The sequence below is a fragment of the Heloderma suspectum genome, chromosome 2 (assembly GCF_057233095.1).
Source record: "Heloderma suspectum isolate Gila_16-S chromosome 2, 16-S_ref, whole genome shotgun sequence".
Classification (NCBI taxonomy): Eukaryota; Metazoa; Chordata; class Lepidosauria; order Squamata; family Helodermatidae; genus Heloderma; species Heloderma suspectum.
In genome coordinates this window covers 93,137,228-93,258,497 of record NC_139459.1, presented here as the reverse complement: position 1 = coordinate 93,258,497, position 121,270 = coordinate 93,137,228, and the positions used below count along the sequence as shown (strand labels likewise).

At 42.7% G+C, this 121,270-nt stretch overlaps 3 protein-coding genes across 22 annotated transcripts; 1 reads left to right on the top strand and 2 right to left on the bottom strand.

Moving 5' to 3' along the window:
• Positions 1-8,557: 8,557 nt before the first annotated feature.
• On the top strand, positions 8,558-39,390 carry NAA35 (N-alpha-acetyltransferase 35, NatC auxiliary subunit). 2 transcript variants are annotated; one of them, XM_084834164.1, is made up of 23 exons: positions 8,558-8,618; positions 9,128-9,261; positions 11,963-11,996; positions 15,109-15,223; positions 16,570-16,644; positions 18,470-18,637; positions 19,628-19,694; positions 20,615-20,658; positions 22,261-22,311; positions 22,804-22,887; positions 23,678-23,792; positions 26,034-26,212; positions 27,723-27,782; positions 27,868-27,974; positions 29,933-29,999; positions 30,666-30,764; positions 31,512-31,690; positions 34,347-34,483; positions 35,234-35,301; positions 36,203-36,343; positions 36,892-37,014; positions 38,197-38,277; positions 39,045-39,390. In XM_084834164.1, exons 2-23 carry the CDS (start codon positions 9,138-9,140, stop codon positions 39,102-39,104), a joined length of 2,178 nt encoding a protein of 725 aa, XP_084690290.1. In that variant the 5' UTR covers positions 8,558-8,618; positions 9,128-9,137; the 3' UTR covers positions 39,105-39,390. The 2 variants fall into 2 exon arrangements, with proteins under 2 accessions (XP_084690290.1, XP_084690289.1); XM_084834163.1 differs by having other exon boundaries at positions 8,564-8,740.
• Positions 39,391-39,758: 368 nt separating this feature from the next.
• GOLM1 (golgi membrane protein 1) lies at positions 39,759-96,706 on the bottom strand. 17 transcript variants are annotated; one of them, XM_084834166.1, is made up of 11 exons: positions 85,180-85,765; positions 84,724-85,136; positions 69,166-69,305; positions 68,216-68,395; positions 58,510-58,564; positions 56,185-56,287; positions 53,246-53,384; positions 46,237-46,414; positions 44,416-44,733; positions 41,930-42,055; positions 39,759-41,543 (listed from the first exon to the last, which is right to left on the bottom strand). In XM_084834166.1, the coding sequence occupies exons 2-11, from the start codon at positions 84,737-84,739 to the stop codon at positions 41,470-41,472; spliced, it is 1,329 nt and encodes a 442-aa protein (XP_084690292.1). In that variant the 5' UTR covers positions 84,740-85,136; positions 85,180-85,765; the 3' UTR covers positions 39,759-41,469. The 17 variants fall into 17 exon arrangements, with proteins under 17 accessions (XP_084690292.1, XP_084690298.1, XP_084690303.1 ...); XM_084834172.1 differs by lacking the exon at positions 84,724-85,136 and adding an exon at positions 82,489-82,599 and having other exon boundaries at positions 85,678-85,765; XM_084834177.1 differs by lacking the exon at positions 84,724-85,136 and adding an exon at positions 82,489-82,599 and having other exon boundaries at positions 44,425-44,733; positions 85,678-85,765.
• Positions 96,707-98,096: 1,390 nt separating this feature from the next.
• Positions 98,097-117,339, bottom strand: LOC146352495 (uncharacterized). Of its 3 annotated transcripts, none has more exons than XM_084834184.1 (5): positions 117,065-117,329; positions 109,539-109,648; positions 106,348-106,434; positions 104,530-105,112; positions 98,097-100,912 (listed from the first exon to the last, which is right to left on the bottom strand). In XM_084834184.1, exons 1-5 carry the CDS (start codon positions 117,303-117,305, stop codon positions 100,644-100,646), a joined length of 1,290 nt encoding a protein of 429 aa, XP_084690310.1. In that variant the 5' UTR covers positions 117,306-117,329; the 3' UTR covers positions 98,097-100,643. The 3 variants fall into 3 exon arrangements, with proteins under 3 accessions (XP_084690310.1, XP_084690311.1, XP_084690312.1); XM_084834186.1 differs by having other exon boundaries at positions 100,813-100,912; positions 104,810-105,112; positions 117,065-117,333; XM_084834185.1 differs by lacking the exon at positions 106,348-106,434 and having other exon boundaries at positions 99,496-100,912; positions 117,065-117,339.
• Positions 117,340-121,270: the final 3,931 nt, after the last annotated feature.

Sequence of the window (121,270 nt, the reverse complement as noted above, 5' to 3'; positions counted from 1 at the left end):
GCTAACTGATTGCCTTTTCTTGAAACAGTAAGCCTAAATAATACATGATGAGGTCTCAACAGTGGTGACAATCTTTCTTTGATGTGGGAATAACCTCAAGTAGGGAAATTCCCAGGTTCTCTGAAAGCCAAAGCAGACATCATGGGCATTGCTACATTTGTTGTTCGCTTGTCTGCCCCATTCATGTATTAAACATGGGGTGGGATTAGGATTGGGGACTAATTTTAACAACAAAAGGGGTGTGTGGGTAAGGGGAGCTGAACCCTCTCCTCTCTTACCTCCCCATGTTCTCTTGTTCCAGGCACAGTTTCCCAGCCAAGTTTGGATATCAGAATGGGCCACTCTGGGAAAGAAGTGCCTGAAGCAATGGCATGCAAGAAGGCAAGGTGGAAAAGTAAGGCAGCATTCAGCTTCCCTCAGCTGTGCACCCCTTTTGATTAAAAATTAAGCCCTTACCTGCTGACTTATATGTGGACTGGACATATATGTGAATTTAAAAATGGTGGCTGCCCTTTCTACCCCGATATCTAGTTTAGCCTTCAGATAAGAGACAGTAGAGCTAATGTGAAAATATCCAAGATATATACTAATAATTGGGGAAAGGGGATGGTTGACAATCTTATCAAACAAAAACATGTTCTTTGTGTACATAGTGTGGCTTTGAAATTTTTACTGCAAAAACAGTAACAACCTTTAAGAAAAAGGATAATTAGAAGAACAACCTCTGATGTATTGTCACTTGCCCCAATCCTCTGAGCAGTGAGAATGTCTAGGAATGCAGCACTTAACCTGAGTTTGGTTTCCTTTGGAATAAGGTCACAGGAGGCTTAGAAGCATTTTGTAATATTTAATGTACAAATATATACATTGAGCATAGGTGGAGGTACAGCATTAAACACACCACGGATGTCCCAAAGTTCATTCCAAAGGCTGTTTCTTCACACAAGACCCCTAGTTTACACAGTCCCCAGCTGGGAGGGGGAAAGAGGCATACCATTTAGATCTTTGGTGGCTATTGGTAAAGACAGCCATTAGGGGCCATCAGCTAATTTCCATAAGACAAGGGAAGCTGCCATGCTAAACTTGTCCAACCAATTTCACCATTTTAGAAGTCTCTTCTGACAGTCTTATTTCAAGTTGGAACAGATCCTGGGAGATCATTCAGCTCAACTCCAATTTCATAACAGTATGCTATTTCATTATAAACTGTTGCAGGGCAATAGTAAAATGAAGTTGATACTTTTCCTATTGGCTTGCAGTGGTTTATACGGACAGTATGTAAACATAGTTAATAACTAAATAATAAATTCATAATTCAATAGATCATCTGTTTTGTTTGTTTCACCAGAAATTAATAAAAATGAATCACTACTCTCAGATGTCAAACTGAATTGGTGCTTTTATGCACATACATATACAGACTGAATGTGCATATATAAACAGAATGAACAAAAGGCCAGCCATCATCCAAGAGAGTGTTAAAGGGACTTAATCCTATAGAAATTAATGGTTTTAAGTACTCAATTCTCCGTTTGATCACGGCCTTTATTTTGGTGTTGACAACTAGAAAGTGTAAAACTGCTATATTGTAATGGTACTTGTAGTACATCTTCCAAAATCAGTATTCCAATAATTAGAAGAAAGGAGAGCACATAGAACAGCATATAACAAAACAAACATTTTGAACCACAATCCTACAAAAATATTATAAAATTGTATGAAGGGACAACGGGTGCACATCATTGCACAAAGTACCTTTCAACCTTTTCCATTATTGCAGGAGCTGCACCTTGTTCTAGAAAGTGATTGCCTTGCCACAATTATGCATGTTTTAGTAAATCCTATAATTAATTATATGTGGGGCTGCCTTTGAAAAATGTTTGGAAACTTCAGCTGGTCCAGGATACACCAGACAAGTTGTTAACAGAGACATGACATGAGAAATACATTTTCCTTGTTCATAACATTTTTATGACTTCTGGTTTGATTTGGGGAACAATTCAAAGTGCTGGCTTTAATTTATAAAGGTCTAAACCCAGGGTGTACAACCTTTTCAGCCATGCAAAAGGCTGTATGTGATGCTGGGTCAGGGGCTGCACGCATACACACATACAGATATATATGCACATGTATATACATACACACGCACACACATAGACATGTATGTTCCAGTAACCTTGAGTATCCCAGCCCTCATTGTCCTCAGACCAATCCCTCAGACTAGCACTCCTCCTGCAGCAAAGAAGATGTGTCTGTGGGGATGCCATGCTGAAATCTCCAGAAAACAACAATGCTGCTTGTACAGCCAGTCCTCTTGCACGTCTTACTTCGGCCAGCACAATAATCACAACCACTTCATAACATGTTCTGAGCGAAATGAACCCTCACGGGCACCATCCAATACCATGGCAACCTGCTATAGTCCATAGAGACGGCAATGGCAGAAGTGACTGTATGGTACATTTGATGACATATTGGGGGCATCCATGGAGGGCCACACTTAAAGCCTTTAGAGGCTGCATGTGGGGCCATGAGTTGTGTACCCTGGCTCTAAACTGTTCGGAGCCAGAGTGTCTGAAGGACTGCCTTCGCCTGTATGAATTTGCCCAGCAGTTCTGAATCCTTTCTCTGGGAATCCCAACACTCAGATGTTAAGCTGATGGCTACCAGGAAGAGGGCCTTTTCAGTAGTGGTGCCCCAATCAGGTGCCCCAAGATATTTTGTCCAAAGTGAACCCCAAATTTATTTATTTATTTATTAAAAACATTTATATACTGCCATTAATCCATAAATTGCCCGGTTATATACTGCCCTTAAACAGAGTTGTGTACAATCAAGATTTATATGATAATAATTAAAGCACATATATTTAAAAGCAGAGTTAAAAATGACAGTTTAAAATGCCTGGGTAAATAAAAATGTTTTTGTCTGGCACCAAAAAGATTGCAATGTAGGCACCAGGTGAGCCTCTTCCTGAAGGGCATTCCATAGTTAGGGTGCCACTGCTAAAAAAAAGCTCTCTGCCTTGTGGTTGAATAACATACCTCTGATAAAGGGGACATTTGGAAAAGGACCTCAGCAGAAAATCTTCATGCCCTGGCAATGTGGCTCCTTCCAGTATGTAGGATCTAAGCCATTTAGAGCTTTAAAGTACCAGAACCCTGAATTGGGCCTGGGAGTGAGCAGACAACCAATTCAGTTCTTTTGGAAGAGATGTGATGTACATCAACCTTGCCATACCAGTCAAAAGGCTGGTTGCCATATGCTGCACCAACTGACACTTCTAAGTCATCTTCAAGGGCAGCCCCATGTATAACACACTGCAGTAATCTGACTAGGAGGTTACCAGAGCATGGATCACCATGGCCAGACCAGCCACATGGAGGAATGGCTGCAGCTGGCGAACCGGCCAAAGTGAATCACCTGTGCTTGTAGTGACAAAGAAGGATCTAAGAGTAACCACAAACTTCATAACTGCTCTTTCAGGGGGAGTGCAACCCTTTCCAAAACAGACCGAACACCAATCCCCAGCCCCCCAAACCATCTACCCACTGTGCCTCCATCTTGTCAGGATTCTATTTCAGCTTATTGGCCTTCATTCAACCCATTACCATATCAAGGCACCGATTCAGCACTTTCACAGCCTCCGCTGACTCATATGACAAGGAGAAAGAGAGCTGAGTGTCACCAGCATACTGATGACACCTCACTGCAAACACCCAGATGACTTGTCCCAGTGGCGTCATGTAAATGTGAAAAAGTATGGGGTGATAAGAGTTGAGCAGAACCCCACCCCCAACCACCACCACCATAATGCTACCTTCTGGAGTTGACCCTGCAGATAGGAGCATAATCACTATATTACCATGCCTTGCATCCCCAAGCCCACAGGGTTCGTTCAGGATACCATGGTTGATGGTATCAAAAGCTGGTAAGAGATCTAGAAGAATTAACAAATGGCACCCCTTCTGTTAGGTGAACATTTTAACAAGTCTTGGTGAAACAGTCAGACACCAATTACGGCCAATCTCCCTGTGCCCCTGCCCCGGCCTAGTGCTGCCTGAAGCAGGACACTTCACTCTGCTTGCATGACCTGCCTGGGCTTGATAGCAATTGTGGAACTTTTCTCCCAGCCGTAATCATGGGGCATCTTCATTACATTTAGAGGTCAGGTTTAAGTCTTTTCTTTGCCTGACGTTTTAACAGTTATTCGATTTTACTGCTTTTAACTGTTGTTATTGTCATCTTTACTGTAGTTTTACGTATACTTTGATTATTTTATTTTTAAACTGTTAATTTTTGTTATAGGTTTCTGATAATGTTTTCTGTTGTATTTGTAAGCCAACTTGAATGCTTCTGTAGTAGAAAAACAGGATACACATTTCTGAAATTTCAAAAGAATTGCCTAAGAATATCTCAAGCATCATTAAGTTTTGTTTCTGAATGCTTCCTGAATAGGAAAAGTGGCAATCTTTAAATAACAAACAGAAATAACCCAGCCTTTGGGAATAAAAGGAACATACTAATAATAGGCTGCAGCAGGTTACCTTCTTTCCCACGATAGTACATTTTTCTTGGATCGTTTACACATTCCTCATCATTTTCTAAGCAATGGAATATGTTGTTTATCTTAATTTTGCTACAGTTTTACATTAATTAATTGTATTGTTATCTATTTTCAATTGTTGGAAATGTATTTCTTGTTTTCAGGAATAATATTCCCTGTTACAATCAATTTGTGTTGATTGCAATCAGAATGTCTTTTGAAACAAGCAAACATTTTTCAGGATATAAAAGGCTCAGGTTGTAATCCTATACAAACTTACTAGGGAGTAAGCCCCATTAAAAACTGTGGAACTTATGTCTGAGTAAACATGCATTGGATTGCATTGTAAATCGCACCAATAAGTTTTATTGGAATTAGCCAAAATATTTGGAACTTGAGCTCTGAAAAATTGTATGTGTCTGCATTTCTGCAGCTCAAAGTCATATTTATATTTTAGGAGTTCTTGGAAACTGCACACTGGAGGGATTGCATAATGAAGTCTATTTATAGATCACTGAAAAATTAATACCAGTACTGTGTATGTTTCTGAAATGTGAAAGTAAAATTATGATATACTTATATAAAATGCAGTTAGTATTAATTTAGGGACAGGGCCCTGACCATTCTGTGGCTTATTGTGGCACATTTGCCATTTAACCACACTCTCCACCCCATCCACTATAAAGTGAGTTTTCTGGCAAAGGAGATGAAAGCCCATTCTTTGGGAGAGCAACAACAGAAAGAAGGGAGGGAATCCACCATATCCTCTTGAGAAGATGTCCACTATCTCAAGCACCGCAGCACCAGGATCTGAGTCCTGCAGCACCTCCCTGGGATAAGAGGTAAGAGGAGAAGCTCTAGAACAGGGGTGGGCAGAAGGTAGATCTCCAGTAGTTTGGGACTTCAACTCCCAGAAGTCCCTGCCAGCATGGCCAATGGTCAGGAACGCTGGGATATGAAGTCTAAAACATCTGGAGATCTACTTTCTGCTCTAGAAGACCACACAAGTAACACCACTACCACTTTGAGTCTGCATTTCTGATTCCATGAACTGTTTCCATCAGCAGCAGCCTAGGCTGGACCTCAGAGCATACAGACGTGTGTTGCCAGAGTATAAAGCAATTTTGTGAATCCTTGGACTATAAATGTTTACTTTTCTATTTTATTTTGTGTATTCTAAATGTGGTACTGGTCTTTGTTGCCGCTTTTAGCTTGTTGTAAATGTGTTTCGGTTATTGTTTTTATGCTTTTAATATTTTAGAAGCCACTTCAAGTGACTCCTTTTTTAGAGGGGAAAAGCGGGGAATAAATTCCTTAAATAAGAAATAAGGTTATATATTTGCAGTTTTCTATTGAATATAGGCTTGCTTTTTCTAAATAGGCATGTGGAACCTGCAACAAACAACTGCAGTATCAAGTGCTCTTGTTCACTGACAAGTCAGACAGCCATGCCCTCTTCCAGGATACTACATCCCACTCCCCCATCCCACCTGGTCACGTCTAATTTGAATGACTGAAGACCACTACTCTTCCACTTCATTTTGGGGCTCTGAACATGCAGACACTGACTTGGTTCACACGATCACTTATTTAAGCCACAGTGGGCTGTGTGGTGTGTGCATGCAGCCATTTTTAACATTAATTCCCCAGCGGTGGGTTGCTATGGTTTGTTGTGTTGCCCAAACCCGTGTGGCAGGGGTTGTTTGAGGGTTAAACAACTGTCAGACCAAGGGTTATTTGAGGTTTGCTTAAGCCGCACACAACCCCTGCCACCTGAGTTTGGACAACATGACAAACCATGGTCACATGCATGCACTGCAACCCACCATTACTTGGATAAGCCACTGTGGCCTACAGTGATCATGGGAACCGGCTGACTTCACCATCAAATCAGGGTTTTTTTCTCCCCTCTACTGCTCTCCCCCCTCCTGCTTTTAGTAACATCTTGCCTGATAAAGAGATCTCAAAAGCTTATAAATCTTTGGTGATCTTTTGGTTGGCCTAATAAAGATATTAGACTAATAAGGACTTTGGAATTTTTCTTATTGTCAACACAGATTCCTTTGTTTTTCTGGTTCCTGGAAAATAGGTGGGAATTTTCCCTCTTGAATAAAAGGAAACATTTTCTTGAATTAAATGTTATTAAGCAGATGTTATCTCTTAAATGTTAATTCCAAATTGTAAGTTATCTACCTGACACATGGATTCTAAGAGTTAATGAGAAATATGCTGATGAACAAAAGCAACCTGAGGAAGATTTAAATACTGATTAGCCATCACCAAACCATCCAAGGACTAGCAGAGAGATATGCTACCTTTAATTTGTGCTTAAGGAAGACACATTAATACAGGAGGAAGCCAGACATGAGTAAAAACCAGGCTAACCCATGAATGAGGGACAAGGCTTTTTCAGTAGTAGCACCAACACTGTGGCATGTTCTTGGGGAAACTGGGCTGGCTTCCTTTCTTTCAGCCTGTGCCCTAGGTGGACATCTTGTGGTTCTCCAGATACTGTTAGACTTACAACTGCCATCAACCCTAGCCAGCATAGCCAGTGGTGAGGGATGATGGGAGCTGCAGTCCCACAACATCTAGAGTGCCATAAGTTTCCCACCTCTGCAGATGAATGCCAATACAATCTTATTTTGCCAGGCTTTTGGATTGTTTTAACTTTACACCTTGTTGCTACACATGCTTTTAAATGTTGCTGTTTTTAAACTCCCAGTTCTTTGTATTTTATTGCATATATTTGTATTTATGTTGTAAGCCACCTTGGGTGCTCTTGCTGCCAAGTGGCAGGATATAAAACATCTAAATAACCCAGAAACAAGATAAATATTTCGAAATGTAGTGGGAGATTTAACTAAGGAGACCAAAGGTTCTGAAACAATCTCAAAACCAACAGAGCTGGAACCTGAATGTAAGTTTAGAAGCAGAGAAATATCAGGGTTATCACATTTGTACCAGAAACTAACTTCTCTGTTTCATCCATCCTGAAATATGAGGATAACAATGGATTACGTTATAGGTTATATTGGTGTAAACTACTCTCTCAGCATCGTCTCGCCATCTGAAAATGGAGGAAACAACTACATTGCAGGGTTGTCATAAGCCACTCCCTCAGCTTTGCATCCACCCACCACACATACATACACCTGCAACGTGGACATTACAGGGTGACTGTAACCCATTCTCTTTCAGCACCAGTTTTCCCCAACAATATAGGGATAACACTGGCCAACGCTGCAGAGTTGTCAGCTGCACTTCCTATCCCCACCCCTGCAAAGTGGGGATAACATAGACTACATTATAAGGTTGCTGTAAGCCACACACCCTCTTCCCCCTTCCTGCAACATATAATACGGGAATTACTACACTGGACTTCCTTACAGGGTTGCTGTAAGCAACCTTCCCCAACGCGTTGCCGTCAGATGTGTTGGGACTACTACTCCCACAAACCTCAGCCAGAGGATTGTGGGAGTAGTAGTCCCAACACATCCGCAGGGCTACAGGTTGGGGAAGGCTGTCATAAGCAATTCTCTTTCAGCCTCACACCAGCAATTGCAGGGCATTTTTTTTAAAGTTTAAAAACGATAGCAACCTATATTTCCCACACACACGACCTGAGTTTTGAAAGAGCAAGAATGCCTGTCTTTGCTCCCGGGTTTTGTTTTCGGAGCGGGGTGGTGAGGGTGGGACACCAATGCTGCGCAGTCACCGCAAGGATAAAATAGGGATTTTCCCTGTTCCCTCCTATTAGCAGCTGCCATTGTTGCTACTCTAATGAGAGATAGCCGAGGTAACAACAACGCGAGAAACTGCAAACAAAGCAGCAAACCCGGCCTGCGGATGACAATTTTCAGTTCTTCGCTTTCGTATCTCTAGGGGGGAAAGGAAGTCCGGTGCTCCTCACGCCGCTGCTTCCGAAGTCCGCTCGTCGGCAAGGGGCTCCCGCGCACGCGCAGCAGCAAGCGGCGTCGCGCCTGCCCTTTCGCTCTATGGTCGGTGCCTGAGAGTGGAAGGGGAAGTGGAAGTCCTCGGCCGGCTGCGTGAGGCGGAGGCAGCGGGCTCGGTGAGCGCCGCGGCCAGCTGGGCGCTCCGCCCCCGCGCCCTCGGGTAGGGAAGGAGCAGTTACGGGGCCGAGAAGCCGCATTCCGTCACTCGGGGCAGCAGCAGCGGCGGCAGCAGCAGCAGGTGGGAGGCCCGGAGCAATCCCCGTAGCGTCCTGGTTACACTGGCGGGCGGCTGCAGCCGAGGCATCCTTCTCAACTCTGCCCGGGGGCTGAGCAAGATCCCCGCCCCATCTGGCTGGCTGGAGGTCCACAGCTGACGCGAAGAGGCTTGTGCTAACCAGCCCCGGCCACTAGCCCAGGCTTCTCATCCGCTCCCGCACCATGACGGGACTCTTTCAGTCTCGGCTGTTTTAAACATCGGGGGAGCGGAAGATCGGCACAACTGAGGTCCTCGTCAGATACGGCCGTGTCCCCTGTTCCCCCTGCCCACCCACGCACCCCACTCTCAGTTTCTGAAGAACCACGTTTGAATGTTTTTTGTTTTTTATTGTCCAACGTTTTATTGCAGGTGTAAGAACATGGTTATGAAGGCTTCCGTAGAAGATGATGATTCAGGATGGGAGCTCAATATACCTGAGAAGATGGAAAAGAGTAACACAAGCTGGATAGATATTACCCAGGACTTTGAAGATTGCTGTAGAGGTAAATCATGCTGGCTGGCTGGGAAATGGCAGGAATGAGATTTCCGGAGGTAGATAGGTAGCATCAGGAAGCTTATTGTAATGCTGGAGGTTATGAAACCAACAGACGTTTCTGGAGAGGAACATAGGACTACAGGAAACGGCCGTATACTGAATCAGACCACTGGTCCATCTAGCCCGGTCAACACTGACTGGCAGCAGCTCTAGGGTTTCAGGCAGGAGATCTTCCAGCCCTAGCTGGAGATGCTTGGGATTGAACCTAGGACCTTCTCATGCAAAGCATTCGCTGTACCTTTGAGCTATGGTCCCATCTCTGTTGCCAACTGTTACTTCAGGCAAAGCCCAACAGTTTCTGACTGCTCTTGGGGGTGGAGTCTGTTGCCAAAGTTCTCAGACCTAAGGTCTACACCTTTTGTACGTTCTTAGAACATACGCCTGCTCTCCGTGCATGGTAGGAAAGCCAAGTGGACAGTTTGTTACAGATAATTCCAAGAATAATTAATAAACAAAGTTACATACCCAGAGGAGCACCAGAGACAGATTCACTAGCTCCATTCAGGTGTTCCTAGTCTATGGATAGTAAACATGCTAGGAGGGGGGGCGTACTAGGCCTGTCCCTCCATCATCACTTTGTTCACCCTCTACATGTGGAGGGGACTTGGTGAAGAGAAGAACCTCCTCTATCCATGGGGGCTTTCCATGTTATCCAGAGCACTGATTTTCCAACATGCAAGCCCTATGCAGGTGTTCTGAACCTGAATAGAGCAAATATATGAGAAGAGGGAGTGCTCCAGCCCTGCCCCCCTCCTCGTGGGGTTCCATCATCTTCTCGTGGAGAGTGACTGTCTGAAGAGGAGAGCCTCCTATATCTGTGGAGGCTCTCCACATGAGCCAGAATGCTTAGTGGATGGCAACAAATGCAATGACAGAGGAGGTGGGGCTGGAGCGCTCCCTCTCCTCATCTCTTATCTCTATTCAGTTCCAAATGCCTGAATAGGGCTACAGATAGACCCTCATTATCATATGCAGACATAATAGCAGGCCTTCTATTATTCTTTCTGTCACGCTTACACCATTAATCTGTACCACTGCTGCTGCAGTTGGAGCAAGGTGAGGCTGATGCTTGGCAAGTATGCTGAGCCCCCATGCAAAGGCTGTTTATCTTTGCAACAGCAGCTAACCCCAAAGGGCGAAGCTCACATGAGGGGGTGGGCTGCTGGACATTGGGACTGGGAAAACCACCCACCCCCAGTCCCACTGGGCTGGAAACCGGGAGGGGACAGTCTGCTGGTGGCTGGCTAACGGGGAAGTGAGGCTCCCCAGTGCTTCTGCTCCTATGCCCATTTGATTAATAAAGCCAGATGGGAACTTAACAGAGAGTTTGGGGCCAAACTGAAGCTAAGACCAAACATCCTTTCAGGTTCCAGTCCTCAGTCTCCAGCAGCCCCTACTCACCAACCACTTTTCCCACTTTGCTGGGAGCCTGAAAGAAATGGAGGGTTGGCTGCTTAAGATTGGGAATTGGGAAAGCCAGGCTTTCTGCCACTGCCACCTGTGTTTGGCTAGGAAGGCAAGCCAGGTAGAAACGTGGAAGAGAGTTATGGGCCCGACTGAGACCAGGCACAAGACTCTCTTCTGCTTTCCTCCGCCACGATTGCCAGCATTCCAACCTATGTTCCAGCCATTTAGCTCAGTGGCAACTCCTCCTGGCCACGTTCCGAGATGTGAGGGAGACAGCCACTGGGAGGCTGTGTGTGGTGTCAATTTTGAATTTGTGTGATTGCACCAGCCTATAGGCCTCAGCTTGAGCAGTATGTGTGCATGAGCAATGTGCAAGTGCTCAAAATAAATGCTTTTTTAAAAAGAAAAAGCAATTGAGTGGGAAACTGGCCTTTCTTCCTTTCTTGTCTTGTCTGGCAAGTAGCCACGAGGTCAAAAAATCAGAGCCAGGCCAGACCTTTTTTCTAGTTGGCTGGCAACACTCTCAGAAGATTAGATGTCCTCCCCTGTTGTTCCCCTTGGTTATTCTTACCTTGTAGGCATGCGTGACTGCTCTCCTCCCTCTTTTTCTGGGAAGGGCTGTGATGACACCAGACCTCTTTGGCATGCTGGACCTTGATCCCTTGCTTTCTGTGAATTGATGAGGGAGTAATCCTATTGGGTTAGGTGGCTGCCTCCGAACTCGGAGGTGACTACCTATCCAGTTCAGGTCGGGCGGAGTGTAGAGGGGATCTTCTCAGAAGGAGAGTTCCACTGGATCAAAAGCTTTCCCATGATGGAACGAGCCCTTCTGTCTGTGGGATGCTTTTGCTGGATCCAGCCCATTGTTTTGGGGGGATGGGGTTGTGTGTTGTTTTATATGTCTAGTGTAATTGAATTCAGTTTTTGTTACAGATCCTAAGGACTTACAGGTAGGGTAATTATGAATAGATTTTCATAGTGTCTTGAATTAGTATAAATCTCAAGTGCTCTCCTATGTCCACTTGAACTCCTTAGTTAGCACAAAAGTGGACTTGATTGAAAAACATGTGCTACCTAAAGAAAATGGTGCTAAAGACATGGTTTTATCTTTATCCTTCCAGTTATATGCCAACATAGTCTGTTTTTCCTTTACCTTTGATTCTAGAATGGGCTTGTTGAATATTTATTTAAAGTATTTGAACACCTGTCTAATGAGCTGTTCGTTTTTAATTTCCTTCTAGAACTGAAGCTGGGAGAGTTACTTCATGACAAACTGTGAGTGTACCATAAGAATGCAACTTTCCAAAATGTATTTCTTGCAACTTAATCTGAAACAAATTCTTAGAAGTAAACTCTATTGATCTCAGTGATGCTTATTTCTAAGTGCAATTATTTATACAGTTACAGCCTTCCATATCTGTTAGCCATTTGAAGAACATTAATTAATGCTGATTAAAGATTTATGTTACTAACTTGAAAACTCTGTTGCACACAACCTAGGGCTGCAGCACTATGCACACTTACTAGGAGTAAGTTCTGTTGAGCTCAGTGGGACTGAATCCTATATAAGCGTCCTTTGAATAATGCAGTAAAGCTGTACTCTAGTCATACTTGTTTGTAATAACTTGTTCAGGGCAAAACATCTGTTAAAGATTGGGTTATATAGTTCATAGAAAAATGCAGATTCTTATGTTTCAGTCATGAACGTGCCTAATTGGAATCAAGTCCATTTGATTTGGGTAGAATATACTTCCACGTAAGTGTACTTAGGATCACTCACAATGCTTTCTTCACATAAATACAGCAGTATTATATTCTCTGTATTTTTATTTTAGTGTTTTAAATATCTTTGGAATGAAATTTGGTGGATTAATCAGCACTTGGCTTGTACACGTTGTCCGCGTACAGTTCAAACGAAATAGAATGGATTTCAGCTGTAAACCCTTATTGAGGCAACCTTGACATACCCTGTTGGTGCTAGTGGCTTTGTCTTCTGTCAGACTGAAAAATATGTTTCTTTGTTTTAGGGTGTTTGCGCTATAGACGGAAAGAGTGGGTTACAGATAGGTCTTTGGAACTACAGAGAGGTTAACTATGTATAGCATAGCTGGCTGGGAAATGCTGGGAGTTGTAGGACTTTCTTCTTCTCTCCAAACATGCATAGGATTGCACCCTAAATATAGTGGGTTGGATCCAGATTTAGACATGACTAACAGACACTTTAGGATGCCTTTAACTCCCAATAAATTCAATGGGTTTGCTCTATGTATAACAAAATCTGAATCCAACCCAATGTCAGTAAGGTGAAAGAACTGTTGGGAATGTATTTGAAGGAGCTGTGTGGAATTAACAGTACTGTTCTTGTTGTTGGCTTGGGAGAGTTTACACCTCCTAAACAGAGAGAACATGATGCATTATCAGTCAGCTACCACATGTGTGTTTGCGTACTCCAAAACCTATCAAGAATAATTACACCCTTTAGAGAAAGGCACATTTCCGAATGCTAGTAGAACTGTGTTTAAACTGGTAAAGCGGGTAATGTATATGTGTGATGTTAACCATTCATGTTAGCAATAATATAGATTTATTATTTTTGTCCTCTAACTTTATTGACTGATTCCCCAATTACTCAGTTGTTCACTGTGAAAACGAACAGTAATTTTGATCTGTCTTGTATGTATCCCAGGCATACATGGGATGCATAGTCCACTGGCAGAGAACAATGTGATCCTGTGTAGACTCTGAAATCTATGGGCTTAAGTTTACCTTCTCCTCTAAAAGAATGTTAATTCCTTTAGTCCTTGTTAACTTTAATAAAACAAAACTGGGCTACATCTTAGACAATATGGACATCCTGCATTCCCCAAATACAGGCACACTGATGGATATCACTGCTTTCACAATTTGTATTTTAAGATTAGTGTTGAAACAATAGATACAAATGTATAATGCTACAAACACGTCTTGTGGAAATAGTGCATGAAGCTATTTGATGGCAAATAGTGTTCTGTGGTCCTTGACGGTGGCAGCATTCACAAATAATGCAAAACCATAATTTATTGCAGCATTTCCCAACATGGTGCCCTCCAGATGTTTTGGGCAACAACTCATATCAGTCCTGACCAGTATGGACAATGGTCAGGGGTGGTGGGAATTGTCGTCCAAAACGTCTGGAGAACATCAGATTGGGGAAGGCTGATTTAGTGCTGTGTGCACAAGTGGAAAGGAACCCGTGCAAAGTGCTAGGCTTAAGCACACTTCCACTCCCCTCTCCTCCTCCCCGCACCCAGCAAGAGGAATAAACCAGAATTCGATTTAACTTCAACAGATTCTTGGGTTGTCATTACATACAAATCAGGAATTGTGGTTTAAAATAAACTCTTAGTTCGTTAAATAAGCCTGTAAGATAATCCAGGGTCTTTGTTTGCTTGTTTTAGCAATTGGCTAAAGTTTATTTAAATCAGGCTTCCTGGTTTGCATGTAATGAGAACCCAGGAATTGGCTAGTGAAATTTAAATTGACTAGGAGAAGGATTTAGTACTCCTAGTTGTTTGGAGGAGGTGGGGAACACACTTGGGAACCTTTCTGCTTATGCACCTAGTTTAGCACAGGGATGGGGAAACTCTGGCTGCAGACTCCGCCCACACCACTCCTCAAGCCCCCCCTCCTGGCTTGGGGAGGGGCAGGGAGAAGAATCCCCTTATCTCCTGTTGCAGATCAAAGATAAGAAGATTCCCCTTACTTAGGGGTTAGTAAGCTCCTTTTCCCAATTAGGAGGCTAAGTGCTACGCACTCACCAGCGCTTGCAGAAGCTCCTGCAAATGCCAGCCAAGTGTGCTTTGCTATTGCTTCTCATTCCCTCGCTATTCCATATATACTATCATTTTATTAAAATTGTGGTGCAAAAAATACCTTGCTAGAATTTCATAGCTCTATTAAATTAAATCCTCATTACTTCAACAGTTGATTTTTAAGCTGCAGTCCTAACAACACTTACTAGGGAGTAAACCCAATTGAACATAGTGAGATTTACTTCCTGGTAAACATGTATAGGATTGCACTGCTAAGGTATTTCCATAGTGAAGAATTATGTTACTGCTTTCATAACTCTGCATTTTTTAAAAATTATCTGATTAGTTGTATCAGCTTATCTCAAATTACATCAGTTCCTTCTTTTAAAAAATTATGAAAACTGTAGATGAGTTCTGTATCTGTTTTTGCATGATTTTTAGGGTTTCATGAGATGCATACATTGAATAAAAAAATTCTTTAACTGTTTCTGTTTTGTAGTTGAACATTTTAAGATGATGCTTTGAAACGTTCTTGCTGTTTATATATTCATTAGTGCCAACATGGGTTTTCTTGTGGGTTGTGTTGCTCTCTTTAGTTTTGGTCTTTTTGAAGCCATGTCTGCTATTGAAATGATGGATCCCAAGATGGATGCTGGTATGATTGGAAACCAAGTCAATCGAAAAGTTCTTAACTTTGAACAAGCTATCAAGGTTGGTGTTCTTTCTGCTTTGTTCAGCTGCTTAGTGATTCGTAAAAATAAAGGTCATAGTGAAATGAACACAGATGTTCAGAGTTTCACATATTAATTTAAGGCACAGGTGTTGAACTTCCTTCAGCTTGAGGGCCAAATTCCATTTTGAAGAAGCTTTTGGGAGCCACATTCCAGTGGTGGGCAGGGCTGAAAGCAGTGGGGCGGGGCCACTCATACCAGAAATACTAACATATTTTAGCTTAAAGCTCTTACTGTCAGTAACTAAGCCTTAGGAGAGACACTTCAACCTTTTAGAATGGGAAAAACGATTGATAGTTGGGGGAAAGGGGAAAAGTGGGTAGCCCAAGAGGAACCCCAGAGGGCCAGATTGGGATCCCAGGAGGGCTGGATTGGGATCCCAGGAGGGCTGGATTTGGCTCCTCGGTCTTGAGGTTCTGCACCCCTAATTTAAGGGAATATGGAATTTGTATTGGTGGCTTTAAAGAATTTGTCCCCCATGTCACGAGAACAGAAGATGGCTTTCCGCCCACTACATAAGGAAAACACTGAGGGGAGGTTGGGTGGGAGAGGAGGATGAGCAATCCCTTAAGGTTAGTTCCATAAGAACATAAGAGCCATGCTGGATCAGACCAAGGGTCCATCTAGTCCAGCATTCTGTTCACACAATGGCCAACCAGCTGTCAACCAGGAGCCCACAAGCAGGACATGAATGCAAGAGCACCCTCCCGCCCATGTTCCCCAGCAACTGGTATAAATAGGTTCACTGCCTCTTGTCCTGGAGGTAGCACATAGTCATCAAGACTAGTAGCCATTGATAGCCTTTTCCTCCATGAATTTGTCCAACCACTTTTAAAGCCATCCAAATTGGTGTCTGTCACTACATCCTGTGCTAGCAAATTCCATAGTTTAACTATGCGCTGTGTGAAGCAGTACTTCCTTTTATCTGTCCTGAATCTCCCACTAATCAGCTTCATGGGATGACCCCGGGTTCCAGTATTTCAAGAGAGGGAGAAAAATGTCTCCCTCTCCACATTCTCCACACAACGCATAATTCTGTAGACCTCTACCATGTCTCCCCTTACCCTCCTTTTTTCCAGGCTAAACAGTCCCAGCTGTTGTAACCTCCTCTCATAGGGGAGAGGTCGCACACATGGTTCTTGTTCTAGTTCTCAGGACTAACAAGCTCAGCAGAAGGTGGCATACTGCTACTAGAGTCTCCTTTCCATTCAGTCACATCACTGTTACCTCCCCACTGCCCAAACAGGCGATTTCTTTGTAAGCTGATCAAATGTCATTTGCTGTTGATGGACACTCATGCACGTTCTCGCTCTTATTCTTTTAAAGGACGGTACCATTAAAATTAAAGACTTATCCTTGCCTGAGCTAATAGGGATAATGGACACTTGTTTTTGCTGCTTGGTAAGAGTATTATATTTTTAATGCTGAATTAATAGAATTAACAGTTTTCTACAAGCCTTTCAAAGAGTGTATTTAGATAACATCAGTGATTTTTATTTGTTAGTTAGAATAGCTGATCTTAACTTTTCAGAAGTTTCTAAGGCTACAATCCTAAACACACCTCTTAGGGAGCAATCCTCATTAAAGACTGCGGGATGACTTCTAAATAAAGATGGGTTTTAAAATAAGGCCCAGTTTAAAATGGCAATAGATTTTTCTGAAACTAGTCATGCTAAGACCTTGTTCTGTTTGGATAATCAAATTTTGGATAAAATGGAGTTACCTAATGCACAGTATAAAATTACATTCCTTCACCCCACCCCACCCCACCCCACCCCACGGTCAAATGGCGAAATATTGGTTTGTATCCAGTTGTGTCATTCCCTTAACAGAAGCAGTTCCATGAACAGAACAGGAGGGGGCTATTCCCCTCCCCCCACAGCCTCCTCCTCCCCACTCAAAATCTGCTCCAGAAGGCTGGGAAACCCTTCAGAACAGATCTTCGGGTGGCGCAGATGACTGAAAGGGAGAGGGGAGCGGGAGAACCTCCAGTTGCTCTAGTGGACTTCCATTAATGCAACATTGAATTTAACCCATTGTTTTGTTTCCTGAGCAGAAATAAAGGTATAAATATAAATAACATGGGGCAAACTCCATCCCTTACTCCAGGGGTAGGCAATATTTTTGGGCTGTGGAATACATTTGGCAATTTGATAAACTGTCCTGGGTGCCACCACAAAATGGCTATGATGGGAGGCATGGCAAAGGGCAAGTAAGCTGCCCCAAAGACTGAGTACAAGGCAGAGATGGGGTCTGAGCCTCAACACACTAAACAAATCCCTTGAACTCACAGTTTTCAACACCAACAGAAACCTGTTTCACAGCCAGCCAAGCTGCTGGTAAGAAAATATGTTAATTAAAAAAGTGGGGGGAATAAGGCATTGTCCGGGGCTGCATTTGTGCCCCCGGGCACCATGTTCCCTACTCCTGCCATACACTCGGGGGCCAGAAAGCATAACAATGCTTCAACCACCATGCCAGTGAAGCCCATGAAGGGAAGGTGGATTGCAGCCCTTTCTGGTGATCTTGTAGTAAATAAGGCTGAATTTTGAGGGCTGGGAGGAAGCAGGAAGGGGCCGTTGTACAGGCTACTGATCTGTCTGGTCCTTTTCTATTCCTAGGTCATAGCCCCCTAAAGACAAGTGCCTTAGTAAGAGCAGTAGTGTTCTCATGGCTGCACCACAGCATTGTTCCAGCAAGACCCACCACTTGATCCTAACAAGAACAACCCGTGTGTGGGGCATGGCTGTGGCTGAAGGAACTATATACTCTGCTGGGGGTCTTGGTGGGGCGTCTGTTGTCAGGTCTAGTTTATCATGCAGTTCTATGCCTGGTGTAAATGTGGCAGAGCAAAGGGAGGTTCAGCGAACTTGAAGCCCTTAGGATTCAGTGAACTTGCTGGAGGCACCTCTTAGGAAGCCACTCCAAATCCATATGTACATGGAGGTTCTGTTCCGTACCTGTGCCCAGGATCCTGCGTTATGGCCATGATCCTTACTACTTTATATAATGTTGTGCCCTACATTTGTTCATTGAAATATAATGGATGTAAGAAATATTCATGTTGGAAATCAGAACTTATTTTTTTATGTAGTCTGTTTTCAATAATGGAATTGAAAAGAAATTAAATACTGAAATCCTGTTTTGTGAAATATTTATGAGTCCAGTTACAAAACTGGCCTGCCATTTTGTCAATCATTTCATATTATCTACTTCATCTCTGCAGATAACATGGTTAGAAGGCCATTCTTTGGCTCAGACGGTATTCACTTGCCTTTACATTCATAATCCAGACTTTATAGAGGATCCTGCCATGAAGGCATTTGCTTTGGGGATCCTAAAAATTTGTGATATTGCCAGAGAAAAAGTAAACAAAGCTGCAGTGTTTGAAGAGGTAAGGGTCTTGTTCAGTTGATGATTCTCCCTGCCCCTCTTTATTAATACATATAGTTTGCATTGTACATTTTAGTCGGCTGGTGGCTTTTAACATGTCATCTGGTTTTTATCTATCCTTTTTTACATATGCTTTTACTTTTGTATGATTTCTATTTTTTGATATGTGGATTTTATTTTGAAATTGTATTTGCTTGTTGATAATCGTCTTTGGTGCTTAATTGCAGAAATGGTGGGGCATAAATTCTGCAGGCTCCCAGGTGCCTTGCATAGCAAAAATAAAGCACCAGTAAAACAACAGTAATTTAAAAATGCAAGCTAATCAATAAAATACATAAAGCAGCAGTAAAAACTTGTGGCCTGGCTCAGATGTAATAGGAAACCACACTTTCCCACTGTGTGAATAAACCACAGTGATCTCTCTCCTTCAGGCCAGAGAAAGGGCTCCAGATGGGGAGACCAGAAGCATCTGCTACCATTTTTAAATACTAAACAAAGTTCCCTGTGACAGCTGGACTTGGGGAAGCGCAATTTGTTTAAACTATGATTTGAGAACAAGCCAGTATCAGAAATCACCAGTACAGCTTCCAGTCTTATCAGTGCCGAGTCGTGGTATTCCGTTACTCCAGGAAATGATATACACATTAGAATAGATATTTTAGTTTCCTAAAATACCTTGTATTTTACACATCTTGCAAATTTCTTAGTGATATTCTGAAAACATCTAGAGCAGCTTTCCCCAAGCTAGTGCCCTCCAGATGTTTTAGACTTCAGCTCCCATCAACCCCAACCAGCATGGCCAATGATCAGGAATGCTTGGCGTTGAAGTCCCAAACATCTGGAGGGCACCAGCTTAGGGAAGGCTGATCTAGAGGCATAGCTCCAACCTAAAGCCAGAGACTAATACCTTGTATACGGTGCAGAAGCATTGAGACAAGCTGTTGCTTTTGGCAAACAAGTCATGGTTATTTTTTTCCCTTTTCATGTTTAGGAAGATTTTCAATCCATGACATATGGATTTAAAATGGCCAACAGTGTGACAGATCTTCGAGTTACAGGTAGATCTCAAACAACTCATGGTCTTTCTTCTTGGAGAATGTAGTGCTTTGTTGGTGTCAGAGAATAAGTCCCAGTGAACTCAGTGGGACTTGAGAGTAAGTAAGAATGCATAGGATTGCATTGTAAGACATCAGCTATATTCAGATGATCCTCCATTGTCTGTATTCAGATAATAAAAATTATCCTTACTTCCTGGTTTTATCAAAGCACAGTTTGCTGTTGCATTCAGACTGGCAAACTATGCTTTGAGCAAGCTTTCCAAACCAGGATTTCAAACCACCGTTTGAGATCCTGGTTTTGAGGGCTTACCCAAACCATAGTTTGCAGATTCAATTGTAAAATGAAACTTTGGTTTGATTAGACCAGTATTCTATTAAAAGTATTATGCTAAAGTAGTAGCTGTACTAGTACTAATAGTAGTACTAGAATTATTCTACAAAACCAGATGAGCAAGGGAAGGAGGGAGTGCTTCAGCCTGTGGATCACTGTCATGTTCTAAACCAGCCTTCCACAACCCATGGTTTAGAGCAGCCTTCCCAAACTTGGGCACACCCCCAAATTTGGACTAGTTTTGGACTACAGACTACAGTGCTAGCCTGCATGACTATTGGTCAGGGAGGACGGGTTCTGCAGTTCAAAACATCTGGAGGGACCCAGGTTTGGGCAGGGTGGACTATGGCTTGGAGAATGATCTGAATGCAACTATTCTCTTTAAAATATAATGCCTTCAAAATAAGAAGAATTCTGTCATAAAGTTAGCATTTGTAAATCAAAGTAATGGGTGCAGGGTTGAGGTTGTTGATATATTGCTTTAGTTAGAATGTTTATCGCATATAGGATGGAAATGTCCACCTAGATATACAAATGACTCTCTTCCAAGTGGTGTTCATGCGTATGAACTGAATAACATTTTTTCCAGGTATGCTGAAGGATGTTGAAGATGACATGCAACGACGAGTTAAGGTATATATCTTTGGCAGACTACTTTTTTAAATTATACTTTCATTTTTATAGAGAAATTTTGAGAACAGTGATATATAGCCATTTTTTAAAGAAAACCATCAACACAACCAATTTAGTTAGGATGAATAAGAGTACAGAATCACAAATCCTTCAAACTGTAATTGTGTTATCCTAGTAAGTCAGCAAAATCTTATAACTATCTGGTGTGGCCTTAGTCTGAGATGTATACATACCACAAAAAATGGGTACCCTATTGCATAAAATGTTTTAGGTCCTTTATGACCTCTAGCAACCATCACTCATCATTGAGCTTGTCCATTAATATATGGTCCCAGAGCCTCCAAAATGAAGCCTTGACAGAGAAGTCTGCTGAACATTTCCAGTGGGTTGTACTTACCGCACTTACTGCTGCTAAAACATGCCAACTAAAGTCTTTATCCAATGTAGACCATAGGTCCTTTGGAAAATAAGCAGAATTGCAAGTTTTGGCATCTTGGTGATGTTTTGTTTTGTTTATATTGGGTTTTATCCAGTGGTGGTGTTCTGCCGAGGGAAGCAGTTCCGTCAATGGAACTGGGAGGGGGTGATTCCTCCAATCCCCCCGCACCCTGAAAATTGTTCTGGAGGGCTGAGAAATGTTCCGGAGCAGATTTTCAGGCAGCAAGGGGGGCTGTGGCATGGTGGTGGGAGGAAAGAGAAAGTCCTGTCATTCTAGCAGGCTTCCAGTAGCACAACGTTAGATTTAACCCATTGTTAATTTCTGTGACAATTGTGTCCCAAAATCTAAAACTGATTATTTTTAAATAATTTTTAGAATGGTCTTATCAGTTAGGCATAAATGGAAGAGAATTCTAACAAAATAATAAGCTATTTGCATTAATAAACATAATCAAGACCTTTTAATTCTTCTCAGTCTGCTATTTATTGCTTTTTTTATCCCACCCTTCATGTGTCCCTTCATTTTATCCTCAGAGCAAGCCTGTGAGGTAGGTTAGGCTGAGACAGTGGGCTGGCTCGCATGACATGAGGGTAGTTAATAAGCCACAGCAGCTTATTAACCACGTCTGTGCATGTCAGCTCATTTCCCTACTTGCCATTGCCAAGCGCAGGCTGTTGTGACATCTGAACCCGGCAAGGGTGGGTGGCTGGAGTGGTATTGAGGGAAATGAGCCAGCATGCGTGGGGTGCGTATGTCAAGCTCTCATCATCTGCACATCTCTTTTGATGGAAGCATTGCACACACACATACACACAAACACCACTTTCCACGTGAATGGGAAAGACATGTAAGTAAACAAATGCGCCTCCTGCCATCTCATCTAGTTTGACTCTGGGTTTCATTGGGGGAATTTGAACCCAGATCTTCCCAGTCTAAGCCTGCATTCAATCTGCTACTCTTCACTGGCTCTCTCCATAGGTTCTGTCAAAAGAAAACACATCTCACATTCTGTCTATGGTGTTATTTATAAATATGGCATACTCTCATCTAATCAGATTATTAGAAAGGGATAAGAAACAAAAGTTATGTGACACTGGGCTGTGAGGAAGATGAGGTATTTAATTTAGTGTAATATTAAATATTTCTAATGTCTTTAATTTCAGAGTACTCGAAGCCGACAAGGAGAAGAAAGAGATCCAGAAGTGGAACTTGAGGTAAGGATCCTTGTATTCTATGCAAGATCATATAAAAAGTGTTTCTTGATCATCTTCCTTGAATATGTTCTATAATAAAATGTACCTATTGATTGAGAAGTCAAAGAAGATCAATCTATACTTAAAATCACAAGATTTGCTGGGGGCAGGGTGGGGGGCAGTTCTTGATTTTGGCTGGAAGTTCTTGATTTTGGCTGGACTTGAATTATGCACCAGATTAAGTAGCAATAGCACACGTTGCATCTTTTAAGTGATCAATCATTTAATTTTATCATTTGTAAAATCTTGGTACAACAAAGGTTATTGGTATTCGCACCTTAATTGTTTTGAGTTACTCAGAAAGAGAATTTATTTTTAAATTTTGTTTCATTGTTCAGCATTGCAAATTAACTTTTGTATACATGAACAGCAAACATGCTTATAGTATTTTGTCTAAACCTTAGTTTTTGAGAAGTTTGAAAAGTATTAATTTTGGGATTGGTTTTTCTATAGCATCAGCAGTGCTTTGCAGTATTCAGCAGAGTGAAGTTTACCCGGGTATTACTGACTGTATTAATAGCCTTTACCAAAAAAGAGGTATGGTTCCTGGGTAATTTCTTGCCCACCTTTAACACTTCCAAATATTGCAGCTTCAGGTGTATGGAGCCTCTGAGTTCAGATGCTGGGGGCAAACAACGGAGATGGAAGGCAGGAAGACTGTTGCTTTCATGTCCTTCTTGTGGGCTTCCCAGGGACATCTGTGGTGCCAGTGTGGTGTAGCGGTTGGAGTGTTGGACTGGGATCCGGGAGATCCGGGTTCTAGTCCCCCCTACTCAGCCATGAAGCTCCCTGGGTGACTTTGGGCCAGTTACTGACACTCAACCTAACCTACTTCACAGGGTTGTTGTCAGGATAAAACTGAGGAAGAGGGCCATGTAAGCTGCTCTAGGTTCCTTGCAAGGAGAAAAAGTCAGGGTATAAATGTAATAATAAATCAATTTGCTGGCCACTGCTGGGAAATAGGATGCTGAACTAGATGGACTCTTGGTCTGATCCAGCATGGCTGCTTTTATGTTCTCACTCTCAGTACTGGCTACAGAAAGCAGAACGACTTATTCTGGGAGGAAAAGTGGGCAGGGATATTTCCAGAAGTATTCTTTTATGCCACACAAATGAAGCCCATAAAATTACCTTTTGAATGTTGAGATGGCAGATCCATGGCAGATGCAACATGCATAGAACATTAGCACAGATGCAGATATATACTTTAAAATGTTGTAGTGTAAACGCCACTGGGTGTTTTTTTTTTCTTGTACTAATTCTTAAAACAATAGCCATTACTTTAATTGTCTGGTGACATACAGATTTTTTTGTTGCTTTTTAACAGACCAGTGCTGTTGCAGAAGCTCAGAAACTGATGACTCAGGCAGCTGACTTGCTTTCTGCTATCCACAACTCTTTACACCATGGCATTCAGGCTCAGAATGACACAACAAAAGGAGGTAAGTAATTATCTTCAGAAGTGTGTTCTCTTCTTGTGCTCTGTTAACATTCAAAACACCTAGTGGTCTGTAGTTAACGTTCATCTGTTTTGATCTATTGTCTTGGTCTGTTCTTTTAGCCTCATCAGTTATTCTAAACATGAATGTTTTTGTTGAACTTTCTGTATAAAACGTAGTAGTTCAGTTAAGGCAGTCTTCCGCAGTCTTCCTCAGTCTGTTGACAGTGAAACGATCTTCCTTGGGAGCGGATAGGCTCTCCTTCACTGGAAGTATTTAAGGAGTGGCTGGATGGCCATCTCTGAGATGCTGTAGTTGCATCCTGCATTGCAGATCCTGCATTGAGCTGGCAATTGGACTAGATGACCTTTTGGTAATACCCTCCAACTCCATGATTCTGTAATATAATAAAAGGTAAATAGGACCCTGTAAACACCCTATTGATGATTTCATTACCTTCACATTTCATTACCATACTCAGGAGGTTTTGAATGTCATGGAGAGGCAATGTCAAAGTTATGTTTGTCCCATGCCTTTAAAGGTTTTAAAAGGTAAGCTCAGTAGAAAGGCTGTTTCTGTGGTTGGCATCTTAACCATTAGTCCCCCCAAGAGCCCTTCTCAGCTCATTTTGCCCCCTCCCACTGAAGGGAAGACCCTGAAATCTGGACTGTGACATGAACTGCCTGCAACCAGAAGTGACTGCCACAAACACCTCCATGTATCCCTATGACATTGTCCCATTTTGTGCATTTTCATTGTAAGCTGGTTTGGGAGGTAATCCCTTTTTATAAATTCATTGATAAATGTATGAGTCTCTTTTTGGCCTACATATGGTCCCCATGATGATTTGCAATTATCTTGGCTGAACAGTGGAGTATAAATAACAAAAATGAGCCCCAGCACCTTGAATTGGGCCCAGAAAGTTCTGGGGGAGCCAGGATGCTGGCTGTGGAATGGGTTGAAGGTGTTCTTCCTCGCATTCTCACTGAGGCAAGCTGTAGCTGCACAGCCGGTGGTCAGCTGTCAGCCTTCCATTTTCAAGCTTTAGAAATGATTGTTTATGACAAACGTATGTTTCTGTCATATTGAAAGTGGACGCTTATTCTTGTGATTCAGCAAGACTAAGCATAGGAAGTCTTAAACATCTTTGCAAAATGTCAGGTAGTCCTTTTTCTTCCTCACTGACAAAATGATGGAGAGAGACTCCATTATTGTTAACACGCTCTGAGCTTTGCTTCTTCCCTGGTTCAGTTCAGGTTTCCTGCTTTCCAACCTTGGATGATCCTTGCTTTTTCCATTCATATTATTTTACCTAGACTTGAGGACTGGGCAACTCTAATTTCCACTAGTTTGTCCCCTGCACACTCACACTCGCCTCCTCCCCAGCCCCCCGGTTCCCCCACCCCTTGCACACATCCTTGTCCTCTTGCTCTGTGGTATGGCAAAAAGATTAGGGAGGCTGAAGGCTAATCAAAACCCAGGTATAAGAACCCCTGCCTTAGTACATTACAATGTGGAATAGTGTATTTGGCTTGTATACGAGTATTTTTTCCTGCTTGTTTCTCCACTGCACACAAGGGGAGCATGGCAGAGCTTTGCGGGATGAAGGCCATTTTGCCACAGCTATTTACCTCATTTGCGCTGTGGCTAGGATGCTGCTGGAAAGCTACCATGCTTGATGGCTGACTTCCCATGGTGCCTTCATGAGCTGGTGTAGATGCTATGGAGAATCAATCTTCCAGAGCTTATTAGACAATTTGCTGGATGGGATTTGGCAAATATTTTTTTACTAGAGCACTGTATGTTTGGCTTTTTAGGCAGAGGAGCTTAATGATTTGACATAGTTGCTTTGCGTGGTGCCTTAAGACCTGCTCCTTGTGTGCAACACGTTATTTATAGGTTAGTGTGCATAAAATGGTTTCCCTTCTGAGAAAGCATTGCAAAGACCCTGCAAATATTTGGCTTTGAATCGTTACCACAGTTCTAATTCCTTATTGTCTCTCTCTTTCGCAGTTCATACAAGTGTGTTGTGCTTGACTTCTGGTAACTTTAACTTAATAAAATTCCTATTCTAATAATAATTTTAAATTGCTTACTTGACAATAAATTGCTTAATATTTTGAAAGCCTTGCTTTTTAAGTCAATAAATTGAAATCCTTTATTTTGTTTTGATGAAATAACTAGTGTATGATATAGCACAAGTGAGGGTTAAGAACAGTAATTGAATTCTTAACTTTCTTTTAGATCACCCTATTATGATGGGGTTTGAGCCTCTTGTTAATCAGAGATTGCTTCCTCCAACTTTTCCTCGATATGCAAAAATTATTAAAAGGGAAGAAATGGTCAACTATTTTTCAAAGCTTATAGACCGAATAAAAACTGTGTGTGAAGTTGTCAATTTAACTAACCTGCACTGCATACTGGTAAGTATCAAGACTGTTAAGTTGTTTTATTCTTAAGGATATAAAGACATCTTTCCTGAAGAACTCCTAAGACTTGTGCACAAATGTTTACAGACTTAATTTTTTTGTTAAAAAATCCATTCCATGTTGTTTTCACAAACAAATAGCAAACCATATAGAAACTTAAAGAATAAAACTTAGATGAAAGCCAGTGATGGAATTTGGAGATGAAAGCTAAGTTGTACCATTGAGGCAGAAGCCAGGGATGTTTGTATTTCCTTGCCAAGAATATCTCCATGCCAAATGTTTTTTTGGTGGGGAATGAGGATAGTTATACTCAGCAAACTGTCTCAAATTCATCTCAGTCCCAATTTTGCAAATTTCAGCAACATCTGGTCCCACACTAACATCTAAATAGGCACTATGTGAGAAAGTAAGATAATGTGGCCAATTTCTGTGTCAGCGATGCTGTGCTGGTGTTGTTGGCAGTAACTACTTCATACAGCCAACCAACATGGTTTCCATTTGCTCTCACAACAAAGTAGTAATATATAAATTAGGCTTTAGTGTCCTAGGAAAGTTGTGTTGGTTTCCACAGCTAGAGGAACATGTTTTTCCAAACTGTGAAAATGCAATATTGATCAGCAGTTGCAAGTTACTGTACAGTATGTATAGTGCAAGAATCTGCTGGATAGAAATTTTGCATGTGAACAATCCCTGTTTGTAAACATGAACACACCAACCATAGTAAGTTACTATGTGTTCTACTTTCTTTTGCTTAATTCAGAGAAATTTGATATCAAAAATATCATAACCTTAGTTGTTGAAACTGAAGTAAAGCATTATCTTTTGCTAAATTGAACCCTCTAGAATTCTATAGTCAGTTTTTAATTTTAGAAGAATGCTCTGTGCAAAGTTAAAGTTGGCAGGCTTTCTCAAGCAGTGTGAAAAAGAACCCCTTCAATATCTGTTGAACAATCTTTTTTGCAATGGTTACCCTTGGGGTTAAATTTTAATTAAGACAATTGTGTAAGGATTACAATTTTAGTAGCAAAATGTTCCCCAAGTGGTGGAAATGTGTCCATTAAGACGGGCTGTAGTTGAGTGGCTGAATGGCAGCTCTAGCTGGCTTCGCCCCCTCCTTTCTTTCCATTGGCCCTTGGTCCTTGTTTCCTCCTTCCGTGTCCCTTGGTACCCTCAACATATGCAACTGCCTCAACATATACAACTACCACATTCCTCTCACCCTTTCAGTCCTCTTGGTCAGCTGTAGCCCATTTCTCTGGCAGCATTAGCGAGACATAACTAATAGTACAATTCACCTAGAAATGGTGAAATAGCTGCTGATGTCACACAGGCATTGATGGCTCCCTAAATCAGGAGGAAGCTGTAACATTGGTTTATGCATTTCAAAAAGGAAGTGAAAGATTGCAGATTTCGCAGATTACCTTCACCTTCCCTTCCTGTATATCTAATTGCATACCTTGTGTTAACGATCTCTTTCCCCCCTCTCTTTCTGTTTATAAATTAGGACTTTTTCTGTGAATTTAGTGAACAATCACCTTGTGTGCTTTCAAGATCACTGTTACAGGCAAGTAGGAAATGTCATTTACAGTAAAATGTTTTAAGTGTATGTTCATAACTGGATGAAATAACAAAGGTACTATTTGTTGCAGACTACTTTTCTTGTGGATAACAAAAAAGTATTTGGTACTCATCTCATGCAAGATATGGTGAAAGATGCCCTGAGATCTTTTGTTAGTCCTCCAGTACTTTCACCTAAGTGAGTAGCAGATTCTAGTTTTGATAATACTTTGCATATGTCTTGCATGTCTCAATGTTCAACAAAACAAAAATGCTGATAAAAACCCACTTTTGATTGAAAATCGCACAGCACCTCATGTGATTCAGACAGCCAAAAATATATATTAATACAGAGCACAAATTTCTGTTCACTTCATTTTGACTCCTGAATATTATCTGATCAAGTTTGGAATGGTTTCCAATTAAAGCTGCCAATGCCTAGATTTGCAGGAAAATAATCGCTCCCCGAAAATACATTGACAGCTTTGCAATTAATTGTTAACATTTATAATAATTTGGGAGACCCTTTTCCTGTTGAGGTCCTTGTTACCACAGTCAAAACCTGTCCAGGGTTTTCCCCCCACTACATTCCAGCAATGGGTGGGGCCAGAGCCAAAGTGGGCAGGATCAGTGCAAAAATGGGTGTGGCTACAGAAGTGACTCTTAATTTTGTCCAGCACGCAACAGGGGGGAAAAGACATTTGCTTCCAGGCATTCTCCTTCCCCAACATGCATGAGCCCCCCTTTGTAGTTGGAAGGAGTCAATCATTGTAGTTGGAGTAAATAATGGGAACCTGGAGTGGGGCCAGTGAAGGGGCGTGGCTTCGGACGAGCCTGGAGGTCTGGATTGGGAGGCCTGGAGGGCCGTATTTGGCCCACAGAACAGAGGTTCTGCATCCCTAAGTCTACTGCATGCCGTAGGATGTACGCCGGGGTGTTGAACCTCTTTCTGTCCAATGGCTGAATTCCATTTCAGAGAAGCTCTTGGGGCCTGCATTCCAGCGGTAGGCGGAGACAAAGGCAAAGGGGAAGGCCCCAGATACCAAAATACCAGCCTATTGTAGCTTAAAGCTCTGAACTGCCAGTCACTAAGCCTTAGGAGAAGCATTTCAACCTTTTAGACTGGGGAGAAAACTGCACAAAAGCTGGGAAACCACCAAATGGTCAGTGGTCAGGGGAAAGGGTATGTGGCCATCTGTGGATTTGATCTCTGGGTCTGAGATTCTGCCTCCCTGCAGTATGCAGTCCCCAGTGCCTTGGGCTGTCCCTGTCTAGGGGGGATGTATGGTGTATCTCCTTCAGATACAGAAAGACATTTTCTTAGATTACTATTGCTACATGTTGTTGGTGCCACCAGTTATGAAGATATCAGAACATATAATGGCGTAGTATATGGTACTTTTAAAGAAGCAGCTCAAGCACGTAATTTACTAACTGAAGATGCAGAATGGCGAAGAAGTTTAGAGATAAATAAATAATGGTAAAATCGGCATTTAGTACTTGAATTACCACTTTGAATTCTTTGCATGCACTTCTGTTATGAAAAGTTTCACTGCGTGATAAATATCAAAATGGGGAAAACAGCTGATTAATGAAGTTATGATTACGTTATTAATCCAATTAATAACGTAATCATACGTTACACACACATGGTTGCAATTTTTTTTTTTTTGCAACGGGTTCAGCTAGTTGTTAATTATTTTGTAACCCTAAAAGAAGATCCTTGACTGGCATAAGATACTAAGCTGGGACATAGAGTCATTTGTACGTGACCATGTGCCAGTCACTTGCCTCTTTCTCCTTACATACACTTATGTTAAAAGGTTAATATGCTACCCTTGGCCTGATTTCAAAAGCCTTCTGCAAAAAATCAGTTCAGATTCCTGGCAAGAGTCTCTGTCCCTCCTCCGGCAGCCTGCTGGGCATGGAGGAATAGGGAAGCGTGGGGGAGAGAGAAGAGGGTGGGCCTCCCCATGATTGGCATGCAGCCCTCAGTAGGGAAAAGGTTCTCTGCCCATGCCCTTGGAACAGCTCTACATGCCTCTGGGGTGCAACATGGCATAGCTACAGTCCGAAGTCCAAACCAGCCCCTTTTCTTTACGACAGTGCAGGTCTGTCTGATTTTTCACTTAACATAATTTCTTCATTCTCTCTTAGGTGTTGTCTTTATAACAACCACCAGGCTAAGGACTACATTGACTCCTTTGTCACTCATTGTGTTCGAGTGAGTATTGATGGCATTAGGAAAGATGTTTTAGAAAAATACCTAGACATTTGCATTGCGCTAGTGTAAACTACTCTAGCGCAACGGCAATAGCATTAACTGGTGCACTGATTTTCCTGGAAAATGGGCGTGCCAGCTACGCTATTGGTGTGGCGCTAGAGTAGATTACACTAGCGTAACTTATTTTAAATTCGGGTTGCGCCCTGTTGGATACAGCCCAAAGACTTCTTACCTGGGAATGCTGTGACACCTGCAGACGTTGTGCTGCATATGCCCAATTGCATCTAAGGTATTCACACTCAAAACACCATCTTTGAAATGAGTGGCATCCTGTTGAACAGGCTCCTAGATGTGCTTGTTTCAGTGCCATTCGGAAGGTGTTTGCTTCTGTGACTTACAACCAGTGCGTAAGATCAGGTAAACAGCATCCTATCTGTCTTGTCAAAAGTCAGTGCTGGAGGTGAGCCAAGTGCTCAGCCAGATTTCCTTGGGCAGTACTTTAAAAAGCCAAGAATAGCGTTGATGACCACAGTGCAGGATCAGCCTGCCTCTAGTTACCTACAATATTGGTCTTAAGATCTATAATACAAATAAAATCTGGACTATGGAAATGAAGTAAAAATCTAAACTAATCTGTGTGTTTTTTTTCTCCCCCCCCCCCCCCAGCCATTCTGTAGTTTGATTCAGATTCATGGGCACAATAGGGCTCGTCAAAGAGATAAACTTGGTCACATTCTTGAAGAATTTGCTACTTTGCAAGATGAGGTAACTTATAGGCAGACACAGAATAGTGTACATAGGCTGATGACATGAAAACTGCTTTGTGTTTTCCATCCTTTTTCTTTACCTAGCTGTTGTGGTTGCAGACAGATGTTTAATCTGCATGGTCAGTATCTCCTGAAGACTTGGGAAACTTGGACCAGGGTTTAATGGTCAAGCTGTATTCTGTTTCTGTTTCTTCCTCATGTCTCCTAGACCCTACCTGCAGGCTTTGTTCATTCCGCTTTCCTTGCCCATTCAATGCTCTGTGTATTGACAAAATTATTTAGCCAATTTCTAGTGTTTTTTGTTTTTAAAATGCTACAGAATACCAAAGTATACAGGCTTATGAAAGTTTGAAATATGCAACAGGATTGGTGGCGGGGGTGGGGGATGTTTGCTGTATGTCACAGTGATAAAATGTTGATTACAGTGATTAAAATGTCTAGCTTACCAAGGACATTTACACGTCTAAGAAATAAAATTCTGGGATGTTGTACTCTATGGCAAACAATGTAATAATATCATGTGATATTTCAGGGTAAATTAAATTAAAATAGTTTGATCATGACATGCTCTTTTAAACACTTCCATTCATCTTGCTGGTATAAGAAAATATGGTATGCTTGACATCTCACTTCTAGCTTTGGGTCTAAAATGCTAGTGCAGGTATAAATATGGAACGTTGTCACTATAATTTGTGAAGCTGCAGATACAACCCTTGAGCTGAACTCTGTTTTTTCAACTTTTTAGGCGGAGAAAGTGGATGCAGCACTTCACAGTATGCTCCTGAAACAAGAGCCCCAGAGGCAGCACTTGGCATGCTTGGGAACTTGGGTCCTTTACCATAACCTTCGCATCATGATTCAGTATCTTCTGAGTGGGTTTGAACTGGAGCTGTACAGTATGCATGAGTATTACTACATCTATTGGTAAGAGACAGAATCACTTGGAATCGGGGCGGGGGGGGCATGCTTCCCCGGATCCTGTTGAAAATATAACAAGGGACATTCTGCCCTGGAATGGACAGTGCACCATCATAGAATCATAGAATAGTAGGGTTGGAAGGGGCCTACAAGGCCATCGAGTCCAACCCCCTGCTCAGTGCAGGAATCCAAGTCAGAGCATCCCTGACAGATGGCTGTCCAGCCTCGTCTTGAATGCCTCCAGTGTGGGAGAGCCCACCACCTCCCTAGGTCATTGGTTCCATTGTCGTATTGCTCTAACAGTCAGGACGTTTTTCCTGCTGTTCAGCCGGAATCTGGCTTCCTGTAACTTGAGCCCATTATTCCGTGTCCTGCACTCTGGGATGATCAAGAAGAGATCCTGGCCTTCCTGTCTGTGACAACCTTTCAAGTACTTGAAGAGCACTATCATATGTCCCCTCAGTCTTCTCTTCTCAAGGCTAAACATGCGCAGTTCTTTCAGTCTCTCCTCATAGGGCTTTGTTTCCAGTCCCCTGATCATCTTTGTTGCCCTCCTCTGAACCCTCTCCAGTTTGTCTGCATCCTTCTTAAAGTGCGGTGCCCAGAACTGGACACAGTACTCCAGATGAGGCCTAACCAGTGCTGAGTAGAGGGGAACTAGTACTTCCCGAGATTTGGAAGCTATGCTTCTATTAATGCAGCCCCAAATAGCGTTTGCCTTTTTGCAGCCACATCACATTGTTGGCTCATATTCAGCTTGTGATCGACAACAATTCCAAGATCTTTCTCGCTTGTAGTGTTGTTGAGCCACGTATCCCCCATCTTGTAACTGTGCATTTGGTTTCTTTTTCCTAGGTGCAGAACTTGGCATTTATCCCGACTAAATGTCATTCTGTTGTTTTCTGCCCAGCGCTCCAGTCTATCCAGATCACTTTGAATTTTGTTTCTGTCTTCCAAAGTATAAGCTATCCCGCCCAATTTTGTGTCATCTGCAAATTTGATCAGCATTCCCTGCACCTCCTCCTCCAAGTCATTCATAAAAATGTTGAAGAGCACTGGGCCCAGGACTGAGCCCTGCGGTACCCCACTCGTTACCTCTCCCCAGTTTTAGAAGGACCCATTGATAAGCACTCTTTGAGTCCGATTCTGTAGCCAACTGTGGATCCACCGGATCGATGTTTCATCTAGCCCACTTTGAGCTAGTTTGCTCATCAGGATATCATGGGGCACTTTGTCGAAAGCTTTGCTGAAGTCGAGGTATATGATGTCTACAGCATTCCCACGGTCTACAAGGGAGGTTACTTGATCAAAAAATGAGATCAGATTTGTCTGGCAGGACTTGTATTTGACAAATCCATGTGGATTATGGACTGCTTGCATCCAGACTTAGCCATACTTAGAGTAGACCCACTGAATTCAGTGACGCTTAAGTTAATCATGATTAACTTGTCCCATTGATTTCAGTAGGTCTACTCTGATAAAGTCTGGCTCCACCTCACGTACTGCACAAAATTCGTAACCATTTTCCATAGATAACAAGGATGTCTGTTGCTTATATTGAAAAAAAGAGTTCACCTTTTTTCTAAGCTAAACACTTGCAGACTTTGTAATCTTTCCTTCTAGGGGAGTTGCTATAGCCCTTTAATTGTTTTGGTTGCCCTTTCTGCATCTTTTCCAACACAATATCTTTTTTGAGGTGTGGTGGCCAGAACCGTGCGCAATACTTATTTATTTATTACATTTATATCCCACTTTTTTTTTCTCCTAAGGAACCCAAGGCTGCGTACACAATCCTCCTCCTCTACATTTTATTATCACAACAACTCTGTGAGGTGGGTTGGGCTGAGAGTCTATGGCTGGCCCCAAATCACCCAGTGAGCTTCCATGGCCGAGTCGGGACTAGAACCCAGATCTCCCAACTCCCAGTCCAACGCTCTAGCCACTACACCACACTTGCTCTCCAAATGCGGTTCCACCTTCGATTTGTATAAGGGCAATTTTATTTTCAATTCCTTTTCCAATTATACCCAACATGGAATTTGCCTTTTTCACAGCAGCTGCACACTGATTTAACATTTTCATCAAGCTGTCCACCACAACCCTAAGATCTCTTTCTTGTCCAGGCACTATCAGGTCGGATCTCATCAGCTTTTATGTGAAACTGTGATTTTTTGCCCTAGCATGCATCACTTTACACTTGTTTACATTGATCTATGATTCTCAGAACCTCATTTATTATTTTATTGCCAAATTTGGTTTGCTGGTTTTCTCTTTCCACTAATCTTAGGATCCAAGCCATTGGATTCAGCTGATCAGTTTCCCTTTTTCAGAAAAATACACTGAAAACTATTCTGAAATACCTGCCTTAGTGAAACCAACAGAAATTCTTTTCAATGACAACTATGATTAGTGCACAATTTCATTCTACCAAAAGGGGCGATATGCTTAAATCTTGGAGTTGTCTTTAAATATATTATTAAAAAAAAATAAAGTTACTATGTCAAACAAATAATTTGAAAAGTAGTACTTTTCTCTGAGATACTAAACTTTTTTGTTTGTTCCACATGAGTTCATATAAAGAACTTGCTACTCAAAAATGAGGTCTCATCCAACCCAAAAGATAACAGAAGTCAGCCTAAATTTAGTAATGTTTCTGCTGTAGGTATCTCTCTGAGTTTCTCTATGCCTGGTTAATGTCAACACTCAGTCGTGCTGATAGCTCTCAAATGGCAGAAGAAAGAATAATGGAAGAGCAGCAGAAAGGCCGGAGTAATAAAAAAACAAAGAAAAAGAAAAAAGGTATAGATGCTTTTCAGATACCTTGTGAGCTGGTTTTTATCTCATGTGTTGTTTCTTTTAGAATATCTAACCCTAATGGTTGTCTTACCTGTGTTCAGCTTCATGCAGCCATCTAAACTGAGTGATATTTGTTCTGTACTTATGTAATTTATTTACCTCCAGACTCATTCCTCAGCCTGGATATAGTGTTTTACTTGACTATTTTAAATTGAAGAGTAAGAAGGCTATTTCCTATCACTGAATGACAACTTTTCTAAATTGAATGCAATCTTTTTACTGCCATTTCCCGAACTTGGCATGCTGGGTGTCTGTTTCCACTAATCATATTGCTACTACTGAGTAACTACTCCAGTGTTTGGTCCTGGCTGGGCCATCATGCTCCAGTTCATCTATCATTCTAATTTAGCTCGTTAATAGAGCAACAAAACTATTGTTTTCCAACTGCATGCCTCCTTCCTTTTGATGATTATGATTTGTCATAACTCAGCAACACATGAAAATCATACCTTGTGTGGATGGAATTTTCATTTGTATCCCTGAGGGGATTTAGCATGATTTTTGTCTGTCTCTGTGTTAGTATATTGTAGTAGGTGAACTTTAGGTTCTGCAGAGTATCAGGGACACTGTTCTGCTTGCAAGAGAGGTTTGGGCAGGCAAACACTGCCTTATTTGTTAACTTGCCTTTTTTTAAAAAAATGGTGAAATTGATATAACTTTATGATAAAATGTTTTCATGCATAAAATTTGCAGCTCGTCCTCTGAGCAGAGAGATCACCATGAGCCAAGCCTATCAAAACATGTGTGCTGGGATGTATAAGGTGATGTATTATCGATTGGGATGGTAAAATACACTTTTTAAAAAGGAATTCAGACAAGTCGCAGAACTGAACCAAGAAAACTGCACTTAAACATTCCTGAAGGACTGCTTTTACCCCTAAATAATATACATAGCACCACATGGTGCAGACATAATGTTGCCAGTTGCTTAGCTATGAAATGAAATTATTTCAGTTCCTGGGTTAAGAGGAGCCCAGTTGAACTGTAATTGTGTTTAATCCCAACTCAGTGCTAGCAGGGGAATTTTCACTGCTCAGGTGGGGGAAGAGAGCATGTGATCCCTTGGTTTAAAGATTCAGCAGTGTACATCTGCATCAGCCTGTACTATAACACTTTTCCAAATACTGGGTTGCTGTGTGAATGGAGCTGTATTGAGTTAATCAATGCATTGTGTTGTTGAAGCCAGAGACAATGATCCAAGGAGACTAGGCTTGTTTTCAAAGTTAAGAGAGAATGGAATTTAAACCTCAGATTCTAATTAAGGAAATGCGCCTGTCTGGCATTCTTTCTTTGTTTTGTGATGACAAAAGTAGAAGTAGCACATGTATTCCATGTGTATCATTCCATGTGTTTGTTTCTTTGAGACCTTCCTGCTCATCTTAATCCTATGTGATGCTGTAGCATCATTTCTGAACTACTGGAATCAGTTTGACAGATTAGTAAATACATATAGATCGTCACGCTGCTTTCAAGAGCTAGATGAGTAGAATCTCAATATGTCTGTTTCATTGGACTGTGATTACATTTCCTCTTCATCTGGCATTTTTCTGGATTGACTTTTGTGTGTATGTGCACCAGGGCTTCTGTTGCTGTTGCATTGCAGCAAGCAGATTTCTCATTCTGCTGGTTTCTCTTCTCTTTGTCTCCCCACTTTTCTTGAAGACTATGATTGCTTTTGACATGGATGGCAAAGTGAGGAAACCAAAGTTTGAACTTGATAGCGAACAAGTTCGGTACGAGCACAGGTTTGCCCCATTCAACAGTGTCATCACACCACCCCCCGTACACTATTTGCAGTTCAAGGTGAATCACAGTGATATTACTAATATTAATTGCTGATATTATTAATCTTTATTGTTAATTGAAAAGTTCAAGATTTTAATGAGTTTTTAACTGTCAGAGTGTTGTTTTCCCCTCATTCTTGATGGCAATCTTTACCAGTGGGATTAATTTCCCTTTTTTGCAATGGAGGTGAGCAACAATTCTTTTGGAGACGGCTGTGCTCAGTAAACAAGTCACATGCCAGGTTTTCCCTCTTTGCCTGCCTCCCTTGGAGAAGGTGCCCTTTACTTTAAAATGAAATTTTAAAAATGGAAAGGCATTTCCCAAGTTTTTATTAATGCTGCAAAACAGGCTGGCTTTTTATATTTGCGGACAGTTATTTTTTAGCCAATTATAGATTTAAGAACTAAGGAGTAAGCCTGTACAAATTGTCCCACTTCAGTTGGCTGTCACCTCTGTGCCACTAAAGTGTAGTTTAATTCTAAATAACTGTAGTAAGAATCTATTCCCCTCTGCTCTTCTGGGGACAGGGACAATTACTTCCAAATGATACTTATTTTTCTGTTTAGGAAATGTCTGACCTAAACAAATACAGCCCTCCTCCTCAATCTTCTGATCTCTACATGGCTGCTAGCAAACACTTCCAGCAAGCTAAAATGATACTGGAGAATATCCCTAATCCAGACCACGAGGTGAGACTCTCTCTGTCTAAACATACAGATAAGAATAGGGAAAAAAAACTGTTGACACTTTTATGTGTTGTGATTTGAACAGTAAACATTTTAATGGCTTATACAGCAGAATTAAAATGTTCTTGATATACAAATAGTACTTGGGGAAGGAAGGTATGTGCAGAATCTACCCAACCTTGCTAGCATAAATCCTTATTAGCATCATTTGTACTGCCAGCCTTAAATAGCTGAGGTCTTCACAAATTGTTTCACAGTTTATGGTGGAAGTGAATCCATTTTCTGCATTGTCACTGACTTGGTAAATGGATTGTAGGACTTCATTTCATTAATTGACAGAAGTACCTTTTCTCCTTGACCCCATATTCAAAATATTATCCAAGGCTATTGGAGTGCGGGTGGCTGTTTTGGTCTGGCTGGGAAACAGATGTCTTGGTTTCTTTGCTTTGCAAGATTTAACTGCATTTATAAATACCACTTTCCTCTTAACTTCAGCGAGAGCTTGCTATTGTATTACCACTTGTAAATTGGAGAACGATGATTATGCTGGTGTTGTAGTTCAGTACTGAGGAAAGCTCTCTTTTGACTTCCTCTTTTTAGATGGGAGTTTCTACATGTCCTTCTAGGTTGTCTCTGAGCCATTAGGTGTCTGTCCCTTCACCTACTGTTTCCTACCAGTCGATTAGCTGTCTCAGGGCAGTCAGCTGGGCAACAGTGGCTTATCTGCTCCCTTTATAATCTTGTCTGGTTTGGGATTTGGGTGAGGAGACCCATCTCCCAATGTGAAAAGCAGTATTTTAAAAAATAAGTATCAGCACTTCGAAGCTATTGGCCACAACCCAGAACAGTATTCACCATGCTTAAGCTCCACTGACTTTAATGAGACTTTACTGTGAACTGGAGTATTACCAGTATTATTATTTTTTTAAAGAAAACCACAGTATCAGTTAGCTTAATTCTTATTATGATTTAGAACCAGATTGTTGGTGTTTATGTAAAGAACGTTTTGCTGGCTTAGAAATGGCTTAATAAGGAATCCCAGAGAACAGTTTCCCTCTATAAACGGCTTAATGCAGTAGCTACTTCAACTGTCATATTGAATTAAGTATTCAGTGTTATTGGTCTCTTAACTTTATCTTTTCCCCTTGTCTGCAAACTGTATGAAACTTGAATATTTCTGTCTAGGTCAACCGAATTCTTAAAGCTGCTAAACCCAATATTGTGGTTATGAAGTTGCTGGCAGGAGGTCACAAAAAGGATTCTAAAGTAAGCAAATTGCAGCTAAATTAAAATTACTGCTGTTGAAATACAACCTTGGGGTCTATAAAAATGGGAGGGCATATTAGAAATATGTCAAAAGCTAGAGGGCCATTACTAATTGGTGTAGTTTAATGGCATGGTGATAACATAATTGATAGATCATTTCAATAAAAACAGTTGATGCTGAACTACACTGGTGTGGCAGGTTGCTGTAATTAAAACATAATACTTTTACATAATCTTAGATACGTTTACTCAAAAGGACATTCCCCTGGGTTTAATAACTAGAAAGCCTTAATATCTTGCTATCAGATTTGGAAAATTTTGAGTTAGCCTTTGAAAATCTTCATATATGGGGGAAAGTATTAAGTATTTGCAATTACCTTGAGAACAACATTGGAGTTAGAATGTAAGAGAAGAGTAATGGAAGTAGGAGTAGAGTATCTTTTTGTAGATACAACAGGGGTGGCCAGCTTATAGTTCCTAGTCTAATGTGTATGTTTTATGTGCCTTAGGGCCATGTGGCATTCTTGTTTCAGTTCTGATTATTGACCCCTGTACTCATGTCAAAACAAACACACCATTTCACACTGAAAGTGTATTTTCCCATACAGAGGTTCTGTAAGTAAATGCCATGTGAAAAAGGCAGTTATCAGATTCTTATTAAGTCTTGGTGTGTTCTGGTGCAATTCTGCTTGGGTTGGAAAGACAGATTCTCTAGCTTAGTCATTTAGATGTTCAATAAACTATTTTGAAATTTTTTTTTCTTCTAGGTTCCTCCAGAATTTGACTTCTCCCCTCACAGATACTTCCCAGTAGTGAAGCTTGTTTGAAAGGCAAGGGGTTAGGACAACAGATGAACTGTAATTTGCATAACAGAGTTGCCTTGGGTAAACTCTTTTATACTGTGCTCAGAAGGGACATGGTGCTCTTGGACAAAAATACGGTTGTATTGGGAGTGATTTTATTCTGACTTCCATACATAGCCCGAAAGACAACTGCTGTTTTAAAGTGGTTTGTGTAATGTACTACTGCTGGAACTGATTTTATCAACTACATTGTTGAAGCGTTGTATGTTTTGATTTTATTGGAGATCTACCTATAAATCATTTTTATGAATGGTGTTTGAACATTTGTAAACATTTCATAACATTCTTGACCAGTTTGAAAGTACAATGCAATAAGGGAGCTGTTATGTTTTGATATGCATTGGTGAGTAAAAGCAGAATTCAGCTCTAAACACAACAAACTGAAATGTACTGGTTGTAGTACTGCATGTTTTTATAGGAACTATCAAATGTTCTTAGCTTTCAAGTATTACAGGGTTGAAAAGGGAGGCATTTTTGTATCTTGGCTAGGCATTAATTTTGGATGGCACATTATTTGAATCAAAAACGTTTAAAAGAAGGAGAAGGTTAAGCACTTATCTATGAATATTTCAGACAGACTAGGGAGGTTTCACATTTATTTTTGTCTTTTGGTTGAGACATCTTGTTCTAACTTTTAATAGGCATCTATGGCATTAAAGATTTTGCACCTCTTTAGGATTCTTTTGGTAGGCTCCTCCTATACATGGTTACACCTTTTTTTCCTGTGTTAATTTAAAAGTCCACTCTACACTGGCATTTTTTTCCTTAAACAATAAGACTACATTTATCTACTTCCTGTTTGGTCAGCTAAATGTTTTATGAATTTTTTTCAATATTTGGTTTGAGACATAAAAAGTTCAGGGCTTTTTGTTTTGTTCACACATGTTTGAAATATAAGGCAGAGATAGTACATATGAAGTATTTAGTATCACATGAACATAAGCAGCACCATTACATCTAAGGTGTATGTGTATACAAATAAAAATGACCAGGTAGATTGACTGAAATGTTTTAAACTTCAGTTTTTAAAAAAAATAAGTGTTGACTACTTGATACCTTAAATAGGAGTAAATTGGACATAAAAATCTAGACACACATTGTAGTACACTTTGTTTCCCACTGAGTGCAATATTTTATTGGCGATAAGGTGCTATCAACTAGATTAGTAAAATCTTGTAAGCCCATTGATCTTACAATAGGTTTTCCATTTTTATTAAAGTAATCAAAATTAAGCCCATTTTATCTAATATACCAAGTTGAAAACGTTAAGTGTTTTGTTAAATTTGACAAAAAATTGATGTAATTATTGAAATTTTCCTCTTGGGTGCAACAAATTTGTGCCACATTCATTATGTCCCTGTTAACTTTTGGTGTCAGGCCATATTTCTGTAATTAATAGGGATGAAGTGCTATGACCAATATTAGTACTAGTTTAGCACCATGCTCTTTCCTATGTAATAGGATTAGAGTATTGCAGCTCTTTTACATCAGAATAAGATACTTGGTATGAAGCAGCAAACACATTTCAGGCTTGTAGATTCATCTTCCCCATGTATTCAAGTTGCAGTAAGATCATAAACACATGGTCAGCTGTTCTTGTATGTAAGAACTCCACTGAGTGTTTAAGATCTGCTTCACAGAAATCCAGGAGTGCTTTCACAACATACAGTAAATGATTTTACCAAGTCCTGCTGTTCAAAGCAGAGAAAATACCATTTGAATAGATGAGATAAATACACATACAGCTCAGTCTTATGCATATTTACTTGGAAGCAAGTCCCACTACGTTAGGTAAGATTTACCTCCAAGCAAAATATTATAGGAGCAAAACCCTAGGATACCTTCTTTTTAGAGGAAATTGCTACAGAAAATAAGTATAAAATCCATTTTCTAAGTTCACTTGCTTTGCAAAACGAGAACCAGCAGTACATGGAAAGAGGTATGAGCAGGGGGAGAACGGTAGCTTCTCTAAAGCTAAGTCTACTTAAGTAACTGTTCCAGGTTTTGTGGCAATGCAACTTGCATCTGGGTTTTTGTTGTCATAGTTCAAGAAGGCAAATCAGACTAGACAGCTGAAGAACAGTTACAGATTCCATATACCATAAAAGATAGATAGGTTTCTTCCTCTTGAAACACTTATCATGGCCCAGTTCATTGCTGCAATACCAACTTATGACTTAAGAAGGCAGGAGGCAAGTTCTTAACAGAAGTCAAAACTGATTTAAATAAATCCTAATAGTGATCAACTCCAGTTGAATTTTTCAAGCCTTGAGGAGATGGGCTTGCCTCAGCTTTAGTAGTTTTTACAAGAGTCACACGCTGAACTCATTCACAGCTTCTGTTGATGCTCTTCATCAAGCTTAAATAAGTGGTTTTGCATGTTGGGATGGTCAAGTTTCTGGGCTGGAAAAAAAAGAGAGAAAATTTAATGATACTCTGAATATATTGAAAGTGTTGGAATGACTGATAAACCTATCAGAATATTGACACACAGATGTTATGCCTGTCAGTGGAACACTGCACACAATCTAATGTTTTAAGTTGTAGCAGAATTTTTTCATCTCCAAAGCTTTTCCTCCAAGAAGCAGCGTCACCTAGTGTGTAGCTTCTTTCCATACTGTTATATCAAGACAGTTTACTAAATTCCCTATTTTAACATGAAGAAAAATATTTACAAAGGCACAGCACTAATCAACCCCTAGACAAACCATGCTACAAAATAGTTTGAGACATTTTAAAGCTTATCTGCCCAAAGCGGAAAATTCAGAAAGGACAATAGAAGGATTTACCATTGAAGTTATTTTCATGGTCCACAAGGGCAGCTTGCTTATCTGTTTCAGATTCTGCCTCATTCACATCTAAATTGTAGTCTACGCCTTTGTTATCCTGACTCACTCTTTTGATTTCAAATTCACCTGCAAAAACAAATCCAAATAATACCTTTATGCATCTACACTATGGACTAAACAGAAAAGCAGTCTGCTATTTCTAGTGCAGTAACACTCTAGAATTTCAAATAGTAGCTTCTGCTGTGTTCACTTTGAACTTTTTCTGCAAATCAGATTTAATAATATAAAGGATAATTCTAGCTTAAAAAAAAAAGATATAACTAAAGATTGCTCCTTTGTCCCTAAAGCATTTGTAACAAGGAAAGGTATCACCATTTGATGAATAAATTTAAGGCGCAGGTGATAGTATTGGCAGTGGTGGCATGCTAGAGCTAAACTACCAGCATTTTCATAGTCCCTACTTGTTGCCTTCTGGTGGTCTACATGCTAAATCTCTGTCCACCGAGTTCTTTGAAAAAAAGAATTAGCCAGGGGTTAGGCTGAACTAAGGCACCTCAACCCATAAGCTAGTCTTTCTACTGCTTCCTTGGAGACAGTTGCAGGTTCGATCTTTTGGTTTGCTGGTTGGTTTTAGGCTGATTTTCGTCTTTGTTTGAAAGCCAGGCTGAAGATGATAGGTGGTTTTCTTATACAGTGTTACTAAGATAAGTAGCCTCAGTCATCAAGATGCACTTAGGGTTAAATCTAAAGCTTTATCCTCCCCTCTGCCTGATAATTTGCTCTAGAGGTTTTCCCAGCCCTATGGAGCAGATTGGGGGGGGGGGGGAGATTGTCCCTTTCCGATTGTGTTGACAGAGCTGCTTCCATCAGCAGAATGACACAACTGGATACAAGCCATACTTCCCCCTGTGTTAACGATTATTGTAAAGAACAACTATTTCCATACAGTATCCAGGACTGGCCCTCCCATGAGGCTGGGTGAAGCCTCTGGCTCAGGCAGCGTAGCAGGATGAGCAGCGAATTGCGCCACTCCCCCAACCCCCAGCTAGGGGTTGTAGCTCACTACTATCTCCAGCAGGTGCTCCGGAGAGCCCTGCCAGCCACTCTCCTGCCATGGCATTTGCCACAGCAAGGAAGTGGCTGGTGCGGCTCTCCAGAGCAGCCACATTAGCCAAAGAAGCAGCCAGTACAGCTCTTCAGAAAGCCTGCTGGACAGAAGTGGCTGGCTGGCTCTGACAAGCTGCATCTGCTGCTTCCTCTGGCCTTGTGGTGGTAAAGTTGGGGGGGGGGGCGACATGGAGCTGCGACACAATAAGTGGCCACCCAGGAAGTGCGTGGAAGGTGCAACGTGGTAAAGGGAAGGGGCTGACGGTATCCTTTCATCTCATTTTAGATAGACTTCTTACATCAGCTGTCTAAGCGTAAGCTTTACATGCTACAGACTCCAGGAAAGCGACTGAAAATTGCTTTAATGCATAAGTCAGGCCAACAGCAGGGAGAATTTCCATGCCCACACCATAAATTGATGGATGCATGTGCAGTCTCTATGCAATCAGACCAAACATGCAGTAAGTCTTGACGTGTCAGTGTCCACATGTCCTAAACCTCTAGAGTGGTTAGTGGAGTTTTACTCCGAGCCAGCAGCCCTGTAGAGAGTGGAAGGCCATAGAGGTCCCCAAGTCTTTTTAGGATGTAGTAGAAATATAGGAATCATGGTACTATACCAGTGCAGTAAAGGGAATTCTACATGGGTAGCATATTGCCTACTGTACCCATGGAGCTTGAGCTGCTACTGTCATAGCAGTCTCTGCCATGAAAACACAGAGGGAGGTCTCTGTTCAAAGTGAAGAAATGTAGTTCTCCTAATTCTAAGAAGTGCCTTAGGAGAGCAGACTATGGCCCATCTGCTCTAGCATTTTGGTGGCCAGCCCAAAGAGCATATAAGCAGGACAATATTGTGTATTATTTTTCTTGAACACCTGGCACTCAAGACATGCCTCTGAACAGGATGTTCTACTTAGCTATCAAGGCTAAAGCCTGTTTGTCAACCTATCCCTTGGTATCGCTGTTAATCAGCATAACTTGCAAATTGCAACACCTTTAAAGCAATAGCTAACTGGGGACACTGACCTCTAGTAAAACTTCATTAATTTTTTTTCTAGAGAAGATTGTTACAGATGCAGTGAGAGAATTTAATAGGATACAGCAAGACTATAGAAAGTAAACATTTTGCATTTAACTTCCTCACTGATTACCAAGTCATTAGAAGTAGGAATGGGAGTTTGTTTGGCAGTGAATGCCACATCCAAAATATTGCAAACAAATGTGTATGTTAGCAACATACAATGTGCATATTATTTTCATGAATAGGACAGATGCTAAACTACAGTCGATAGATGAATTTTGGCTGCTCGGCAATGATTTAAACCCCCAAATATGGCAATCCAGGCACAGCACATGGACAGCAGCTGAGCCTTTATACTAACCATCCTTACTGGTGTCCTGGTCATCCTGCTGCAGATCATCATTTAAGAGCTGCTCTCGTTCAATTTCTTCATCATCTCCTTTTGCTTGATTGGTATTTTGATGGCGCACAGGTCCTGGCAATTTGCCAGTCTGCCTTTCTACTGCAACCTCTCCAAGTACATTTCTAATCTCATATGGATTGTGTTCTATGCCTGGATCACGCGGCAGTTCTTTATGATCTGTGCTAGGTGCAGAAGGTATTTGCAGATGGTCCTTTTCGATAGGAATTTCTTCATTCTGAGGTTCCTCTCTATTGATAGCAACAATATCATCTGTTCCTTATGTAAGCAATCATGAAACCACAATTAGAGGAAGGAACCACTTTGATAACAAAATTAAGCATTTTAAACTTAACTACTTTTCCTTCTCTAACATTTCACAAAATGGAAACTAAATATTAATGAAGCCTGGTTTCTTCAATTCGTGGGGTTTACAGTTGATGTGTTACCAAAAGACTTAATTTTTTTTTAAAAAAAGGCTTATCAGGCCAGTTAGTTACTGAACAGGCAGTTCCAAGTTCTGTAGACCAGTAGTGGGGAAAGTGTGGCCTTCCAGAAGTTGTTGGACAGCAACTCCCATCAGCCCTAGCCAGCATAGGCAATGGTGAGGGATGATGGAAGTTGCAGTCCAACATCTGGAGGACCACATGTTTCCCATCCCTGGTCTAGAATCTGAATTTTCAGGAAAACGTGGTAAGATGGCTAAAAGGATTCTATCTCACCTAGCCCACACCCAACTTATTGTTACTTAGCTTCCTGTATAAACAGAAGAATCTGAGGATTCCTTTGTCTATTCAGATATGTAGTTTGAGGCAGAAATTAATCTTTACATTGGGAAAAATTATTATATAGGCTACCAAATCAGTGTACCTGTGCCCAAAAGACATACACCATCTGGGTGCCTTAATCAAGTTGGCCACACCTTGCATCAGAGGGGAATAACAAAGAGGCCACTAGAATGACCTGGGGAAAATTTTTTCAAAACACTGTATAGAAAAGAGCAGAAAGAATATGGGGCCACTAGGTAAACACGGGAGAAGTTTTTCCACCCCAGCATAACACAGACCTGTCCAACATCATCATTAGCTGTCATATTTCTTGCGCTAATGAAATAATTGGTTAATTTAATGGGGAAAAAACATGAGCAGAAAGCACATTCCATCCTCCTGCTGGCCAAGGAACCACCACATCAGGAACCACAGTACATTTCTAGTCTTGTTAACCTCAGGACATAACAGCTGTAAATATAATGAGTTGGATCCAGATTTCATCTTCCACAGGTGTGAAGTTCATAGAAAGCTTTTGAGCCAGTGAGGCAATCCTATGGTGCAGGCGGGGGGGGGGGGGGATTTGCCAACTCCACCCTCCCAGTGGGAGTGTCCCCTGAGTGGAACTCTGCTCATGGGGTGCTCCCACTGGAAGGAGCCAGTCGCAATCCATCCTAATAAATCTAAGGATCACAAGAAAGTATAATCTGTTAAACCAATTCAATTTCAGCCCAAGTCACAAGCTTGTGTCAAAAACAATGTTATTCATGCAAGTTTAGGGGTCTTAATATAGCTGTTTAAATAATATGTCTAAACATGCACACTGAAAAGTGTATACTTTATCAAGACAGGTGTATAAACCAATAATTGAGAAATAATTCAGTAATAATTAGCTATTAACACATGGGAAAATACATTACAACAATGCAAGCCTGGAAATACAGTTCCAAATTCTACATTAATGTCTGAGGACAGGATCAGAAATGATTGGTTATCTTTGTTGCTATATTCTTACCTTTTTTTCTGTGATAATCCAGTTCTTCTATATTTGTTATGAGGGGTGTTGGTTTTGATGCTTCTGCTTTCAAAGAATCATCAGAGATGTGGATATTTTCTTGAGGTTCATCTCCCTGTTTTGTTAGGTCATTATTCTTGAACTCTGGCTGTCCAAATGTTGGCACCTGAATATTAACCTTTAAAGTAAACAAACCAGCAACACCACATCCCTGTGACTCATTAACCCAAATGAATATTCTGCTTGCAGAAATCTTCCTTTTTTTCCAATACTGACAAATGGCAAAACTAAAAGGCAGTCCTTGCAAGTTACAGGAGAACAGGAAATCAGGTAGGTAACTCCCTTTCGCATGGCTGCTTCATGAATCATGGTATAAAAATACAGACTGCTATATTTGAAATGTAGCTACATGCATCTATTTCACTGTGTATATTCCTGTGCATCACATACACTTATTTCACTCCATGGTCAACATGGTTCCATGCTATGTGTGCATGCATCAACACAGTACCATACCCACATGTCCAAGCTAGTTCAACAGCTGTTTTATGCAGAGCTTTTGAAGCAACAGCACATGAAATCCAATAGAGAATCATCAAGATAGCAGAAACGAGGTGGGACTCCCAAGAAGTGTTATGCATTTATTTGTTATGAAAACATATATGTAAAAACTCAAAGTGTTTTAAATATAATTACTTAACAACAGAAGACAAGCCATGCTGGATCTAGCCCACCATTCTGTTCCCACAGTGGCCAACCAAATGCCTATGGGAAGCACACCAGCAGGACATGAGTACAACACTATCCTCATGTTCAGGAGGATATTGTCAGGCTTCTCCAACATCAACTTCGCTGGACTGGCCATGTTGTTCGAATGCCTGATCATCATCTTCCAAAGCAGCTACTTTATTCCCAACTTATGAATGGAAAACGGAATATTGGTGGACAGCAAAAGAGATTTAAAGATGTTCTTAAAGCTAATCTAAAAAAATGTAACATAAGCATTGAGAACTGGGAAGCTCTAACCCATGAGCGTTCCAACTGGAGGTCAGCCTATATTAAAGGTGCTATGGACTTTGAAGAAGCACGAGTACAGGGCGAAAGGGAGAAACGAGCTCGGCGAAAGGCACGTCAAGCAAATCCTCATCATGATCCTATGGAAACCTATGACACCTAGGAAACCTATGTCCTCAGTGTGGGAGGCTGCATGGATCCAGAATTGGCCTTCACAGCCACCTACAGATCCACTGCTAAGACTCTACCCCTGGAAGACAATCTTACTCTGTCATGAGTGATCGCCATGATGATGATGATTGTCAGAGGCAATCATAATGTATCCTTGTGCACATGTTGTGCTGTCTGAGTCATGCTTTTGTCACGGTCAGCATTTTTATAAGGTTTCATAAGTCCAGGCTGGCCCACTCTTCTTTAAATGGAGAAGGGACACATGTTGCTGAAATAGTGACAAACAACATTTCCCTCCAATTCTGCTTAACGTGACAGCAGAGGCAGCACTTAATCTACTTGAAATGACAATCTTTAAATCAAGATAATTCGAACAATATACTGATTCTGATTACAGATATACATCACACTACTGTTTTCAAGACTATTTACAAAGCAAAATAAGGATAATATATATGGGTTCATAACAGTTAATTTTGTCTACAGTTACTATGACACTTGCAGAATACAACGTTACTGAATTCAATGGGACTGTGTCAAAAATGTATAAGATTGCAGCTTTATATATGCATGACATACTAATGAAGTTATCAGAATTGCTATGAAGTTTAAGTGATTATCCAATTTTTCTGCTAGTCCATAATTAAAGGGATATTTGCTTTCTCTGTCTTTTCTTTAAAAGGCAGTATTCTATTTTTTTTTAAAATCATTTCTCTACCGCCCAATAGCTGAAGCTCTCTGGATGGTTCACAAAACTTAAAACCACAAAGTGCAACATAAAACTGCATAATAGATAAGCTACATTCTATTTCTAAGCCAGCAAAATAAAAATGTACTGTTGTTTATTACAGTGTTGATGGTTTAGTAGCAACTTCTATTTTATTCCTATTTTCCCAACTGGCAAAATCTAAGATTATACTTCTGTATTTTAGGGTGCAGCAGCTTGCAGCTCCATCTCTAACCCTGGGCATACTTATTTATTTTTCTTTTATGGCCCACCTTTCTGTGATAAAATCAAACTCCAGGCGGTTTATAAATATAAATCAGAACAAAATGATCAGTTTATTTGCTAAGCTATACATACCATTTTCTTAAAGTTCGTTTGATTAGGAAAGTATTTTAAAAACTGAAATCTATAAGAGAAAGGAAAAATGTTTTCCACCAAGACTTTAAAATCAAGTGGATAAAAATTTATGATAATTTGTTTTTAGATTTAAGGATTTAAATTGGATTTTTAAAAATGGTATGTTTTTCGTAACAGCTAGGTTAGTTTTAAATAATCTGGGTATAAGCATGTTAGTCCAACAGTTAAACTCTAAACCAGCCTTCCCCAACCCAGGGCCCTCCAGATATGTTGGACTACTTCCCATCATCCCCACCTAGCATAGTCATGCTGGTTAGGGAAAGTGGGAAATGTAATCAAACACACCTGGAAGACATCAGGTTGGAGAAGCTGCTCCAAGCTGTATCCATGCCTCTACCAGATATGCTGAGTTAAAGGAGGCTTCTCTATGTAAATGAAGAACCAATTTAATAATTTCTCAGATAGGAATATATACCACTCTACCAACCAAACAGAGGTATTTCAGTTCCACCTGATGAAAATAAATTACTCCAGTCTTCCCAGTAACTATCAGACCTACCAATCAGTTATGGGTGTTTTGTTTCAGTCTGTTACTTTGTTTTTTGTGAGGATGGGATTGGGCCAACGCAGAGTGAAGCAGAAAGGAGAATAGAATACAAGATTGTCCAGCATGCAGTTCCTATATTCCCATACTTAACCTCACACATTTATCATGGTTGCTGGTCATAAGGAAGACCTTATATATGGGGATATTTTAAAGACATTTCTTGTATAGGTAAAATAGGAAAGTAAGCAAAATGTATACAGATGAAAGGTCTGGTTGTAAGAGCGAAGAAACAGTGTAAATGCTTTAGCTGTATATTAACAAAGGTTAGGGGTCAGATTTGCACCATTGTTTGGGAAATATATGAAGTAGTACCAATGAGAAACTTGATGCAATCAGCCTTTTTTCTTGCTGGTTTAAATAATTGATTTAAATAGCTTTATTTAAATCAATCCACCCTACTTTAAAATTTCCAGAAATTTTACATCTCTAGATCCAGCCAAAAGATAAGTGCTTTCAAATCCCATTAAATTATATGAGGAAGTTAAGTTCCAAAGTGACTTAAAATTATCTAAGTTTCAATGCATTGTGACAGGATCTAAATAGCTATGACTGGATCTCTCCACATAATTTTCTTCTCCTAAAAGGAGTCATGATGGGAATGGAGGTAATTTGGATCAAGACCAAAGCATATGGGGGGCTTAACCCTCCCCTTCCCGGTGCCATGGACCCAATCCGATCTTCCCACCCCCACCCCTGGAGTTACTATTAGCCACAGAGAGGAAAACATGCAGGCACAATATGGGCACCTGTATGTTTTTATCTCCATGGCCAACAGCAACTCCAGGGGTGGGGTGGGAGGGAATTGGATTGTGTCTGTAGTATCTCAGGGTGGGGAAGGGGGGGCGAGGGCTAATTTCCTCTCCCTATGCATACCTGCTTTTAGAAGAATGTTACTTCAGGACATCCAGCCCTGGTTTGGCTGAGAGAAGGGTGTGTGTAATTTCTGGCTTTAGTTTTGGATATTATAATGAGCAACTGAAGAATAATTTGAAAAGCACTTGGATCCTTCAGTTTCTAAACACACACACACACACACACACACACACACACACATAATTTCATTTTATACTTTAACTAGGTAATTATTTTTTTCATACCTTCATAATGTATGAAAATTTACTAAGTACATCTTATATGTCCCTCTCCACCAATGGCTGCACATTATTTCATTTATCACCACAATAAAAATAACTCAAGCTTCAGTTGCTTGCATGAAATGGAGGTATACTATTTACCATACAAACTTCAAGGTCAAAGATCTTGGAAGGATGAAGCAGTCACATCCTGTTCAATGAGGAACTTGTTAAAAAGTTTCTCATCCCAGTTGAAAAACTTAATAGTTTCATATAATGTTTATTATTTATTTTTTTTTTTTAAAGGGACCACAGGAATCTATTCTTATAAAAGGACAGGGAGAGTCAAAGCAGGATATATGAAACAGCAACAAGATTGCTTTAGTGAGCAGCTGGCTTATAGCCATATCTATAATCAGCCCACAGTCTCCACCCTAGAGATCCTAACAACAATGCAAGGGCAAGCCTGCTAATGGCACACTCTCCAACTGTCTCTACTTACCAGGAAAAAAACCTATTTTCTGTAATTTGTGCCTGATAAAAATCACTGTCCCTCTTTTGGGGTGCCTTGTTACAATATTTAGTATGCATTGCTGGAGTTGTCATTAAGGGTACAGCTCCTTCCCTTGTCTCTCTCATATTTAAACAAAAAAGTTGCTTATCTACAATGCACATGTACATAAATGCACATGTATAAACATAAGGGTTGTATCCAATTGTGTCCATCCATTGATCGAAGGCTCATCGATCCAGTGGAGGTTTCTTTGAGCAGGGGTGTGTGTGGGGGGGGATATTCACAACTTCCCTCTTCCCCTTTTCTTCTGGAGCCCAGGTGCTGCCTTCCATATTGTTCCAAAGCGTCCCCAAACCCTCAAGAGCAGATTTGAGGGGAAGGAAGAAGGGGTTGCCGAGGAAGGGGGAGTCAGCGAAAATAGCCTTCCCCTCTGTTACTGCTCATGGAGCCTCCACTGGGTCATAGAGCCTTCCATCACTGCATACCATGCAGGGCACAGCCTGTCATTTCACTCGCTATGCTTCTTAAGTTTATTTTTAACTCATCATAACAATTACATTTTTCTAGTATATCTTCAATAGAGCAAACAGTATCCATGCTTTTAAACCAGTGGAAGACAGATGATTCCAGAGTTAATTAATACAACATACAAGAGGTGAAGTATCTTACAGCAATGGATAACAGTGTCTGTGGGGGTGCTTGGACAATGGCCCTTGGTATGAGAATAAAGATGTTACAGGCATGACCCTATTTTAGTCGGTGAAATGTTGGAAGACATGTAATAGCAACTTGCCTTGTCACCTGCAGTGAAAATGATAATTTACCCAGGCAACAAAGCCATACACAAACTAGGATTTTTTGGTCCCAAAAGAACTGGATGTATGTAGGCATGTGTAGGCAAGAAAGCAATTAAAGTTCGTGAGAATTAGTTATTTTTCTAGATGTTTTCAAAGCTGTGCAAGAGGGCACCTCATTCCTTCCTGCCACTGCTAACAAGCCTTTGTGTACTATCTGCCATTGGTGCTGCTCCAACAGTGGTTCCTGTCCTCCCACCCACCCAGCGGTATAGTGCTAAATTTTGAAGTGCAGGCGCTCATCATGACACTCCCCACAACCATGCCTCTAAAGAGAGTCCAAAAATACAGGCAACTGTATTGACTCATATCAACAAACCAGTTCTAGCAATTTTCATGTTCCCAAGATATTCTGTAACACGAATGGGTTTTAATTCCCCATTCAAGAATAAGCCACCCAAAATAGTTTGCATTACGAGGAACAATATATTGTTGCTGGGAAAATTCATTTCTGCCCGGCTACTGTGGGGATTGCAGCTGGGCTCAGAGGGAAAAGGGCATTCTCGGGGAGGTGGGGGTGGCAGATGTCGTCAGCATCCCTGCTAATAAAAAAAAAATGCTGACGCTGCATCCCTATAAGCCCTGGCTCCACTACACCACTGCTCCCACTGTTGCATGACCCAGTAATGCCAATAGGACCAGCAGATGCCTGTACAATATTATACTGCAGTGTTCCTCACTGCAAGGCCCAAGGGCTTCTGGTGGGTTCCACTCACCTCAAGTGTAGCTCTCTGCCCCCACCCCCCTTTCCCTCCCCATAGCTTTGCTTTGGTGTTTGCTTCAGCGGTGGGCTGATTGCTGTGATATGCGCTAGCAGAGGAGGCTTTTGGGGCTGGGCAGTCAAGAGAACAGGAAAATGCAGGAGCAGCCAATCAGCTGTGGTAAGGAAGAGCCCAAGAGGCAAAGAGGAATGTGACTGGCTAGCTGCAGTGGTGCACAGTGCAGCCACTGGAGGTAGAGGGGAAATTGAATGCATGGGTGAGAGAGCGAAAGCAACATGGGCGTGTGTTGGGAGATTTTGAAGCATTGAGTAGAGCAGAGCGCGCTCTCAGTGTTGAGAAAAAGATGTCCCGATCCAAACACCAAGTGAACCTGTTGGAATTTGTCTGCCTAGTAACTGGAGGGGGATGGGGAGGAGAGACCCAAAATGGCCTCAGTTCAAGTACTATGTACCTACCTGGCTCGCTACCTGACTTAAGAGGATGGGAGACCTGCCCCCCCACCCCCGGAAAGGCCCTTAAGTGGCCTTGATGGCAGACTGTGGAAACAAAGTAGCTTCTGCTTGTAAAAGAGCAAAGATCACTGCTATACTGATTTTTGCTGCAAATACAAAAACAAATAGGATCCTCCGTTTCTGAGGGATAGGCCTGCACTTCAGTTACAGTGGTATAATGACTATATCTTACCCAGTGCATTGGACTGGGGCCTTACAGTACTCCTGAACATAGATGAGCATGCAGAAATTCAAACAAGTTGAGATCTGAGGCAGCAGCAAACAGAAAGAATATGCATGCAAAAAGTGGAGATGAGAAGCATCTTGGTTCACCGGCCATCACCTTTTTCCTATGATTGACCATCGGCAATTATAGTTGTTGACCCTGGTATTCTGAATGATGAGCTGAATCAGCTCGACCTGGCTCAACTACTGTTTATGAAAAAATTACCCCTCTGAAAAGAAATTTAAAATCTTACTTGATAATTTTTCTCCGATATATCTGTAATGCCTTTCTTCTCTTTTTCTTGTGGCGTCTCACTGCCTTTTTGGGATATTTTTTCTATCCTTTCTTCACATTGTTCGTTTAGTTCTTTCATTTGACTGATACACTGGTTCCTTGAACCAAACAACAGAATACAGTTAGTTGTTCAAATGTGTCCTTTTGAACACAGAAGACAACTTGTAATCCATCACGCTAGTAACGCACAACTTGTAATGCACAACTTGTAATCCATCACGCTAGTCTGCAGTAATGGTCAAGTGTTAAACTAGGACCAAGGAGACCCAGATTCAAATCCCTACCCAGCCATGAAGTTCACTGGGTGACCTTGGGCCAATTACTTCATAAAGTTTTTGTGAAGATAAAAATCGGGTGGGAAGAACTATGTGTACTTTCATCAGCTCATTGAAGAAAATTTCGATACCATCGACCAAGGTATCCTTCTGGATAGGTTGTCTGGGTTGGGAGTAGGAGGCACTGCACTACAGTGGTTCCGCTCCTACTTGGATGGCCGATCCCAGAAGGTGGTGCTGGGGGATTACTGCTCTGTGCCATGGCAACTGTGCCATGGGGTTCCACAGGGCTCTATTCTATCCCCCATGCTGTTTAACATCTACATGAAACCGCTGGGGGAGGTTATCCGGAGGTGTGGGCTGAGGTGCCATCAATATGCAGATGACACCCAGCTCTACCTCTCTTTCTCATCAAAACCAGGTGAAGCTGTTCTGAACCAGTGCCTGGGCACGGTAATGGACTGGATGAGGGCTAATAAACTGAAACTCAATCCAGACAAGACGGAGGTACTGTGAATGGGTGGTTCATCTGCCCAGCTAGGTGATATTCAACCTGTTCTGGAGGGGGTTGCACTCCCCCTAAAGGATCAGGTTCGTAGTTTGGGGGTGCTCTTGGATCCAAAACTGTCACTTGAGGCACAGGTGAACTCAGTGGCACGGAGCATTTTTTATCAGCTTAGGCTGGTATACCAACTACGCCCTTATCTGGACAGAGATAGCCTTACTACAGTTATCCATGCTCTGATAACTTCTCGTCTGGATTACTGCAATGCGTTATACGTGGGGCTGCCTTTGAAAACGGTCCGGAAACTTCAGCTGGTCCAAAATAGGGCAGCAAGATTGTTAACAGGGACTGGCCTGCGAGCTCATATTACGCCAGTACTTTTCCAGCTGCACTGGCTGCCAGTCCATTTCCGGGCCCGATTCCAAGTGCTGGTGTTAACATTCAAAGCTCTTAACGGCTTGGGGCCAGGTTACCTGAAGGATCGCCTCCTCCCATATGTGCCTGCCCAGACCTTAAGATCATCAGCAGCAGCCCTTCTCCGTGAGCCCCTGCCAAAGGAAGTGAGGCGGGTGGCTACTAGGAGGAGGGCTTTTTCTGCTGTGGCACCCCGGCTCTGGAATGAGCTCCCTAGTGAGGTTCGCCTGGCGCCTACATTGTATTCCTTTCGGCGCCAGGTGAAGACCTTTTTATTTTCCCAGGCATTTTAGCATTTTAGCTTTCTAAATTTTTATCTTTGCTGTTTTAAATCTGTATTTTAAACTCCTGCACTGCTGCTAGGTTTTATTGTGGTTGTATTGTTATATTGGGGTTTTAATGTTCTGTATATCTTAAATTGTTTTATTGTATGTTGCTTGGATTTAATTTTTGTGAACCGCCCAGAGAGCTTCGGCTATTGGGCGGTATAGAAATGAAATGAAATAAAAAAAAAAGGCAGGATATAAATGTTATAAACAAATAAGCCAGACAAAGCAGACCAGCTACATATTGTGGCCTACCAGATATTTGATAACCTCCCTGTTTTTGCAGTCCTGGAGAGATTAGCAAGAACAAGAAGTTTATTGAACCATTGGTGGGCTGCTATACATGGCTAGGAGACTGCCTTTGGCTCCTACAGTCACATGTGCAGGCCTACTTTAACCAACAAGAATAACCCCTTTAAAAAGTACATTTGTTCTCTCTTGGACTTAATGTTTCTACTTTTGCACTCACCTTTCAAATTTTAAAGTTGTAGGTAAGGTCATATAGAAATATCCCTAAGTTTAATGACAACTCATATAAGCCCCTTGCAGTTTTGATTTGTAGGTAGGTGGAGTACCATAACTAAATGCCTGAATTCATGAGCCAATAATGCAGGTGATCAACAGCACAATCCTATAAATGTCTACTAAGCAGTAAGCCCCATTGACTTCAATAGGAGTTACTCCCAGTTAAATACGTATAGGATTGCAGTCTTAGGTCAGGATACAACAGGGGCATTCCGCATGCAGCCAGCTCCCACCGGTCCAGGTGTGCCCATGGCCCCTACCACAGGTGGCTATGATGTAGCACTTCCAAAGAGACACGTCCAAAAAGAGCAGAAACACTTGTTTCTGGAAAGGAAGCGACCTGCCCCTTCCAGAAATGAGTGTTTCTGCTCATTTCGGGGCTCTCCCCCAGAAGTGCTACATCGCGGCTGCAAGTGGTAGGGGCTGCGAATGCACTGAGGCCAGCAGAGCTGGCAGCGTGCACACTGGGGCTGGCGGAACCAGCTGTGCGCAGAAGGCCGCTGTTGGATCCTGACCGGTGTCCCGTTGACTTCAGTATAGGTAATGTATTCAGATTCAAGCTTAAAATGAACAGCCTGGCTTAGGGCCATAGTAGGAGAAATCCAATGTCGTGCAAATGAACGTCTGCTTGTGTGATGGGATCTTCTCCTCCTCTTCTCCCTTCTTCCTGCCCCCTCAAAGTCAGGTCCAGAGTATCCCACAACCCTCTGGAGCAGATTCTGAGGGCACGCAGGAGTGAGGGGTAATTGTCCTCATTCCCCTGATGGAAGCAGTTCCATCAACAGGAAAACTGAATATGATACCCCCTGCCCCTATTACCTATAATACACACATCCAACTTGTGCAAACTTACATGTCATATGTAAATTTCTTCTGAAGGTTAGTCTGGTTTTTCTGAAACCTAAATACATCCAGTTGGAGCTTTCCATATTCCTTCTGCATCTCTTTCAAGTTTTCTGGGTCAAAATTAATGGTGATAATAATGTTATTAATATAGAAACAAAAAAACCCTATGATATTTTGGGGAGGGGAAAATATGTGTAAGGAGCGAGAAAGAATGTTCTTTCTTTCATCAAGAAGATTAATGATCCACAGCAACTACATTAAAACCCTACTTCTGTTCAGTCTATATGACCTATGCAAAACAACTGTGTTTACTCAAAAGTAAATCCTACTATCTTCAATGGGGCTTACTTCCTAGTGAGTGTGTTTAGGATAAACATAATTGGAAGGTACCAAGAGGCTATCTTTCCAACTCCCTGTTGCCAGGAGGAGTCTCTCCACCTGTCCCTACACAGATGTATCCAAACCAGATCATGCCGTAAGAAGAGTGCAGGTCCAAGGTTTTTTTTTTCTGTCTCTTTTGAAGCTTCTCCCTCAGAACATGCACTTGCCTTGCTTTCTTTTTTGGCACCAGAAAAATTGTTAATGGATGCTGAGAGAGTATTCATCAAATACACATTAAAGGACTATAAACTACTTTCCCCTCCATCACTCTCCCTTCAACAGAAGCTTTTAAGTATTTATATAGTCTTGGCTGCTTCTACTCTGAAATCCAGCAGCCTATGATTCAGCATTTCCTATTCCTATCAGTTCCTTCCCCATGCATTATGTGGATTTAAGATACTAATACACCTCTTGCAACTAACTTATTTTTAAGTCCTTCACAAATCAGTAATGTTTTTAACTTGGTAATTTTTATTACAGTCATCCATCTCTAGGCTTCTGATTAAATAAGAATTCTTATGTATATAGCATTTCCCTCACAGCTCATATTTTGAACCGCTACAGTAGAACTAAAATAAACTAGAACTAAACTGAGGGCCATACTGGATGAGATGTTACAGAACCATCTCTTAAATTTTTAAAAAGTAGCTATAGGGATTGGACTGCAACCTTGGTACTGCGGGAAGGGAGAAGGGTTAACCTGGTTTCCTCATGAATATCCACCCGCCCCACTCCCAAATCTGCTGTTTTCTCCCATTTTCTTCTAATAGGGCAAACAGCAGCTGGATCTAAATCAAGTCTCTCCACAGCTGCTTTGTACTTTAAAAAAATTAAAAGGAGATGGGTAATCCAGTCACAGATATCCAACATCTTGTCTAGGTTGGCCTCAAGGCTTTTTTTAAAACAGGTTTATTTAACCTACAATTAACCCATGGTTTGTTACCCTACGCAGGGGTTGTCTGATAGACAATCAAACCAAACCATGGTTTGTTTTCTCAATCCCTGGGTGGTTTCCCTCCTCCTTCACCTGCTCTCTCCCTGTATCCCAAATGCCTCTGCAGCTGGGATTTTTATTACTTTTGTCTGCTGTTTCCATAGCCTGGCAGAACAATCGAGGAACAACCCATGGTACTAGGTTCACATCTAACAGCAACCCATGGTTTAAACAACCCAGATTTTACAACCCAACAACAAACCAAGGATTCTCTTTCTGGGTTATTCATGGTCAACAAACCATGGTTTGTTAGCGTGGCTGGGTTTGCACATCACGACAACCCAGAATTCAACAACCCATGGGTTAAATAGAACATGGGCTAGCATTATGTGCATACCAGGTCAGTCTGTGATGTAGTTTGCACAACACACGTGGCATATGCTCGGGCATATACCATGACTGCCATTTTGATTGCAAAACCCCAAATTGGTGACTGCACCATGTCATCCAAACTCAGTCATCATGGGTTATTTGAAGGTTGAACAACCCTCTCTTAATCCACAATTTGCAGTAGACATTAAGCTAGGGTTGTTTAATGCTCGAATTACCCATGATGACTGGGTTCAGATGACACGGCACAACCCCCAATTGGCACAATCGGGATTGTGCAATGAAAATGGTGGCCGCACACGCTGCAGCTCATCATGGGTTAAATAACATCCCACAATGAGTTGGCCATGTCATGCGAACCATCCCTGTGTATCATTCTGCGTGGGGCCTACATTCTAAGGGTTGTATCCAAAGTTAGTCCTACTTAACTAAACCCAATGAAATGAATGGGCCTTCAATTAGGCTAATATTGGATACAACCGAGTAACAACTATAGCTGCTATCACACTCTCTTAATACTCTGGGATGGAAAAGTTATATAAATAGACATATAATGGGATGTAATGAGGAAAGGTTTAGAGATAAAAAACATATTTGTTATAAATACTGTGCTTTATCGAGTTTTACCTTGAAGATTCTGGATCAATCTATCACTTATTGTAATGTTATTCAACAGCATTTCCTGAAAAGAAAGAAAGAAATTAAGGGATTAAAAACAATGGGTTGGATCCAGACTTTAGTTATGACTTCAGTGGGCCTACTCCAAGTATGACCAAGTCTGAATCCAACCCTATGACTTTACATTTACTTTCTACATTATCCCAGCACTGTATAAATGTTAGGTAATCCTCATGAAAGAGGTGGGAATATTTCTTTATTTTTGCAGGTAAGGAAAATCAGAAGAACAAAGACTGTAGCTTAGTGAAGTGCCCAACACCATTGGTACACGAGCAGTCTGTATTAGAGTAACACCAAAACCTTGAGTAGATTTTGAAGAAAACAAACAGTGGGTTACTTCCTCACTTGATCCTCAAGTGACATATAAAACATCATCTAAAGGTAAAATAGCACAAGGATAAGTGTGGCATACATATATGGACAAATAGGACTGTTTCCACCAGTACTTTCTCCTATGGGTATGCCTTCCAGGAAACTATCTTGTTCCTTTTCCTTCTTTAGAGTATCCATCAACAATATGTGCATCTTCTTCAAACTATCTCAACTTAAGCACCAGGTTAAAAATTGCATGTGAAGTTTAAACACTTCTCACAAATAAATGTAAAACATCACCAAGATAGTTTGGGCCACTGGGGCCATTTGCTACAATCTCTACTGAACTCAAGGTAGTTAAATCTGCACAAAGGAAGGCAAATGGGAAAATCAGCAAATACAGAAAGCATATTGTATTAGTTCTCTTTTTATCCTCTCCTTAACCCCCCCCTAAATTCTACAGCAACCCCATGTTTATGTTAAAAAAAAAAAAAAAGTGGGGGGAAGAGATTTTATTATAGCTAGTGCTCAGATATCTGGTAACAAAACAGAACTGTCACTAGCTGTGTAGAAAATATCTTGCCCCAGCTGGCAGGCAGATGTTATAATATTGCCTGCTAGAAATTTTCCAGGGAAAGAGCATCTGTGAAAAATGATCTAGACAACCAATTTCAAATGTATAAACTACTTCATTGGGTAGAAGCAGCACACATGTGTCTGAGCCTGTGTATAACCATTTCTTATGATCTGGGCTGTGCTGGACTACTGTGCAAATGCAGGATTAGGTATCAGATGCAGAAACAGCATCCTGAGAATTAGATTTTTCATATTAAAAGCAGATTCCTAGTTTGCAAGCTACAGGGGGAAAAAAACCCTAAAAATGCATGAGTAGAGATGTAAAATTTCTGGAAATTTTGAAACCATGAGGAAAAAACTTTTTTCTGGGTGAGGGGGTTGGGGGGGGGGAATGGAAATTAGGGGGGAAATGAAAAATAAGCAGTACTTTTTTAGTGCTCTTTACACATCTAAAGTCACTTTGTTGCTTTAGGGTAGCCTTCTCCAACCTGGTACCCTCCAGATATTTTGAACTTTAACTCCCTTCAGCCTCAGGCAGCATGGCCAATGGTCAGGAATGCTGGGCATTGTAGTCCAAAACATCCGGAGGGCACCGTGTTAGGGAGGGCTGCTTTAGAAACATAAAGCAGCCTTTATGTTCCTAGAGTTATAGTATGTATAACTTGGTTTGGTCATAAAATTATCATTATACTTAAAAGCTTTTAAACATAAACTCATTTAGTAAATTTGTAATTATCTGAATAAGCTATATTTTTAAATTTAATATACCAAACATGATAATTTTATGAGCAAACCAAGTTATACATAACATATTTAAGGTTCCTATTTAATGTCTGACCAGAGGAAACATCAACAAGTAGTCCCTGAAACACCTGAATCGTCCTGGAAGCCAGAAGAAGCAGGAAGAAATGGAGGCAGAAGAAGACTGGTGTACGGCATCTGTTCCTATTTTTAAGGAAGTTTAGGGAAATCTGATCTGAAGGAAAAACTTCACTGAGATTTCATTTAGTTGGGAAAGACTCAGCTTAGGAATGGTAAGCAGCCCTCTTTAAGAACATTTAAGCAATCTCAACTTATTACTTGAAGAGTGACATTTTATTCACTTTTATGAATAATTTCCGTTAATGAACATCTTATTTTTTTGTCCATTTTGAACAGTGGTCGCTAGTGGTAGTGGCAATCCCATGCCTACACCATAGGAACCAGGCTACTGAGTTTCTTTTAAGTAGAGAGGGTTTATTCTAGTGGCAGCAGTGAACAGGTTTTATAGCTGCGGCTACATTTCTTAGTGGTGAGGTCTAATTGAGAATGTTACTAAAAACTGTGGCAGTGAATTCTATAAACCCAAGCCTCAAAGAAATTTTTAAAAAAAGAAAAAGAAACACAGGTGGGATAACTCACATGCTGTTCCATTGCATCTGATGACAGTGGTAGTATAACCTAAAGTGTTTTTCTCACATGTTTCTCACCGGGGAAAAACTGGGGAGTTCCGAATTTTTCCAGGCCTGCACATCTCTATGCATGAGTAATACGTGGTGAAATCTCAGAATGTAAATGGGGCCTAGGCAGAACTGCCAGTGATTGTGAAACTTGGATTCAGGGCCCTTTGGTTCTACTACTACATACCATGTATTTGAGACTAAATGAAACATACAAAAAGGAGTGGACAACATTTTTTAAATTCTTGTGAACTGGGAGCTGAAAATAGTCTCCATACCAGTCAGGGGCAGGAGAAATCAGTATCAGTGCTGGTCACATCACTCCCTGATTTATCGAAGACCACAGAATCTGGTGTTCCTTATCTACATTATCCCAATTGTCTGGAAATGGTTGGGAATGGATTTATGCTTGAAGAACCAAAAACCCATTAACCTACATCTTTTGGTTTGATATGGCATTGCTTTTCCATTCTTGTTACTGGCCTAAATATTTCAATGTTTCTCCAAAATAGACAACACATTCTTCTATTTCTCAAAAAATAAAGGGAAGGATACAGTCAGCCAGCCCAAAGATTAGCATAAGCTTATCAAGGAAAGGTGGAACACATGCTGCATTGGAACCTAAAGAGGAAATCCTCTTTTACCCAGAGCAAGATCCAGTGGTGCCCTTGCACAGGTAGCCAGATCCACCCATCCCAGTGAGCGTGCGGCCAGCTCTACTGTGCATGCAGCCCCTACCATTGGCAATCATGATATAGCGTTTCCAGGGGCAAGCCCCCAAAATGACCAGAAACACTAATTTCTGGAAGGAGCACAACCTGTCCCTTCCAGAAATTAGCATTTCCACTCATTTCGGGGCTTGTCCCTGGAAGCACTACATCACGGCCACCAGTGGTAGGGGCCACAGACACACTGGGACAGGTGGATCTGGCTGCACCTGCAAGGGCACAATTGGATCCTGTCCCCTGTCTTCAACCCAACTTACAGTGTTTGGTTTTGTTCTCTCATAAACTTCCACTACTCCTACTTGATATATTTTCTCTTGCCTCATAGGATTTTTATTTAAAACACTTGCATACCCCCTTTCCACAAATCCAATTCAGTTTACAATTGTTAAAAGACCAAAATAAACACAAAACAACTATGCTGCCACCACACACAAGACACACCACACGCAAAACAGAAAATATCACCATCCAATGATTTCCAGGTCATGGGAACTTTTTTTCTGTCAGCCACATACCCATCACGAGCCACATGCCAGCAGTGGCCAGAGCCAAATGCAGCCAGGCCAAACCCTTCTCTCCCCCCTGACCCTTCCTCCCTGCCTAGCAGACCTTGCCTGAGGTCTGAACTTGTTCACGTGCAGAGGACTAATTGCTCTGTCGATTTTGGCTCTCACCCTCCTACTTTCCCCGCCCCTTGCCAGAGTTCTGATCACTTGCAGACAGCATCCCCCCATTATCTATCATCCTGTCCATTTTGGCTTTTCATCTTTTTTTCTTTGCTGCCCTACTCCTTCTCTACTCCTGGGCTAACTCCACCTGCATGAAATTAGGCCAACCCAAGCTACAGGTTTCCCATCCCTGCAATAACTGGAATAGAAATGCCTTACAACCCTTCTTAAAAGTGTCCAAAGAGGCTGTAATCTCATTCCAGGGGGTGGGAGGAGGAGAGGAAATCATTCCACTGCCTTGAGTCCAGCACTATGAAGGCCCTGCTCCTAGCAGATGAGGTTCTCATCTCCTTTACAGTGATGTGTTATGATCTGCACTGGCTGCCAGTCCATTTCCAGCACAAATTCAAAGGGCTGGTATTAACTTACAAAGTCCTAAATGGCTTGGGGTAAGGTTACCTGAAGGAACGTCTCCTTCAATATATAACTGCCTGGACCCTAATATCATCCTCAGAGGCCCTTCTCCAGGTGCCCCCATCAAATGAGGTAAGGTGAGTGGCTACTAGGGCCTTTTCAGTGGTGGCACCCCAGTTGTGGAATGACCTCCCCAGAGAGGCTCACATGGCACCTACATTGTGGTCTTTTGGGCACCAGGTAAAGACCGTTTTATTTTCCCAAGCTTTTAGCCCTTCAGTTTTAACAATTATGTTAGTGCATTTTTAGATCTTTGCACTGCTGCTGGATTTTATCTTGGCTGCTACTTTGGCTTTATTATGTTTAAAATGTATTGTTTTATATTACATTCTATGATGTTATTGTATTTTATGGTTTTAAGCTTTGTCTTGTAAACCACCCAGACAGCTTCAGCTAATGGGTGGTATACAAATGTAATTAATAAATTCAGAAATGCGATGAAGGGCCTGATCTGATAAATATAGTTGGCATGAGGGAGACATACTTCAAGTGGTCTTGAAAGTATATGAATCCCTGACCATGAAAGATTCTAAAAACTTAAACCAGCACGCTGGCAGCCAGTGTAGATATAACACAGGCTGAATATGTTTATGCCTCCCAGTATTCAAAGGATAGAGGTAGCCATATTTGGCACTAGCTGAAACTTCCAAGTCATCTTCAAGGTCAGCTTCAAATATGGTAGCCAAGCTAGTAAGTTGCAAAAACATAAATCGGTGAAGCAAGATCTTCTTTGTCCAAGAAAAGCAGTGCTGGGTACAGAAGCATTCCAAGACTCTGTGCCTATTCAGAATGATGAGAGATCAGTCTGAGAATCACAATTGCTGGCAAGCCAGCCCACTCCAGGTCCTGAGGGTGACTCTACCAGAATCTTGGGATTTAAGCCAAGCCTGAGGCTGAAGCCAAAGTGAACAACCAGTTTAGATTTTTTTTTTTTTTTACAGTTAATTGGAATTGAACTGAACCCTCTTGGAACCTGAGCTGAACCCCTAAACATAAAAACAATGTGGATACATAAACAGATTAACATTGTCTATAACAATCTTCAGACAAAGCAACTGTTCTGAAAATTATTAAGGCAGACCCTGCAACTCACTTTGTTTTGCAAAGCAATTCAGTATTCTTTCTTCGTTCATTATTCACAGCCGACTCGACGCTCTTGCGCACTTGTGAAAGACCAGGGAGTTTAAAAAACACACAACAAATACAACCGATTTGCATACTCCCGAAGCACCGGAATAAAAGTGGAGAACAAGTAATGGTCCTTCTGAAGTGCTGTTTGGGCATCGGTGGCAGGGCAGTCACTGGTGAGGCAGGCTGGATTGCGAAGAGCATGATGGGCTTTTTTTTGCTGCTCTTGCCAAGCAGCTCTGTGGCTGCTTGGGACAAGGTACAGTGCCGGGTTTGGCCATCACAACAAGCCACCCTGAGAACAAGTTACCCTCAACAACTCTGCTACAAGTCATGGGTTCTTAGGATGGCTTGTTCAGGAAAAAAAAACACCATGCTGAATCACCTGCGCTGGGTTCAGATGTCACAGTAAGCCATGCTGAATCTAACAAGGCTCACAACCCACCATGGCTTACTGTGATGTGCAAACCCAGTCACTCAGTGGGATTAGTTCCTCCACTGTAAGACAGAAACATCAGCAGTGCCTTCTCCCAAAGGGCTTTATAAGGATGAATCTGACAAAGAAATGTTGCTAGATATCCTCAACCTTAGGGATAGAAAAGGGTATAGTTTTTAAATTGTAATAATTAGGTGAGCTTGTCCTAGATTTCCACTGTGAACATACTTCCCTGATTGCATTTTTACTTTGAGTTTGGTAGCATGTCAGACTTATTTTATATATTAACAGGACACTAAATGGGCCTCTAAAAAGCCAACTATAGTCTTGTAAAATTATGAATAATCTATTCCAGACCTTGATATTTTGATTGCTTCTGGAAAAAAATTTCAAAATTATATATCGAAATGTATTTGGAATAAAGAACAGCCCATTCAGCTGTTTTCTTCCTACATCTTGTAGAAGCTATACAGTCTTCTACCCAATAAAATCATTTTTAATTTTTAAAATTTCAACAGACTGAAGGTCTCTGAATTAAGAGTAAGAAATCAAACAACTTCCCTTGAAATCACTTACTATAAAATCAGTGGCCCAGTTCAGACATCATAGCCAAACCAAGGTTTGGATGCCAAAGCTATGCCTTAAGCTTGCGTGACCCCTCCTCCCCTCATGCATTTTAATTCCGCAAACCACCAGTCTGTAAGGAATCGCAAACCACCAGTCTGTAAGGAAAAGCATCATAGCTTGTAAAAGAGTAGGGAGGGGGAGAAAGAAACAACATGAACCCAAGGCATGGTCCCAGTGACCAAGCCATGATATGGGGTTGACGTGTGAAACAGGCCAAAGTCTTCTCTGAGGGATATATATTAGTTCAGCTCAGCTCTTAAGAATCACCAGCAATCTCATTTTTAAACTTCACAGCAAGCTCCTAAGGAACTTAAGGAATAATCTGATACACTAAAGAAGAGCAATCTACTAAATGCACTAAAGTAGCTATGTTAATGTTTGATTAAAGGCATTGGAAACCTTTCACTATATTTTTATATTATGAACTAACACCATTGCTGTCCAGATTTTTTAAAAAATCTCAATAGTCACTGAGCCAACGATGCATACTCCACTTGAGAGTATTTGTGGGCTATGGTTTGGAGTAAACAAGTTCTGAAAGGGATTTCAATCCTTCAACCTACAACCAAAGAAGAAACGTAAAGTTCCACAAACCAAGTAACCTAAAAGTAGATTGTGACTGATTCTACTTTACCCCAAATTCATCACACTCATTCTGGTTTATATAGCTAGCTTTTTTAGCATACTAAAATAGCTTCAATTCAGCAAGGTAATTTGGAGCATGGATTAAGCGAAGAAAGCTGATCTGCTTCATTAATCAAAGTTCTGCCTGGAAGAGAAAACCATAAACACACTAAGATACAACCAAACAAGTAACAGTTGAATATAAAGGTGGCAAAATTGCTATGATCACAAGAAGGTGAAACTTTAGGAGCTACACAATAATGTATCTAATTATAGTTTAGCAGGGTTTGGGGTTGTGTAGCTTGGCTTGTTTTCTTAAGAAAGCTCTTTGGTGCCTTGGGGAAAGCAGAAGATCAACAGATTCAAAACTATTTTAAGTTTATAATAGAGTATAGTCTGATATTTTCTTGGGAATATTATAATAAATACACATTCTTTAACATGGAACTCTATTCTGAAATAAAGTTAAATAGGAAAAAAGTGACAAAAACGAAACACAAATATAATACAAAAAACAGAAAAGGAAACTCAAATTACAGTCCTGAGTATATCATGGGTAAGCTTGTGGGATAGTTAAGAGTAAAACAGCCTTAGGAGAGATCATTTCTGTGTACACTGTAATCATACTTTGGTAGGAAGGAAAGATTTCACTCATCTTGAAACGTATAAACATAAAACATATCTCTATAATTATGATGGTTCTCAAATAACTGTAGCAGCAACAAAATAGGCATCTTATTTTGGACTACTATGATAGAAGGATTTTTAAAAATCCTAATACCAGGTACAATGAACTGCTATTGAAGGAGTCATACAGTGTGCTAAACTCTTCCTCAAATTTGTGTTAGACACTTAGGGAACAATCCTATGGCCGCTAGTCAGCGGCTAGACGGCCACAGGATACGTGCTTTTCCGGGAACCAACCTCAAAGCCCCCTCTCCGAGGTTGGTTCCCGGAGAACCAACCTTTTCCCCTTCCGTGCTGCCTTGCAGGCAGTATAGAACAGCCCTGCGCTCGGAAGAGGAGCATGGAGCAGCCACAACGGGGCATTCCGGGGCGGAGAAGGCAGAAATGCCGGTACAACAAATCCTATGTGAAATCAGCTCTCTAGCCGCAAATGTAGGGCAGGAGAAATGTGGAGGGAACGATCCCCTCTGTGCTTCTCCTGCCCTGCATTAGATAGGTGGCTGCCTCCGAGTTCGGAGGCGGCCGCCTATCCCCATAGGATTGCTCTCTTAATGACTCCAGCAACACAAAAGGCTTTCAAATGTTTGCATACAAAGACAGGGTTGAATAAAAACCCTCACTATAAAGCGATTATTTATATTTACAAGTATTTGGAATTTCTTGTAGAAATGACTTTTTACATAGTTATGTTTATTATACAACTTCACCGGTCACTTTTTTTTTTTTTTAAGATGAAATTCTTATTTGAATGGGGCACCAACAGCATAGAAAACAAGAATCAGTTCCTTCAGCCACTCCACAGAAGTAAGATTTGTATTAATTAGCAAGGAACAGAGCCTACTAACCACCAAAGTGAGTGCAATGCAACAATAACACAATAATTTAATGACAAAATGGAAGATGTTTTTCAATAAATCACTGTTCTCTCATTATCTCCATGGGGCATCATGTTTCAGTGAATTGAAGCTGGAGAGATTCCCTATTTTTACATGAACTCTTTCAACACTATAAACACATTTCCATTTCCTGAACATGAGGAGTTCATTGCAGAAGGAACAACAGTTTCCATCAAGTCTCTTTGGCTGTATACAGATGTACATGCAAACAGGAGCTGGTGCAGAGTTTTCTGCTGCAGGGTGACCTTAGCTCTCCTTCCCATGATCTTTGCTCCTCAAAGGACATGTGTACAGCCTCCAGATCAATTGTGATTATCTGTTCTTCATTCATCTCCCCCCCGCCCCCCGTTTCAGACAGGCTGCTTTGCACATTTATTTAATCAAATATTTGTTTGCTGCTTCCCCATACCCCTGCGACACGGGCTTCTGCACTTGAAAAACTGCTCCAAGAAGGAAGGAAGTGGCTTCCTGATTGATACAAGAGCCAGCCAGTGCTGTGCACAGACCCTTCAGCAAAGCAGAAGAACATATTTTCCTGAGATTGATTTATAGAAGAGGATTGTATGCCTACCAAAAACATGGCATTTGCACTTTCACAGCAGACTCACTGCTAAAATTACATACATCTGGATGCACCCTTTTAGGACCTTTCCAGATGCTGTGGTTTTCCTAGGATGACATCACACCTATGACTGAGCTACCTCAAGGACTACCCAAAGCCCCTGAGAAAATGTTCCCATTGTGGAAGAATTGCTGTTTACCAGCAGTCAAACTGTTAATTCATTTTGTCAGTAAATGGAAGTTCTTAATCCCAACAAGTCTCACATCTTTTGCAATATTGAAGGTGGATTTTGTTAGTATCATGGGCTCCCATGACATTTTCACAGCACACCAATTTTCTCCCTATATTTTCCCCCCAAGAAGCTGCATGTTTATACTACTCAACACTAGATATGTGCTTGTTTTAAGAACATTTTAAGGCTCCTTCTTCTCACAGTTTTGCATGAAGATGAATTGCACAGTGAGGCCCAGAGTAGAGCTAGAACTAAAATGCTCCTACCTTCTCATCCCTGTGCATTTTGTTGGTACTTTCCATCTGGAAATTATGCAGGGACTGGATTTTGTCAATCTGCTCCCTTTGTTTCTTTAGCTCTCCTTGGAATTCATTCTTTTTCAGTTCTACGGCACCTCTTTCCGCTGCTGCCCTGCGGACTCTGCCTTCAAGTTCCATTATACGATTCTAAAAAACAGCAGATACAAAAATTAGGAAAAGGAAATCTGAAGAAAACTTCCTGGAAAATATGTGTAATCAGATTATATGTTCCCATTCTGAGCTTGCAGACAGCAAAACTAGATTTACTTCTCTGTCCACACAAACACACACAGGTGGCTGCCAGTTATATCACAGAATTTGAGAACATAGGTGGAGGGTGAACGGCAAGAAAAAAATATCATCAGGCATATTGTTAATGAATACAGCAGCTGTGAAGAAAGTTGGTGAGTTGGGGGCGGGGGGGGCAGGACTTGTGTGCTGTTAGCAGGAAGTGAAGCAAAAATACTGGGTGAACAAGGAATGCAGGAGCAACTATGTGCTGTTACTACAAAGACAGACAGAAATTGGGGGTTGGGGGAAGTATGTCACATACTTTTAAAATAGCCAGTCCCAACTTTGGCAGTAGGTCTGTTCCTGTGTGCACATACATATATACACACACAGAGACGAACAGAAAATGGCCTTTTTACTAGTATAAATATCAGGCAACAATGGTAACATAAAGCTATAGAACTTCCTGGTTGAGCAGGATGCAGTATTTCGCTACTGCAGTTACAGTCTTGTCCCAAGCACTTTTCTTCTCCGCTGTTTGTTCTCATGGCCAACATCCAAATACCTGTCAGGGATTAAGATTAGAAGCCCTAAAGTGCTTTCTAAACTTGAGGCATTAAATGCAATTCTGAAGAAAAACATCTTTGCTGGTTCAATCAATTTGAAAACCAAAAGAAGAGTGATACCTGCAAATCAGCACTGCGGGAACTTGCAATCCAGTAATTGAACCCTAGAACAATTATAGACGCCACAAGTGCAGTAACTAGAAGAGGTGGAGCCTTCATCCCACGACGGCTATTTCCCAGTCCCACCATTATATAAATCTCTGTTGGTTTAAAAACAACAAAAAAAGCATCTTTACATTTCCCTTCATTGAACTTGTAAGTTTCCAAGTAATACTGGAGCCAAAATGTAGTACAGAAGTACGTGCCTGATCAGAAGTAAACCCTGTTGATTTTAATTCATAAATCTGCTTATAAGTTCCAGCTTTCTAACATTAGAACAGCTGATGGATAAACAAGAATATCATTTTTAAGGCAAAAGAAATATTCTATAAAAGCAGTCCATATTTGCCATTTGTTTTATGCAGTTTCTCCCATTAATGTTAGAGAATAATTATTAAAATAAACCATTAAGTTTATGGTGAATTATGACAGTGGAAAGTAGTTACCTTACAGTGCAGTCCTATGTCTACTCAAAAATAAGCCTCACTGAGTTCACCGTCATTTACTCCCAAGTAAGTGTGTAATAGGACCACAGCCTTAGGGTACTTCCAGATGGCTGGATGGTAGCACTACGAATCAAAAGACATTGTGCAGCTATTCCTAGATGTACCTAGCTTGACATATTTTTTGTTTGTTCATTTTTATCTTTGTATTTTATTTTAATTGTTGTTTTAATGAATTTTGTATATCACCCTGTGATTTGATAATGAAGGGCAGTATATATATATATATATTTTAAATAAATATTCCATCTTTACCTCTTAAGTGGATTTTCAGAGCCCTTTCAGATCGAGGGCTCCTAGCATTAACAATCAACAGGCATTGTGCCTTTTCACAGTTAACAGATTATTTATGGTAAGAAAAAGACAGAAGCACGAGCGGGGAAAACACAGGAGAGCCACAAATTAAAGACTTTGTTGTTTGGACACACACACACCCCTACCTACTTTAGCATTCTGTGAATGTGGCAGATCAATCACACAATAAAAGTCTCATCTGGAAGCACTCTTCATTTTATATCACACAATTCTTTGTATCTCAGTGCATTATCACTTAAATTAACGGTGATCAATACTGGATACTAATTCACTGGTATTATAGAATGACGGTGATGAGGTGGGAGATTTCTGTGCTTTTACCACTTTGGTGAGGAGTGTGCCACGTGAGTGTTAAGTAGTCTTAAGAACAGGTCCATAGAATGTAAACAAATTGTGCCCTTGTCCCTGTCACCTCTTCGTCTACAAAATACATTATGCAATGTTTCTCTCACTGAGGCAAAAAGCAGCTGGGCAAAGATTTCATGTGGAAAATGGCATAATGGCAGGGTTAAACACCCCTCTCCCATGCCATAGTCCCACACTGGATGCATGAAGTTTGACCTTCATATTAAGCTTTTTCTCATTTCTGTCCAAATCTGTATTGATAAATTTACTTATTGCATTTATATACACCTTTCTGCCAAGGCAATGCAAGGTGATTTGCAAAAAAAATAAACAAATGGTATAGTGGGGACCCCTTCATGGATCACTGCCTTGTTGTGGCGAAGGGGCTTGCGTAACTCAGTGAAGCCATAAGCTATGCCGTGCAGGGCCACCCAAGACGGACAGGTCATGGCAGAGAGTTCTGACAAAATGTGGTCCACTGGAGAAGGAAATGGCAACCCACTCCAGTATTCTTGCCAAGAAAACCCCATGGAACGTATCACAAGGCTAAAAGAGATGACGCCAGAAGATGAGCCCCTCAGGTCGGAAGGTGTCCAATATGCTACTGGGGAAGAGCAGAGGGTATTTCCAAGTAGCGCCAGAAAGAGTGAAGCGGCTGGGCCAAAGCCGAAAGGACACTCAGCTGTGGATGTGTCTGGTGGTGAAAAGAAAATCCGATGCTGTAAAGAACAATATTGTTTAGGAACCTGGAATGTCAGATCAATGAATGAAGGTAAGCTGGAGGTGGTCAAACAGGAGATGGCAAGATTGAACATCGACATCTTGGGAATCAGCGAACTAAAATGGACAGGCATGGGCGAATTTAATTCAGGTGACCATCATATCTACTATTGTGGGCAAGAATCCCTTAGAAGAAATGGAGTAGCGCTCATAGTCAACAAAAGGGTGGGAAAAGCAGTACTGGGGTACAATCTTAAAAATGATAGAATGATCTCAGTACGAATCCAAGGCAAACCATTCAACATCACAGTAATTCAAGTCTATGCCCCGACCACTGAGGCCGAAGAAGCTGAGGTTGATCGGTTCTATGAAGACCTACAACACCTTCTAGAACTAACACCAAAAAAAGATGTCCTCTTCATCATAGGGGATTCGAATGCTAAAGTAGGAAGTCAAGAAATCACCGGGATAACAGGCAGGCATGGCCTGGGTGTACAAAATGAAGCAGGACAAAAGCTAATAGAGTTTTGCCAAGAGAACATGCTGATCATAGCAAACACTCTTTTCCAACAGCACAAGAGGCGACTCTACACATGGACATCACCAGATGGTCAATATCGAAATCAGATTGATTATGTCCTTTGCAGCCAAAGATGGAGAAGCTCCATACAGTCAGTAAAAACAAGACCTGGAGCTGACTGTGGCTCAGATCATGAGCTGCTTCTTGCAAAATTTCGGCTTAAATTGAAGAACGTGGGGAAAACCACTAAACCATTCAGGTATGACCTAAATCATATCCCTGATGAATATACAGTGGAGGTGAGGAATAGATTTCAGGGATTAGACCTGATAGACAGAGTGCCTGAGGAACTATGGATGGAGGTCCGTAACATTGTTCAGGAGGCAGCAACGAAATCCGTCCCAAAGAAAAAGAGATGCAAGAAAGCCAAATGGCTGTCTGATGAGGTTTTACAAGTAGCTGAGGAAAGAAGGGAAGCGAAAAGCAAGGGAGAAAGGGGAAGATATACCCAACTGAATGCAGAGTTCCAGAGAATAGCAAGGAGAGACAAGAAGGCCTTCTTAAATGAACAATGCAAAGAAATCGAGGAAAACAACAGAATGGGAAAGACTAGAGATCTCTTCAAGAAAATTGGAGATCTCAAGGGAACGTTTTGTGCAAAGACGGGCATGATAAAGGACAAAGAAGGCAGGGACCTAACAGAAGCAGATGAGATTAAGAAGAGGTGGCAAGAATACACAGAAGAACTATACAGGAAAGATCTGAATGTCCCTGATAGCCATGATAGTGCGGTCACTGAACTTGAGCCGGACATCCTAGAGAGTGAAGTCAAGTGGGCCTTAGGAAGCATTAGTAACAACAAAGCTAGCGGAGATGACAGTATTCCAGCTGAGCTATTTAAAATCCTAAAAGATGATGCTGTTAAAGTGCTGCATTCAATATGCCAACAAATCTGGAACACTCAACAGTGGCCACAAGACTGGAAAAGGTCAGTTTACATTCCAATTCCAAAGAAGGGCAACCCCAAAGAGTGTTCAAACTACCGCACAATTGCGCTCATTTCACATGCCAGCAAGGTGATGCTCAAAATCCTACAAGCTAGGCTTCAGCAGTATGCGAACCGAGAACTACCGGAAGTACAAGCTGGGTTTAGAAGAGGCAGAGGAACTAGAGATCAAATCGCCAACATTCGCTGCATCATGGAGAAAGCAAGAGAATTCCAGAAAAATGTCTATTTCTGCTTCATTGACTACGCTAAAGCCTTTGATTGTGTGGATCACAACAAACTGTGGCAAATTCTTAAAGTGATGGGAGTACCAGACCACCTTACCTGTCTGCTGAGAAACCTGTACGAGGGTCAAGAAGCAACAGTAAGAACCAGACATGGAACAACCGATTGGTTCAAAATTGGGAAAGGAGTACGACAAGGCTGCATATTGTCACCCTGCTTATTTAACTTATATGCAGAGTACATCATGAGAAATGCCGGGTTGGATGAATCAGAGGTCGGAATTAAGATTGCCGGGAGAATTATCAACAACCTCCGATATGCAGACGATACCACCCTAATGGCAGAAAGCGAAGAGGATCTCAAGAGCCTCTTGTTGAGGGTGAAAGAGGAGAGTCCAAAAGCTGGTTTGAAACTCAACATTAAAAAAACTAAGATCATGGCATCTGGCCCTATCACTTCCTGGCATATAGAAGGGGAAGAAATGGAAGCAGTGACAGATTTTACTTTCTTGGGCGCCAAGATCACCGCAGACGGTGACTGTAGCCATGAAATTAAAAGACGCTTGCTCCTTGGGAGGAAAGCTATGGCAAACCTAGACAGCATAGTAAGAAGCAGAGACATCACCTTGCCGACAAAGGTCCGTCTAATCAAAGCTATGGTTTTCCCAGTAGTAATGTATGGCTGTGAGAGCTGGACTATAAGGAAGGCTGAGCACCGAAGAATTGATGCTTTCGAACTGTGGTGCTGGAGAAGACTCTTACGAGTGCCCTGGACTGCAAGGAGGTCAAATCAGTCCATCCTAAAGGAAATCAACCCTGAGTGCTCATTGGAAGGACAGATAATGAAGCTGAAGCTCCAATATTTTGGCCACCTAATGCGAAGAGAAAACTCCCTGGAAAAGACCCTGATGCTGGGAAAGACTGAAGGCAAAAGGAGAAGGGGACGGCAGAGGATGAGATGGCTAGATAGCATCACGGATGCAATGAATATGAACTTGAGCACGCTCCGGGAGAGAGCGCAGGACAGGAAGGCCTGGCGTGCTATGGTCCATGGGGTCACGAAGAGTCGGACACGACTGAACAACAACAACATAGGACTGCAACCATACTCATAATGTTGATTAAGATGCTATCAGCCCTTTCTCTGTGTTATGCTTGTGCTTTCATCTGCCATTAAAAAAATATGTTATGCAAGCTTAAACCCCCACCGATTCCTTTCCGCCTTGCAATTCCGCAAATGGTGGGTCCCGCCAATTCCATTCCACAGTTGGGACCCACTGCTTCCACAACGGAGATTTAGCGCTTCCTACAGGAAGCCCAGGAACTAGCAAAAACGCTAGTTTCTTGAAGGAGGCAGGTTGGTAGAGCTTCCTTATGTGAGCTCCACCAATATGCCTTCCTGCCTCCTTCTAGAAACGAGTGTTTCCGCTCACTTCTGATTGCCCTGGAAGTGCTAAACCGCTGTTGCGCAAGTGGTGGGGGCTGCTTCCATAATGGAATTGGCAGGGGGTGGAAGTACCCTGTTGGATTCTGCCCTGGGCCATGAGAAAAATATCCAAAATATGGTTATCCTTTATCGGGATTAACCAAAATTCCACAAATGATTGTGCAAGCTTTGGAGTTCTGCAGAATTTTCCAGAACAGGCTAGGTGGTAAAATATATCAGGGAGTGGAGGAAGAACAGAAGAATCAAAAAATTAGGCCAGATTTTGTGGCTGTGCAGTCTGTAGATTAGACCCAGTCTCGAAATAGAAATGGCAGCCTGAATGAATTAGTCACTGGTAAATTTTGCAGACATCAGATTACATCTAGCATTCACCCAGAGCAAGAGACAGATCTGAATTACAGGCAGCCTTTATACTTTCAGAATAGGAGTCAGACATTGTTTCTTTGTCCCAGAATGTCCAGATGTTTTAGAGTACAACTCCCATCACCCCCAACCATTGGCCAAGCTACTGGGGCTGGTGTTAGTTGTAGTTGAAAATATCTGGAGGGCATCAGGTTGGAGAAGGATGACGTAGGACTTCTATTATGTTCATTAACTGCTTGGCTTCCCTCCAAAACAAGGCATCTTTAGATATAATATCAAGATGTAATGCAATTGACAGATTATACTAAAGGGGTAGCCACGGACTAATGGCTTAAGTACGTCAGCTAATTGCTTTGTGTTAATACACACGTAAAAGTAACAAAAAATTAGGAATATAGAGGGCTGAGTTAGCACAAGCTTCAATGCAATGAATAAAGCTTGGATTAAATAAGCAGATTCAATGTGAGCTTTACTAGCCAGAGAGATTTTTATCCATTCTGTCTTATATGGATCTTCAGACAAGTGTGCCTTGAACATGTGCACAATGCTGATTTTTTCCCCTCATGGATGCAGACCTGAAAATAGTTGTGCATGCCTCTCTGTGTTTGGAAAACTAGAATAAACCCTGCCTCAACAATTGGGGCTGCTCTTGAAAACAGGTCAAAGTCTACAGGTGAAATCGAAGGTAATTGGCCACCTCCTAGAAAGCAAGCAGATTGCTGAATTCAAAGTACATCTGGGTTAGAAAGCCAGCCTTCCAAGCACAGATCAAGAGGGTGGATTTATTTTATAAAACTAAAATAGTCTGGGGCCCTACATACCTTGAAAATCAATGCTATCTAGCAATGGACAACTGGCTGCCCAAAGTCAGCGTCAGGCTCACAGTGTGGTTTTTGCTTTGCATCATAATCCATTACTGGTGAAACTTTGGCCAGGAGTACAAGAGAAGGTGATGAGGGTGAGCGTATCTTTGCTTACTCCTTCAACTATTTTCAGCAAGGGCAGAAATGCCTCAGTTACTAAGGTCAGAACTACCATGGACAACAACAAAGAGGCCCTACCTTTTACTGGTGATGATGAAATAAAGCATCTGGAGGGCACCACACTACCTAACCCTGACGTAGTTGAGGATAGGCTGGTCCCTGAGCAGCTTAGCTCTAATATCTCAGGTTTAGGATGCTGGTCTTGCCTATACGCAAAGCAGTATCTTGGTAATACTCTATTAAATATGAAAGGGGAGGCAAAAAGAGATATGGTTCCCAATTACTGCCCTCAGCTCTATCAAAGCCAGCACTAAGAGTCTTCCAAGTAAGACATTTTTAATTTGCCAGTCATTTAGTGACCAAAGTTAAGGAGATTTCTTTTAAAGAACACATTGTTTTGCATATGCACTTACACGCACATAGAAACACAAATAGAACCTTTTATATTCTGTCTTTTCATCCTATGAACTTTATTCAGCCAACAACATAGAACAGAAAGCAAATTGTCTCTGTTACTTTGTCTAATTTACAGTTAAAACTAACAATAAAATATACTGTAAGTCTATTCTACTTGTCTGCTGCATGCTGCAAATTTTATTTGAAAGAACTGCTGCCACAAATAAATGCTATTTATCTGATGAATTATCTAACAGCGTATGGCCAATAACATAAAGCTGGTAGACATCCCTTACAGATGACTTGCTTGAGCTCCTACAGTGAAAACTTGAAAGACTTTCCCTAAAGGCACAATTTCCATATATTAGGAAAGGAAGCAGGGCAGGACTGGTAAGGACATGCTAAATCACTATACTTAAAGACTCAAGCCAAGAATGGATATTTAAATATCTATGGGATTTTTTTCTCTCCATCTTATGAGAACTACATAACACATGGGAGAAATCACTGGAATTTCTAGTTTAGCTCAAATAAAAAACAGGTCAATATTTTATGTCCAAACCAAACATTTCCTAAGGAACAGGATGCAGTGTTGCCAGTTCACAACCCAGAGAATGCGTTTTCCCCAATCCAACAGAAGAGGAAGACATGGCTATTCCTACCTATTCCTGCCCCATCCTGACATTTGTCCTTCTTTCCTGCCTTCTGTGCACTCATTCAACTCTCTTCAAAGCTTTTGTCTCTTTCCAGCTTTGACTCTTGCTCAGACCAGCAGGCAAGGAAGGGGGTCACACTACAGAACATGACTGCAGAAAGAAGACATATGCCTTGGCACTGGGAAATTTAAAACTGGAGACATATTCTCTGGATTGCGATCTATCAACCCTACCTGGATGGGATGTTGGAAAACAATTAGATAAACCCATTTCCTGTTCTCATCTGGAACACTCTGTGTAGTATTGATCATATTCAAAAAGGATGCCACAGAATTTGTGTAGATGTAGGTCAGATGTGTTAGGTATGCAATACTGTGCTCACTGATATCCTAAGATTAAGAACATGGAGATCAAAAGAAGTGGGAGGGAACAGGATCATGCGAGCCCATAATGGCCTGGTTCAGATGTGCTTGTGGAAAGGGTGGTTGGGATAACTATGGGGAGGGGGGGGAGTTGGCAAACCACGATATGCGGGCCCGCAGATGATCGCAGAACCACATGGTGCCACGTGATTCTGCTAACTAACCCCCTCCGTAGTTACCGGGCGATCATCCCAGCATGGTTAGCAAACATCCTGTCGTCTTCCACGGCGTGACCAGGCTCCTGGCAGCCACTCCAGCGTCTGAAATAGCAGGACAACCATAGAGAAAGTCCATGGCAGTTAGAACGCTGCTAGCCATGGTGGACACTCCACCTGGTGAGCTCTATCGTTATGGCCTGGAAGTCCTCCAGAGCCCATTTTAACCACTGGGAAGCCTGCCAGACAACATGGTTAAGCCACTTCAGGGGCTCTTAACCCTTTTGCAGGGAGTGCCTTACTAACCATGAGGAACGTGGTTTTCTCCCCACACATAAAACGCAAAGCTACCATGGTTAGCAAAAAACACCTAACAATCATGGTCTAGCGTGACGTCTGAACAGGGCCAATGGGTTGAAGGTTAATAGGGGAATAATTGCAGTGTGTGTGTGGTGGGAGAACTATGGAAAAAAACATGCGAAGGATTGTCCTACTAGTTTAGAATTATCAGTCAAAGCAACACCTACAAAAAGGTTGCTTAGCCCAAAAGAAAAGGGGGGAACGAAAAGAAAAAATGGGGGCAGCAGCAAACAGAACAAAAACACTAATCAAAAAGAGGCAAAGCTTCTAAAATGGTACTGAAAAAAATATGAAATATAATCAAGTGTTAAGATGCCCAATAGGTTCTGGTGACGATTGTTTTCAGAGGCACTGAAAGAACAATATAAATAAACCATAACATAGATTCATATTATATACATTTTCATACATACAAAATAACTTACTGGAACACTAAAAAACCACCTATGCACATGATAATGGTGCAGCTCTACTAGTCCATTTCACAGATTTACAACATAAATCAATTATTTTTAAAATGTTTCAATGTTATTGCTTTTTATGGACTAAAATGGTTTGTAGTGTGTATGCAACACAATCTTAGATTCCCTCATCTTTTTGATTCTTTCTTTTTTTTACATACCATGGGTAAATAGATTATATTTGTTATCAGTTATCGTTTATTTTAGGGATTTATGCATGTAAAGAAATATATAATTATAAAATCAATAGTTTTGTAATGAAAAATGTTGGAAGTTTTAGTTCTGTAGTAAAAAAACACAAATAGATAGATATGATTGATGTTGGTTTGTATTATGATTTGTTGAGGTTTAGGAGTTGTTGCATTAAGGCATAAGACTTTTTTTTAAAGGCAGGCTTAATTATAATTGTGGCGAAGGGGCTTGCGCTATGCCGTGCAGGGCCACCCAAGATGGACAGACAATGGCAGAGAGTTCTGACAAAATGTGGAAGGAAACGGCAACCCACTCCAGGATTCTTGCCAAGAAAACCCCATGGAACGTATCACAAGGCTAAAAGATATGACGCCAGAATATTAGCCCCTCAGGTCGGAAGGTGTCCAATATACTACTGGGGAAGAGCAGAGGGTATTTCCAAGTAGCGCCAGAAAGAGTGAAGTGGCTGGGCGAAAGCCAAAAGGACACTCAGCTGTGGATGTGTCTGGTGGTGAAAAGAAAATCCAATGCTGTAAAGAACAATATTGTTTAGGAACCTGGAATGTAAGATCAATGAATCAAGGTAAGCTGGAGGTGGTCAAACATGAGATGGCTAGATTGAACATCGACATCTTGGGAATCAGCGAACTAAAATGGACAAGCATGGGCGAATTTAATTCCGGTGACCATTATATCTACTACTGTGGGCAAGAATCCCTTAGAAGAAATGGAGTAGTACTCATAGTCAACAAAAGGGTGGGAAAAGCAGTATTGGGGTACAATCTCAAAAACGACAGAATGATCTCAGTATGAATCCAAGGCAAACCATTCAACATCACAGTAATTCAGGTCTATGCCCCAACCACCGAGGCCGAAGAAGCTGAGGTTGATTGGTTCTATGAAGACCTACAACACCTTCTAGAACTAACACCAAAAAAAGATGTCCTCTTCATCATAGGGGATTCGAATGCTAAAGTAGGAAGTCAAGAAATAACCAGGATAACAGGCAAGCATGGCCTTAGTGTACAAAATGAAGCAGGACAAAGGCTAATAGAGTTTTGTCAAGAGAACACGCTGATCATAGCAAACACTCTTTTCCAACAGCACAAGAGGCGACTCTACACATGGACATCACCACATGGTCAATATCGAAATCAGATTATGTCCTTTGCAGCCAAAGATGGGGGAGCTCTATACAGTCAGTAAAAACAAGACCTGGAGCTGACTGTGGCTCAGATCATAAGCTGCTTCTTGCAAAATTTCGGCTTAAGTTGAAGAACGTAAGGAAAACCACTAAACCATTCAGGTATGACCTAAATCATATCCCTGATGAATATACAGTGGAGGTGAGGAATAGATTTCAGGGATTAGACCTGATAGACAGGGTGCCTGAGGAACTATGGACAGAGGTCCGTAACATTGTTCAGGAGGCAGCAACTCAATCCATCCCAAGGAAAAAGAAATGCAAGAAAGCAAAGTGTCTGTTGAGGCTTTACAAGTAGCTGAGGAAAGAAGGGAAGCAAAAAGCAAGGGAGAAAGGGGAAGATACATCCAACTGAATGCAGAGTTCCAGAGAATAGCAAGGAGAGACAAGAAGGCCTTCTTAAATGAACAGTGCAAAGAAATCGAGGAAAACAACAGAATGGGAAAGACTAGAGATCTCTTCAAGAAAATCGGAGATCTCAAGAGAATGCTTTGTGCAAAGACGGGCATGATAAAGGACAAAGAAGGCAGGGACCTAATAGAAGCAGATGAGATTAAGAAGAGGTGGCAAGAATACACAGAAGAACTATACAGGAAAGATCTTAATGTCCCTGATAGCCATGATAGTGCGGTCACTGAACTTGAGCCGGACATCCTAGAGAGTGAAGGATTACTAACAACAAAGCTAGTGGAGATGACAGTATTCCAGCTGAGCTATTTAAAATCCTAAAAGATGATGCTGTTAAAGCGCTGCACTCAATATGCCAACACATTTGGAACACTCAACAGTGGCCACAAGACTGGAAAAGGTCAGTTTACATTCCAGTTCCAAAGAAGGGCAATGCCAAAGAGTGTTCAAAGTACCGTACAATTGCGCTCATTTCACATGCCAGCAAGGTGATGCTCAAAATCCTACAAGCTAGGCTTCAGCAGTATGTGAACCGAGAACTACCAGAAGTACAAGCTGGGTTCCGAAGAGGCAGAGGAACTAGAGATCAAATCGCCAACATTCGCTGGATCATGGAGAAAGCAAGAGAATTCCAGAAAAACGTCTATTTCTGCTTCATTGACTACGCTAAAGCCTTTGATTGTGTGGATCACAACAAACTCTGGCAAACTCTTGAAGAGATGGGAGTACCAGACCACCTTACCTGTCTCCTGAGAAACCTGTACGAGGGTCAAGAAGCAACAGTAAGAACCAGACATGGAACAACCGATTGGTTCAAAATTGGGAAAGGAGTACGACAAGGCTGCATATTGTCACCCTGCTTATTTAACTTATATGCAGAGTACATCAAGAGAAACGCTGGGTTGGATGAATCACAGGTCAGAATTAAGATTGCTGGGAGAATTATCAACAACCTCAGATACACAGACGACACCACCCTAATGGCAGAAAGCGAAGAGGATCTAAGGAGCCTCTTGTTGAGGGTGAAAGTGGAGAGTGCAAAAGCTGGTTTGAAACTCAACATTAAAAAAACGAAGATCATGGCATCTGGCCCCATCACTTCCTGGCATATAGAAGGGGAAGAAATGGAAGCAGTGACAGATGTTATTTTCTTGGGCGCCAAGATCACCGCAGATGGTGACTGTAGCCATGAAATTAAAAGACGCTTGCTCCTTGGGAGGAAAGCTATGGCAAACCTAGACAGCATAGTAAGAAGCAGAGACATCACCTTGCTGACAAAGGTTCTTATAATCAAAGCTATGGTTTTCCCAGTAGTAATGTATGGCTGTGAGAGCTGGACTATAAGTCTGAGCGCCAAGAAATTGATGCTTTCAAAGTGTGGTGCTGGAGAAGACTCTTACGAGTCCCCTGGACTGCAAGGAGGTCAAATCAGTCCATCCTAAAGGAAATCAACCCTGACTGCTCATTGGAAGGACAGATGCTGAAGCTCAAATATTTTGGCCACCTAATGTGAAGAGAAAACTCCCTGGAAAAGACCCTGATGCTGGGAAAGATTGAAGGCAAAAGGTTAAGGGGACGGCAGAGGATGAGATGGCTAGATAGCATCACGGATGCAATGAATATGAACTTGAGCACACTCCGGGAGAGAGCGGAGGACAGGAAGGCCTGGCGTGCTATGGTCCATGGGGTCATGAAGAGTCAGACACGACTGAACAACAACAACATATATAATCTATATTATTTATTTATTTGGTTGTTCTTTCAGTGCCCTTGGAGAAGGTTTCCACTGAAATGCATTGGGCGCTTTACCATTTTATTGAATTTCATTTTTTTGCTAGTACCATTTTGAGGCTTTGCCTCTTTTTTGCTATCTTTCCTAGCCCCAAAGCCTCAATATCCTAGTGCAAAGACATACAAAAAAACAATACTGGGGAGGAGTCAAGGAGAAGCCTGAAGTAGACTTTATTCACTATTTGTTTAACATTCAAATGTCCTTACAAAAGACAAATGGAAATTTAATGAGTAATATTTATAACATGCTTTACGACCACAACTGGATGATACTCTGACAAACAGGAGAACCTGAAGTGATAAGTGTACTAAATAGGGGATTGTTACTACACCTCTTTTAAAAAACATTTCTCTTTTGATAAAATATTTCCAAAGATGCTGCCAGGTAGGGCTGATTATTCTATCAGTGATGTCCTGTTTTGTTTGTTGGTTGTTGTTATAAGCAAACATCAGATAGTACAGTCTAATCATAACAGCTTAGAGAAGTAATAGCCAGGTTCATAAAGCTAAGGACTACTTATCAAACTTTGTACGTAACTGATAATGCTCTGATCACACAAGTGTACACGCACACTGCTGTTCTACACACCCCTTCCTCCAGCACTTTTCAGCTCTGCTTTCCCTTCATCAACTTCCCCAAGACATCCCCAATTGTTACTCCCCAGGATATATTTTCCTCTTCCCACTGTCTCTAGATAGACAACTGTTAACTTTGTTTCCATGACACTGGGGTTAATTTTTAAAGGTGCAAAGGTTATTTTAGATATGCAACACCTATTTATTCACAATGCAAAACAAAGACACACACAATACCTCTTTGGCTTGGATCCTAAGACTTAAGGAAGTTCATGGAAATAATGTGTCCCATCCCTCCTCAGCCACCTGTGCTCCTCACAAAGCCTCTCTGGAGGATCAAAGGCACTTCTGAAAAATATGGGAAGGGGCAGGAAACCTTCTGCTGTGAACTTCCTTAAACTAACTTATTTTAGGATTAAAGCCTTTGTATAATTCCAAAAGAAAAAAAAACCCTCTGAAACCAACTATATTGCCCCATCATTTTCAAGCCAAACAATACATCCTCACATATACAGTGTAATAGTTTTATATATTCATTTTCAACTTGTCAATAATTAAAGTCACAACCCGTATGAAGCTTAGTTTGCAAGGTTGCGATCCTATATACATTTACCTATACAACAGGGGTAAATCCCATTGAACTTAATAGGGCTTATGTTTGAGCAGACATGTATAGGATTGCACTATAAGTGATTTAAACGTTTCTTAGGGAGCAGTCCTATGGCTGCTAGACAGTGGCTAGATGGCCATAGGATATGGCGTTTTCCGGGAACCAACCTCCCCCCACTTCCGTGCTGCCTCAGAGGCAGCACAGGGAAGCGCAGAACAGCCCTGTCCTGGAAGAGGAGCACGGAGCGGCCAGAAAGGGGCGTGGCTGGGGGCGTTCTGGGGTGGGGAGAGCATAGCTGCCTGTACAACACATCCTATGTGTCCTACAGCAGCCTCCTTCCCCGCCCTGTGCTCCTGCAGCTAGACAGCCTCAATTGGCTGCCTAGTCAAAAAAGCAGGGCAGGAAGAGCGCGGAAGGAACGATCTCTGTGCTTTTCCTGCTCTGCTTTGGATAGGCAGTCACCTCCGAGTTCAGAGGCAGCTGCCTATCTCGATAGGATTGCTCCCTTAACCTTATACAGTTCTATGAAGTCCCTGTCATAGTTTGGCAGAGTAGATCTGTTTGTGTGTACATGAAGGGGAGAGGGAAGTAAAGTGGGTTTTGGACAGCTGACATATATTGTGCATAAAAACAAAAAGGAAAAATAGTGAAATATACTTTACTTTATCATGAAAGCACAGCATAATACAATTTCCCAAATAAGTAAACCTCCAGATTTTACTTAAAATTGATACTCATTTGAAATACATATTGATTTGACATCGTCTTCCCAATACTGCAATTCATTTACCCTAGAGGAGCTTTTTAGGAATAAAACGGAAGTGGATTGCAGCCCACACGATGACAATAATGTGAAGAGAAAACTCCCTGGAAAAGACCCTGATGCTGGGAAAGATTGAAGGCAAAAGGAGAAGGGGACGGCAGAGGATGAGATGGCTAGATAGCATCACCGATGCAATGAATATGGACTTGAGCACACTCCGGGAGAGAGCGGAGGACAGGAAGGCCTGGCATGCTATGGTCCATGGGGTCACGAAGAATCGGACACTACTTAACGACTGAACAACAAAAATTATTGGAAGATATGTTTGTTTTCTAAAGTGGCTAACTTTTCCTTGTATAAACCAGTGCTGAATTCTTAAGAAATCATCTGTCTTCTCAAACAGTATTTTTTAAAGCTAATGCTAGTGTCATCTTTCAAGTATTGCGTTTCAACTATTTTGAGTTTGATAGTAAACTATGTATTACTGTCATTTTTTAAAGGGAACATATTAGCCATTCATTCAACAGAGCCACATACTTTCAGGGTTTGCAACATAAAGATGACATACCCAAAAGAAAAACTGAACAAAGCAAGTTAAACTAGTTCATCTGAACAGAGTGATGTTAAACAGACTTCCAGTGGTAAAAAAAAAAAAAGGGGGGGGAGGGTTTACAAACAATAATTTAAAATAAGCCCAGTTTGCTTATTTGTAGCCCAACTGAAAAATCAGAAGTTTAGTTTTTGTTAAGACTAGATATCCCAAAATTAATACAGTGGATACACGATTCTGATCAAAGAGGAAGCAATTCAAATACCCCACACAGCTATTTGATGTAACACATGTTTAATAACTAGTAGTCCACAAAACATTTTCACAACCCCCACAATAGTGCCAAAGTATACTACTCTGAGTAAACATCACAACCCCTGACGCACTGAGTAAATACTATCAAGATCATTGATAAAGTGCTTACATTGAGGAAACCACAGGCTCTTGCTCTGAAGCCATTTCCTCAGTCCTATTAAAAGTTAAACCACCAAAATAACTGGGTCTGAGTTAATAGAAGCAGAAGTATCTCAAACATAATCATGTACTCACCAGAACTGGATATCATTCTGAATTTATGGGATGAATTTTTCAGTCAGTATAAGAAAAAAGATACCATGCACAAGCTACATTGGTCTTGTTTCCATATTCCTTCCAGAGCGCCAACATCAACATTAGCCTGGTCTTAGTCTAGTAACCATGACTGAGCAAGTTTAATTTTCCAACCATCATGAGCTATACCTCATCCTGCAAATGTCAAATTTCAACCTCAAGCAAGTTTCTGCTTACCCTCTCAAGCCAAAGGTCCTTTTAAAAAATAAATAAAATCACGTTAAAAGCCATGATTTTGCTAGGCATGGATTGGGTTTTGCTGCTTTACAGATTAGATGGGCAGAAAGTCACTTGAACCCTAGAGAAGGCTGACAGAGCTTCTACACACACACACACGATTACTGTAAAAAATACTCAGGTGTAGGTCGCAGAAAGACCGACACCTGAGTATTTCACAATATTCGTGCGGGGCGGGCGGGAAAAGCTCTGCCGGTCTTCAGCAAGAGCTGGAGATAAAAGAATGCAGACAGGAAAAGCCACTACTATCTTGCACAGGGGGCATTATTAAATAACGATAAGCTGAGAGAGCTTTTCCCAGGCGCCCCCCTCGCACACTGTTCCCCGGAGGAATGAAAACCACCGGAGGCTTCCGTTTTCTCAGCGCTTTCCCCGCAAAAGACGAGCGCTCATCCCGTTTTCACGAGGGGAGCAACGCCGGTCTCTCGAGAACAGGGCAGAGGAGGGGCTGCCTAGGGAAGCAGAAGCTGGGTGCCAGGAGGGTCGCGAAAGGAGGGCCAGAGATGGCGGTAGGTGGGTAGCGGGGAGGGACTGGAGGGAGAAGGTCTTCAGCAGGCAAGCCTGACGAACGGCAGGCGGGCAGGGGAGAGACGCGCACACGGGGAGGGGAGGTCCGGCTGACAGACATGGGCGCCGGCTGCACCGAGAGGCGCTCACCTTCCTTGCCCCTCGCAGCCCGCCCGGCTCAGCCGCAAGGCCCGCTCTCCCTCCGGGCTGGCCTGGCACAGCAGGTCCGTCCCTCCCTTCGCCCCCCGGAGGGGCGGAGGCGGAGGAGGCCGCCCTCGGTTTCTCCTCCCGGCGCCTTTCGGCCCCGCCCCCCGTCGGGAGCAGCCGCAAAGGAGCAGCAGCAGCGGCGGGGAATTTGTAGCTGAGGAGACGAAGCGGAGCGGCGGCCGCGGGAAAGCCAAGCCGGGCCCGCCCGGCGGAGGAAGGAGGCCAGAGGAGCTGGCGCCCGAAGTGCCGCTGGCGCTGCGGGAGGCACCGCGGGAAGTGCAGGAGAGAGGCGGCGAGGGCGCCGGGGGGGGCCGCGGGAAGAGCTGCCGCTGCCAGGCGGGTCGCACGCGGGAGCTCCCCCTCGCGCCGCGCTGAGGGGGCGGAACGCCTCGGGCCGGCTCGGGCGCCGCCTGCCCGTGTCAGCGGCGCGTGGGGCTGCGTGCGCGCGGCTCCAGGAGAGCGAAGGTGAAGGAGAAAGCGGCGGGGGCTGTGAGGGAGGAGCTCTTCCCCACGCAGCACCTGCTCCCCAGCCCTCCGGCCCCAAGGCTAACCCGCCGGTGAAGTACCTTGAGGGTGATCACAGAACCGCTGTCACGCCATGAAACTCTCCGAGGGCCACGGCAGCACCTCCGGGCAAATATGCAGTTAAAAAAAACAGTAAGTAGGTCCCCAAGTGCATGCTGACCACTACAGACGCAGATGGCGAATTGGCCGTGCCAGAGGCAGATCCAGGCCATGGAGCCATTTTATCTCGTCCCTAATGGCCCAACCACATTTTAATTGAAGGGCTCTTTCACACGGAGCTTTTATCCTGCTATTGAGATTGCTCACTCACACAAGTTTGCGGGGCCTTTAGACGGCCTCGTAAACCTCCAAGGCGTCTCCCGCACTAAGTGACCTTTATTCTGTTTTTTTAAAAAGATCGGAGATAATGAGCTATCAAATTACCCTGCTTGTTTTCCGCTTGAGTTTTCCGCGTGAAAAGAGGAAAAGCGGCAAGAAGAGGAGTTAGATCAATGAAACACATGGAAGACTCAGATAAGGAGGAAAGGGGAGCACACGTAAAGGGAGCCGGTTGTGATCCTGCATTTAAAACGGAAGCAGAAAGCCCCATTTTAAATGCAGGATTTTAGGCTGGTGTAGTGATGCTCAAAGTATGTAATAAGTTTGCCACAGTTTCATTCATAAGGAAAAAATAAAAATGTTTTCAAGTTGTAATTAAAGTGTCCTCACTTTAATGTTACATCTCTCCTTTGGATGTCATGTGGTGGAGACACAATCCAGTACAGAGTTGGTCACAGAAATCAGGAGGCTTTGTGATGGGTTGTAGTCATGCGTCTTAACTGTGTTGCCCTTACTACTAGATGGTGCTTAGCTTTGTTATGGAGTCTGGTTATTCATATGGGACTCTGTTTGTTCAGCAAGATATTCTTCTAGCTCCCTTATTGCTGACTGTATAGAGAACCTGAGAATATAGGGAAAAGTTGACCGTCCCTATTTTACAGCACCAAAACATTTGAAGCTGAGCCCTTAGTCTATATTATGGAGATTTAATAAAAGTTGAGAAAGGTAAAACTAAAAATTCAGACGGTATATGGGATTAGAAGATCTTCCTTTACAGGAATCCACACTCTGTAGGAGTGAAGCACACGCTAACATTCACACACAGTTACCAAGGTAGAAAACCAGCTAGGGAGGCAGTTGGACAATTGGATGACAATGGAATCAAAGGAGTACTGAAGGAGGACAAGGAGATTGCAGAGAAGCTGAATGAATTATTTTCATCTGTCTTCACTGCAGAAGATATAGGACAGATACCTGTGCCTGAACTGATGTTTTCAGGAAGGGAGTCTAAGGAACTGAGGCAAATAGTGCTGACAAAAGATGAAATTCTCAATTGTATTGATAAATTGAAAGCAAATAAATCACTGGGCCCAGATGGTATCCATCCTAGAGTTCTCAAAGAACTCAAATATGAAATTGCTCGTCTTCTAACCAAAATATGTAACATGTCCCTAAGATAAGCCTCTATGCCAGAGGATTAGAAGATGGCTAATGTAACACCAATTTTCAAAAAGTGATCCAGGGGGGAATCTGGGAAATTACAGGCCAGTTAGCTTAACTTCTGTTCTGTGTAAATTGGTTGAGGACATTATTAAAGATAAAATTAGTAAGCATATAGAAGGACAAGCCCTGCTGAAAAAGAATCAACATGGCTTCTGCAAAGGTAAGTCCTCTCTCACTAACCTTTGAGAGTTCTATCAGGAAGGCCAGGATCTCTTCTCGATCATCCCAGAATGTAGGACATGGAATAATGGGCTCAAGTTACAGGAAGCCAGATTCCGGCTGAACATCAGGAAAAACTTCCTGACTGTTAGAGCAATATGACAATAGAACCAATTACCTAGGGAGGTGGTGGGCTCTCCCACACTGGAGGCATTCAAGATGAGGCTGGACAGCCATCTGTCAGGGATGCTCTGACTTGGATTCCTGCAGTGAGCAGGGGGTTGGACTCGATGGTCTTATAGGCCCCTTCCAACCCTACTATTCTATGATTCTTTGAGAGCGTCAATAAACATGTAGACAGGGTGATCCGGTAGACATTATTTAGTTGGACTTCCAAAAGGCTTTCGACAAAGTCCCTCGCCAAAGACTCCTAAGCAAACTTAGCAGTCATGGAATAAGAGGACAGGTCCTCTTATGGATCAGTAACTCGTTAAAGAACAGAAAGCAGAGAGTACGAATATATAGTAAATTCTCCCAATGGAGGGAAGTAAATAGTGGGGTCCCACGGGGATCTGTATTAGGACCAATGCTTTTCAACCTGTTCATAAATGATCTGGAATTAGGAGTGAGCAGTGAAGTGGCCAAGTTTGCAGATGACACCAAATTATTTAGGGTGGTTAAAACAAAAAGGGATTGTGAAAAGCTCCAAAAGGATATCTCCAAACTGGTAGAATGGTCATCTAAATAGCAAATGGGGTTCAATGTAAGCAAGTGTAAAGTGATGCACATTGGGGCAAAAAATCCCAACTTCAAGTATAGCCTGATGGGATCTGAGCTAGCGGTGACTGACCAGGAAAGAGATCTTGGGGTTGTGGTGGACAGCTCAATTAAGATGTCAACCCAGTGTGCAGCCGCTGTAAAAAAGGCAAACTCCATGTTAGGCATAATTAGAAAAGGGATTGGGAATAAAACTGCCAAGATCATACTGCCCCTATACAAATCTATGGCGCGCCCACACTTGGAATACTGTGTCCAGTTCTGGTCACCACACCTACAATAAAAAGATATTCTAGAGCTGGAAAAGGTGCAGAAAAGGATACCTAAAATGATCAAGGGACTGCAGCATCTCCCCTATGAAGGAAGGTTACAACAGATGGGATTGTTTAGCTTGGAAAAATAGGAGGGTAAGGGGAGACATGATAGAGGTGTACAAAATTATGCATGGTGTGGAGAATGTGGATAGGGAGACATTTTTCTCCCTCCCTCAAAACACTAGAACCCAGAGTCTCCTATGAAGCTAATTGGTGGGAGATTCAAGACAGATAAAAGGAAGTACTGCTTCACACAGCACATAGTTAAAGTATGGAATTCGCTACCGCAGGATGTAGCGATGGCCACCAATTTGGATGGTTTTAAAAGGGAGTTAAACAAATTCCTAGAGGAAAAGGCTATCAATGGCTACTAGTCTTGATGGCTATGTGCTACCTCCAGAACCAGAGGCAGTGAGCCTATGTACACCAGTTGCTGGGGAACATGGGTGGGAGGGTGCTGTTTTACTCATGCCCTGCTTGTGGGTTCCTGGTTGACAGCTGTTTGGCCACTGTGTGAACAGAATGCTGGAGCAGATGGACCCTTGGTCTGATCTAGCATGGCTCTTCTTATGTTCTTAAGATAGATGGTTTGTTTTATGTTTTTAGGACTGGTTTTATGTTTGTAAGTCTTCAATGCCTTTAAAGCATGTAATTTCCCAAATAAAAGCAGTGTTTTATCAGATGTATAACATGCAAAGAGGTGGTGGATTATTAACAAAGTTCTACCCACACTATTTTGCAACCACTGTACTCTGCTCAAGGTATTTTACCTGGATCTGATAATCAGGTCTGTTTAGGCTTTGAATAGATGAACAGCAGTTCAGTAAATGACACAGAGAGCAATCCTATGGCCCCTAGACAGAGTCTGGGGGGGGGGGCATAGGATACTTCAGATTCCTGGATCCGAGGTCAAAGACAGAGCTCTGACCTTGGACCCAGGAGTCTGAACTCCCCGCCCCTCCGCCTCACAGCTGGTCTGGAGAGAACGGCACCAGCTGCCTCTGAGGTCACAAAGGTGACCTTGGAAAGGACAGAAAGGGGGCATTCCCATGGGCAGGGTGGGAACTGGGGAAGCAGGGATATGAGCTACCCCCAGCTTCCTTCCCTCCCCCTCCTTGATGCTTCAGCTAGATGGGTAAAAACGCCCTTCTAGCTAAAATGCAGAATGTGGGGAGCACGGAGGCAAAGATTGCCTCCACCGCTCTTCCCGCTCTGCATTGGATGGCCATACGCCTCTCAGTTTGGAGGCGTATGGCCATCCCCATAGGATTGTGCCCTAAGGAAGCAATTCTACGGCCCCTGGACATTGTCTGAGGGGCCATAGGATACCAGGGATTCCCCCCTCCGAGGTCAGAGACAGTGCTCTGATCTCGGAAGGTGAGACTCCCCAACCCTGCCCCTTCGCAGCCAGCATGGAATCAGGCCAGCTGGACTCTGAAGTTGGAAAAGCAATCTCAAAGAGGAGGGAAAGGAGGTGTTTTGGTGAATGGGGAGGAGAGGAGATTGGAGAGGCCAGGATATGAGCTATCCTGAGCCTCTTCCAACCTCCTTCCCTCCCCTTCTATAGCACCATCACTTAGGCACTATTGAGGACAAAATGATCAACAAATAACCAAAAGTATGCCTTTGATAATTTAATATTTGTGGCAATTAATGGGAGATGGAATAGATGCTAAACTGTTACTAGGACCCTCAGAGTCACCACAATTTGGTTAATAATAGATTTAGATGGAGACCCTTGCCAATGGGGCTTCTCCTTAGAGTTTCCAATAAGATTCAGAAATTGTGCATTCCACTTGAGACTTTTAGGTAGCCACTTCTCAACCCCGGGCTCAATTCTTGACCACCTCCCTTGGACTCAAAGACAGCAATTCATGAGGAAGGTGCAGACTGTTTGCATGGTCTAGCAAGTCCAACTGTATTCCTGCAGGTATGGAATCCAGCTTTGGGACTCAATGAGCACTTGACCAGGATTGGTAAAGCTTTTCTCTGGGTGTGCAAGGAAATGGATCTCTCAGGGCAAGCGCAGCAATAAGTTGGTTCAATTTTTTAATAACTTGAGACTACTGCAATTAAATAAAAACATCACAAAACTGTTAAGATTTTAAAAATTGCTTCACACTAGCTCTTCAGATGGAACTCGCAGACAATGCTCTGGAAAGTTTATATCTTCAGGATAGAAGGATGGGGCCTTTTCCCCTAGATAATTTCTGGCACACATTTCCAGATGACAGGTTTATTAGACCATCATGGCATTGCATTGTTTGCTCAACTGTATGTTGGGCAAGGCATTGGCACGCTGTGTTCTACAAAAGTTTTGATACCAGTAGAAATACAGTTTGAGTATTGTTAGCTGCAATACGGAACAAATCACTATAAAGGCTGAGAAGATCAAGTTATGTTGTCCAAGTTTGACAGGTTTTTATTTATGGGGCTTCCGGGTTGTCACTCTGAGTCTCTGGAAAGATAAATAGAAGTTGCCTCGCCCTCAATGTGGGAGAATACAGAAGGAAATGGAGCCAACCTTCTCAATGGAAGCAGTAAAGTATCCAACAAGTTGACCGGGGTGATGCTGCCAGACAGCCACAAGTACAGCTTACATCTGGGCTCCCAGCCAATGTGCCCATGGACACCTCCCCTGGAACTCATCACATTTATGGCCCTTCCTGATTTTGTTAAACTTTGAAAGATACTTTTAATTTTAAAAAATTACTGGGAGGCCAGCATGCTGCAAGGTGAAGTGCCAGCCTCCAGAGCTGTTCCATCTTTATTTCCAAGAATAAAGGGCCTCAGAGGCATTCTTAGAAAATAGAAATGATGGGTGGTTACAGCCCAGTGCATTTTTTAAAGTGCTTCTTCTATGAAATAGGTGCCAGAGCACAAAACTGTGGGTTTGAAAGAATGGCTTTGTGTTTTGGAACTCAGAACCCACCTCTGCCTTGTACTTAGGTTCTTGGGCAAGTTAGTTCTCTTTTAGCCTCATCACCAGTTTGCCTTCTGCAAAGTGGATGTTTTGTGACTGGCCACACCCACCATGGTATTCATTTTGTGAATGAGAAGCCCCTCTCATGGCAACCAATTTGTGAGAGTGTCCATGACATGCTCCCAAAAGTCCAAATGTGCCTACTGGCCCATAAAGATTAGGAACCCCTGGCTTATATCTTTCACAACACAGTCCTGGGCCTGTCTAATCAGAGGTCCCATTGAATTCAATGGGACTTACTCCCAGGAAAGCAGGTATAGAACTGCAGTCTAAACGACTTTAATTTTAACAAGTTCAGGGCACAATCTTATGCATGTTTAGACAGAAAAAAGTCCTACAGCTTTTTAGTTGTAGGACTTTTTTCTGTTTAAACATGCATAGAACTGCACCCTTAAGAACTTTCCTGCTTTCATGAACAATTGTATTCCATGCATTTCTTTTGCTGCTATTTACAAAATATTATATCTGTAAGGTTACCTTGGTTGTTTTGCAGCTGGGGTCCTTCCAAGCCAACAAAACAAAAACGTTTTGTTTTGTTCATACTGTGTAAGTCTTTGAGGGGAGGAAAACAATCTGAGTAGTATCCATTTAAAGGAAGAAGCTAAATTACTGCATGCAATCCAGCCTCAGGAGGGATCTATTTGCAGACTGGGAGGGAATACAAAAGACCTACAGGAACTGGCTTAGGCAACAGCGAGCTTTTTGTTTAAGAGTTAGTTGTAATCTCTTTTAGAAAACTGTATGCGGTATGTTTGGCATGTGACTCAGCTAGGGAGGGTCAAAAGCGGGACCTGCAACAAAATGTTGCAGTGTGGAGTGGTTCTGCTGTTCACGGTTCTAGCCAACCAGCCATGCCCTCTTTCAGATACTCCGTTTCATTCCCCCTCCTGGTTCTCTGTGTTGTTGCTTTTTTATCCCGTCAGTTAGCCTACCATGAGCACTCTTTTATCACTTTCTCTTGTTTTGCCTGTCTCTGTAGCAGCCACTTCTTGGAATGCCCACAAGGACGTTCCTGTGGTTTCACAGAGTCTCATGCATGTATCCGATGAACTACTAGAGGTCCTGGAGTCTAATCCTTCCTACCTTTTCACCTACTGGAGCCTAGAAGGATTTCGTTTATGTGAATCAAATGTGTGTTTGGGCTGATTTACTGTTACTCAGTGATGAGGGAAAGACACTCTGTAAGTGTTCAAATATTCTTTGCACATCCTGCAGTGGAAGGAGCAAGCCTAGATACAAATTCTGGTCTGAGGAAGGCATTGGTGCACTAATCCACACCATATCTTTGATTTCTTTTTAAAGGAAAAAAGTGACAAAGCAGCAGTGAAACTGACAATGATTTTCCCTTGCCAATTTCATCTGAGGAGGATTGTGAATGTAGTGGCAAAGGAGCACATGGGTAGGTGATGTTGAAAGGCAGGTTTACACACATCCCTAGTCAGCCACACCTCCACAGCAGTGAGGGAGCAGTGCCCGATCACACTGGAAGATTGTGCAGCTGTTGTGTTGGAAGCGTTAAAAGTCAAAATAAAGCAGGATTTGAAAACCATTAACAATGGATGACAAAGAAATTGGAGAAATCCATGCAGCAGTTTGGGACAATCATTATCTTGATTCACAGAATACATCCTTGGGGGAATGCTATGAGTATCATAGAAAGGGTGTGGAAGCGTGCCAGCTGTTCTTCCTTGGATATGTCCCCAGAACAGGTGGGATCATTAATATGGGACTCAGGTCACTCACTGTGATCATCCATCCCACATTCTTGGGAGTAGATCTGCAGCTCCGTGAAGGGGTCCAGCCTTGCACTTCAAACACAGGCTGAAGCATTTCCCAGCTAGTGGGTGTGCTTCTGAGGAAGGGCTGCAATAGAACTATTGACTAGGAAGAGCTCCAGCTTGACCCATTTCAACCATGTCTTAGGGGCATATGATAGTTGACATTTGTGCTGAAAGGAAGAGAAGAAATATCTAGTATTCTCTGATACAGACTTCATCCTATTTTGGCAGAAAAGGAACTAGAAATAAGATAATGCAATTTTAAAGCATCAGTTCAGGCTTTCCCTGGGGATACAGAGCAGATGCTTTGATATCAGCATCTGTACATAAGGGATTAGATTATGCTTTTAAATTCTGATTCTTGTCTTTAGGGATGCCTAGCTTACATCAAGACATAGAATTGGTATTCCCAGAGTAAGCTTCAAATTATATTTTAAATTACTCAGTTAACACTACCTCCTTTGGTGCATCAGTGCCAAAACCAAGTGGATGTCTCAGGGGATCAGCTCTGGGCTTTTTCAGCAAGATGTTTAAGTTGAGGCATTTCACTGAGGGTGAAGGCCTAGGCCTCCTCAGAAGACAGGGGTCTGGCTGTAAGGGGTGCAGCCAGGGGTGTAACACTGTGTTACAAAATGCCTTTGTCAGCAGATCTAGGCTTGCATGGGACTGAACATCTGCTGCTGTGATAAGACAAATCTATATATGATATAGTAGCCACTGATACTATTAGCAGGGGGTCATATGTGACCATAAAAATAGGGCATTAGTAACATGTTCCTCTTTCTCATGGACTCAGATATTACTAAGGGGTAGAAGTGGCTTGTTGCTTAAGACCTAAATATAATTGTAGTCACAGGATACGTTGCTGAGCATTTGTGAACTCATTGATTAGGATTCATACATTGTTCCGCTGAACTAGCTATGCCAGCTGGCTGTCACTACTAGATTGGTTTGCTGATGTCACTGCATTGTTTGGATGATCTCAGTACTGCAGAATAGCTTAAGGAGTATCTTGCATCTCTGCATACTAGCTTTGCTTGAAATAGTAGAAAGCCAACAGCTGGCAACTGGACACTTCTAAGAGAGAACTCTAACACAACTGACTCCAGTTGTGTTGATAAGAGGAGGTCACATACAGACTGGGTTCCGACAATTGCGTAGGGGGAAGAAGCCATTGTGGCTTCTCCGCCCACGCGTGCTGCGTGCGCAACTGCCAATTGCATTACTCCCTGAGCTGCAGCGTAGGTTGGCATGTTGTCCAAAGCTGGCATGCAGCAGGGGTGGCTTTGTACCCACCCTACAACCTATGATGTGCAGTAGAGTTTGGACAACATGCTAACCTGCGCTACAGCACAGGGAATAATGCAAATGGTGGTCGTGCATGCGGCACATGCAGGAGCTGGAGGAGAAGCCATGATGGCTTCTTCCCCCTACGTGATCGTCCAAACACCTCCTTAGGCTTTCAAAACAGACCCCAGAGTTGGCTGATTCCGGGATAGTCTGCCTCTTATTTACAATAAAACAATAATACAATAAAAGACAAAGATCTAAAAACACAACAGTGCAAAAGCTGACATGATAATACAATGCAAAGCCAATCCAATAAAATATGGTACAAAATGAGGAGCTGGAACCAGCCAAGAAATAAAGAGGAGTTCAAACCAGCAAGATGTTTGGATTGTGACATTGTTATCCTGCAGTTTTCAAACAACAGAGGAACAAAGAGTGGCAGAGCTTAATAGGCACCTCGAAATGAAAAGTGCATGCTGAGGACAGCCTGAAATTATATAGATAAGCTCCCTCAAGAATGCTCAGACTTTCAAACCACACCTTAAACAAATAGGACCTGCAACAAAATGCTGCAGTATGGAGTGCTTATGTTCAGAATACCTGCCATGCCAGAAGGCAGCCATGCCCATTTCCAGAATACTCCATCCCATAAACCGCACCCCAGTTTTCCAGTCTCCATCCCAAGTCAATCAACATTCCATACCCACTGAACATGGCCAGTTCTAATTGGGATGTTTTGGAGTTAAGGTTTTCCCCCTTGACATTTTTTGTTTATACTTCTGCAAACCTTGGAGGTCCCCCAAGCCTGCTGATACCTCCTTCATGTGCATAGATTATGCTGTTTTGGCTACAGAAGGATACACACTTGGAGAATGAGTTCACTACTCGTATATAGGATGGGCAAAATGTTCTTGGGATACAAACATTGTGTAACCCTCCCACCTCCTTTTTAAATGTTTCATTAATGGTGATTACATGCAGAAGAAGAATGTCGCCAGAATATAAAGAGGATGGATTTTGAGCGTAACTCAGAGTTTAATTCTATGAATGGAACTATTTCATAAAACATTTAAAAGGAAGAGCATGGAACCAGCCTGTATCTATCAGCTGTTCCCTGCAGAATTGTTCTTTCCAGACTTTAATATGACATTATACATTTGACTGAATTCTATATAAGGAGTTTGTCCAGTTTTAAAGCATAAACATGAATTGATGCCTTGCCTGCTAGTTCATTTTTCTTAATGGGTGCTTTTGTGTGTGTGTGATCAATGCCAAAGGAGCACCCCCTCACTTTAAAGGCAGTTTGGCAGCTAGCTTCACTTCAGTTTGAAATGAAAGTCAAGCCTACTAACAGATGTCGCTTTTGATGAGAGAGAAACGTGTATTGCCTTTTAGTCCAGCCAAAAGAGTTTTTCACCAATATAAAGCAGCATTATTTCTAAAAGCATATGCTTAGCTCATTAAAATTAACAAGTCTGCTGCAGTTCAAAAACGATGTAGAATGAAATGATATTAGTAAGCATGTATACTCAAGTGTGGTTATTGAGGTGTCGCATCTTCTGTAAACTCTTCTGGGACATCACATATGCTCAGGCCTGGTGCCAGGGGCTCGCCTGGGTGAGCAACAGCCAAAGGCCCAGAGGCTCAGAAGGGTCCATCCCTGCTCGTAAGGCCTGCTGCCATCTTCCTCCTCACTCACCAACCTGGACAACAAAAGGAAACAGTGGGGCCCAGCTTGCAGGCCCCACAGCACCTCATTCTAAAGAATTTTTTTAACTTACATTTTGAGCAGCAATGACCTGAACCAATCAGATGCTGCCTTTATTTATTTATTAATAAATAATAAATAAATAGTGACTGGTCACCCAGCCACTCTGGGCAATGTACAATAATACAACAGTTTAAAACATAAAATTCCACATTAAAACATCGTATGTCTAAAAATACCCTAACCCACCCCAAATGCCTGCCTGAACAACCATGTTTTTAATGTGCGGCGGAAGCTCATTAAAGAGGGGCATGGTGGAGTTCCCTAGGGAGGGAGTTCCAGAGTGGGGGTCACCACAGAGAAGGCCCTTTCCCTCGTCCTCACCAGCCTAGCTGTCCTGGCTGATGGGACAGAGAGAAGGCCATCCGAGGCTGATCTTGTTGAGCAGCCTGTCTGGTATTGCTGGAGGCGCTCCTTGAGATAGGCTGGGCCAGAACCGTATAGGGTTTTAAAGGTCAAAACCAACACCTTTGGGGGTGACATAGCCAAAGAGGGCACAGGGTGGTTCAGATTGCTGCTACTCAAAATGTAAGTAAAAAAACCCAAACCTGATTGCATGCCGCGGGGCCTGCAAACTTGGCCAGCTGGATCCTGCAGAGCTTTGCCAGTAGGCCGGCCAAGGAGGAGGAGGAGTTGCCACCCCCCATCAGGTAAAAGAAACCTCAGAGGGAACGTTGGCTGGGTAAGTGGGGGGGCAGTGGGAGGGGGGCTCCAGGGCGTGGGCAGGCAGTGGGCTTGGGCAGCTGGTGGGCAAAGGGCCTTAGTTGTCAGGTAGGCAGCTTGGACAGCTGGACTTTTGTGGTGGCAGTGAGCGGCGGCTTTTGCAGCCGCCAGGGAGCTGTGGCAGAGACAGGCACATTGCCAGCAATATGCCAATGGCCCACTGGACTCTGGCACTGGCCCAGCATATAAATGGATGCGGCTGTAGCAGTTGTCATCTGTGTGCCTAATTCTAAACAGGATTGTTTCTGTGAAGGTATATTTCAGCCCACTAAGGGCTGGAGGCCCAAAGCCCATTGCATCCATTGTCAAGCAACGGCTGTGAAAACTTGGGCTGCCCAGTGTTCTCGCCTGTCTCTTTAACAGCTCTGCAGCACCGAAAGATGATGCGGCCACCATTCTTCTTTCTCAGTTTCATCTTCCACTGTTGCCTCCTGCTTGCTCCTCTCTCGGCCAAAAATGTACAGGAGTTAATTATTATTATTTATTATTATTATTATTTATTTCATTTCTATACCGCCCAATAGCCGAAGCTCTCTGGGCGGTTCACAAAAATTAAAACCAAACAACACACAATAAAACAATTTAAAATATATAGAACATTAAAACCACAAAAAACCGCTTTTTAACCACAAAGTTAAAAAGCGGGAAGGACTTAAAATGACATTTGTTAAGCTGAAGTAGCAGCGCAGCAGCCTATTCAGATGGGCCGTAAGATTTGGAACTCATGCTTTCAAGTTAATGCTTCTGTTTTGTGCACAACTAATGTTTGGCGCATCTAATGTGATTGCTCTACTACTTGCCTGTCCCTCCTGTCTCTGCCATGGCTCCTCTTCATCGTCTCTGAGCGACGCAAGGCTTTGCGGGTAGAGCTGCGGTATCGTGAGTTGCTGCATCAGTGTGGCATTCTCCATAGTTTGCTTCTAGTCCAATCCTGTGCAGCTCGGTCTGTCTAAACCCACTGGGCTGGATCCAGACTTGGTCATACTTAGAACAGACCCACTGACACTAATAGGACTTAAGTTGGTCATGACTAACTTAGGTCCCAATGATTTCAGTGGGTCTGCTTGAAGTATCGCTAAGTCTGGATCCAACCCGTTCACCTCAATGGCTTTAGGCAGCTAACTGCACATGATCAGGCTGAGCACTGGCGCAGCCACAGCCTCCAACACTGTCCTAATTCAAGTCCTTAAGGGAGCAATCCTATGGCCACTAGACACTGTCTAGAGGGCTCCGCGCTGCCTCCGAGGCAGCGTGGAGAAGCCCCATCCTCTGCGCTCAGAAGACGAGCACAGGGCAACTGGAAAGGGGTGTTCCAGGGGGTGGTGGCGTTCCGCGGCGGGGAGAGCGGAGCTGCGCATACAACACATCCAATGTGTCGTACAGCAGCTTCCTCTCCCAGTCAGCCCCCCTGCCACTGGACACTAGACAGCTTCCTCTCCTGCCTTGCTTAGGATAGGCGGCCGCCTCTGAGTTCAGAGGCGGCCATCTATTTAGTTAGGATTGCGCCCTAATAGGATTAAAATCTGTAAAATGGCTGCTGCCATCTGCTGGCCAGTTACATACAGCTGATAATGCAATTTGATTTATTATCCCCTGTAGCATAAGAGGTGGGCATTCTGTTCCTTATAATGTTAGATTTGTAGGTTTAGGTATAGGTTAATTTATTTATGCTTTTTCATTGTATTTGTCCCTGGCACCTGTTCTTTTACATTTTTTTTGCCTTACACTGCAGATTAGATAATAGCACAATCCTATACATATCTACGCAGCAGTAAGCCCCACTGAGTTCAAAGGGTCTTACTCCAAGGTAGGTGCACTTAGGATGACAGCCTTAAGCACCAACACTTTAAAAGAAAAATCTGCATAGTTCTCAAAGACTAAATAAAATACATCAAGGGCTGATTGAACTCTTTTTGATCAGGAAAGGAGAATTAAATGTTAAACACTGAAACTTCAAGATTATAGTGCAACATTAATTAATATGTTTCTGGTTTTTCAGACCACCAGCAACACAATTATTACGTGCTGTCATTAAAACATGAAAGCCAAAGTTATGACACCTGTCTCTTCCAAACGACATATACTATTTCTACCAAGCTTATTGCTTAAAAACATAACAGCAACCACATATCACCATTATACAGAACCAATCAGGACACTCCTGTTACGCCAACAAACCACTATAATGCAGCCCCCCCTCCCCAGATTATCCAAAATGGAATTTGGCCCTCGGCTCTTTCTGTGCCCTGCTCAATATGTTTTTTTTCCCCTGGCGCTGTCACTGGCTGATGAATGTCAAAGAAGGGGGAGGCAAGCTTTGGTGGTGGAAAAAGCAGAATTTATTGTGCTCTATGCGTTTCGGAATGTCTCCTTCTTCAGGAGCTGTTGAAAGCTGTTCAGTCTCTTATTCTAAAATGAACAGTAATTATTTTCTCTGGATGCTTACACACGCTACTCCTACAAAATATTGCTCCTGAAGAAGGAGACATTCTGAAACATATGGAGCACAATACATTTTGCTTTTTGAAGCACTGGGGCCTGCCTCCCCCTTCTTTGTCGTTAGTCCACGGTGCTTCTTCCCTCTTTACTTTTACTGACTGATGAACACCAATACATTCAGAGCCAAAGGCTAGCTGGAAAAAAGAGGGGGGACAAGTCATGGAAGTACTGACTGAGAGTGCTTTGAGTCAGCTGGACAAGTTGTCAGCCATCCGATTCTCTGGAAGGGAACTCAGGAGAGAGAACTCTCCTTGGTTGCAGATACATTTAAGGTGGCTGCAGCCTCACACAAAATAATCTAGAATTCAATGAGATGAGATCATCAGCGTTAAGAGATTGCAGTACACGAAGAAGCGATCAGGTAGCCCAAGAGAGAAGCGTCAACAGAAAATCAGCATAAAAGGCTACAACAGAAAAAATTAGGTTTGGTCTAGGGCAGATGCCAAAATGTACACAGATGCTAATAAGCACTTTGCCTGCATTAAGCATCTCACTACATACCCAACACTGCAAGCTGTTTAATGCACTTTAGTTGGATTTTCTCCAGAATGTCAGGCATTCCTCTTTGTCCGCGAATGAGAGTCATTCTGTAAAAGCAGCTGTTTCATTTTCTCATTAAACTTGAGTGAGTCGTCAATGATCCAGTCTTTAGGTATCAACGGGAGGATGTATTCCCCAACGTTGGGGATGGATACCGCTTCAGTTGCAAGACACGTTGCTTCTCTCCACGTTCCTGTTGTTTTAGGTTTCCGTTTCAACAGGCCTCTATATATCTTCCACTGGAGATCCCTCAGACTGTCGAATGTTACATACTTTGCTTCTAAAAATGACAAAGAACATCACATGAAAACATTGCACTGCGCATTATATTATACTAAAGGGCGGGCGGGGGGAGAAGGAACAGCACTCAACACACAAAAAAGGCTAATTGTGATTTAGAGTTGTGGATGCCAGTCATCTGTTGGCCTGAGCAGATGATACAGTTTTTGGAAACAACTGATCCTTAATGCTACTGGGACTTCGTAAGTTCAGTGGGAACAGGAACAAGCTTTGCAAAGCAAATGGGGTAATTCTTTAATTATGTACAAGCTTTGGAACTGCCTGAAGCTGTCTTGATAGATACAAATGGAGATACTTAAAAGGAACAACTGGAGGTTCAACAGATAAAAACAGGTTTCCCCACCCTGGTGCTCTCCATATATTTTGGACTACAACTTGTGTGTTGAGTCTCATCACTTTTGGAATGCCTGAATAGGACTCATGTATCTGTATTTAAAAGGTACCTAAATTGCATCACAAACGCATGGACTTGAAGCGATTATGGATTACATTGCTAGCCACTGAGTATTTTTCCTGGCTGTGGCAGACTCATTTCCTCTGGCATTAATACTTTGCATAAATTAATATTTATTTCCAACTTCCTTCATGCTACCAAATTGCAGAACGCAACTGTCCCAGTCAGGAACTGCTCCTTTTATTTCGCCTTGAACCTCTCTGATAACTCACTCCTAAACATGTTTGTTTGTTTATTTATTTATTTAATTTCTATACCACCCAATAGCCGAAGCTCTCTGGGCGGTTCACAAAAATTAAAACCAAACACACAATAAAACAATTTAAAATATATAGAATATTAAAACCACAATATAACAATACAACCACAATAAAATCTAGCAGCAGTGCAGGAGTTTAAAATACAGATTTAAAACAGCAAAGATAAAAATTTAGAAAGCTAAAATGCTAAAATGCCTGGGAAAATAAAAAGGTCTTCACCTGGCGCTGAAAGGAATACAATGTAGGCGCCAGGCGACCCTCACTAGGGAGCTCATTCCAGAGCCGGGGTGCCACAGCAGAAAAAGCCCTCCTCTTAGTAGCCACCCACTTCACTTCCTTTGGCAGGGGCTCATGGAGAAGGGCCGCTGATGATGATCTTAAGGTCCGGGCAGGCACATATGGGAGGAGGCGATCCTTCAGGTAACCTGGCCCCAAGCCGTTAAGGGCTTTGAATGTTAACACCAGCACTTTGAATCGGGCCCAGAAATGGACTGGCAGCCAGTGCAGCTGGAAAAGTACTGGCGTAATATGAGCTCGCAGGCCAGTCCCTGTTAACAATCTTGCTGCCCTATTTTGGACCAGCTGAAGTTTCCGGACCGTTTTCAGAGGCAGCCCCATGTATAACGCATTGCAGTAATCCAGACGAGAAGTTATCAGAGCATGGATAACTGTAGCTAGGCTATCTCTGTCCAGATAAGGGCGTAGTTGGTATACCAGCCTAAGCTGATAAAAAGTGCTCCGTGCCACTGAGTTCACCTGTGCCTCAAGTGACAGTTCTGGATCCAAGAGCACCCCCAAACTACGAACCTGATCCTTTAGGGGGAGTGCAACCCCCTCCAGAACAGGTTGAATATCACCTAGCCGGGCGGACGAACCACCCACTAACAGTACCTCCGTCTTGTCTGGATTGAGTTTCAGTTTATTGGCCCTCATCCAGTCCATTACCGTGCCCAGGCACTGATTCAGAACAGCCACTGCCTCACCTGGTTTTGATGAGAAAGAGAGGTAGAGCTGGGTGTCATCTGCATATTGATGGCACCTCAGCCCACACCTCCGGATAACCCCCCCCCCCCGCGGTTTCATGTAGATGTTAAACAGCATGGGGGATAAAATAGAGCCCTGTGGAACCCCATGGCACAATTGCCATGGCACAGAGCAATAATCCCCCAGCACCACCTTCTGGAATCGGCCATCCAAGTAGGAGCGGTACCACTGTAGTGCAGTGCCTCCAACTCCTAACCCAGACAACCTATCCAGAAGGATACCATGGTCGATGGTATCGAAAGCCGCTGAGAGGTCCAGGAGAATCAACAGGGTCGCACTCCCCCTGTCCCTCTCCTGGCAGAGGTCATCCCACAGGGTGACCAAGGCAGTTTCCGTTCCAAAACCAGGCCTGAAGCCCGACTAAAATGGATCTAGATAATCCGTTTCATTCAACAGTGCCTGGAGCTGTCCTACAACCACCCGCTCAAGCACCTTGCCCAGGAAGGGGATGTTGGCCACTGGCCTATAATTGTTAACATCCTCTGGGTTCAGGTTAGGCTTTTTCAGGAGTGGTCTAATTACTGCCTCTTTTAAAGTGGCAGGCACCACTCCCTCTCTCAAGGAGGAATTTACAATCTCCTGGACCCAGCCGGACAACCCCTCCTTGTTTGATTTAATAAGCCATGAAGGGCAAGGGTCAAGCACACAAGTTTTCGATCGGACTTGGCCAAGCACCTTGTCCGCATCCTCAGGCCTCAGTAACTGAAACTCATCCAATAAAACTGGACCAGACGGTGCTCTGAACGCCTCTACCAATGGAACTGCATTAATGGTGGTGTCCAATTCATGATGAATCTGAGCGACTTTATCCTCAAAGTGCCGCGCAAACTTGTCACAGCGTGCTACCGAGGGTTCCACCATCTCTCTCCCTGGCCCAGAATGTAACAGGCCGCGAACCACTCGGAAAAGCTCCGCTGGACGACACTGAGAAGATGCAATGCTGGTGGAAAAGAACTGCCTCTTTGCTACCCTCACCGCCACAGAGTAGGCTCGATAGTGGGCTCTTACCTGTGCTTGGTCAGACTCAGCACGAGTTTTCCTTCACCTGCGTTCTAGCCGTCTCCCCTCTTGCTTCATTGCCCTCAGCTCAGGTGTATACCAAGGAGCTGGCCGGGCTCTGCTCAGAGGGAGAGGGCACTTGGGCACGATCGTGTCAACCGCCCGAGTCATCTCTGCATTCCACAAAGCGACCTGGGCTTCGACAGGAGCACCAGCCATACCAGCAGGAAAATCCCCCAGAGCCCTCTGGAATCCGTCGGAATCCATTAATCTCCGGGGGCGGACCATTTTAATAGGTCCCCCACCCTTGCAGAGGGGAAAGGCCGCCAGAAGTCTAAACCTCAGCAGGAAGTGATCTGACCATGACAAAGGGACAGATGTTAATTCCTCCACTTTCAGATCACCATCCTCCTGCCCAGTCGAGAAAACCAGATCAAGCGTGTGTCCTTTTATATGCGTTGGGCCAATAACATGTTGGGACAGCCCCATGGTTGTCATGGCGGCCATGAAGTCCTGAGCCGCCCCGGATACAGCGGCCTCGGCATGGAAGTTGAGATCCCCCAGGACCATCATCCTAGGGGTCCTCAACACCAAGTCCAAGACCACCTCCGTCAGCTCAGGCAGGGAGACCTCATGAGTAGGTCTCACCAACTTCAAAAAGGACCTACTTTCTGGTAGGCATGCTTTAGACTGCCTCCCCAATTTCACTCTTTTGTGAACAGTGAACCACTTGAGCCACCATTCTTTCACTTAATCTCACTCAGCTTGCTGGGTTGAGAGTACTACTGGCTTCTAACAGCCGTATTCATTCCTACTTGCATTTGAGTACAATTTGCCAACCTTTTGTTGGTTGCAATTTAGCAATGGGTGGTTTTGCTGGTACAAGCTCAGATGGCAGTTTCTTTTTTTCGTGCCTCAGTGTAAAATACTGTATCCTGCACAATATATCTCCTGTGAGACATTGCCTTTGGATGATGGAAACTGGCAAGGGAATGCAATTCTTAATCAGAACCAAGTAAGGAAGCATGTATGCTGGTGGCAGTTCTGCAAGATCATATTTCTTTCGCATTCTAAAAATAGTACTTTTGCTTTTTGACACATATGGGTATTTGGAATGTACAGGTGTGCAGGTCTCTTTAGGATGCACAGGTGCACAGGCGTCTTTGTCTTCTGGTGTGTCTTTCGCTGAATCAAGATCTTCATTTACAACACCTTCCTTCTGAGGCACACCGAGCCAAGTGTGATCAGGTTCCTTGACCTCCAAGAGTATGTCTTTATCAAATTCTGCAGTCTTCCTATACGACTTTATGATTGAATGAATAGTATGGAAAAGGGATGCATGAGATTCCATAAAAGCCATCCCATCGGAATGCTTCTCATGCCCATGTTTAAAGTTTGCGAGGGCCAGTACCAGTTCTGATACCTGCACAGAAAAAGACACCACATCAGAAGCATGTAGTAATATAATTTTATGTATTTATTTATTTATTGCATTTACACCCCGCCTTTTTTCCTCTTGCAAGGAACCCAAGGCGGCTTACATTATCCTCCTCCTCTCCATTTTATCCTCACAACAACAACCCTGTTAGGTGGGTTGGGCTGAGAGTCTCTGACTGGCCCAAAGTCACCCAGTGAGCTTCCATGGCCAAGTGGGGACTAGAACCCGGATCTCCCAGCTTTTAGTCCAACACTCTTGCCACTCTTGTCAAATAATAAAATATTGGTACCCTAGTATTTGATCTATGGATCTACAGAAGTTTAACAACAATTGAAAACTACAACACATAATAAAACACACACATATCAATGAAACCAATAAGGCACAACAAAATTAGCATAGGCAATGAAATCAGAAACATCAGCCGCAGTAGTCACTCAGCGAGCCTCTGAAAGAGAACCTCTCTTTTGCCTAGTACCTAATGGAACGTACGGGAGTTCCACAGCTCTTGTGCCACTGTTGAAAAGGCTCTGCTGTCCATGGTCACTCACCATACATCTGATAATGAGGTTGCACACAGCAGCACCTTGACAGAAGATCTCAGTGAATGGATAAGTTTGTATGGAAGAGGCAGTCCTAAAGGTATCTCAGATCCAGAGTACTAAGGATTTGATTCATTGGCTATGTTCACATAGAACAATAAGCTGTGAATGAGCTGTGTGCTGGTAAATGCTAAATTTTGCTTGGCTCCTCCCATAAGCGAGCCAGAAATAAGAACAACCTTACCATGACATCCATACCCAGGTTCCTGGTTTGTTGAGCCCTTTACAAACCAGGATTCATAAGCCAAGAAGGGAGCAAATGGACTGTGTGTACCAGCATGTAGCATATTCACAATAAGCCAGGATTGGCCAGAATCCTGGTTTATCATATCCGAACACGGCCAGTACTTCTTTCAGTGGCTTTAATGTAAAACAATACATAGATATAAGATAATGACAACCATGCTATTTCAGAGATTATATAGGAGAAAGCCTGTTCTAGAAACAATACATATTAGAAAGCTTATGATGGCATTGTTATTTATTATTTAAAAAGCATCTCAGCCATTCTTCTTCTCCACTTTTATAAAACATTTTATAAAACAAAAGATAAAAAAGATTCAAGAAGTAGAAAATATTGCAGAATTGCTTATCACTTTTTCATTGTGAATCACTCACATTGCAGCTGAAGGAAAATAACTCATTCTTCTCACTGCTACCTGTTGGCTCATCACCTTTTGCTTGACTCCTCGTGGCTGCACATTGCTAAAAAACAAAACTCTGTTCTGGAGGGCAGAAATCTGAAATAATACTCCTTGGAAGAGCTGTAAGTCAGAGCTATCTAATTTTACCTTTGTAACTGAATATATGTATAGAGTGATTGGCTAACTTCATTGGACTAGATCTCCCTCCCTCCCTCCCTCCCGACGTGCTCAGTGGGGTTCTGCTGGCACTGGAGGAAAGGGGTGGAAAAGCGTTTTTTGCCAATTCCTCCTTTTTGCTGCAGCCTCCATACCCTCTGAAAAGCTGCTCTGATGAGTACTGGGGGCTGCAGGAAGCCTCTATTCAATCCTGGTTCCCTCAGAAGGAGCCCTTCTATTCACAGAGGGATATGTCTGGATCCAACCCATTCTGCTGGAGGTGGAGAGAATCGATCGTGTAAGATAGTTTTCTATGGAGATGACCTTTTTTTTCTCCCTAAGTAGGCCAAGAATCTTAGTACCTATGTTAAATGAGACCTTACAACATTGGGGGGTTGGGGTGGAATAGCTGCACATAAGTATAACCACGTTAAGTTGGAGCTTTTAAGACTGAATGCCTTAGAAAGCAATCCTATGACCCCTTGGAGAGTATTCCAGGGATAGGATTGCTCGAAAAATCCTTCCAAGGTCGGAGACAGTGCTCTCCGCCCCGCTCCCCCTTGCAGCTGGCATGGAGAGAACTGTGCCGGCTGCCTCTCTGAGGTTGGAATTCTCCATTCCTGTGGGCAGGGAGGGAAGGTGACTAGTGAGGCTAGGATACAAGTCATCCCGAGCCTCTTCCAGACTCCTCCTCTCTGCTTCTGAAGCGCCCTCGCTAGACGAGCTAAAAGGTCGTCTAGAAATCTGCAGGGCAGGAGGACGGGGAAGTGAAGATTGCCTCTGTCATTCTTCCTGCCCTGCATTGGATGATCAGATGCCTCCAAGGCTGGGGGCTTCCGATCTTCGAGGGTGCAATCGATAGGACTGCACCTTTAGTTATAGGAGTATCCTCAGATTACGGCAAAGCAAGATGGAAGACTTGGGGCATCAAATACTTCTTTCAGAGGCTTCTAAAACCTAGTTTGAGATAATATAGTTACTTATTTCAAAGTGTGGCAACTGTTGGAATGGTCTAAATAAAAGCTATCTTAGGGCGCAATCCTATGCATGTTTAGACAGCTGGCTGGGGACTGCTGAGAGTTGTAGGACTTTTTTTCTGTCTAAACATGCATAGAATTGTGCCCTTAGTATGGAAAGATTGCTGCAATAAAAATGAATATTCTATCTAAGTTTCTTTTCTACTTTCTCAACGTGCCAAAATATGTTTGAATTGAATCAGATTCAAGTATTACTGAATAAGATTGTATGGAAATATAAAACTCCCAGAATTAAGTTGGGCCTTTATTCCTTTGAAAGAATGGTTTCTATTGTACAATTTGCAGTGAAATAGGGCACACATAAAACAGAACCAGGTTAGGGAAGCTAATTTTAAAGGTTGGATAGGTTTTGCAGTCCTTTTATTACTAGGGCTTTCTCCTATATTGTTGCAAGTGTTCCATCCTTAAAGGCGGCCTAATAACCATTTAAAATAACTAAATAAAATAAGGTTTTTGTGGCTGTAAAATGAGTTTCTCATTCAATTATTTCTAGAAGACTAGAATTTCAAATCTGTTCAAAGAAGGAAGGTCCAGGATGTTCATGGAATGGAATGGCAGACCAAGACCCATCTAGGTTACAATATCTGCAGATTTGTAATTTAATTAATAAGATTCAAAGACAACATAATGTATATAATGGGGTGGAGAACCTCTTTCAGACTGAGGGCTGCATTCCACAGGGGTGTATGTGTGAAGACAATAAGGGTAGGGCCAAAAATACCAGCATATTGTACCTTCAAGAACTTACTGCCAGTAACTAAGCCTTAGGAGAGGGATTTCAACCTTCCAGAATGGGGAAAAATTACACAAAAGCCAGGAAACCACCGAACAATTGGTGGCTGGGGGAAAGGGTGTATGGCTGTCTGGCAAACTCCAGAGGACTCCCCATTCCTGATATATAGGACTGGATCCAGACTTTGTCATACATGGAGAAGACCCGCTTCAATAAGTGAACAAACAAGTTAAACATGATCTCGTGTTTAAGGGTCTACTCTAAGGATGACAAAGTTTGGGTCCAACCCATTTTCCCTTAGCCCCTTTTGAGATGATAAACATGACAAGTCAGAAGGGGTTTTGAGTAAAAATTATGAATCGCTGGATATCCTGGCAATAAAATGCAAGGACAACTATTATGAGGGGAAAAAATACAAACTTAAGATCTGTGTGTCAAATTCCCTGTACTGAAGGAAATAAGCTATTTGCTAACATGACAATAGGGGACATTTTTATAAGATTTCTCCATCAATAGTACCATACACTAGCTTGTGTATACATTAAATGTACCCTTCGGTTCATGGTCATTGGTGACATTGCCTTGCCACTACTGAAGATTTTCTCCACATTTGGTGGAACTGTAAACCGATACAAAATGTTTGGAGAAAAGTAAGAACAAGGATTCAAGCAATTACAGGTGAATGTAATGCTGATGATGTTCTTATCCAATTTAGTGGGTAACTGTTAAGAAAGGGAATAAGGTTTTAATAAATGGTAGCTGGAACACTTATGCCAATAGCTGCATGTTAGAAATACTCAAGAATACCCTTACTTGATGAATGCCATATTTATGCAACAGCTAACAGCAATTCTAAAAACTTGTGGGGGGGCAGGATCACATGATAGTGTTCAAAAAGCACTAGGGAAAGTGTGTTAATTATTGGCATAATAGGTTTCCTAATGAAAATCTGACACTGGAAATATTGTCAGTTTTCTCATTATAGTTATTAGTTTTTTTTCTTTCTTATGAATTTTTGTCAGCTTTTTCAAGAAATCAGTAATAGTTCTCTATTTTAGCCATTAATGGTACAAGTCTCTTTGATGAATTTAGTATCTACCTGTTTTTGTTTTGTTGTATTTCCCAAATAAATGTTGTTTATCCTTTTCTAAAGAAAAGATGTTTTAAAAGAAAAGAAAGATAACAGAAGCGCAAAGTATTGCGAAACCGGCTGGCACTTTTTCATTGTGAATCACTCACGCTGCAGCCAAAGGGATATAGCTCAGTCTTCTCCTTGTTATCTGTTGGCTCATCGTCTTTAGCTTGACTCATTGTCTTACATTTTGCTGACAAGACAAAACAATGCAGTCCTAGGGGAGAAAAAGACAAAGAAATGTGTGGCATTTTAAATATTAGCCAGCTTAATTGTGGCATGAGCATTCACGGGCAAGAACCCCCTACTTTATCAGATGCATGAAGTGAACTGGGAAGTCTGTGGATGACATGCGCGCGTGCACACACACACACTCACACACACGCACACACAGTGGAGAAAAACCAAGTCCATGAGATGAAGCCTAAAGACAAAAGAAATGTAAAGAAAGAATCCTGATGACTGCAGAGTATGTGGTGCACGGAAGAAAAGCTGAGGTGCAAAACATTTACACAATATGTAATCTGTATTTGCTGGTGCACCAAAACATGAATATTAAACAGAACGGATTAAAAAAATATAGACTACTTGTGTGAAACAAGAAAATACTTGACTATACTAGAAACATGGATGTCATAAGAAGCGCCATGCTGGATCAGATCAAAGGCCTATCTAGTTTAGCATTCTGTTTGAACACTGGCCAACCAGCTGCCTGTGGGAAGCCCACAAGCAGGACATGAGTGCAAGAGCACCTTCTCCGACTTGTGTTCCCCAGCAACTGGCGTGCATAGGCATACTGCCTCTGATATTGGAGATAGCATATAGCCACCAGGACTAGGGATGCTGGAGGAATCCGTTATGAACCTCAGTGTGGTCGGATCCCTGAGAATCCGACCTGCGGAGTCCTCAGCAGACCAGCTCTTCCATTTGCCGCCATGAAGTGCTTAGTTATACATAAATTGCAGCTGCAATTTATGTATAACTAAGCACTTTATGGCTGCAAGCGGTGTAAAATACACTAATTATGGCTGTAATTTGCCCAAGATACACTAATTGCGGCTGCCTGTTTAAAGACAAAAACAAACCACATGAAATCTGGAGAATGCGACAGGGCTCTGGGGAAATCCGCTGAGCCCCTAGAGGGCCGGATTTCCTCACAACAGACCCGCCCCCCAGACCGGACATTGGGGGTTCACACATCCCTAATCGTGACTAGTAGCCACTGATTGCCTTATCCTCCATAAATGTGTCTAGTCCCCTTTTAAACCATCCAAACTGGTGGCTATCAAATCTTGAGGGTCGCAGTCTTTCCTTCCCCTGCTCTAAACAAGATGCGATTATTCCTCAGAAGCACATATATCTCTGGCTAGCTCATTGGCTCTGTACACCAACTGTTCAAATAAAGAATGCAATGGGCCTGTGTACTAGGTACGCACGCCATGCTTAATGGAAGAGGGGGATACTGGACCATGCTGAATCCCCACCCCAGAAGTCTGAATTGATATACTACACCTGCAGTCATATCGTACACTGATACGAACAAAAGTTGTAGCGTAGATAGGCTGCTGCTGCTATTATAACATTTTGGTGTTGCAGCTTTTGGCACACGCCAACTATAGACCAAAAACTATAACTGACAAAAGTGAGGGGCAGGTTGCAAGCAGGCAGCAGATCCCAGGGTGAACATGCCTCTCCTTAACCTTGTCTGGAAAGAAAGCACATGATATTGGGGCTCTCTGTCTCTGATTCTGACCAAAGGCACAGCAGAGGGAGGAGGTTCTATGGTCCCAACAGGCCAAAAACTTCCATCTGAACTCCCATTACTATAGAAATTAATGTCCAGGAATTAACAGCATAATCCAATGTGCATTTACACAGCACTGTATCCAATGTTAGTCTAACTTAAGTCCCATTAATTTCAATGGGTCTACCCTAAGTAGGACTAATATTGGATACAATCCTTAGAAATTAACAGTCTCTCTTCTGTTTAGTGGGGCTTTCTCTTACGTTACTGTGTGCAGGACTGAAGCCTCAGAGGAGCTAACTCAGGGCTGTAGCCATATGTGCGTGTTCATGCTCTGTAGAAAGCATCATTTTCTGCCTTCATAAAAAAAGGAGGATCTACCCTCATAGTTAAAGCAATGGTATTCCCCGTAGTAACCTATGGCTGCGAGAGCTGGACCATACGGAAGGCTGAGCGAAGGAAGATAGATGCTTTTGAACTGTGGTGTTGGAGGAAAATTCTGAGAGTGCCTTGGACTGTAAGAAGACCAAACCAGTCCATACTCCAGGAAATAAAGCCAGACTGCTCACTTAAGGGAATGATCTTAAAGGCAAAACTGAAGTACTTTGGCCACATAATGAGAAGACAGGATACCCTGGAGAAGATGCTGATGCTAGGGAAAGTGGAAGGCAAACGGAAGAGGGGCTGACCAAGGGCTAGATGGATGGATGAAATTCTGGAGGTGACGGACTCGACCCTGGGGGAGCTGGGGGTGGCGATGGTGTGGGCTGGTCCACGAAGTCACGAAGAGTAGGAAGTGACTGAACGAATAAGCAACAAAACCTCTTTTACATGTATAAATGTAAGGAAAAGCAGTCAGTATTCTACCCCAAGATGAGGCTGGACAGCCATCTGTCAGGGATACTCTGACTTGGATTCCTGCATTGAGCAGAGGGTTGGACTCGATGGTCTTATAGGCCCCTTCCAACCCTACTCTTCTATGATTGTATGATTGCCCAGAAAGAAAGAAAACCTGCTCCCACCTTCTAGGGTTCTGCTTGGTGAGTGCAAAGAACTGATAGGTGTGATTTTAAAGGTTATGAAATTATCAGAGCAAGCTGCTCCAGCTGGTTCAGGGACTACAGAAGCAAGCAAACTCCCAGAGAGCGAGCGACCAGAGCGAGCGGACAGGGGGAGCAAACAGGAGTTGGCCAGGGGAGTTCGGCAGGGGAGGTCAAGGGGGAGGCCCCTAACATTTTTTTTTATTTTTTTATTTTTTTACTAACTTTTTTTCATTTATTTGTCTTGTAACACACACTTCCACACCAGTGGGACTCTGCTTTTAACCTCTACTGAGTAGAGGAGCAGGCACAGGCTAGTCTAGAACAATCACAAAGCTCGACACAAAAAGGGAAAGAGGCTATGGAAGGACAAGACTCTCCAGTGGTGGTGACCTGCAAGGTGTGTGCAATGTTTGTTTTCTTGCCGGAGAACAACATGGCCTACACCTGCAACAAGTGCAAGTTGATCACGCTGCTGGAAGAAAAAGTAAGTGGACTGGAGCGGCAACTGTCGACCCGGCGGGGAATAAGAGAACATGAAGAGTTCTTGGACAGAATGGTGGAACTACAGCAGCAAAGTGAAGACCAGAAGCTTGAAGAGCAACAGCAAGATGAGGCAGTGGGAAATGCTGAGGTGAAGTAAAATGGAGTAGAGGATACTCCTTGGAAAAGGGTGACAGTTAGGAGAAGAAGAACTAGACACCACTCTGCACCAGTGGAAGCAGTGAAGCTGTGGAACCGATTCCAGGTACTTGCGGATGAGACTGGAGGACAGCCTGCAGAGGAAGAATCACAGGGGAACCTACATGAGAGTGAGCAAGAGGCTGAAGGTCAGTCAAACAGAGGCGATGAAACCCAGGCCTACAACAACAAGAAGAGAAGAGTGGTAGTAGTGGGAGACTCCTTGCTGCGTGGGATCGAGACCCAAGTATGTTGTGAAGACCCGTGGACTCGCCAGGTATGTTGTCTCCCAGGAGGACAGATTAGAGACGTGACTGAAAGGTTGCCTGCACTCATAAAGCCCACTGACAGGTATCCCTTTCTTCTCATCCATGTGGGAACAAATGATACCACCAAGCGGAACTACGAAGAAATCACGTCAGACTTTGAAGTTTTGGGAAGGAAACTCAAGAACTTTGGGGCCCAGATAGTTTTCTCATCCATCCTTCCAGTAGTTAGAAGAGGGATAGAAAGGGAACGAAAAATACTCTGGGTGAATGACTGGCTAGAAAGGTGGTGCCGACGAGAGAGATTTGGATTCTGGGACCACGGGCTATACTTCCTGGAAGATGGGCTGTTGGCAAGGGACAGGTTGTACCTCACAAAGGATGGGAAGAATGTGTTTGGCCATAGCATGAAGAACTTCATCAGGAGGGCTTTAAACTGAATCCTATGGGGAAGGGAGATGTAATGTTGGAGGTAACAATGGACGTAGGCGCATGCACTGCAACGGAGAGAACAGCTCTGATAGCGCCCAATAATAGTCTTCAGACACATGTAGGAAGAAAGCCAGACTATGAAGCACATGGTCTTTGATGTCTATATACTAATGCCCAGAGTATGGGAAACAAATAGAACGAACTTGAACTCTTAATACAGGAGGGAAATTATGACTTGATAGGTATAACTGAGACTTGGTGGGATGACTCTCATGACTGGAATACAGCAATTGAAGGATATAACTTGTTCAAAAAGAACAGGAGGAACAGAAAGGGAGGTGGGGTTGCACTATATGTGAAAAATACATATCTCTGTACAGAAATACAGGAGGATGAGCTTGGTAGCCCCATCAAGAGCATCTGGATCAAAATAAATGGAGCAAAGAATAAAAGGAACCTGGTGGTCGGAGTCTAGTACCAACCACCCAACCAAGGAGAAGATGAGGATGAAACTTTTGAAAAGCAAATAGCCAATGTTTTAAGGAAGCATGATGTAGTAGTAATGGGGGACTTCAATTTCCCCAATATTTGTTGGGATACAAATTCTGCAAAACATGGCCCCTCCAGGAAATTTCTGATTTGTGTGGCGGATAACTGCCTCCTACAGAAAGTAGAGGAAGGAACTAGAGGATCAGCTATCCTTGACTTGATCCTAACCAACAGAGATGACTTCATGGATAAAGTAGCAGTTATAGGAACTCTGGGGGAAAGCGACCATGTTGTACTTGAGTTCTTGGTTCTAAGGGAAGCAAAATCCGAGTGTAGTCGAACGTGTACCCTGGATTTTAGGAAAGCTGATTTTAATAAACTCAGAACAATGATCAGTAAGGTCCCATGGCAAGTGACGCTAATGAGAAAAGGAGTCCAAGATGGCTGGGAGCTTTTAAAAAAAGGAAATTCTCAAGGCACAATTACAAACAATTCCAAAAAGAAGAAAAGGTGGAAGACAACAGAAGAAGCCAATGTGGTTTCACAAAAAGCTTAGGGATGACCTGAAAACAAAAAAGGACACATATAGGAAGTGGAAGAAAGGCCAAGCTACAAAGGAAGAGTACAGGCAGCACAGAATCACAGGGATGGTGTCAGGAAGGCTAAAGCTGAGAATGAGCTGCGGTTAGTGAGGGATGCTAAAAACAACAAAAAGGCTTTCTTTAGCTACGTGCATAGCAAAAGACAGGAAAGAAATGGTTGTTCAGCTATTAAATAAGGATGGCAAAACGATAACAGATGACAAAGAAAAGGCAGAGGTGCTCAATTCCTACTTTGGCTCAGTCTTCTCCCAAAAGAGGGTCTATGACCCCCCTGGCAAAGGCGAAATACAGGCTGAAGGGGCAGGATTGCAGCTTGACATCGATAGGCATATGGTCAAGGAACACCTAATTACTTTGAATGAGTTCAAATCTCCAGGGCCAGGTGAACTGCATCCTACAGTAATAAAAGAACTGGCAGAAGAACTCTCAGAACTGCTGTCTATTCTCTTTGAGAAATCATGGAGGATGGGTGAAGTGCCAGATGACTGGAGGAGGGCTAATGTTGTCCCTATCTTCAAAAAGGGTAAAAAGGAGGAACCTGGGAACTACAGACCAGTCAGTCTGACATCAATCCCAGGGAAAATTCTGGAGCAGATGATAAAGTAATCCATCTGGAAGCACCTTGAAAACAATGCAGTGATTACTCGAAGCCAACATGGATTTGTCAAAAACAAGTCCTGCCAGATGAATCTGATCTCATTTTTTGATCAAGTAACCTCCCTTGTCTACAGCATTCCCACGGTCCACATCATATACCTCGACTTCAGCAAAGCTTTCAACAAAGTGCCCCATGATATCCTGATGAGCAAACTAGCTCAAAGTGGGCTAGATGAAACAACGATCCGGTGGATCCACAGTTGGCTACAGAATCGGAGTCAAAGAGTGCTTATCAATGGGACCTTCTCAAATTGGGGAGAGGTAACGAGTGGGGTACTGCAGGGCTCAGTCCTGGGCCCAGTGCTCTTCAACATTTTTATTAATGACTTGGAGGAGGAGGTGCAGGGAATGCAGATCAAATTTGCAGATGACACAAAATTGGGCAGGATAGCTAATACTTTGGAAGACAGAAACAAAATTCAAAGTGATCTGGATAGACTGGAGTGCTGGGCAGAAAACAACAGAAGGACATTTAATCGGGATAAATGCCAAGTTCTGCACCTAGGAAAAAGAAACCAAATGCACAGTTACAAGATGGGGGATACGTGGCTCAAAAACACTACAAGCGAGAAAGATCTTGGAATTGTTGTCGATCACAAGCTGAATATGAGCCAACAATGTGATGTGGCTGCAAAAAAGGCAAATGCTCTTTTGGGCTGCATTCATAGAAGCATAGCTTCCAAATCCCGGGAAGTACTAGTTCCCCTCTACCAGCATTGGTTAGGCCTCGTCTGGAGTACTGTGTCCAGTTCTGGGCACCACACTTTAAGAAGGATGCAGACAAACTGGAGAGGGTTCAGAGGAGGGCAACAAAGATGATCAGGGGACTGGAAACAAAGCCCTATGAGGAGAGACTGAAAGAACTGGGCATGTTTAGCCTTGAGAAGACTGAGGGGACATATGATAGTGCTCTTCAAGTACTTGAAAGGTTGTCACAGAGAGGAAGGCCAGGATCTCTTCTTGATCATCCCAGAGTGTAGGACACGGAATAATGGGCTCAAGTTACAGGAAGCCAGATTCCGGCTGAACATCAGGAAAAACTTCCTGACTGTTAGAGCAATACGACAATGGAACCAATTCCCTAGGGAGGTAGTGGACTCTCCCACACTGGAGGCGTTCAAGACGAGGCTGGACCGCCATCTGTCAGGGATGCTCTGACTTGGATTCCTGCATTGAGCAGGGGGTTGGACTCGATGGCCTTGTAGGCCCCTTCCAACCCTACTATTCTATGATTTTTATTGTATTAATATTTAACACTTTTAATTTCTCATTATTATTAGTTGATTGATTTATAACCCCCTCAATATATTAACATAACGTTGAACATATTGGGCTACCTGTATTTAAGTTCTGGCTGTCTTGCAATCCTAATCACAGTTACCTAGGAGCAAACCCCATTGAACTCAATGGGACTTACTGCTCAGTAGACATGTCCAGGTTTGCGCTGCGAGTTCGTAATGAGGGCTTGGACTTGAGTTCCTGCACACCAGGCGGCACCCGTAAACCTCTTTCAAAGTTTGCACAAGGTTACGCGGGCGAGAGGGAAGACACGTTTGTTTTTACATCCACTCGAACCACTACTCCTCATGTAGCAGCATATATGCAAAAAAAAAAAACATTTCCGGGAGTGTCCGAACTCACACGACCCCACCACAGGAAAGATGTTTCGCGATTGCAAGGAGAAAGGAAGGGGAGAGCTAGCCGCTCTTTAGAGATCCTTACCGCTTGGAGTCCAAATAACTGGGCAGCGAGGGAGAAAGAAGCAAAGTCGCTGCTGCGAAAGACCAGAGGAAGCAATCTGAAGGCTCGGCCGTGCAAGAGAGAGCGATGCTCGCGCCCGTCCGGATTCCCCAAAAGTAGCCCAGCAGCGATCCCTGGGTGTTAAGAAGGGCTGTAGCCAAGCCGGAACAGCGCGCAGGCGCGGCGCGGCGCAGGCAGGCTGCCAAGCTGCCGGGCAGGGCATGGAGTGGGGAGCGGGAGATTTTCTTCCGGGCCAATCAGCGTTTTCAAAGTGATCTCATTATCGCGTCACGGCTTTGCACCTTTAGCGAGAGGCAGGGCTGAATGATGCTCGGGGTATTGGGCGTGGGGTGGGTGGGAGAGAGATACCCGGGCTGGACTCGGCCCGTGGTTGATGCCAAGCAATCCGCAGGCCATCTTAGCAGCGGGAATGAGCGGAACGGCAGCGTGAGGGTAGGCGGGGGACAGAGAAACACACACAGAGAGAATTGCTATTCCGAAAGCTGTATGGGGGGGGGGGGGGCAGTTGCCTCTGGGTAAAATCCAACATAACTTTCACTTAGAGTAGATCCACCGAAATGAATGGTACTTAAATCAGTCATGGCTAAGTTAACTCCCATTCATTTCAATGGGTCGACTCTTACGTAGGACTTACGTTGGATGTTGCCCTCTGACACTTGGGAACAGCCCCGGCGCGAGCTCTCCCACCACCTGAGGCAAGAGAGCACGGTGCCCCCTTCCCTTTGCCACAGCCCCCCCACCCCCACGAACACACCTTTGCTGCCAGGAGCTGCAGCGGGTACAGCTCTTCAGAGAGCCAGCCAGGCCAAACTGCCTGGCTCTGAGGGAGTCCTTCCTCAGAGCCAGGCATGGGAGGAGTGTCCCAGACCCCCTGCACAGGGGACAGCAAATGCCACAGTGGCAGAGCATCTGGCAGGACTCTGGAGCACCCACTGGAGGAGGCGGCGGGCCAATTTGCTGCCCCACAGCCTGAGGCCGCTCTGTGTCCGTGAATTTGTCTAAAAAGCCTTCCCTAACCTGGAGCCCTCCAGATGTGTTGGACGTCAGCATGGGCAGATGGGTGATGGGAGTTGTAGTCCAACAGAACTGGATGGCCCCAGGTTGGGGAAGGCTGGCATAAGGGCTGGTCCCGTGGCCCACTCCTATGAGTGCCTTGGCCCTGTAGCTGCCTTTGGTATAACTGTGCTCCTGCTCCCCTCATGGTAGCACCACACAGCTGTGCCTTTGCTGCACATATGCTGGCTTTGCCAGAGGATCATGCTGTTGCTGCCTTCCTTTGTGGCCTTTTTCATGCAATAGGGGCCACGGAGGCCAGTATAAAAATCATCCTGGTGTTAACAAGAAGAAAGCAGGATTGCTGGGAAACAAGGGCAGACATTACTGATTCTTCCCTGAATCCAAAGAATAGAGGCATGCTTCAATTGCAATGGCTCAGTGCAACAGAACCGTAGATTAAGGCGCCAGTCTTAGCTTCTTAAGGGACTGGGATTAATCATCCATAGTATATAATAATTTCACATACGTACATTACCCCTCTCAAGGGCAGATTTGTATTATCCTCATAGTGCAGATGGGTGGGGCTAAGGCAGATTTCACACCTGATGCTTAAAAAGTGCTTTTGAGGGTCAAAACAGGCATTATTTTAAATCTGTACCTAGCATCTATATCCCTCTGTATTTTTACTCTAGAGTAGGGTAGGATCCCCAGTCCAGATCAGGCCTTAGTGTGGGGGATAGGAGGGCTTTTACCATCCAAATCAGGCCCCCTCCACCTACTCTAGAGTAAAAATGAAAAAGACATAGCTGCTAGATTTATAATTCGAAGTCGGGAGTTAGTTGGTCATCCTTTTTGACTGCCTTCCCGTTGACCGATTCTCATGAAACGCACTTCATTGGAAAGCTCTTGACTTGACACACAGATTCCACAAATAACAAGGGTTTTCACTATAATTCAAAGTCGGGAGTTTATTTCTGTAACACTTTGGTTTTTTTTTACTGAGGCTATCTTCTATAACAATGTACCATAAAGTTTTATTTGTAATGTTAAAAAATGACAAGTATAAACATAATTAATTACAAATTGGTGCCAAACAAAATATGAACACAAAAAAGTATCTGTACACCTTTATAAATGCAGGTGCAGGCCAAAGTACAATGATATGCCAGTAACATACAGCCTGTAAACAATCATGAAGGGATTAAGAGACACCTACAGTTTGAATGTTTCAATAAATGCAGTTAGGACGCAATCCTATGCATGTTTAGACAGGGCAGAAGAATTGAAGGATATACCTCTGAACCTTCTATGAGTTATATGCAATGTTAAGTCTAATTTGTCATTTTGGGTGCAACCCTATGCATATTTAGACAGAAAAAAGTCCTACAACTCCCAGCATTCCCTAGCCAGCCATGATTTTTTTCTGTCTAAACATTAGGGGTATGCAGGGATCCCCCGATCCGACTCTGAAGCCACATTGTGGCTTCGGAGGTGGGCCCGATTCGGCTCAGGCAGATTTGGGGGGGCCCCAACAAAACTTGGCCCCGAACCCGAATGTTGACCCCGCTTCGGGTCCCCCCAGACACCCCCGTGCAACCCCCCTTACCTTGCCACCTCCACTGCCATTGTCCTTGCTGCCGCCTCCACCATAGACTTACACCGCTGTAAATCTTTAAGACTCTTGCTTAAAAATGGCGACTCCCTGCAGGACGATTCAATTTGTGTGTCCAGGCCTCAGGAGTTGGTGGTGGTGGTGAAGGCAGCAAGGATGGCAGTGGTGGCAGCGGCGAGGGCAGGGGCGGCAGCAATGGAGGCGGCAGCGGCGGCAGCTCAGGTAAGGGCCTGGCATGGCTGGGCCGGGAGTGCCAAAGCTCTGAAGTACACTGAGTGGTTTGGAGAGCCCCCAACCTGCTCCGGGCCACTTCGTGCCCCCTCCGCTTTGTCTTGGAAGGGGCTCAAAGTGACCTGAAGCAGCCCGCCCTCAACTTGGGGTTCAAGCCTCTGGCCGAAGCGGTGCACAGCCCTACTAAACATGCATAGCATTGCGCCTGTACTTAAACCTTTCATTAGATTTGGGTTTTTTCTGTGAACTGCATTCACGGGGAACCAACTGGTACATATTTAAAGTAATGTCTATATTGGCCCCACATGTGCACATTTAACATACAGAAATGCAACTTCAGAAGTGCTTGCATCAAACTCAGTTGTTTTTCAATAAAGTTTGCGTGTTTCTCGTGAAGAGACGCATTCTGTTTTGCAGTGCTGTTCTTCGTCCTCCCCACCCTCAGAACAGTACACATTGCAATGGATTTCCCTACCCCCGTTTTAATGTCTTCCTGTCCAGACTCTGGTCATAATCAACAAGTATGGCTTTTCACTAGGCATTTCGTTCACTTCCCATTCCCAGTTGTTGGTGAAACCATGACCAGTGTGAATGTTTTTCCTAAAAAGGGACATATATGTGCATACCAACATTGCTGTACATAGCAGTAAGAACCAATGATGCCGACTGATGGGAATCAGCCTTTGACAAGGCTTTCCCAACTTTTCTCTGTTTGACCAGTGTAGGGGATAAGGGACAGTAGAAGAAATGGCAGTGGGGCAGCTAAAGTAGGTGGTCTAACTATCACGAACCATGCCATAAGATTGCACACATATCTAGATACAAGGGTATAGGTCAGCATCCAGGGCATGCATAACGGGGAGGAAAGTGTCTTCTCCTGCCGTATCCAGAGTAGGAATGGTATAGTGACACTTAAGAATGGAAAAACCATACACTGTGAACAGTTGTAATCTATATTAACTGAACTGGAGGAGGTGGGTGGGTGGAATTTCCAAACGATCATTAAAATCGGTATGTGATTTCAACCTGTCAGAGAATAGCTTGCCTAAGACCACTCAGCGCAGTGGGTAGGGAACCTTTTTGGGACCGTGTGTCACATTCCCCCATGGGAAAGTGTGGGTAGGTGGGAGATGCATGCCAATGGTGGGCAAGGCCAGTACCAAAGGTAGGTTTGAACAGAGCCACCCTACCCCCCCAACACACATACATACTTATTATCTCTCTCTAACCATCCAGTTCTCTCTTTCCCCTTCTCTTCCTAGCTGCCTCCCCTCCTTACAGCATTTGGCTTTTAAAAAGCCTCCACTGACACCACTGGAAACTTTTAA

What these genes read in the sequence shown, in the direction of transcription:
- NAA35 (XM_084834164.1), top strand. Translation starts at nt 9,138, where the DNA reads ATGGTTATGAAGGCTTCCGTAGAAGATGATGATTCAGGATGGGAGCTC. An exon ending in GAGTTACTTCATGACAAACT is followed by an intron (nt 11,997 to 15,108) that starts GTGAGTGTACCA and finishes TGCTCTCTTTAG; the next exon opens with TTTTGGTCTTTTTGAAGCCA. An exon ending in ACACTTGTTTTTGCTGCTTG is followed by an intron (nt 16,645 to 18,469) that starts GTAAGAGTATTA and finishes TCATCTCTGCAG; the next exon opens with ATAACATGGTTAGAAGGCCA.
- GOLM1 (XM_084834165.1), bottom strand. An exon ending in CCCGCAGTGCTGATTTGCAG is followed by an intron (nt 68,396 to 69,165) that starts GTATCACTCTTC and finishes GCTGTTTTTTAG; the next exon opens with AATCGTATAATGGAACTTGA. An exon ending in AAATGCACAGGGATGAGAAG is followed by an intron (nt 58,565 to 68,215) that starts GTAGGAGCATTT and finishes CTTTCTTTTCAG; the next exon opens with GAAATGCTGTTGAATAACAT.
- LOC146352495 (XM_084834184.1), bottom strand. Translation starts at nt 117,305, where the DNA reads ATGCCCTGCCCGGCAGCTTGGCAGCCTGCCTGCGCCGCGCCGCGCCTG. An exon ending in AGTTATTTGGACTCCAAGCG is followed by an intron (nt 109,649 to 117,064) that starts GTAAGGATCTCT and finishes TTTCTCCCCTAG; the next exon opens with GACTGCATTGTTTTGTCTTG. An exon ending in TAAATTGCAACCAACAAAAG is followed by an intron (nt 100,913 to 104,529) that starts GTTGGCAAATTG and finishes TGTCATTTTTAG; the next exon opens with AAGCAAAGTATGTAACATTC.